Raw genomic sequence first — 144179 nt, 5'->3', positions numbered from 1 at the left:
GGGGCAGTATTTATTATTTTTAGTACCGTGTCCATCGGTGCGGGGCAGTATGTATTATTTTTAGTACCGTGTCCCTCGGCGCGGGGCAATATTTACTATTATTAGAACCGTGACCCTCGGTGCAGTATTTATTATTTTTAGTACCCTGTCCCTCGGTGCAGTATTTATTATTTTTAGTACCAGGTCCCTCGGTGCGGTGCAGTATTTATTATTTTTAGTACAGTGTCCTTCGGTGCAGTATTTATTAATTTTAGTACGGTGTCCCTCGGCACGGGGCAGTATTTATTATTTTTAGTACAGTGTCCCTCGGCATAGTGCAGTTTTTATTATTTTTAGTACCGTGACCCTCGGTGCAGTATTTATTATTTTTAGTACAGTGTCCCTCGGCGCGGGGCAGTATTTATTATTTTTAGTACAGTGTCACTCGGTGTGGGGCAGTATTTATTATTTTTAGTACAGTGTCCCTCGGTACAGTATTTATTATTTTTAGTACCGTGTCACTCGGTGCAGTATTTATTGTTTTTAGTACAGTGTCCCTCGGCGCGGGGCAGTATTTATTATTTTTAGTACAATGTCCCTCGGCGCAGTGCAGTATTTATTATTTTTAGTACCGTGTCCCTCGGTGCAGTATTTATTATTTTTAGTACCGTGTCCCTCGGCGCGGGGCAGTATTTATTATTTTTAGTACCGTGTCCCTCGGCGCGGGGCAGTATTTATTATTTTTAGTGCCGTGTCCCTCGGTGCGGGGCAGTATTTATTATTTTTAGCACCGTGTCCCTCGGCGCGGGGCAGTATTGACAATTTTAATACCGTGATCCTTGGTGCAGTATTTATTATTTTTAGTACCCTGTCCCTCGGTGCAGTATTTATTATTTTTAGGACTGGGTCCCTCGGCGCGGTGCAGTATTTATTACTTTTAGTACATTGTCCCTCGGTGCGGGGCAGTATTTATTATTTTTAGTACCGTGTCCCTCTGCGCAGGGCAGTATTTATTATTTTTAGTACCGTGTCCCTCGGTGCAGTATTTATTATTTTTAGTACCGTGTCCCTCGGCGCGGTGCAATATTTATTATTTTTAGTCCCGTGTCCCTCGGCGCGGTGCAGTATTTATTATTTTTAGTACCGTGTCCCTCGGCGCGGTGCAGTATTTATTATTTTTAGTACCGTGTCCCTCGGCGCAGTATTTATTATTTTTAGTACCATGTCCCTCAGCGCAGTACTTATTATTTTTAGTACCGTGTCCCTCGGCGCGGGGCAGTATTTATTATTTTTAGTACCGTGTCCCTCGGCGCGGTGCAGTATTTAGTATTTTTAGTATCGTGTCACTCGGTGCAGTTTTTATTATTTTTAGTACCGTGTCCCTCGGCGCGTTGCAGTATTTATTCTTTTTAGTACCCTGTCCCTCGGTGCAGTATTTATTATTTTTAGTACCGTGTCCCTCGGTGCGGGGCAGTATTTATTATTTTTAGTACCGTGTCCCTCGGCGCGGTGCAGTATTTATTATTTTTAGTACCGTGTCACTCGGTGCAGTATTTATTATTTTTAGTACCCTGTCCCTCGGTGCAGTATTTATTATTTTTAGTACCGTGTCCCTCGGTGCGGGGCAGTATTTATTATTTTTAGTACCGTGTCCCTCGGCGCGGGGCAGTATTTATTATTTTTAGTACTATGTCCCTCGGCGCGGGGCAGTATTTATTATTTTTAGTACCGTATCCATCGGTGCGGGGCAGTATTTATTATTTTTAGTACCGTGTCCCTCGGCGCGGGGCAGTATTTACTATTTTTAGTACCGTGTCACTCGGTGCAGTATTTATTATTTTTAGTACCCTGTCCCTCGGTGCAGTATTTATTATTTTTAGTACCGTGTCCCTCGGTGCAGTATTTATTATTTTTAGTACCGTGTCCCTCGGTGCAGTATTTATTATTTTTAGTACCCGGTCCCTCGGTGCAGTATTTATTATTTGTAGTACTGTGTCCCTCGGCGCGGGGCAGTATTTATTATTTTTAGTACAGTGTCCCTCGGCATAGTGCAGTTTTTATTATTTTTAGTACCGTGACCCTCGGTGCAGTATTTATTATTTTTAGTACAGTGTCCCTCGGCGCGGGGCAGTATTTATTATTTTTAGTACAGTGTCACTCGGTGTGGGGCAGTATTTATTATTTTTAGTACAGTGTCCCTCGGTACAGTATTTATTATTTTTAGTACCGTGTCACTCGGTGCAGTATTTATTGTTTTTAGTACAGTGTCCCTCGGCGCGGGGCAGTATTTATTATTTTTAGTACAATGTCCCTCGGCGCAGTGCAGTATTTATTATTTTTAGTACCGTGACCCTCGGTGCAGTATTTATTATTTCCAGTACAGTGTCCCTCGGCGCGGGGCAGTATTTATTATTTTTAATATCGTGTCCCTCGGTGCGGTGCAGTATTTATTATTTTTAGTACAGTGTCCCTCGGTGCAGTATTTATTATTTTTAGTACCGTGTCCCTCGGCGCGGGGCAGTATTTATTATTTTTAGTACCGTGTCCCTCGGCGCGGTGCAGTATTTAGTATTTTTAGTATCGTGTCACTCGGTGCAGTTTTTATTATTTTTAGTACCGTGTCCCTCGGCGCGTTGCAGTATTTATTCTTTTTAGTACCCTGTCCCTCGGTGCAGTATTTATTATTTTTAGTACCGTGTCCCTCGGTGCGGGGCAGTATTTATTATTTTTAGTACCGTGTCCCTCGGCGCGGTGCAGTATTTATTATTTTTAGTACCGTGTCACTCGGTGCAGTATTTATTATTTTTAGTACCCTGTCCCTCGGTGCAGTATTTATTATTTTTAGTACCGTGTCCCTCGGTGCGGGGCAGTATTTATTATTTTTAGTACCGTGTCCCTCGGCGCGGGGCAGTATTTATTATTTTTAGTACTATGTCCCTCGGCGCGGGGCAGTATTTATTATTTTTAGTACCGTATCCATCGGTGCGGGGCAGTATTTATTATTTTTAGTACCGTGTCCCTCGGCGCGGGGCAGTATTTACTATTTTTAGTACCGTGTCACTCGGTGCAGTATTTATTATTTTTAGTACCCTGTCCCTCGGTGCAGTATTTATTATTTTTAGTACCGTGTCCCTCGGTGCAGTATTTATTATTTTTAGTACCGTGTCCCTCGGTGCAGTATTTATTATTTTTAGTACCCGGTCCCTCGGTGCAGTATTTATTATTTGTAGTACTGTGTCCCTCGGCGCGGGGCAGTATTTATTATTTTTAGTACAGTGTCCCTCGGCATAGTGCAGTTTTTATTATTTTTAGTACCGTGACCCTCGGTGCAGTATTTATTATTTTTAGTACAGTGTCCCTCGGCGCGGGGCAGTATTTATTATTTTTAGTACAGTGTCACTCGGTGTGGGGCAGTATTTATTATTTTTAGTACAGTGTCCCTCGGTACAGTATTTATTATTTTTAGTACCGTGTCACTCGGTGCAGTATTTATTGTTTTTAGTACAGTGTCCCTCGGCGCGGGGCAGTATTTATTATTTTTAGTACAATGTCCCTCGGCGCAGTGCAGTATTTATTATTTTTAGTACCGTGACCCTCGGTGCAGTATTTATTATTTCCAGTACAGTGTCCCTCGGCGCGGGGCAGTATTTATTATTTTTAGTATCGTGTCCCTCGGTGCGGTGCAGTATTTATTATTTTTAGTACAGTGTCCCTCGGTGCAGTATTTATTATTTTTAGTACCGTGTCCCTCGGCGCGGGGCAGTATTTATTATTTTTAGTACCGTGTCCCTCGGCGCGGGGCTGTATTTATTATTTTTAGTACAGTGTCACTCGGCGCGGGGCAGTATTTATTATTTTTAGTACCGTGTCCCTCGGTACAGTATTTATTATTTTTAGTACCGTGTCACTCGGTGCAGTATTTATTGTATTTAGTACAGTGTCCCTCGGTGCGGGGCAGTATTTACTATTTTTAGTACCCTGTCCCTCGGTGCAGTATTTATTATTTTTAGTACCTTGTCCCTCGGCGCAGTATTTATTATTTTTAGTATCGTGTCCCTCGGCGCGGGGCAGTATTTATTATTTTTAGTACCGTGTCCCTCGGCGCGGTGCAGTATTTATTATTTTTAGTACCGTGTCCCTCGGTGCAGTATTTATTATTTTTAGTACAGTGTCCCTCGGCGCGGGGCAGTATTTATTATTTTTAGTACCATGTCCCTCGGCGCGGGGCAGTATTTATTATTTTTAGTACCGTGTCCCTCGGTGCGGGGCAGTCTTTATTATTTTCAGTACCGTGTCCCTCGGCGCGGGGCAGTATTTACTATTTTTACTACCGTGATCCTTGGTGCAGTATTTATTATTTTTAGTACCCTGTCCCTCGGTGCAGTATTTATTATTTTTAGGACTGGGTCCCTCGGCGCGGTGCAGTATTTATTATTTTTAGTACATTGTCCCTCGGTGCGGGGCAGTATTTATTATTTTTAGTACCGTGTCCCTCTGCGCAGGGCAGTATTTATTATTTTTAGTACCGTGTCCCTCGGTACAGTATTTATTATTTTTAGTACCGTGTCACTCGGTGCAGTATTTATTGTTTTTAGTACAGTGTCCCTCGGTGTGGAGCAGTACTTATTATTTTTTGTACCCTGTCCCTCAGTGCAGTATTTATTATTTTTAGTACCGTGTCCCTCGGAGCAGTATTTATTATTTTTAGTATCGTGTCCCTCGGCGCGGGGCAGTATTTATTATTTTTAGTACCGTGTCCCTCGGCGCGGTGCAGTATTTATTATTTTTAGTACCGTGTCCCTCGGTGCAGTATTTATTATTTTTAGTACCGTGTCCCTCGGCGTGGGGCAGTATTTATTATTTTTAGTACCATGTCCCTCGGCGCGGGGCAGTATTTATTATTTTTAGTACCGTGTCCCTCGGTGCGGGGCAGTATTTATTATTTTCAGTACCGTGTCCCTCGGCGCGGGGCAGTATTTACTATTTTTACTACCGTGATCCTTGGTGCAGTATTTATTATTTTTAGTACCCTGTCCCTCGGTGCAGTATTTATTATTTTTAGGACCGTGTCCCTCGGCGCGGGGCAGTATTTATTAATTTTAGTAACGTGTCCCTCGGCGCGGGGCAGTATTTATTATTTTTAGTACAGTGTCCCTCAGTGCGGGGCAGTATTTATTATTTTTAGTACAGTGTCCCTCGGCGCAGGGCAGTATTTATTATTTTTAGTACCGTGACCCTCCGTGCAGTATTGATTATTTTTAGTACCGTGTCCCTCGGCGCGGTGCAATATTTATTATTTTTAGTACCGTGTCCCTCGGCGCGGTGCAGTATTGATTATTTTTAGTACCGTGTCCCTCGGCGCGGTGCAATATTTATTATTTTTAGTACCGTGTCCCTCGGCGCAGTATTTATTATTTTTAGTACCATGTCCCTCAGCGCAGTATTTATTATTTTTAGTACCGTGTCCCTCGGCGCGGGGCAGTATTTATTATTTTTAGTACCGTGTCCCTCAGCGCGGTGCAGTATTTATTATTTTTAGTACCGTGTCCCACGGCGCGTGGCAGTATTTATTATTTTTAGTATTGTGTCCCTCGGCGCGGGGCAGTATTTATTATTTTTAGTACCGTGTCCCTCGTCGCGGTGCAGTATTTATTATTTCTAGTACCGTGTCCCTCGGTGCAGTATTTATTATTTTTAGTACCGTGTCCCTCGGCGCGGGGCAGTATTTATTATTTTTAGTACCGTGTCCCTCGGCGCGGGGCAGTATTTATTATTTTTAGTACCGTGTCCCTCGGTGCGGGGCAGTATTTAATATTTTTAGTACCGTGTCCCTCGGCGCGGGGCAGTATTTACTATTTTTAGGACCGTGATCCTTGGTGCAGTATTTATTATTTTTAGTACCCTGTCCCTCGGTGCAGTATTTATTATTTTTAGGACCGGGTCCCTCGGCGCGGTGCAGTATTGATTATTTTTAGTACCGTGTCCCTCGGTGCAGTATTTATTATTTTTAGTACCGGGTCCCTCGGTGCGGCGCAGTATTTATTATTTTCAGTACAGTGTCCCTCGGTGCAGTATTTATTATTTTTAGTACCGTGTCCCTCGGCGCGGGGCAGTATTTATTATTTTTAGTACTGTGTCCCTCGGTGCGGGGCAGTATTTATTATTTTTAGTACAGTGTCCCTCGGCGCAGTGCAGTATTTATTATTTTTAGTACCGTGACCGTCGGTGCAGTATTTATTATTTTTAGTACCCTGTCCCTCGGTGCAGTATTTATTATTTTTAGTACCAGGTCCCTCGGTGCGGTGCAGTATTTATTATTTTTAGTACAGTGTCCTTCGGTGCAGTATTTATTAATTTTAGTACGGTGTCCCTCGGCACGGGGCAGTATTTATTATTTTTAGTACAGTGTCCCTCGGCATAGTGCAGTTTTTATTATTTTTAGTACCGTGACCCTCGGTGCAGTATTTATTATTTTTAGTACAGTGTCCCTCGGCGCGGGGCAGTATTTATTATTTTTAGTACAGTGTCACTCGGTGTGGGGCAGTATTTATTATTTTTAGTACAGTGTCCCTCGGTACAGTATTTATTATTTTTAGTACCGTGTCACTCGGTGCAGTATTTATTGTTTTTAGTACAGTGTCCCTCGGCGCGGGGCAGTATTTATTATTTTTAGTACAATGTCCCTCGGCGCAGTGCAGTATTTATTATTTTTAGTACCGTGTCCCTCGGTGCAGTATTTATTATTTTTAGTACCGTGTCCCTCGGCGCGGGGCAGTATTTATTATTTTTAGTACCGTGTCCCTCGGCGCGGGGCAGTATTTATTATTTTTAGTGCCGTGTCCCTCGGTGCGGGGCAGTATTTATTATTTTTAGCACCGTGTCCCTCGGCGCGGGGCAGTATTGACAATTTTAATACCGTGATCCTTGGTGCAGTATTTATTATTTTTAGTACCCTGTCCCTCGGTGCAGTATTTATTATTTTTAGGACTGGGTCCCTCGGCGCGGTGCAGTATTTATTACTTTTAGTACATTGTCCCTCGGTGCGGGGCAGTATTTATTATTTTTAGTACCGTGTCCCTCTGCGCAGGGCAGTATTTATTATTTTTAGTACCGTGTCCCTCGGTGCAGTATTTATTATTTTTAGTACCGTGTCCCTCGGCGCGGTGCAATATTTATTATTTTTAGTCCCGTGTCCCTCGGCGCGGTGCAGTATTTATTATTTTTAGTACCGTGTCCCTCGGCGCGGTGCAGTATTTATTATTTTTAGTACCGTGTCCCTCGGCGCAGTATTTATTATTTTTAGTACCATGTCCCTCAGCGCAGTACTTATTATTTTTAGTACCGTGTCCCTCGGCGCGGGGCAGTATTTATTATTTTTAGTACCGTGTCCCTCGGCGCGGTGCAGTATTTAGTATTTTTAGTATCGTGTCACTCGGTGCAGTTTTTATTATTTTTAGTACCGTGTCCCTCGGCGCGTTGCAGTATTTATTCTTTTTAGTACCCTGTCCCTCGGTGCAGTATTTATTATTTTTAGTACCGTGTCCCTCGGTGCGGGGCAGTATTTATTATTTTTAGTACCGTGTCCCTCGGCGCGGTGCAGTATTTATTATTTTTAGTACCGTGTCACTCGGTGCAGTATTTATTATTTTTAGTACCCTGTCCCTCGGTGCAGTATTTATTATTTTTAGTACCGTGTCCCTCGGTGCGGGGCAGTATTTATTATTTTTAGTACCGTGTCCCTCGGCGCGGGGCAGTATTTATTATTTTTAGTACTATGTCCCTCGGCGCGGGGCAGTATTTATTATTTTTAGTACCGTATCCATCGGTGCGGGGCAGTATTTATTATTTTTAGTACCGTGTCCCTCGGCGCGGGGCAGTATTTACTATTTTTAGTACCGTGTCACTCGGTGCAGTATTTATTATTTTTAGTACCCTGTCCCTCGGTGCAGTATTTATTATTTTTAGTACCGTGTCCCTCGGTGCAGTATTTATTATTTTTAGTACCGTGTCCCTCGGTGCAGTATTTATTATTTTTAGTACCCGGTCCCTCGGTGCAGTATTTATTATTTGTAGTACTGTGTCCCTCGGCGCGGGGCAGTATTTATTATTTTTAGTACAGTGTCCCTCGGCATAGTGCAGTTTTTATTATTTTTAGTACCGTGACCCTCGGTGCAGTATTTATTATTTTTAGTACAGTGTCCCTCGGCGCGGGGCAGTATTTATTATTTTTAGTACAGTGTCACTCGGTGTGGGGCAGTATTTATTATTTTTAGTACAGTGTCCCTCGGTACAGTATTTATTATTTTTAGTACCGTGTCACTCGGTGCAGTATTTATTGTTTTTAGTACAGTGTCCCTCGGCGCGGGGCAGTATTTATTATTTTTAGTACAATGTCCCTCGGCGCAGTGCAGTATTTATTATTTTTAGTACCGTGACCCTCGGTGCAGTATTTATTATTTCCAGTACAGTGTCCCTCGGCGCGGGGCAGTATTTATTATTTTTAATATCGTGTCCCTCGGTGCGGTGCAGTATTTATTATTTTTAGTACAGTGTCCCTCGGTGCAGTATTTATTATTTTTAGTACCGTGTCCCTCGGCGCGGGGCAGTATTTATTATTTTTAGTACCGTGTCCCTCGGCGCGGTGCAGTATTTAGTATTTTTAGTATCGTGTCACTCGGTGCAGTTTTTATTATTTTTAGTACCGTGTCCCTCGGCGCGTTGCAGTATTTATTCTTTTTAGTACCCTGTCCCTCGGTGCAGTATTTATTATTTTTAGTACCGTGTCCCTCGGTGCGGGGCAGTATTTATTATTTTTAGTACCGTGTCCCTCGGCGCGGTGCAGTATTTATTATTTTTAGTACCGTGTCACTCGGTGCAGTATTTATTATTTTTAGTACCCTGTCCCTCGGTGCAGTATTTATTATTTTTAGTACCGTGTCCCTCGGTGCGGGGCAGTATTTATTATTTTTAGTACCGTGTCCCTCGGCGCGGGGCAGTATTTATTATTTTTAGTACTATGTCCCTCGGCGCGGGGCAGTATTTATTATTTTTAGTACCGTATCCATCGGTGCGGGGCAGTATTTATTATTTTTAGTACCGTGTCCCTCGGCGCGGGGCAGTATTTACTATTTTTAGTACCGTGTCACTCGGTGCAGTATTTATTATTTTTAGTACCCTGTCCCTCGGTGCAGTATTTATTATTTTTAGTACCGTGTCCCTCGGTGCAGTATTTATTATTTTTAGTACCGTGTCCCTCGGTGCAGTATTTATTATTTTTAGTACCCGGTCCCTCGGTGCAGTATTTATTATTTGTAGTACTGTGTCCCTCGGCGCGGGGCAGTATTTATTATTTTTAGTACAGTGTCCCTCGGCATAGTGCAGTTTTTATTATTTTTAGTACCGTGACCCTCGGTGCAGTATTTATTATTTTTAGTACAGTGTCCCTCGGCGCGGGGCAGTATTTATTATTTTTAGTACAGTGTCACTCGGTGTGGGGCAGTATTTATTATTTTTAGTACAGTGTCCCTCGGTACAGTATTTATTATTTTTAGTACCGTGTCACTCGGTGCAGTATTTATTGTTTTTAGTACAGTGTCCCTCGGCGCGGGGCAGTATTTATTATTTTTAGTACAATGTCCCTCGGCGCAGTGCAGTATTTATTATTTTTAGTACCGTGACCCTCGGTGCAGTATTTATTATTTCCAGTACAGTGTCCCTCGGCGCGGGGCAGTATTTATTATTTTTAGTATCGTGTCCCTCGGTGCGGTGCAGTATTTATTATTTTTAGTACAGTGTCCCTCGGTGCAGTATTTATTATTTTTAGTACCGTGTCCCTCGGCGCGGGGCAGTATTTATTATTTTTAGTACCGTGTCCCTCGGCGCGGGGCTGTATTTATTATTTTTAGTACAGTGTCACTCGGCGCGGGGCAGTATTTATTATTTTTAGTACCGTGTCCCTCGGTACAGTATTTATTATTTTTAGTACCGTGTCACTCGGTGCAGTATTTATTGTATTTAGTACAGTGTCCCTCGGTGCGGGGCAGTATTTACTATTTTTAGTACCCTGTCCCTCGGTGCAGTATTTATTATTTTTAGTACCTTGTCCCTCGGCGCAGTATTTATTATTTTTAGTATCGTGTCCCTCGGCGCGGGGCAGTATTTATTATTTTTAGTACCGTGTCCCTCGGCGCGGTGCAGTATTTATTATTTTTAGTACCGTGTCCCTCGGTGCAGTATTTATTATTTTTAGTACAGTGTCCCTCGGCGCGGGGCAGTATTTATTATTTTTAGTACCATGTCCCTCGGCGCGGGGCAGTATTTATTATTTTTAGTACCGTGTCCCTCGGTGCGGGGCAGTCTTTATTATTTTCAGTACCGTGTCCCTCGGCGCGGGGCAGTATTTACTATTTTTACTACCGTGATCCTTGGTGCAGTATTTATTATTTTTAGTACCCTGTCCCTCGGTGCAGTATTTATTATTTTTAGGACTGGGTCCCTCGGCGCGGTGCAGTATTTATTATTTTTAGTACATTGTCCCTCGGTGCGGGGCAGTATTTATTATTTTTAGTACCGTGTCCCTCTGCGCAGGGCAGTATTTATTATTTTTAGTACCGTGTCCCTCGGTACAGTATTTATTATTTTTAGTACCGTGTCACTCGGTGCAGTATTTATTGTTTTTAGTACAGTGTCCCTCGGTGTGGAGCAGTACTTATTATTTTTTGTACCCTGTCCCTCAGTGCAGTATTTATTATTTTTAGTACCGTGTCCCTCGGAGCAGTATTTATTATTTTTAGTATCGTGTCCCTCGGCGCGGGGCAGTATTTATTATTTTTAGTACCGTGTCCCTCGGCGCGGTGCAGTATTTATTATTTTTAGTACCGTGTCCCTCGGTGCAGTATTTATTATTTTTAGTACCGTGTCCCTCGGCGTGGGGCAGTATTTATTATTTTTAGTACCATGTCCCTCGGCGCGGGGCAGTATTTATTATTTTTAGTACCGTGTCCCTCGGTGCGGGGCAGTATTTATTATTTTCAGTACCGTGTCCCTCGGCGCGGGGCAGTATTTACTATTTTTACTACCGTGATCCTTGGTGCAGTATTTATTATTTTTAGTACCCTGTCCCTCGGTGCAGTATTTATTATTTTTAGGACCGTGTCCCTCGGCGCGGGGCAGTATTTATTAATTTTAGTAACGTGTCCCTCGGCGCGGGGCAGTATTTATTATTTTTAGTACAGTGTCCCTCAGTGCGGGGCAGTATTTATTATTTTTAGTACAGTGTCCCTCGGCGCAGGGCAGTATTTATTATTTTTAGTACCGTGACCCTCCGTGCAGTATTGATTATTTTTAGTACCGTGTCCCTCGGCGCGGTGCAATATTTATTATTTTTAGTACCGTGTCCCTCGGCGCGGTGCAGTATTGATTATTTTTAGTACCGTGTCCCTCGGCGCGGTGCAATATTTATTATTTTTAGTACCGTGTCCCTCGGCGCAGTATTTATTATTTTTAGTACCATGTCCCTCAGCGCAGTATTTATTATTTTTAGTACCGTGTCCCTCGGCGCGGGGCAGTATTTATTATTTTTAGTACCGTGTCCCTCAGCGCGGTGCAGTATTTATTATTTTTAGTACCGTGTCCCACGGCGCGTGGCAGTATTTATTATTTTTAGTATTGTGTCCCTCGGCGCGGGGCAGTATTTATTATTTTTAGTACCGTGTCCCTCGTCGCGGTGCAGTATTTATTATTTCTAGTACCGTGTCCCTCGGTGCAGTATTTATTATTTTTAGTACCGTGTCCCTCGGCGCGGGGCAGTATTTATTATTTTTAGTACCGTGTCCCTCGGCGCGGGGCAGTATTTATTATTTTTAGTACCGTGTCCCTCGGTGCGGGGCAGTATTTAATATTTTTAGTACCGTGTCCCTCGGCGCGGGGCAGTATTTACTATTTTTAGGACCGTGATCCTTGGTGCAGTATTTATTATTTTTAGTACCCTGTCCCTCGGTGCAGTATTTATTATTTTTAGGACCGGGTCCCTCGGCGCGGTGCAGTATTGATTATTTTTAGTACCGTGTCCCTCGGTGCAGTATTTATTATTTTTAGTACCGGGTCCCTCGGTGCGGCGCAGTATTTATTATTTTCAGTACAGTGTCCCTCGGTGCAGTATTTATTATTTTTAGTACCGTGTCCCTCGGCGCGGGGCAGTATTTATTATTTTTAGTACTGTGTCCCTCGGTGCGGGGCAGTATTTATTATTTTTAGTACAGTGTCCCTCGGCGCAGTGCAGTATTTATTATTTTTAGTACCGTGACCGTCGGTGCAGTATTTATTATTTTTAGTACCGTGTCCCTTGGTGCGGGGCAGTATTTATTATTTTTAGTATCGTGTCCCTCGGTACAGTATTTATTATTTTTAGTACCGTGTCCCTCAGTGCAGTATTTATTTTTAGTACCGTGTCTTTCGGCGCGGGGCAGTATTTATTATTTTTAGTTCAGTGTCCCTCGGTGTGGGGCAGTATTTATTATTTTTAGTACCGTGTCCCTCGGCGCAGTATTTATTATTTTTAGTACCGTGTCCCTCGGTGCAGTATTTATTATTTTTAGTACCGTGTCCCTCGGCGCAGGGCAGTATTTATTATTTTTAGTACCGTGTCACTCGGTGCAGTATTTATTGTCTTTAGTACAGTGTCCCTTGGTGCGGGGCAGTATTTATTATTTTTAGTACCCTGTCCCTCGGTGCAGTATTTATTATTTTTAGTACCGTGTCCCTCGGCGCAGTATTTATTATTTTTAGTATCGTGTCCCTCGGCGCGGGGCAGTATTTATTATTTTTAGTACCGTGTCCCTCGGCGCGGTGCAGTATTCATTATTTTTAGTACCGTGTCCCTCGGTGCAGTATTTATTATTTTTAGTACCGTGTCCCTCGGCGCGGGGCAGTATTTATTATTTTTAGTACCGTGTCCCTCGGCGCGGGGCAGTATTTATTATTTTTAGTGCCGTGTCCCTTGGTGCGGGGCAGTATTTATTATTTTTAGTACCGTGTCCCTCGGCGCGGGGCAGTATTTACTATTTTTAGTACCGTGATCCTTGGTGCAGTATTTATTATTTTTAGTACCCTGTCCCTCGGTGCAGTATTTATTATTTTTAGGACTGGGTCCCTCGGCGCGGTGCAGTATTTATTATTTTTAGTAAATTGTCCCTCGGTGCGGGGCAGTATTTATTATTTTTAGTACCGTGTCCCTCTGCGCAGGGCAGTATTTATTATTTTTAGTACCGTGTCCCTCGGTGCAGTATTGATTATTTTTAGTACCGTGTCCCTCGGCGCGGTGCAATATTTATTATTTTTAGTCCCGTGTCCCTCGGCGCGGTGCAGTATTTATTATTTTTAGTACCGTGTCCCTCGGCGCGGTGCAGTATTTATTATTTTTAGTACCGTGTCCCTCGGCGCAGTATTTATTATTTTTAGTACCATGTCCCTCAGCGCAGTATTTATTATTTTTAGTACCGTGTCCCTCGGCGCGGGGCAGTATTTATTATTTTTAGTACCGTGTCCCTCGGCGCGGTGCAGTATTTAGTATTTTTAGTATCGTGTCACTCGGTGCAGTATTTATTATTTTTAGTACCGTGTCCCTCGGCGCGGTGCAGTATTTATTCTTTTTAGTACCCTGTCCCTCGGTGCAGTATTGATTATTTTTAGTACCGTGTCCCTCGCTGCGGGGCAGTATTTATTATTTTTAGTACCGTGTCCCTCGGCACGGTGCAGTATTTATTATTTTTAGTACCGTGTCACTCGGTGCAGTATTTATTATTTTTGTACCCTGTCCCTCGGTGCAGTATTTATTATTTTTAGTACCGTGTCCCTCGGTGCGGGGCAGTATTTATTATTTTTAGTACCGTGTCCCTCGGCGCGGGGCAGTATTTATTATTTTTAGTACCGTATCCATCGGTGCGGGGCAGTATTTATTATTTTTAGTACCGTGTCCCTCGGCGCGGGGCAGTATTTACTATTTTTAGTACCGTGACACTCGGTGCAGTATTTATTATTTTTAGTACCCTGTCCCTCGGTGCAGTATTTATTATTTTTAGTACCGGGTCCCTCGGTGCGGGGCAGTATTTATTATTTTTAGTACCGTGTCCCTCGGTGCAGTATTTATTATTTTTAGTACCGTGTCCCTCGGTGCGGTGCAGTATTTATTCTTTTTAGTACCCTGTCCCTCGGTGCAGTATTTATTATTTTTAGTACCGTGTCCCTCGGTGCGGGGCAGTATTTATTATTTTTAGTACCGTGTCCCTCGGCGCGGTGCAGTATTTATTATTTTTAGTACCTTGTCACTCGGTGCAGTATTTATTATTTTTAGTACCCTGTCCCTCGGTGCAGTATTTATTATTTTTAGTACCGTGTCCCTCGGTGCGGGGCAGTATTTATTATTTTTAGTACCGTGTCCCTCGGCGCGGGGCAGTATTTATTATTTTTAGTACTATGTACCTCGGCGCGGGGCAGTATTTATTATTTTTAGTACCGTATCCATCGGTGCGGGGCAGTATTTATTATTTTTAGTACCGTGTCCCTCGGCGCGGGGCAGTATTTACTATTTTTAGTACCGTGACACTCGGTGCAGTATTTATTATTTTTAGTACCCTGTCCCTCGGTGCAGTATTTATTATTTTTAGTACCGGGTCTCTCGGTGCGGGGCAGTATTTATTATTTTTAGTACCGTGTCCCTCGGTGCAGTATTTATTATTTTTAGTACAGTGTCCTTCGGCGCGGGGCAGTATTTATTATTTTTAGTACCGTGTCCATTGGTGTTGGGCAGTATTTATTATTTTTAGTACTGTGTCCCTCGGCGCGGGGCAGTATTTACTATTTTTAGTACCGTGACCCTAGGTGCAGTATTTATTATTTTTAGTACCCTGTCCCTCGGTGTAGTATTTATTATTTTTAGTACCGGGTCCCTCGGTGCGGGCAGTATTTATTATTTTTAGTACCGTGTCCCTCGGTGCAGTATTTATTATTTTTAGTACCCGGTCCCTCGGTGCAGTATTTATTATTTGTAGTACTGTGTCCCTCGGCGCGGGGCAGTATTTATTATTTTTAGTACCGTGTCCATCGGTGCGAGGCAGTATTTATTATTTTTAGTACCGTGTCCCTCGGTGCAGTATTTATTATTTTTAGTACCCGGTCCCTCAGTGCAGTATTTATTATTTGTAGTACTGTGTCCCTCGGCGCGGGGCAGTATTTATTATTTTTAGTACCGTGTCCATCGGTGCGGGGCAGTATGTATTATTTTTAGTACCGTGTCCCTCGGCGCGGGGCAGTATTTACTAGTATTAGAACCGTGACCCTCGGTGCAGTATTTATTATTTTTAGTACCCTGTCCCTCGGTGCAGTATTTATTATTTTTAGTACAGTGTCCTTCGGTGCAGTATTTATTAATTTTAGTACGGTGTCCCTCGGCACGGGGCAGTATTTATTATTTTTAGTACAGTGTCCCTCGGCATAGTCCAGTTTTTATTATTTTTAGTACCGTGACCCTCGGTGCAGTATTTATTATTTTTAGTACAGTGTCCCTCGGCGCGGGGCAGTATTTATTATTTTTAGTACAGTGTCACTCGGTGTGGGGCAGTATTTATTATTTTTAGTACAGTGTCCCTCGGTACAGTATTTATTATTTTTAGTACCGTGTCACTCGGTGCAGTATTTATTGTTTTTAGTACAGTGTCCCTCGGCGCGGGGCAGTATTTATTATTTTTAGTACAATGTCCCTCGGCGCAGTGCAGTATTTATTATTTTTAGTACCGTGTCCCTCGGTGCAGTATTTATTATTTTTAGTACCGTGTCCCTCGGCGCGGGGCAGTATTTATTATTTTTAGTACCGTGTCCCTCGGCGCGGGGCAGTATTTATTATTTTTAGTGCCGTGTCCCTCGGTGCGGGGCAGTATTTATTATTTTTAGCACCGTGTCCCTCGGCGCGGGGCAGTATTGACTATTTTTAGTACCGTGATCCTTGGTGCAGTATTTATTATTTTTAGTACCCTGTCCCTCGGTGCAGTATTTATTATTTTTAGGACTGGGTCCCTCGGCGCGGTGCAGTATTTATTACTTTTAGTACATTGTCCCTCGGTGCGGGGCAGTATTTATTATTTTTAGTACCGTGTCCCTCTGCGCAGGGCAGTATTTATTATTTTTAGTACCGTGTCCCTCGGTGCAGTATTTATTATTTTTAGTACCGTGTCCCTCAGCGCGGTGCAATATTTATTATTTTTAGTCCCGTGTCCCTCGGCGCGGTGCAGTATTTATTATTTTTAGTACCGTGTCCCTCGGCGCGGTGCAGTATTTATTATTTTTAGTACCGTGTCCCTCGGCGCAGTATTTATTATTTTTAGTACCATGTCCCTCAGCGCAGTATTTATTATTTTTAGTACCGTGTCCCTCGGCGCGGGGCAGTATTTATTATTTTTAGTACCGTGTCCCTCGGCGCGGTGCAGTATTTAGTATTTTTAGTATCGTGTCACTCGGTGCAGTTTTTATTATTTTTAGTACCGTGTCCCTCGGCGCGGTGCAGTATTTATTCTTTTTAGTACCCTGTCCCTCGGTGCAGTATTTATTATTTTTAGTACCGTGTCCCTCGGTGCGGGGCAGTATTTATTATTTTTAGAACCGTGTCCCTCGGCGCGGTGCAGTATTTATTATTTTTAGTACCGTGTCACTCGGTGCAGTATTTATTATTTTTAGTACCCTGTCCCTCGGTGCAGTATTTATTATTTTTAGTACCGTGTCCCTCGGTGCAGTATTTATTATTTTTAGTACCGTGTCCCTCGGTGCAGTATTTATTATTTTTAGTACCCGGTCCCTCGGTGCAGTATTTATTATTTGTAGTACTGTGTCCCTCGGCGCGGGGCAGTATTTATTATTTTTAGTACCGTGTCCATCGGTGCGAGGCAGTATTTATTATTTTTAGTACCGTGTCCCTCGGTGCAGTATTTATTATTTTTAGTACCCGGTCCCTCGGTGCAGTATTTATTATTTGTAGTACTGTGTCCCTCGGCGCGGGGCAGTATTTATTATTTTTAGTACCGTGTCCATCGGTGCGGGGCAGTATGTATTATTTTTAGTACCGTGTCCCTCGGCGCGGGGCAATATTTACTATTATTAGAACCGTGACCCTCGGTGCAGTATTTATTATTTTTAGTACCCTGTCCCTCGGTGCAGTATTTATTATTTTTAGTACCAGGTCCCTCGGTGCGGTGCAGTATTTATTATTTTTAGTACAGTGTCCTTCGGTGCAGTATTTATTAATTTTAGTACGGTGTCCCTCGGCACGGGGCAGTATTTATTATTTTTAGTACAGTGTCCCTCGGCATAGTGCAGTTTTTATTATTTTTAGTACCGTGACCCTCGGTGCAGTATTTATTATTTTTAGTACAGTGTCCCTCGGCGCGGGGCAGTATTTATTATTTTTAGTACAGTGTCACGCGGTGCGGGGCAGTATTTATTATTTTTAGTACAGTGTCCCTCGGTACAGTATTTATTATTTTTAGTACCGTGTCACTCGGTGCAGTATTTATTGTTTTTAGTACAGTGTCCCTCGGCGCGGGGCAGTATTTATTATTTTTAGTACAATGTCCCTCGGCGCAGTGCAGTATTTATTATTTTTAGTACCGTGTCCCTCGGCGCGGTGCAATATTTATTATTTTTAGTCCCGTGTCCCTCGGCGCGGTGCAGTATTTATTATTTTTAGTACCGTGTCCCTCGGCGCGGTGCAGTATTTATTATTTTTAGTACCGTGTCCCTCGGCGCAGTATTTATTATTTTTAGTACCATGTCCCTCAGCGCAGTATTTATTATTTTTAGTACCGTGTCCCTCGGCGCGGGGCAGTATTTATTATTTTTAGTACCGTGTCCCTCGGCGCGGTGCAGTATTTAGTATTTTTAGTATCGTGTCACTCGGTGCAGTTTTTATTATTTTTAGTACCGTGTCCTTCGGCGCGGTGCAGTATTTATTCTTTTTAGTACCCTGTCCCTCAGTGCAGTATTTATTATTTTTAGTACCGTGTCCCTCGGTGCGGGGCAGTATTTATTATTTTTAGAACCGTGTCCCTCGGCGCGGTGCAGTATTTATTATTTTTAGTACCGTGTCACTCGGTGCAGTATTTATTATTTTTAGTACCCTGTCCCTCGGTGCAGTATTTATTATTTTTAGTACCGTGTCACTCGGTGCGGGGCAGTATTTATTATTTTTAGTACCGTGTCCCTCGGCGCGGGGCAGTATTTATTATTTTTAGTACTATGTACCTCGGCGCGGGGCAGTATTTATTATTTTTAGTACCGTATCCATCGGTGCTGGGCAGTATTTATTATTTTTAGTACCGTGTCCCTCGGGGCGGGGCAGTATTTACTATTTTTAGTACCGGGACACTCGGTGCAGTATTTATTATTTTTAGTACCCTGTCCCTCGGTGCAGTATTTATTATTTTTAGTACCGGGTCCCTCGGTGCGGGGCAGTATTTATTATTTTTAGTACCGTGTCCCTCGGTGCAGTATTTATTATTTTTAGTACAGTGTCCTTCGGCGCGGGGCAGTATTTATTATTTTTAGTACCGTATCCATCGGTGCTGGGCAGTATTTATTATTTTTAGTACTGTGTCCCTCGGCGCGGGGCAGTATTTACTATTTTTAGTACCGTGACCCTAGGTGCAGTATTTATTATTTTTAGTACCCTGTCCCTCGGTGTAGTATTTATTATTTTTAGTACCGGGTCCCTCGGTGCGGGGCAGTATTTATTATTTTTAGTACCGTGTCCCTCGGTGCAGTATTTATTATTTTTAGTACCCGGTCCCTCGGTGCAGTATTTATTATTTGTAGTACTGTGTCCCTCGGCGCGGGGCAGTATTTATTATTTTTAGTACCGTGTCCATCGGTGCGGGGCAGTATTTATTATTTTTAGTACCGTGTCCCTCGGTGCAGTATTTATTATTTTTAGTACCCGGTCCCTCGGTGCAGTATTTATTATTTGTAGTACTGTGTCCCTCGGCGCGAGGCAGTATTTATTATTTTTAGTACCGTGTCCCTCGGTGCAGTATTTATTATTTTTAGTACCCGGTCCCTCGGTGCAGTATTTATTATTTGTAGTACTGTGTCCCTCGGCGCGGGGCAGTATTTATTATTTTTAGTACCGTGTCCATCGGTGCGGGGCAGTATGTATTATTTTTAGTACCGTGTCCCTCGGCGCGGGGCAATATTTACTATTATTAGAACCGTGACCCTCGGTGCAGTATTTATTATTTTTAGTACCCTGTCCCTCGGTGCAGTATTTATTATTTTTAGTACCAGGTCCCTCGGTGCGGTGCAGTATTTATTATTTTTAGTACAGTGTCCTTCGGTGCAGTATTTATTAATTTTAGTACGGTGTCCCTCGGCACGGGGCAGTATTTATTATTTTTAGTACAGTGTCCCTCGGCATAGTGCAGTTTTTATTATTTTTAGTACCGTGACCCTCGGTGCAGTATTTATTATTTTTAGTACAGTGTCCCTCGGCGCGGGGCAGTATTTATTATTTTTAGTACAGTGTCACGCGGTGCGGGGCAGTATTTATTATTTTTAGTACAGTGTCCCTCGGTACAGTATTTATTATTTTTAGTACCGTGTCACTCGGTGCAGTATTTATTGTTTTTAGTACAGTGTCCCTCGGCGCGGGGCAGTATTTATTATTTTTAGTACAATGTCCCTCGGCGCAGTGCAGTATTTATTATTTTTAGTACCGTGTCCCTCGGCGCGGTGCAATATTTATTATTTTTAGTCCCGTGTCCCTCGGCGCGGTGCAGTATTTATTATTTTTAGTACCGTGTCCCTCGGCGCGGTGCAGTATTTATTATTTTTAGTACCGTGTCCCTCGGCGCAGTATTTATTATTTTTAGTACCATGTCCCTCAGCGCAGTATTTATTATTTTTAGTACCGTGTCCCTCGGCGCGGGGCAGTATTTATTATTTTTAGTACCGTGTCCCTCGGCGCGGTGCAGTATTTAGTATTTTTAGTATCGTGTCACTCGGTGCAGTTTTTATTATTTTTAGTACCGTGTCCTTCGGCGCGGTGCAGTATTTATTCTTTTTAGTACCCTGTCCCTCAGTGCAGTATTTATTATTTTTAGTACCGTGTCCCTCGGTGCGGGGCAGTATTTATTATTTTTAGAACCGTGTCCCTCGGCGCGGTGCAGTATTTATTATTTTTAGTACCGTGTCACTCGGTGCAGTATTTATTATTTTTAGTACCCTGTCCCTCGGTGCAGTATTTATTATTTTTAGTACCGTGTCACTCGGTGCGGGGCAGTATTTATTATTTTTAGTACCGTGTCCCTCGGCGCGGGGCAGTATTTATTATTTTTAGTACTATGTACCTCGGCGCGGGGCAGTATTTATTATTTTTAGTACCGTATCCATCGGTGCTGGGCAGTATTTATTATTTTTAGTACCGTGTCCCTCGGGGCGGGGCAGTATTTACTATTTTTAGTACCGGGACACTCGGTGCAGTATTTATTATTTTTAGTACCCTGTCCCTCGGTGCAGTATTTATTATTTTTAGTACCGGGTCCCTCGGTGCGGGGCAGTATTTATTATTTTTAGTACCGTGTCCCTCGGTGCAGTATTTATTATTTTTAGTACAGTGTCCTTCGGCGCGGGGCAGTATTTATTATTTTTAGTACCGTATCCATCGGTGCTGGGCAGTATTTATTATTTTTAGTACTGTGTCCCTCGGCGCGGGGCAGTATTTACTATTTTTAGTACCGTGACCCTAGGTGCAGTATTTATTATTTTTAGTACCCTGTCCCTCGGTGTAGTATTTATTATTTTTAGTACCGGGTCCCTCGGTGCGGGGCAGTATTTATTATTTTTAGTACCGTGTCCCTCGGTGCAGTATTTATTGTTTTTAGTACCCGGTCCCTCGGTGCAGTATTTATTATTTGTAGTACTGTGTCCCTCGGCGCGGGGCAGTATTTATTATTTTTAGTACCGTGTCCATCGGTGCGGGGCAGTATTTATTATTTTTAGTACCGTGTCCCTCGGTGCAGTATTTATTATTTTTAGTACCCGGTCCCTCGGTGCAGTATTTATTATTTGTAGTACTGTGTCCCTCGGCGCGGGGCAGTATTTATTATTTTTAGTACCGTGTCCATCGGTGCGGGGCAGTATGTATTATTTTTAGTACCGTGTCCCTCGGCGCGGGGCAGTATTTACTAGTATTAGAACCGTGACCCTCGGTGCAGTATTTATTATTTTTAGTACCCTGTCCCTCGGTGCAGTATTTATTATTTTTAGTACCAGGTCCCTCGGTGCGGTGCAGTATTTATTATTTTTAGTACAGTGTCCTTCGGTGCAGTATTTATTAATTTTAGTACGGTGTCCCTCGGCGCGGGGCAGTATTTATTATTTTTAGTACAGTGTCCCTCGGCATAGTGCAGTTTTTATTATTTTTAGTACCGTGACCCTCGGTGCAGTATTTATTATTTTTAGTACAGTGTCCCTCGGCGCGGGGCAGTATTTATTATTTTTAGTCCAGTGTCACTCGGTGTGGGGCAGTATTTATTATTTTTAGTACAGTGTCCCTCGGTACAGTATTTATTATTTTTAGTACCGTGTCACTCGGTGCAGTATTTATTGTTTTTAGTACAGTGTCCCTCGGCGCGGGGCAGTATTTATTATTTTTAGTACAATGTCCCTCGGCGCAGTGCAGTATTTATTATTTTTAGTACCGTGACCCTCGGTGCAGTATTTATTATTTCCAGTACAGTGTCCCTCGGCGCGGGGCAGTATTTATTATTTTTAGTATCGTGTCCCTCGGCGCGGTGCAGTATTTATTATTTTTAGTACCGTGTCCCTCGGTGCAGTATTTATTATTTTTAGTACCGTGTCCCTCGGCGCGGGGCAGTATTTATTATTTTTAGTACCGTGTCCCTCGGCGCGGGGCAGTATTTATTATTTTTAGTACAGTGTCACTCGGCGCGGGGCAGTATTTATTATTTTTAGTACGGTGTCCCTCGGTACAGTATTTATTATTTTTAGTACCGTGTCACTCGGTGCAGTATTTATTGTATTTAGTACAGTGTCCCTCGGTGCGGGGCAGTATTTACTATTTTTAGTACCCTGTCCCTCGGTGCAGTATTTATTATTTTTAGTACCTTGTCCCTCGGCGCAGTATTTATTATTTTTAGTATCGTGTCCCTCGGCGCGGGGCAGTATTTATTATTTTTAGTACCGTGTCCCTCGGCGCGGTGCAGTATTTATTATTTTTAGTACAGTGTCCCTCGGTGCAGTATTTATTATTTTTAGTACAGTGTCCCTCGGCGCGGGGCAGTATTTATTATTTTTAGTACCATGTCCCTCGGCGCGGGGCAGTATTTATTATTTTTAGTACCGTATCCATCGGTGCTGGGCAGTATTTATTATTTTTAGTACCGTGTCCCTCGGGGCGGGGCAGTATTTACTATTTTTAGTACCGGGACACTCGGTGCAGTATTTATTATTTTTAGTACCCTGTCCCTCGGTGCAGTATTTATTATTTTTAGTACCGGGTCCCTCGGTGCGGGGCAGTATTTATTATTTTTAGTACCGTGTCCCTCGGTGCAGTATTTATTATTTTTAGTACAGTGTCCTTCGGCGCGGGGCAGTATTTATTATTTTTAGTACCGTATCCATCGGTGCTGGGCAGTATTTATTATTTTTAGTACTGTGTCCCTCGGCGCGGGGCAGTATTTACTATTTTTAGTACCGTGACCCGAGGTGCAGTATTTATTATTTTTAGTACCCTGTCCCTCGGTGTAGTATTTATTATTTTTAGTACCGGGTCCCTCGGTGCGGGGCAGTATTTATTATTTTTAGTACCGTGTCCCTCGGTGCAGTATTTATTATTTTTAGTACCCGGTCCCTCGGTGCAGTATTTATTATTTGTAGTACTGTGTCCCTCGGCGCGGGGCAGTATTTATTATTTTTAGTACCGTGTCCATCGGTGCGGGGCAGTATTTATTATTTTTAGTACCGTGTCCCTCGGTGCAGTATTTATTATTTTTAGTACCCGGTCCCTCGGTGCAGTATTTATTATTTGTAGTACTGTGTCCCTCGGCGCGGGGCAGTATTTATTATTTTTAGTACCGTGTCCATCGGTGCAGTATTTATTATTTTTAGTACAGTGTCCCTCGGCGCGGGGCAGTATTTATTATTTTTAGTACAGTGTCCTTCGGTGCAGTATTTATTAATTTTAGTACGGTGTCCCTCGGCGCGGGGCAGTATTTATTATTTTTAGTACAGTGTCCCTCGGCATAGTGCAGTATTTATTATTTTTAGTACCGTGACCCTCGGTGCAGTATTTATTATTTTTAGTACAGTGTCCCTCGGCGCGGGGCAGTATTTATTATTTTTAGTACAGTGTCACTCGGTGTGGGGCAGTATTTATTATTTTTAGTACAGTGTCCCTCGGTACAGTATTTATTATTTTTAGTACCGTGTCACTCGGTGCAGTATTTATTGTTTTTAGTACAGTGTCCCTCGGCGCGGGGCAGTATTTATTATTTTTAGTCCAGTGTCACTCGGTGTGGGGCAGTATTTATTATTTTTAGTACAGTGTCCCTCGGTACAGTATTTATTATTTTTAGTACCGTGTCACTCGGTGCAGTATTTATTGTTTTTAGTACAGTGTCCCTCGGCGCGGGGCAGTATTTATTATTTTTAGTACAATGTCCCTCGGCGCAGTGCAGTATTTATTATTTTTAGTACCGTGACCCTCGGTGCAGTATTTATTATTTCCAGTACAGTGTCCCTCGGCGCGGGGCAGTATTTATTATTTTTAGTATCGTGTCCCTCGGCGCGGTGCAGTATTTATTATTTTTAGTACCGTGTCCCTCGGTGCAGTATTTATTATTTTTAGTACCGTGTCCCTCGGCGCGGGGCAGTATTTATTATTTTTAGTGCCGTGTCCCTCGGCGCGGGGCAGTATTTATTATTTTTAGTACAGTGTCACTCGGCGCGGGGCAGTATTTATTATTTTTAGTACGGTGTCCCTCGGTACAGTATTTATTATTTTTAGTACCGTGTCACTCGGTGCAGTATTTATTGTATTTAGTACAGTGTCCCTCGGTGCGGGGCAGTATTTACTATTTTTAGTACCCTGTCCCTCGGTGCAGTATTTATTATTTTTAGTACCTTGTCCCTCGGCGCAGTATTTATTATTTTTAGTATCGTGTCCCTCGGCGCGGGGCAGTATTTATTATTTTTAGTACCGTGTCCCTCGGCGCGGTGCAGTATTTATTATTTTTAGTACCGTGTCCCTCGGTGCAGTATTTATTATTTTTAGTACAGTGTCCCTCGGCGCGGGGCAGTATTTATTATTTTTAGTACCATGTCCCTCGGCGCGGGGCAGTATTTATTATTTTTAGTACCGTATCCATCGGTGCTGGGCAGTATTTATTATTTTTAGTACCGTGTCCCTCGGGGCGGGGCAGTATTTACTATTTTTAGTACCGGGACACTCGGTGCAGTATTTATTATTTTTAGTACCCTGTCCCTCGGTGCAGTATTTATTATTTTTAGTACCGGGTCCCTCGGTGCGGGGCAGTATTTATTATTTTTAGTACCGTGTCCCTCGGTGCAGTATTTATTATTTTTAGTACAGTGTCCTTCGGCGCGGGGCAGTATTTATTATTTTTAGTACCGTATCCATCGGTGCTGGGCAGTATTTATTATTTTTAGTACTGTGTCCCTCGGCGCGGGGCAGTATTTACTATTTTTAGTACCGTGACCCTAGGTGCAGTATTTATTATTTTTAGTACCCTGTCCCTCGGTGTAGTATTTATTATTTTTAGTACCGGGTCCCTCGGTGCGGGGCAGTATTTATTATTTTTAGTACCGTGTCCCTCGGTGCAGTATTTATTATTTTTAGTACCCGGTCCCTCGGTGCAGTATTTATTATTTGTAGTACTGTGTCCCTCGGCGCGGGGCAGTATTTATTATTTTTAGTACCGTGTCCATCGGTGCGGGGCAGTATTTATTATTTTTAGTACCGTGTCCCTCGGTGCAGTATTTATTATTTTTAGTACCCGGTCCCTCGGTGCAGTATTTATTATTTGTAGTACTGTGTCCCTCGGCGCGGGGCAGTATTTATTATTTTTAGTACCGTGTCCATCGGTGCAGTATTTATTATTTTTAGTACAGTGTCCCTCGGCGCGGGGCAGTATTTATTATTTTTAGTACAGTGTCCTTCGGTGCAGTATTTATTAATTTTAGTACGGTGTCCCTCGGCGCGGGGCAGTATTTATTATTTTTAGTACAGTGTCACTCGGCGCGGGGCAGTATTTATTATTTTTAGTACGGTGTCCCTCGGTACAGTATTTATTATTTTTAGTACCGTGTCACTCGGTGCAGTATTTATTGTATTTAGTACAGTGTCCCTCGGTGCGGGGCAGTATTTACTATTTTTAGTACCCTGTCCCTCGGTGCAGTATTTATTATTTTTAGTACCTTGTCCCTCGGCGCAGTATTTATTATTTTTAGTATCGTGTCCCTCGGCGCGGGGCAGTATTTATTATTTTTAGTACCGTGTCCCTCGGCGCGGTGCAGTATTTATTATTTTTAGTACCGTGTCCCTCGGTGCAGTATTTATTATTTTTAGTACAGTGTCCCTCGGCGCGGGGCAGTATTTATTATTTTTAGTACCATGTCCCTCGGCGCGGGGCAGTATTTATTATTTTTAGTACCGTATCCATCGGTGCTGGGCAGTATTTATTATTTTTAGTACCGTGTCCCTCGGGGCGGGGCAGTATTTACTATTTTTAGTACCGGGACACTCGGTGCAGTATTTATTATTTTTAGTACCCTGTCCCTCGGTGCAGTATTTATTATTTTTAGTACCGGGTCCCTCGGTGCGGGGCAGTATTTATTATTTTTAGTACCGTGTCCCTCGGCGCAGTATTTATTATTTTTAGTACCGGGTCCCTCGGCGCGGTGCAGTATTTATTATTTTTAGTACCGTGTCCCTCGGTGCAGTATTTATTATTTTTAGTACCGTGTCCCTCGGCGCGGGGCAGTATTTATTATTTTTAGTACCGTGTCCCTCGGCGCGGGGCAGTATTTATTATTTTTAGTACAGTGTCACTCGGCGCGGGGCAGTATTTATTATTTTTAGTACGGTGTCCCTCGGTACAGTATTTATTATTTTTAGTACCGTGTCACTCGGTGCAGTATTTATTGTATTTAGTACAGTGTCCCTCGGTGCGGGGCAGTATTTACTATTTTTAGTACCCTGTCCCTCGGTGCAGTATTTATTATTTTTAGTACCTTGTCCCTCGGCGCAGTATTTATTATTTTTAGTATCGTGTCCCTCGGCGCGGGGCAGTATTTATTATTTTTAGTACCGTGTCCCTCGGCGCGGTGCAGTATTTATTATTTTTAGTACCGTGTCCCTCGGTGCAGTATTTATTATTTTTAGTACAGTGTCCCTCGGCGCGGGGCAGTATTTATTATTTTTAGTACCATGTCCCTCGGCGCGGGGCAGTATTTATTATTTTTAGTACCGTGTCCCTCGGTGCGGGGCAGTCTTTATTATTTTCAGTACCGTGTCCCTCGGCGCGGGGCAGTATTTACTATTTTTACTACCGTGATCCTTGGTGCAGTATTTATTATTTTTAGTACCCTGTCCCTCGGTGCAGTATTTATTATTTTTAGGACTGGGTCCCTCGGCGCGGTGCAGTATTTATTATTTTTAGTACATTGTCCCTCGGTGCGGGGCAGTATTTATTATTTTTAGTACCGTGTCCCTCTGCGCAGGGCAGTATTTATTATTTTTAGTACCGTGTCCCTCGGTACAGTATTTATTATTTTTAGTACCGTGTCACTCGGTGCAGTATTTATTGTTTTTAGTACAGTGTCCCTCGGAGCAGTATTTGTTATTTTTAGTATCGTGTCCCTCGGCGCGGGGCAGTATTTATTATTTTTAGTACCGTGTCCCTCGGCGCGGTGCAGTATTTATTATTTTTAGTACCGTGTCCCTCGGTGCAGTATTTATTATTTTTAGTACCGTGTCCCTCGGCGCGGGGCAGTATTTATTATTTTTAGTACCATGTCCCTCGGCGCGGGGCAGTATTTATTATTTTTAGTACCGTGTCCCTCGGTGCGGGGCAGTATTTATTATTTTCAGTACCGTGTCCCTCGGCGCGGGGCAGTATTTACTATTTTTACTACCGTGATCCTTGGTGCAGTATTTATTATTTTTAGTACCCTGTCCCTCGGTGCAGTATTTATTATTTTTAGGACTGGGTCCCTCGGCGCGGTGCAGTATTTATTATTTTTAGTACATTGTCCCTCGGGGCGGGGCAGTATTTATTATTTTTAGTACCGTGTCCCTCTGCGCAGGGCAGTATTGATTATTTTTAGTACCGTGTCCCTCGGCGCGGTGCAATATTTATTATTTTTAGTCCCGTGTCCCTCGGCGCGGTGCAATATTTATTATTTTTAGTCCCGTGTCCCTCGGCGCGGTGCAGTATTTATTATTTTTAGTACCGTGTCCCTCGGCGCAGTATTTATTATTTTTAGTACCATGTCCCTCAGCGCAGAATTTATTATTTTTAGTACCGTGTCCCTCGGCGCGGGGCAGTATTTATTATTTTTAGTACCGTGTCCCTCGGCGCGGTGCAGTATTTAGTATTTTTAGTATCGTGTCCCTCGGTGCAGTATTTATTATTTTTAGTACCGTGTCCCTCGGCGCGGTGCAGTATTTATTCTTTTTAGTACCCTGTCCCTCGGTGCAGTATTTATTATTTTTAGTACCGTGTCCCTCGGTGCGGGGCAGTATTTATTATTTTTAGAACCGTGTCCCTCGGCGCGGTGCAGTATTTATTATTTTTAGTACTATGTCCCTCGGCGCGGGGCAGTAGTTATTATTTTTAGTACCGTACCCATCGGTGCGGGGCAGTATTTATTATTTTTAGTACCGTGTCCCTCGGCGCGGGGCAGTATTTACTATTTTTAGTACCGTGACACTCGGTGCAGTATTTATTATTTTTAGTACCCTGTCCCTCGGTGCAGTATTTATTATGTTTAGTACCGGGTCCCTCGGTGCGGGGCAGTATTTATTATTTTGAGTACCGGGTCCCTCGGTGCAGTATTTATTATTTTTAGTACAGTGTCCTTCGGCGCGGGGCAGTATTTATTATTTTTAGTACCGTGTCCATCTGTGCGGGGCAGTATTTATTATTTTTAGTACTGTGTCCCTCGGCGCGGGGCAGTATTTACTATTTTTAGTACCGTGACCCTAGGTGCAGTATTTATTATTTTTAGTACCCTGTCCCTCGGTGTAGTATTTATTATTTTTAGTACCGGGTCCCTCGGTGCGGGGCAGTATTTATTATTTTTAGTACCCTGTCCCTCGGTGCAGTATTTATTATTTTTAGTACCCGGTCCCTCGGTGCAGTATTTATTATTTGTAGTACTGTGTCCCTCGGCGCGGGGCAGTATTTATTATTTTTAGTACCGTGTCCATCGGTGCGAGGCAGTATTTATTATTTTTAGTACCGTGTCCCTCGGTGCAGTATTTATTATTTTTAGTACCCGGTCCCTCGGTGCAGTATTTATTATTTGTAGTACTGTGTCCCTCGGCGCGGGGCAGTATTTATTATTTTTAGTACCGTGTCCATCGGTGCGGGGCAGTATGTATTATTTTTAGTACCGTGTCCCTCGGCGCGGGGCAGTATTTACTATTATTAGAACCGTGACCATCGGTGCAGTATTTATTATTTTTAGTACCCTGTCCCTCGGTGCAGTATTTATTATTTTTAGTACCAGGTCCCTCGGTGCGGTGCAGTATTTATTATTTTTAGTACAGTGTCCTTCGGTGCAGTATTTATTAATTTTAGTACGGTGTCCCTCGGCACGGGGCAGTATTTATTATTTTTAGTACAGTGTCCCTCGGCATAGTGCAGTTTTTATTATTTTTAGTACCGTGACCCTCGGTGCAGTATTTATTATTTTTAGTACAGTGTCCCTCGGCGCGGGGCAGTATTTATTATTTTTAGTACAGTGTCACTCGGTGTGGGGCAGTATTTATTATTTTTAGTACAGTGTCCCTCGGTACAGTATTTATTATTTTTAGTACCGTGTCACTCGGTGCAGTATTTATTGTTTTTAGTACAGTGTCCCTCGGCGCGGGGCAGTATTTATTATTTTTAGTACAATGTCCCTCGGCGCAGTGCAGTATTTATTATTTTTAGTACCGTGTCCCTCGGTGCAGTATTTATTATTTTTAGTACCGTGTCCCTCGGCGCGGGGCAGTATTTATTATTTTTAGTACCGTGTCCCTCGGCGCGGGGCAGTATTTATTATTTTTAGTGCCGTGTCCCTCGGTGCGGGGCAGTATTTATTATTTTTAGCACCGTGTCCCTCGGCGCGGGGCAGTATTGACTATTTTTAGTACCGTGATCCTTGGTGCAGTATTTATTATTTTTAGTACCCTGTCCCTCGGTGCAGTATTTATTATTTTTAGGACTGGGTCCCTCGGCGCGGTGCAGTATTTATTACTTTTAGTACATTGTCCCTCGGTGCGGGGCAGTATTTATTATTTTTAGTACCGTGTCCCTCTGCGCAGGGCAGTATTTATTATTTTTAGTACCGTGTCCCTCGGTGCAGTATTGATTATTTTTAGTACCGTGTCCCTCGGCGCGGTGCAATATTTATTATTTTTAGTCCCGTGTCCCTCGGCGCAGTATTTATTATTTTTAGTACCATGTCCCTCAGCGCAGTATTTATTATTTTTAGTACCGTGTCCCTCGGCGCGGGGCAGTATTTATTATTTTTAGTACCGTGTCCCTCGGCGCGGTGCAGTATTTAGTATTTTTAGTATCGTGTCACTCGGTGCAGTTTGTATTATTTTTAGTACCGTGTCCCTCGGCGCGTTGCAGTATTTATTCTTTTTAGTACCCTGTCCCTCGGTGCAGTATTTATTATTTTTAGTACCGTGTCCCTCGGTGCGGGGCAGTATTTATTATTTTTAGTACCGTATCCATCGGTGTGGGGCAGTATTTATTATTTTTAGTACAGTGTCCCTCGGTACAGTATTTATTATTTTTAGTACCGTGTCACTCGGTGCAGTATTTATTGTTTTTAGTACAGTGTCCCTCGGCGCGGGGCAGTATTTATTATTTTTAGTACAATGTCCCTCGGCGCAGTGCAGTATTTATTATTTTTAGTACCGTGTCCCTCGGTGCAGTATTTATTATTTTTAGTACCGTGTCCCTCGGCGCGGGGCAGTATTTATTATTTTTAGTACCGTGTCCCTCGGCGCGGGGCAGTATTTATTATTTTTAGTGCCGTGTCCCTCGGTGCGGGGCAGTATTTATTACTTTTAGTACATTGTCCCTCGGTGCGGGGCAGTATTTATTATTTTTAGTACCGTGTCCCTCTGCGCAGGGCAGTATTTATTATTTTTAGTACCGTGTTCCTCGGTGCAGTATTGATTATTTTTAGTACCGTGTCCCTCGGCGCGGTGCAATATTTATTATTTTTAGTCCCGTGTCCCTCGGCGCGGTGCAGTATTTATTATTTTTAGTACCGTGTCCCTCGGCGCGGTGCAGTATTTATTATTTTTACTACCGTGTCCCTCGGCGCAGTATTTATTATTTTTAGTACCATGTCCCTCAGCGCAGTATTTATTATTTTTAGTACCGTGTCCCTCGGCGCGGGGCAGTATTTATTATTTTTAGTACCGTGTCCCTCGGCGCGGTGCAGTATTTAGTATTTTTAGTATCGTGTCACTCGGTGCAGTTTTTATTATTTTTAGTACCGTGTCCCTCGGCGCGTTGCCGTATTTATTCTTTTTAGTACCCTGTCCCTCGGTGCAGTATTTATTATTTTTAGTACCGTGTCCCTCGGTGCGGGGCAGTATTTATTATTTTTAGTACCGTGTCCCTCGGCGCGGTGCAGTATTTATTATTTTTAGTACCGTGTCACTCTGTGCAGTATTTATTATTTTTAGTACCCTGTCCCTCGGTGCAGTATTTATTATTTTTAGTACCGTGTCCCTCGGTGCGGGGCAGTATTTATTATTTTTAGTACCGTGTCCCTCGGCGCGGGGCAGTATTTATTATTTTTAGTACTATGTCCCTCGGCGCGGGGCAGTATTTATTCTTTTTAGTACCGTATCCATCGGTGCGGGGCAGTATTTATTATTTTTAGTACCGTGTCACTCGGTGCAGTATTTATTATTTTTAGTACCCTGTCCCTCGGTGCAGTATTTATTATTTTTAGTACCGTGTCCCTCGGTGCGGGGCAGTATTTATTATTTTTAGTACCGTGTCCCTCGGCGCGGGGCAGTATTTATTATTTTTAGTACTATGTCCCTCGGCGCGGGGCAGTATTTATTATTTTTAGTACCGTATCCATCGGTGCGGGGCAGTATTTATTATTTTTAGTACCGTGTCCCTCGGCGCGGGGCAGTATTTACTATTTTTAGTACCGTGACACTCGGTGCAGTATTTATTATTTTTAGTACCCTGTCCCTCGGTGCAGTATTTATTATTTTTAGTACCGGGTCCCTCGGTGCGGGGCAGTATTTATTATTTTTAGTACCGTGTTCCTCGGCGCGGTGCAGTATTTATTCTTTTTAGTACCCTGTCCCTCGGTGCAGTATTTATTATTTTTAGTACCGTGTCCCTCGGTGCGGGGCAGTATTTATTATTTTTAGAACCGTGTCCCTCGGCGCGGTGCAGTATTTATTATTTTTAGTACCGTGTCACTCGGTGCAGTATTTATTATTTTTAGTACCCTGTCCCTCGGTGCAGTATTTATTATTTTTAGTACCGTGTCCCTCGGTGCGGGGCAGTATTTATTATTTTTAGTACCGTGTCCCTCGGCGCGGGGCAGTATTTATTATTTTTAGTACTATGTACCTCGGCGCGGGGCAGTATTTATTATTTTTAGTACCGTATCCATCGGTGCGGGGCAGTATTTATTATTTTTAGTACAGTGTCCCTCGGGGCGGGGCAGTATTTACTATTTTTAGTACCGGGACACTCGGTGCAGTATTTATTATTTTTAGTACCCTGTCCCTCGGTGCAGTATTTATTATTTTTAGTACCGGGTCCCTCGGTGCGGGGCAGTATTTATTATTTTTAGTACCGTGTCCCTCGGTGCAGTATTTATTGTTTTTAGTACAGTGTCCTTCGGCGCGGGGCAGTATTTATTATTTTTAGTACCGTGTCCATCGGTGCTGGGCAGTATTTATTATTTTTAGTACTGTGTCCCTCGGCGCGGGGCAGTATTTACTATTTTTAGTACCGTGACCCTAGGTGCAGTATTTATTATTTTTAGTAACCTGTCCCTCGGTGTAGTATTTATTATTTTTAGTACCGGGTCCCTCGGTGCGGGGCAGTATTTATTATTTTTAGTACCGTGTCCCTCGGTGCAGTATTTATTATTTTTAGTACCCGGTCCCTCGGTGCAGTATTTATTATTTGTAGTACTGTGTCCCTCGGCGCGGGGCAGTATTTATTATTTTTAGTACCGTGTCCATCGGTGCGGGGCAGTATTTATTATTTTTAGTACCGTGTCCCTCGGTGCAGTATTTATTATTTTTAGTACCCGGTCCCTCGGTGCAGTATTTATTATTTGTAGTACTGTGTCCCTCGGCGCGGGGCAGTATTTATTATTTTTAGTACCGTGTCCATCGGTGCGGGGCAGTATGCATTATTTTTAGTACCGTGTCCCTCGGCGCGGGGCAGTATTTACTATTATTAGAACCGTGACCCTCGGTGCAGTATTTATTATTTTTAGTACCCTGTCCCTCGGTGCAGTATTTATTATTTTTAGTACCAGGTCCCTCGGTGCGGTGCAGTATTTATTATTTTTAGTACAGTGTCCTTCGGTGCAGTATTTATTAATTTTAGTACAGTGTCCCTCGGCGCGGGGCAGTATTTATTATTTTTAGTACAGTGTCCCTCGGCATAGTGCAGTTTTTATTATTTTTAGTACCGTGACCCTCGGTGCAGTATTTATTATTTTTAGTACAGTGTCCCTCGGCGCGGGGCAGTATTTATTATTTTTAGTACAGTGTCACTCGGTGTGGGGCAGTATTTATTATTTTTAGTACAATGTCCCTCGGTACAGTATTTATTATTTTTAGTACCGTGTCACTCGGTGCAGTATTTATTGTTTTTAGTACAGTGTCCCTCGGCGCGGGGCAGTATTTATTATTTTTAGTACAATGTCCCTCGGCGCAATGCAGTATTTATTATTTTTAGTACCGTGACCCTCGGTGCAGTATTTATTATTTCCAGTACAGTGTCCCTCGGCGCGGGGCAGTATTTATTATTTTTAGTATCGTGTCCCTCGGCGCGGTGCAGTATTTATTATTTTTAGTACAGTGTCCCTCGGTGCAGTATTTATTATTTTTAGTACCGTGTCCCTCGGCGCGGGGCAGTATTTATTATTTTTAGTACCGTGTCCCTCGGCGCGGGGCAGTATTTATTATTTTTAGTACAGTGTCACTCGGCGCGGGGCAGTATTTATTATTTTTAGTACCGTGTCCCTCGGTACAGTATTTATTATTTTTAGTACCGTGTCACTCGGTGCAGTATTTATTGTATTTAGTACAGTGTCCCTCGGTGCGGGGCAGTATTTACTATTTTTAGTACCCTGTCCCTCGGTGCAGTATTTATTATTTTTAGTACCGTGTCCCTCGGCGCGGGGAAGTATTTATTATTTTTAGTATCGTGTCCCTCGGCGCGGGGCAGTATTTATTATTTTTAGTACCGTGTCCCTCGGCGCGGTGCAGTATTTATTATTTTTAGTACCGTGTCCCTCGGTGCAGTATTTATTATTTTTAGTACCGTGTCCCTCGGCGCGGTGCAGTATTTATTATTTTTAGGACTGGGTCCCTCGGCGCGGTGCAGTATTTATTATTTTTAGTACATTGTCCCTCGGTGCGGGGCAGTATTTATTATTTTTAGTACCGTGTCCCTCTGCGCAGGGCAGTATTGATTATTTTTAGTACCGTGTCCCTCGGCGCGGTGCAATATTTATTATTTTTAGTCCCGTGTCCCTCGGCGCGGTGCAATATTTATTATTTTTAGTCCCGTGTCCCTCGGCGCGGTGCAGTATTTATTATTTTTAGTACCGTGTCCCTCGGCGCAGTATTTATTATTTTTAGTACCATGTCCCTCAGCGCAGTATTTATTATTTTTAGTACCGTGTCCCTCGGCGCGGGGCAGTATTTATTATTTTTAGTACCGTGTCCCTCGGCGCGGTGCAGTATTTAGTATTTTTAGTATCGTGTCCCTCGGTGCAGTATTTATTATTTTTAGTACCGTGTCCCTCGGCGCGGTGCAGTATTTATTCTTTTTAGTACCCTGTCCCTCGGTGCAGTATTTATTATTTTTAGTACCGTGTCCCTCGGTGCGGGGCAGTATTTATTATTTTTAGTACCGTGTCCCTCGGTGCGGTGCAGTATTTATTATTTTTAGTACTATGTCCCTCGGCGCGGGGCAGTAGTTATTATTTTTAGTACCGTACCCATCGGTGCGGGGCAGTATTTATTATTTTTAGTACCGTGTCCCTCGGCGCGGGGCAGTATTTACTATTTTTAGTACCGTGACACTCGGTGCAGTATTTATTATTTTTAGTACCCTGTCCCTCGGTGCAGTATTTATTATTTTTAGTACCGGGTCCCTCGGTGCGGGGCAGTATTTATTATTTTGAGTACCGGGTCCCTCGGTGCAGTATTTATTATTTTTAGTACAGTGTCCTTCGGCGCGGGGCAGTATTTAGTATTTTTAGTACCGTGTCCATCTGTGCGGGGCAGTATTTATTATTTTTAGTACCGTGTCCCTCGGCGCGGGGCAGTATTTACTATTTTTAGTACCGTGACCCTAGGTGCAGTATTTATTATTTTTAGTACCCTGTCCCTCGGTGTAGTATTTATTATTTTTAGTACCGGGTCCCTCGGTGCAGGGCAGTATTTATTATTTTTAGTACCGTGTCCCTCGGTGCAGTATTTATTATTTTTAGTACCCGGTCCCTCGGTGCAGTATTTATTATTTGTAGTACTGTATCCCTCGGCGCGGGGCAGTATTTATTATTTTTAGTACCGTGTCCATCGGTGCGGGGCAGTATGTATTATTTTTAGTACCGTGTCCCTCGGCGCGGGGCAGTATTTACTATTATTAGAACCGTGACCCTCGGTGCAGTATTTATTATTTTTAGTACCCTGTCCCTCGGTGCAGTATTTATTATTTTTAGTACCAGGTCCCTCGGTGCAGTGCAGTATTTATTATTTTTAGTACAGTGTCCTTCGGTGCAGTATTTATTAATTTTAGTACGGTGTCCCTCGGCGCGGAGCAGTATTTATTATTTTTAGTACAGTGTCCCTCGGCTCAGTGCAGTTTTTATTGTTTTTAGTACCGTGACCCTCGGTGCAGTATTTATTATTTTTAGTACAGTGTCCCTCGGTGCGGGGCAGTATTTATTATTTTTAGTACAGTGTCACTCGGTGTGGGGCAGTATTTATTATTTTTAGTACAGTGTCCCTCGGTACAGTATTTATTATTTTTAGTACCGTGTCACTCGGTGCAGTATTTATTGTTTTTAGTACAGTGTCCCTCGGCGCGGGGCAGTATCTATTATTTTTAGTACAATGTCCCTCGGCGCAGTGCAGTATTTATTATTTTTAGTACCGTGTCCCTCGGCGCGGGGCAGTATTTACTATTATTAGAACCGTGACCCTCGGTGCAGTATTTATTATTTTTAGTACCCTGTCCCTCGGTGCAGTATTTATTATTTTTAGTACCAGGTCCCTCGGTGCAGTGCAGTATTTATTATTTTTAGTACAGTGTCCTTCGGTGCAGTATTTATTAATTTTAGTACGGTGTCCCTCGGCGCGGAGCAGTATTTATTATTTTTAGTACAGTGTCCCTCGGCTCAGTGCAGTTTTTATTGTTTTTAGTACCGTGACCCTCGGTGCAGTATTTATTATTTTTAGTACAGTGTCCCTCGGTGCGGGGCAGTATTTATTATTTTTAGTACAGTGTCACTCGGTGTGGGGCAGTATTTATTATTTTTAGTACAGTGTCCCTCGGTACAGTATTTATTATTTTTAGTACCGTGTCACTCGGTGCAGTATTTATTGTTTTTAGTACAGTGTCCCTCGGCGCGGGGCAGTATCTATTATTTTTAGTACAATGTCCCTCGGCGCAGTGCAGTATTTATTATTTTTAGTACCGTGACCCTCGGTGCAGTATTTATTATTTCCAGTAGTGTCCCTCGGCGCGGGGCAGTATTTATTATTTTTAGTATCGTGTCCCTCGGCGCGGTGCAGTATTTATTATTTTTAGTACAGTGTCCCTCGGTGCAGTATTTATTATTTTTAGTACAGTGTCCCTCGGCGCGGGGCAGTATTTATTATTTTTAGTACCGTGTCCCTCGGCGCGGGGCAGTATTTATTATTTTTAGTACAGTGTCCCTCGGTGCGGGGCAGTATTTATTATTTTTAGTACCGTGTCCCTCGGTACAGTATTTATTATTTTTAGTACCGTGTCACTCGGTGCAGTATTTATTGTTTTTAGTACAGTGTCCCTCGGTGCGGGGCAGTATTTATTATTTTTAGTACCCTGTCCCTCGGTGCAGTATTTATTATTTTTAGTACCGTGTCCCTCGGCGCAGTATTTATTATTTTTAGTATTGTGTCCCTCGGCGCGGGGCAGTATTTATTATTTTTAGTACCGTGTCCCTCGGCGCGGTGCAGTATTTATTATTTTTCGTACCGTGTCCCTCGGTGCAGTATTTATTATTTTTAGTACCGTGTCCCTCGGCGCGGGGCAGTATTTATTATTTTTAGTCCCATGTCCCTCGGCGCGGGGCAGTATTTATTATTTTTAGTACCGTGTCCCTCGGTGCGGGGCAGTATTTATTATTTTCAGTACCGTGTCCCTCGGCGCGGGGCAGTATTTACTATTTTTACTACCGTGATCCTTGGTGCAGTATTTATTATTTTTAGTACCCTGTCCCTCGGTGCAGTATTTATTATTTTTAGGACTGGGTCCCTCGACACGGTGCAGTATTTATTATTTTTAGTACCGTGTCCCTCGGTGCGGGACAGTATTTATTATTTTTAGTACCGTGTCCCTCGGCGCGGTGCAGTATTTATTATTTTTAGTCCCGTGTCCCTCGGCGCGGTGCAGTATTTATTATTTTTAGTACCGTGTCCCTCGGCGCGGTGTAGTATTTAGTATTTTTAGTCCCGTGTCCCTCGGCGCAGTATTTATTGTTTTTAGTACCATGTCCCTCAGCGCAGTATTTATTATTTTTAGTACCGTGTCCCTCGGCGCGGGGCAGTATTTATTATTTTTAGTACCGTGTCCCTCGGCGCGGTGCAGTATTTATTATTTTTAGTACCGTGTCCCTCGGCGCGGTGTAGTATTTATTATTTTTAGTCCCGTGTCCCTCGGCGCAGTATTTATTGTTTTTACTACCATGTCCCTCAGCGCAGTATTTATTATTTTTAGTACCGTGTCCCTCGGCGCGCGGCAGTATTTATTATTTTTAGTACCGTGTCCCTCGGCGCGGTGCAGTATTTATTATTTTTAGTACCGTGTCCCTCGGCGCGTGGCAGTATTTATTATTTTTAGTATCGTGTCCCTTGGTGCAGCATTTATTATTTTTAGTACGGTGTCCCTCGGTGCAGTATTTATTATTTTTAGTACGGTGTCCCTCGGTGCAGTATTTATTATTTTTAGTACCGTGGCCCTCGGCGCGGGGCAGTACTTATTATTTTTAGTACCGTGTCCCTCGGCGCGGGGCAGTATTTATTATTTTTAGTACCGTGTCCCTCGGTGCGGGGCAGTATTTATTATTTTTAGTACCGTGTCCCTCGGCACGGGGCAGTATTTACTATTTTTAGGACCGTGATCCTTGGTGCAGTATTTATTATTTTTAGTACCCTGTACCTCGGTGCAGTATTTATTATTTTTAGGACCGGGTCCCTCGGCGCGGTGCAGTATTTATTATTTTTAGTACCGTGTCGCTCGGTGCAGTATTTATTATTTTTAGTACCGGGTCCCTCGGTGCGGCGCAGTATTTATTATTTTCAGTACAGTGTCCCTCGGTGCAGTATTTATTATTTTTAGTACCGTGTCCATTCGGCGCGGGGCAGTATTTATTATTTTTAGTACTGTGTCCCTCGGTGCGGGGCAGTATTTATTATTTTTAGTACAGTGTCCCTCGGCGCAGTGCAGTATTTATTATTTTTAGTACCATGACCGTCGGTGCAGTATTTATTATTTTTAGTACCGTGTCCCTCGGTGCGGGGCAGTATTTATTATTTTTAGTATCGTGTCCCTCGGTGCAGTATTTATTATTTTTAGTACCGTGTCCCTCAGTGCAGTATTTATTATTTTTAGTACCGTGTCCTTCGGCGCGGGGCCATATTTATTATTTTTAGTACAGTGTCCCTCGGTGCGAGGCAGTATTTATTATTTTTAGTACCGTGTCCCTCGGTGCAGTATTTATTATTTTTACTACCCTGTCCCTCAGCGCAGGGCAGTATTTATTATTTTTAGTACCGTGTCACTCGGTGCAGGATTTATTGTCTTTAGTACAGTGTCCCTCGGTGCGGGGCAGTATTTATTATTTTTAGTACCCTGTCCCTCGGTGCAGTATTTATTATTTTTAGTACCGTGTCCCTCGGCGCAGTATTTATTATTTTTAGTATCGTGTCCCTCGGCGCGGGGCAGTATTTATTATTTTTAGTACCGTGTCCCTCAGTGCAGTGTTTATTATTTTTAGTACCGTGTCCTTCGGCGCGGGGCCATATTTATTATTTTTAGTACAGTGTCCCTCGGTGCGAGGCAGTATTTATTATTTTTAGTACCGTGTCCCTCGGTGCAGTATTTATTATTTTTACTACCCTGTCCCTCGGCGCAGGGCAGTATTTATTATTTTTAGTACCGTGTCACTCGGTGCAGGATTTAGTGTCTTTAGTACAGTGTCCCTCGGTGCGGGGCAGTATTTATTATTTTTAGTACCCTGTCCCTCGGTGCAGTATTTATTATTTTTAGTACCGTGTCCCTCGGCGCAGTATTTATTATTTTTAGTATCGTGTCCCTCGGCGCGGGGCAGTATTTATTATTTTTAGTACCGTGTCCCTCGGCGCGGTGCAGTATTTATTATTTTTAGTACCGTGTCCCTCGGTGCAGTATTTATTATTTTTAGTACCGTGTCCCTCGGCGCGGGGCAGTATTTATTATTTTTAGTACCGTGTCCCTCGGCGCGGGGCAGTATTTATTATTTTTAGTACCGTGTCCCTCGGTGCGGGGCAGTATTTATTATTTTTAGTACCGTGTCCCTCGGCGCGGGGCAGTATTTACTATTTTTAGTACCGTGATCCTTGGTGCAGTATTTATTATTTTTAGTACCCTGTCCCTCGGTGCAGTATTTATTATTTTTAGGACTGGGTCCCTCGGGGCGGTGCAGTATTTATTATTTTTAGTACATTGTCCCTCGGTGCGGGGCAGTATTTATTATTTTTAGTACCGTGTCCCTCGGCGCGGGGCAGTATTTATTATTTTTAGTACCGTGTCCCTCGGCGCGGTCCAATATTTATTATTTTTAGTCCCGTGTCCCTCGGCGCGGTGCAGTATTTATTATTTTTAGTACCGTGTCCCTCGGCGCGGTGCAGTATTTATTATTTTTAGTACCGTGTCCCTTGGTGCAGTATTTATTATTTTCAGTACCGTGTCCCTCGGCACAGGGCAGTATTTATTATTTTTAGTAATGTGTCCCTTGGTGCAGTATTTATTATTTTTAGTACCGTGCCCCTCGGCGCGGGGCAGTATTTATTATTTTTAGTACCGTGTCCCTCGGCGCGGGGCAGTATTTATTATTTTTAGTACCGTGTCCCTTGGTGCAGTATTTATTATTTTTAGTACCGTGGCCCTCGGGGCAGTATTTATTATTTTTAGTACCGTGTCCCTCGGCGCGGGGCAGTATTTATTATTTTTAGTACCGTGTCCGTTGGTGCAGTATTTATTATTTTTAGTACCGTGGCCCTCGGGGCAGTATTTATTATTTTTAGTACCGTGTCCATCGAGGCAGTATTTATTATTTTTAGTACCATGTCCCTCGGCGCGGCGCAGTATTTATTATTTTTAGTACCGTGTCACTCGGTGCAGTATTTATTATTTTTAGTACCGTGTCCCTCGGTGCAGTATTTATTATTTTTAGTACCGTGTCCCTCGGTGCAGTATTTATTATTTTTAGTACCGTGTCCCTCGGCGCAGTATTTATTATTTTCAGTACCGTGTCCCTCGGCGCAGTATTTATTATTTTTAGTACCCTGTCCCTCGGTGCAGTATTTATTATTTTTAGTACCCTGTCCCTCGGTGCAGTATTTATTATTTTTAGTACCGTGTCCCTCGGCGCGGGGCAGTATTTATTATTTTTAGTACCGTGTCCCTCGGCGCAGTATTTATTATCTTTAGTACCGTGTCCCTCGGCACGGTGCAGTATTTATTATTTTTAGTCCCGTGTCCCTCGGCGCGGTGCAGTATTTATTATTTAGTACCGTGTCCCTCGGCGCAGTATTTATTATTTTTAGTACCGTGTCCCTCGGCGCGGGGCAGTATTTATTATTTTTAGTACCGTGTCCCTCGGCGCAGTGCAGTATTTATTATTTTTAGTACCGTGTCCCTCGGTGCAGTATTTATTATTTTTAGTACCGTGTCCCTCGGCGCGGGGCAGTATTTATTATTTTTAGTACCGTGTCCCTCGGTGCTGGGCAGTATTTATTATTTTTAGTACCGTGTCCCTCAGCGCGGTGCAGTATTTATTATTTTTAGTCCCGTGTCCCTCGGCGCGGTGCAGTATTTATTATTTTTAGTACCGTGTCCCTCGGCGCGGTGTAGTATTTATTATTTTTAGTCCCGTGTCCCTCGGCGCAGTATTTATTATTTTTACTACCATGTCCCTCAGCGCAGTATTTATTATTTTTAGTACCGTGTCCCTCGGCGCGGGGCAGTATTTATTATTTTTAGTACCGTGTCCCTCGGCGCGGTGCAGTATTTATTATTTTTAGTACCGTGTCCCTCGGCGCGTGGCAGTATTTATTATTTTTAGTATCGTGTCCCTTGGTGCAGCATTTATTATTTTTAGTACGGTGTCCCTCGGTGCAGTATTTATTATTTTTAGTACGGTGTCCCTCGGTGCAGTATTTATTATTTTTAGTACCGTGGCCCTCGGCGCGGGGCAGTACTTATTATTTTTAGTACCGTGTCCCTCGGCGCGGGGCAGTATTTATTATTTTTAGTACCGTGTCCCTCGGTGCGGGGCAGTATTTATTATTTTTAGTACCGTGTCCCTCGGCACGGGGCAGTATTTACTATTTTTAGGACCGTGATCCTTGGTGCAGTATTTATAATTTTTAGTACCCTGTACCTCGGTGCAGTATTTATTATTTTTAGGACCGGGTCCCTCGGCGCGGTGCAGTATTTATTATTTTTAGTACCGTGTCGCTCGGTGCAGTATTTATTATTTTTAGTACCGGGTCTCTCGGTGCGGCGCAGTATTTATTATTTTCAGTACAGTGTCCCTCGGTGCAGTATTTATTATTTTTAGTACCGTGTCCATTCGGCGCGGGGCAGTATTTATTATTTTTAGTACTGTGTCCCTCGGTGCGGGGCAGTATTTATTATTTTTAGTACCGTGTCCCTCGGCACGGGGCAGTATTTATTATTTTTAGTACCGTGTCCCTCGGTGCGGGGCAGTATTTATTATTTTTAGTACCGTGTCCCTCGGCGCGGGGCAGTATTTACTATTTTTAGTACCGTGTCCCTTGGTGCAGCATTTATTATTTTTAGTACGGTGTCCCTCGGTGCAGTATTTATTATTTTTAGTACGGTGTCCCTCGGTGCAGTATTTATTATTTTTAGTACATTGTCCCTCGGTGCGGGGCAGTATTTATTATTTTTAGTACCGTGTCCCTCGGCGCGGGGCAGTATTTATTATTTTTAGTACCGTGTCCCTCGGCGGGGTGCAATATTTATTATTTTTAGTCCCGTGTCCCTCGGCGCGGTGCAGTATTTATTATTTTTAGTACCGTGTCCCTCGGCGCGGTGCAGTATTTATTATTTTTAGTACCGTGTCCCTTGGTGCAGTATTTATTATTTTCAGTACCGTGTCCCTCGGCACAGGGCAGTATTTATTATTTTTAGTAATGTGTCCCTTGGTGCAGTATTTATTATTTTTAGTACCGTGCCCCTCGGCGCGGGGCAGTATTTATTATTTTTAGTACCGTGTCCCTCGGCGCGGGGCAGTATTTATTATTTTTAGTACCGTGTCCCTTGGTGCAGTATTTATTATTTTTAGTACCGTGGCCCTCGGGGCAGTATTTATTCTTTTTAGTACCGTGTCCTTTGGTGCAGTATTTATTATTTTTAGTACCGTGTCCATCGAGGCAGTATTTATTATTTTTAGTACCGTGTCCCTCAGTGCAGTATTTATTATTTTTAGTACCGTGTCCTTCGGCGCGGGGCCATATTTATTATTTTTAGTACAGTGTCCCTCGGTGCGAGGCAGTATTTATTATTTTTAGTACCGTGTCCCTCGGTGCAGTATTTATTATTTTTACTACCCTGTCCCTCGGCGCAGGGCAGTATTTATTATTTTTAGTACCGTGTCACTCGGTGCAGGATTTAGTGTCTTTAGTACAGTGTCCCTCGGTGCGGGGTAGTATTTATTATTTTTAGTACCCTGTCCCTCGGTGCAGTATTTATTATTTTTAGTACCGTGTCCCTCGGCGCAGTATTTATTATTTTTAGTATCGTGTCCCTCGGCGCGGGGCAGTATTTATTATTTTTAGTACCGTGTCCCTCGGCGCGGTGCAGTATTTATTATTTTTAGTACCGTGTCCCTCGGTGCAGTATTTATTATTTTTAGTACCGTGTCCCGCGGCGCGGGGCAGTATTTATTATTTTTAGTACCGTGTCCCTCGGCGCGGGGCAGTATTTATTATTTTTAGTACCGTGTCCCTCGGTGCGGGGCAGTATTTATTATTTTTAGTACCGTGTCCCTCGGCGCGGGGCAGTATTTACTATTTTTAGTACCGTGATCCTTGGTGCAGTATTTATTATTTTTAGTACCCTGTCCCTCGGTGCAGTATTTATTATTTTTAGGACTGGGTCCCTCGGGGCGGTGCAGTATTTATTATTTTTAGTACATTGTCCCTCGGTGCGGGGCAGTATTTATTATTTTTAGTACCGTGTCCCTCGGCGCGGGGCAGTATTTATTATTTTTAGTACCGTGTCCCTCGGCGCGGTGCAATATTTATTATTTTTAGTCCCGTGTCCCTCGGCGCGGTGCAGTATTTATTATTTTTAGTACCGTGTCCCTCGGCGCGGTGCAGTATTTATTATTTTTAGTACCGTGTCCCTTGGTGCAGTATTTATTATTTTCAGTACCGTGTCCCTCGGCACAGGGCAGTATTTATTATTTTTAGTAATGTGTCCCTTGGTGCAGTATTTATTATTTTTAGTACCGTGCCCCTCGGCGCGGGGCAGTATTTATTATTTTTAGTACCGTGTCCCTCGGCGCGGGGCAGTATTTATTATTTTTAGTACCGTGTCCCTTGGTGCAGTATTTATTATTTTTAGTACCGTGGCCCTCGGGGCAGTATTTATTATTTTTAGTACCGTGTCCCTCGGCGCGGGGCAGTATTTATTATTTTTAGTACCGTGTCCCTTGGTGCAGTATTTATTATTTTTAGTACCGTGGCCCTCGGTGCAGTATTTATTATTTTTAGTACCGTGTCCCTCGGCGCAGTATTTATTATTTTCAGTACCGTGTCCCTCGGCGCAGTATTTATTATTTTTAGTACCCTGTCCCTCGGTGCAGTATTTATTATTTTTAGTACCCTGTCCCTCGGTGCAGTATTTATTATTTTTAGTACCGTGTCCCTCGGCGCGGGGCAGTATTTATTATTTTTAGTACCGTGTCCCTCGGCGCAGTATTTATTATCTTTAGTACCGTGTCCCTCGGCACGGTGCAGTATTTATTATTTTTAGTCCCGTGTCCCTCGGCGCGGTGCAGTATTTATTATTTAGTACCGTGTCCCTCGGCGCAGTATTTATTATTTTTAGTACCGTGTCCCTCGGCGCGGGGCAGTATTTATTATTTTTAGTACCGTGTCCCTCGGCGCAGTGCAGTATTTATTATTTTTAGTACCGTGTCCCTCGGTGCAGTATTTATTATTTTTAGTACCGTGTCCCTCGGCGCGGGGCAGTATTTATTATTTTTAGTACCGTGTCCCTCGGTGCTGGGCAGTATTTATTATTTTTAGTACCGAGTCCCTCAGCGCGGTGCAGTATTTATTATTTTTAGTCCCGTGTCCCTCGGCGCGGTGCAGTATTTATTATTTTTAGTACCGTGTCCCTCGGCGCGGTGTAGTATTTATTATTTTTAGTCCCGTGTCCCTCGGCGCAGTATTTATTGTTTTTACTACCATGTCCCTCAGCGCAGTATTTATTATTTTTAGTACCGTGTCCCTCGGCGCGCGGCAGTATTTATTATTTTTAGTACCGTGTCCCTCGGCGCGGTGCAGTATTTATTATTTTTAGTACCGTGTCCCTCGGCGCGTGGCAGTATTTATTATTTTTAGTATCGTGTCCCTTGGTGCAGCATTTATTATTTTTAGTACGGTGTCCCTCGGTGCAGTATTTATTATTTTTAGTACGGTGTCCCTCGGTGCAGTATTTATTATTTTTAGTACCGTGGCCCTCGGCGCGGGGCAGTACTTATTATTTTTAGTACCGTGTCCCTCGGCGCGGGCAGTATTTATTATTTTTAGTACCGTGTCCCTCGGTGCGGGGCAGTATTTATTATTTTTAGTACCGTGTCCCTCGGCACGGGGCAGTATTTACTATTTTTAGGACCGTGATCCTTGGTGCAGTATTTACTATTTTTAGTACCCTGTACCTCGGTGCAGTATTTATTATTTTTAGGACCGGGTCCCTCGGCGCGGTGCAGTATTTATTATTTTTAGTACCGTGTCGCTCGGTGCAGTATTTATTATTTTTAGTACCGGGTCTCTCGGTGCGGCGCAGTATTTATTATTTTCAGTACCGTGTCCCTCGGTGCAGTATTTATTATTTTTAGTACCGTGTCCATTCGGCGCGGGGCAGTATTTATTATTTTTAGTACTGTGTCCCTCGGTGCGGGGCAGTATTTATTATTTTTAGTACAGTGTCCCTCGGCGCAGTGCAGTATTTATTATTTTTAGTACCATGACCGTCGGTGCAGTATTTATTATTTTTAGTACCGTGTCCCTCGGTGCGGGGCAGTATTTATTATTTTTAGTATCGTGTCCCTCGGTGCAGTATTTATTATTTTTAGTACCGTGTCCCTCAGTGCAGTATTTATTATTTTTAGTACCGTGTCCTTCGGCGCGGGGCCATATTTATTATTTTTAGTACAGTGTCCCTCGGTGCGAGGCAGTATTTATTATTTTTAGTACCGTGTCCCTCGGTGCAGTATTTATTATTTTTACTACCCTGTCCCTCAGCGCAGGGCAGTATTTATTATTTTTAGTACCGTGTCACTCGGTGCAGGATTTATTGTCTTTAGTACAGTGTCCCTCGGTGCGGGGCAGTATTTATTATTTTTAGTACCCTGTCCCTCGGTGCAGTATTTATTATTTTTAGTACCGTGTCCCTCGGCGCAGTATTTATTATTTTTAGTATCGTGTCCCTCGGCGCGGGGCAGTATTTATTATTTTTAGTACCGTGTCCCTCGGCGCGGTGCAGTATTTATTATTTTTAGTACCGTGTCCCTCGGTGCAGTATTTATTATTTTTAGTACCGTGTCCCTCGGCGCGGGGCAGTATTTATTATTTTTAGTACCGTGTCCCTCGGCGCGGGGCAGTATTTATTATTTTTAGTACCGTGTCCCTCGGTGCGGGGCAGTATTTATTATTTTTAGTACCGTGTCCCTCGGCGCGGGGCAGTATTTACTATTTTTAGTACCGTGTCCCTTGGTGCAGCATTTATTATTTTTAGTACGGTGTCCCTCGGTGCAGTATTTATTATTTTTAGTACGGTGTCCCTCGGTGCAGTATTTATTATTTTTAGTACCGTGTCCCTCGGCGCGGGGCAGTACTTATTATTTTTAGTACCGTGTCCCTCGGCGCGGGGCAGTATTTATTATTTTTAGTACCGTGTCCCTCGGTGCGGGGCAGTATTTATTATTTTTAGTACCGTGTCCCTCAGCACGGGGCAGTATTTACTATTTTTAGGACCGTGATCCTTGGTGCAGTATTTATTATTTTTAGTACCCTGTACCTCGGTGCAGTATTTATTATTTTTAGGTCCGGGTCCCTCGGCGCGGTGCAGTATTTATTATTTTAAGTACCGTGTCGCTCGGTGCAGTATTTATTATTTTTAGTACCGGGTCCCTCGGTGCGGCGCAGTATTTATTATTTTCAGTACAGTGTCCCTCGGTGCAGTATTTATTATTTTTAGTACCGTGTCCATTCGGCGCGGGGCAGTATTTATTATTTTTAGTACTGTGTCCCTCGGTGCGGGGCAGTATTTATTATTTTTAGTACAGTGTCCCTCGGCGCAGTGCAGCATTTATTATTTTTAGTACCATGACCGTCGGTGCAGTATTTATTATTTTTAGTACCGTGTCCCTCGGTGCGGGGCAGTATTTATTATTTTTAGTATCGTGTCCCTCGGTGCAGTATTTATTATTTTTAGTACCGTGTCCCTCAGTGCAGTATTTATTATTTTTAGTACCGTGTCCTTCGGCGCGGGGCCATATTTATTATTTTTAGTACAGTGTCCCTCGGTGCGAGGCAGTATTTATTATTTTTAGTACCGTGTCCCTCGGTGCAGTATTTATTATTTTTACTACCCTGTCCCTCGGCGCAGGGCAGTATTTATTATTTTTAGTACCGTGTCACTCGGTGCAGGATTTAGTGCCTTTAGTACAGTGTCCCTCGGTGCGGGGCAGTATTTATTATTTTTAGTACCCTGTCCCTCGGTGCAGTATTTATTATTTTTAGTACCGTGTCCCTCGGCGCAGTATTTATTATTTTTAGTATCGTGTCCCTCGTCGCGGGGCAGTATTTATTATTTTTAGTACCGTGTCCCTCGGCGCGGTGCAGTATTTATTATTTTTAGTACCGTGTCCCTCGGTGCAGTATTTATTATTTTTAGTACCGTGTCCCTCGGCGCGGGGCAGTATTTATTATTTTTAGTACCGTGTCCCTCAGCGCGGGGCAGTATTTATTATTTTTAGTACCGTGTCCCTCGGTGCGGGGCAGTATTTATTATTTTTAGTACCGTGTCCCTCGGCGCGGGGCAGTATTTACTATTTTTAGTACCGTGATCCTTGGTGCAGTATTTATTATTTTTAGTACCCTGTCCCTCGGTGCAGTATTTATTATTTTTAGGACTGGGTCCCTCTGGGCGGTGCAGTATTTATTATTTTTAGTACATTGTCCCTCGGTGCGGGGCAGTATTTATTATTTTTAGTACCGTGTCCCTCGGCGCGGGGCAGTATTTATTATTTTTAGTACCGTGTCCCTCGGCGCGGTGCAATATTTATTATTTTTAGTCCCGTGTCCCTCGGCGCGGTGCAGTATTTATTATTTTTAGTACCGTGTCCCTCGGCGCGGTGCAGTATTTATTATTTTTAGTACCGTGTCCCTTGGTGCAGTATTTATTATTTTTAGTACCGTGTCCCTCGGCGCAGGGCAGTAGTTATTATTTTTAGTACCGTGTCCCTTGGTGCAGTATTTATTATTTTTAGTACCGTGCCCCTCGGCGCGGGGCAGTATTTATTATTTTTAGTAATGTGTCCCTTGGTGCAGTATTTATTATTTTTAGTACCGTGCCCCTCGGCGCGGGGCAGTATTTATTATTTTTAGTAATGTGTCCCTTGGTGCAGTATTTATTATTTTCAGTACCGTGTCCCTCGGCACAGGGCAGTATTTATTATTTTTAGTAATGTGTCCCTTGGTGCAGTATTTATTATTTTTAGTACCGTGCCCCTCGGCGCGGGGCAGTATTTATTATTTTTAGTACCGTGTCCCTCGGCGCGGGGCAGTATTTATTATTTTTAGTACCGTGTCCCTTGGTGCAGTATTTATTATTTTTAGTACAGTGGCCCTCGGGGCAGTATTTATTCTTTTTAGTACCGTGTCCTTTGGTGCAGTATTTATTATTTTTAGTACCGTGTCCATCGAGGCAGTATTTATTATTTTTAGTACCATGTCCCTCGGCGCGGCGCAGTATTTATTATTTTTAGTACCGTGTCACTCGGTGCAGTATTTATTATTTTTAGTACCGTGTCCCTCGGTGCAGTATTTATTATTTTTAGTACCGTGTCCCTCGGCGCAGTATTTATTATTTTCAGTACCGTGTCCCTCGGCGCAGTATTTATTATTTTTAGTACCCTGTCCCTCGGTGCAGTATTTATTATTTTTAGTACCCTGTCCCTCGGTGCAGTATTTATTATTTTTAGTACCGTGTCCCTCGGCGCGGGGCAGTATTTATTATTTTTAGTACCGTGTCCCTCGGCGCAGTATTTATTATCTTTAGTACCGTGTCCCTCGGCACGGTGCAGTATTTATTATTTTTAGTCCCGTGTCCCTCGGCGCGGTGCGGTATTTATTATTTAGTACCGTGTCCCTCGGCGCAGTATTTATTATTTTTAGTACCGTGTCCCTCGGCGCGGGGCAGTATTTATTATTTTTAGTACCGTGTCCCTCGGCGCAGTGCAGTATTTATTATTTTTAGTACCGTGTCCCTCGGTGCAGTATTTATTATTTTTAGTACCGTGTCCCTCGGCGCGGGGCAGTATTTATTATTTTTAGTACCGTGTCCCTCGGCGCTGGGCAGTATTTATTATTTTTAGTACCGTGTCCCTCAGCGCGGTGCAGTATTTATTAATTTTAGTCCCGTGTCCCTCGGCGCGGTGCAGTATTTATTATTTTTAGTACCGTGTCCCTCGGCGCGGTGTAGTATTTATTATTTTTAGTCCCGTGTCCCTCGGCGCAGTATTTATTGTTTTTAGTACCATGTCCCTCAGCGCAGTATTTATTTTTTTAAGTACCGTGGCCCTCGGCGCGGGGCAGTATTTATTATTTTTAGTACCGTGTCCCTCGGCGCGGTGCAGTATTTATTATTTTTAGTACCGTGTCCCTCGGCGCGTGGCAGTATTTATTATTTTTAGTATCGTGTCCCTTGGTGCAGCATTTATTATTTTTAGTACGGTGTCCCTCGGTGCAGTATTTATTATTTTTAGTACGGTGTCCCTCGGTGCAGTATTTATTATTTTTAGTACCGTGTCCCTCGGCGCGGGGCAGTACTTATTATTTTTAGTACCGTGTCCCTCGGCGCGGGGCAGTATTTATTATTTTTAGTACCGTGTCCCTCGGTGCGGGGCAGTATTTATTATTTTTAGTACCGTGTCCCTCGGCACGGGGCAGTATTTACTATTTTTAGGACCGTGATCCTTGGTGCAGTATTTATTATTTTTAGTACCCTGTACCTCGGTGCAGTATTTATTATTTTTAGGACCGGGTCCCTCGGCGCGGTGCAGTATTTATTATTTTTAGTACAGTGTCGCTCGGTGCAGTATTTATTATTTTTAGTACCGGGTCCCTCGGTGCGGCGCAGTATTTATTATTTTCAGTACAGTGTCCCTCGGTGCAGTATTTATTATTTTTAGTACCGTGTCCATTCGGCGCGGGGCAGTATTTATTATTTTTAGTACTGTGTCCCTCGGTGCGGGGCAGTATTTATTATTTTTAGTACAGTGTCCCTCGGCGCAGTGCAGTATTTATTATTTTTAGTACCATGACCGTCGGTGCAGTATTTATTTTTTTTAGTACCGTGTCCCTCGGTGCGGGGCAGTATTTATTATTTTTAGTATCGTGTCCCTCGGTGCAGTATTTATTATTTTTAGTACCGTGTCCCTCAGTGCAGTATTTATTATTTTTAGTACCGTGTCCTTCGGCGCGGGGCCATATTTATTATTTTTAGTACAGTGTCCCTCGGTGCGAGGCAGTATTTATTATTTTTAGTACCGTGTCCCTCGGTGCAGTATTTATTATTTTTACTACCCTGTCCCTCAGCGCAGGGCAGTATTTATTATTTTTAGTACCGTGTCACTCGGTGCAGGATTTATTGTCTTTAGTACAGTGTCCCTCGGTGCGGGGCAGTATTTATTATTTTTAGTACCCTGTCCCTCGGTGCAGTATTTATTATTTTTAGTACCGTGTCCCTCGGCGCAGTATTTATTATTTTTAGTATCGTGTCCCTCGGCGCGGGGCAGTATTTATTATTTTTAGTACCGTGTCCCTCGGCGCGGTGCAGTATTTATTATTTTTAGTACCGTGTCCCTCGGTGCAGTATTTATTATTTTTAGTACCGTGTCCCTCGGCGCGGGGCAGTATTTATTATTTTTAGTACCGTGTCCCTCGGCGCGGGGAAGTATTTATTATTTTTAGTACCGTGTCCCTCGGTGCGGGGCAGTATTTATTATTTTTAGTACCGTGTCCCTCGGCGCGGGGCAGTATTTACTATTTTTAGTACCGTGTCCCTTGGTGCAGCATTTATTATTTTTAGTACCGTGTCCCTCGGTGCAGTATTTATTATATTTAGTACGGTGTCCCTCGGTGTATTATTTATTATTTTTAGTACCGTGTCCCTCGGCGCGGGGCAGTACTTATTATTTTTAGTACCGTGTCCCTCGGCGCGGGGCAGTATTTATTATTTTTAGTACCGTGTCCCTCGGTGCGGGGCAGTATTTATTATTTTTAGTACCGTGTCCCTCAGCACGGGGCAGTATTTACTATTTTTAGGACCGTGATCCTTGGTGCAGTATTTATTATTTTTAGTACCCTGTACCTCGGTGCAGTATTTATTATTTTTAGGTCCGGGTCCCTCGGCGCGGTGCAGTATTTATTATTTTAAGTACCGTGTCGCTCGGTGCAGTATTTATTATTTTTAGTACCGGGTCCCTCGGTGCGGCGCAGTATTTATTATTTTCAGTACAGTGTCCCTCGGTGCAGTATTTATTATTTTTAGTACCATGTCCATTCGGCGCGGGGCAGTATTTATTATTTTTAGTACTGTGTCCCTCGGTGCGGGGCCGTATTTATTATTTTTAGTACAGTGTCCCTCGGCGCAGTGCAGTATTTATTATTTTTAGTACCATGACCGTCGGTGCAGTATTTATTATTTTTAGTACCGTGTCCCTCGGTGCGGGGCAGTATTTATTATTTTTAGTATCGTGTCCCTCGGTGCAGTATTTATTATTTTTAGTACAGTGTCCCTCAGTGCAGTATTTATTATTTTTAGTACCGTGTCCTTCGGCGCGGGGCCATATTTATTATTTTTAGTACAGTGTCCCTCGGTGCGAGGCAGTATTTATTATTTTTAGTACCGTGTCCCTCGGTGCAGTATTTATTATTTTTACTACCCTGTCCCTCGGCACAGGGCAGTATTTATTATTTTTAGTACCGTGTCACTCGGTGCAGGATTTAGTGTCTTTAGTACAGTGTCCCTCGGTGCGGGGCAGTATTTATTATTTTTAGTACCCTGTCCCTCGGTGCAGTATTTATTATTTTTAGTACCGTGTCCCTCGGCGCAGTATTTATTATTTTTAGTATCGTGTCCCTCGGCGCGGGGCAGTATTTATTATTTTTAGTACCGTGTCCCTCGGCGCGGTGCAGTATTTATTATTTTTAGTACCGTGTCCCTCGGTGCAGTATTTATTATTTTTAGTACCGTGTCCCTCGGCGCGGGGCAGTATTTATTATTTTTAGTACCGTGTCCCTCGGCGCGGGGCAGTATTTATTATTTTTAGTACCGTGTCCCTCGGTGCGGGGCAGTATTTATTATTTTTAGTACCGTGTCCCTCGGCGCGGGGCAGTATTTACTATTTTTAGTACCGTGATCCTTGGTGCAGTATTTATTATTTTTAGTACCCTGTCCCTCGGTGCAGTATTTATTATTTTTAGGACTGGGTCCCTCGGGGCGGTGCAGTATTTATTATTTTTAGTACATTGTCCCTCGGTGCGGGGCAGTATTTATTATTTTTAGTACCGTGTCCCTCGGCGCGGGGCAGTATTTATTATTTTTAGTACCGTGTCCCTCGGCGCGGTGCAATATTTATTATTTTTAGTCCCGTGTCCCTCGGCGTGGTGCAGTATTTATTATTTTTAGTACCGTGTCCCTCGGCGCGGTGCAGTATTTATTATTTTTAGTAGCATGTCCCTCGGCGCAGTATTTATTATTTTTAGAACCGTGTCCCTCGGTGCAGTATTTATTATTTTTAGTATCGTGTCCCTTGGCGCAGTATTTATTATTTTTAGTACCGTGTCCCTCGGTGCGGTGCAGTATTTATTATTTTTAGAACCGTGTCCCTCGGTACAGTATTTATTATTTTTAGTACCGTGTCCCTCGGTGCGGTGCAGTATTTATTATTTTTAGAACCGTGTCCCTCGGTACAGTATTTATTATTTTTAGTACCATGTCCCTTGGCGCAGTATTTATTATTTTTAGTACCGTGTCCCTCGGCGCGGTGCAGTATTTATTATTTTTAGTACCGTGTCCCTCGGTACAGTATTTATTATTTTTAGTACCGTGTAACTCGTCGCGGGGCAGTATTTATTATTTTTAGTACCGTGTCCCTCGGCGCGGTGCAGTATTTATTATTTTTAGTACCATGTCCCTCGGTACAGTATTTATTATTTTTAGTACCGTGTCCCTCGGCGCAGTATTTATTATTTTTAGTACCGTGTCTCTCGGCGCGGGGCAGTATTTATTATTTTTAGTACCGTGTCCCTCGGCGCGGTGCAGTATTTATTATTTTTAGTACCGTGTCCCTCGGTACAGTATTTATTATTTTTAGTACCGTGTAACTCGTCGCGGGGCAGTATTTATTATTTTTAGTACCGTGTCCCTCGGCGCGGTGCAGTATTTATTATTTTTAGTACCGTGTAACTCGTCGCGGGGCAGTATTTATTATTTTTAGTACCGTGTCCCTCGGTACAGTATTTATTATTTTTAGTACCGTGTAACTCGTCGCGGGGCAGTATTTATTATTTTTAGTACCGTGTCCCTCGGCGCGGTGCAGTATTTATTATTTTTAGTACCGTGTCCCTCGGTACAGTGTTTATTATTTTTAGTACCGTGTAACTCGTCGCGGGGCAGTATTTATTATTTTTAGTACCGTGTCCCTCGGTACAGTATTTATTATTTTTAGTACCGTGTCCCTCGGCGCAGTATTTATTATTTTTAGTACCGTGTCCCTCGGCGCGGTGCAGTATTTATTATTTTTAGTACCGTGTCCCTCGGCGCGGTGCAGTATTTATTATTTTTAGTACCGTGTCCCTCGGTACAGTATTTATTATTTTTAGTACCGTGTCCCTCGGTACAGTATTTATTATTTTTAGTACCGTGTCCCTCGGCGCAGTATTTATTATTTTTAGTACCGTGTCCCTCGGCGCGGTGCAGTATTTATTATTTTTAGTACCGTGTCCCTCAGTACAGTATTTATTATTTTTAGTACCGTGTAACTCGTCGCGGGGCAGTATTTATTATTTTTAGTACAGTGTCCCTCGGCGCGGTGCAGTATTTATTATTTTTAGTACCGTGTCCCTCGGTGCAGTATTTATTATTTTTAGTACCGTGTAACTCGTCGCGGGGCAGTATTTATTATTTTTAGTACCATGTCCCTCGGTGCAGTATTTATTATTTTTAGTACCGTGTCCCTCGGTGCAGTATTTATTATTTTTAGTACCGTGTCCCTCGGTGCAGTATTTATTATTTTTAGTATCGTGTCCCTCGGTGCAGTATTTATTATTTTTAGTACCGTGTCCCTCGGTGCAGTATTTATTATTTTTAGTACCGTGTCCCTCGGTGCAGTATTTATTATTTTTAGTACCGTGTCCCTCGGTGCAGTATTTATTATTTTTAGTATCGTGTCCCTCGGTGCAGTATTTATTATTTTTAGTACCGTGTCCCTCGGCGCGGGGCAGTATTTATTATTTTTAGTACCGTGTCCCTCGGTGCAGTATTTATTATTTTTAGTACCGTGTCCCTCGGTGCAGTATTTATTATTTTTAGTACCGTGTCCCTCGGCGCAGTATTTATTATTTTTAGTACCGTGTCCCTCGGTGCAGTATTTATTATTTTTAGTACCGTGTCCCTCGGTGCAGTATTTATTATTTTTAGTACCGTGTCCCTCGGCGCAGTATTTATTATTTTTAGTACCGTGACCCTCGGTGCAGTATTTATTATTTTTAGTACAGTGTCCCTCGGCGCAGTATTTATTATTTTTAGTACCGTGACCCTCGGTGCAGTATTTATTATTTTTAGTACAGTGTCCCTCGGCGCAGTATTTATTATTTTTAGTACCGTGTCCCTCGGTGCAGTATTTATTATTTTTAGTATCGTGTCCCTCGGTGCAGTATTTATTATTTTTAGTATCGTGTCCCTCGGTGCAGTATTTATTATTTTTAGTACCGTGTCCCTCGGCGCGGGGCAGTATTTATTATTTTTAGTACCGTGTCCCTCGGTGCAGTATTTATTATTTTTAGTACCGTGTCCCTCGGCGCCGGGCAGTATTTATTATTTTTAGTACCGTGTCCCTCGGGGCAGTATTTATTATTTTTAGTACCGTGTCCCTCGGTGCAGTATTTATTATTTTTAGTACCGTGTCCCTCGGTGCAGTATTTATTATTTTTAGTACCGTGTCCCTCGGTGCAGTATTTATTATTTTTAGTACCGTGTCCCTCGGTGCAGTATTTATTATTTTTAGTACCGTGTCCCTCGGCACGGGGCAGTATTTATTATTTTTAGTACCGTGTCCCTCGGTGCAGTATTTATTATTTTTAGTACCGTGTCCCTCGGTGCAGTATTTATTATTTTTAGTACCGGGTCCCTCGGTGCAGTATTTATTATTTTTAGTACCGTGTCCCTCGGTGCAGTATTTATTATTTTTAGTACCGTGTCCCTCGGTGCAGTATTTATTATTTTTAGTACCGTGTCCCTCGGTGCAGTATTTATTATTTTTAGTACCGGGTCCCTCGGTGCAGTATTTATTATTTTTAGTACCGTGTCCCTCGGTGCAGTATTTATTATTTTTAGTACCGTGTCCCTCGGTGCAGTATTTATTATTTTTAGTACCGTGTCCCTCGGTGCAGTATTTATTATTTTTAGTACCGTGTCCCTCGGTGCAGTATTTATTATTTTTAGTACCGGGTCCCTCGGTGCAGTATTTATTATTTTTAGTACCGTGTCCCTCGGTGCAGTATTTATTATTTTTAGTACCGGGTCCCTCGGTGCAGTATTTATTATTTTTAGTACCGTGTCCCTCGGCGCGGGGCAGTATTTATTATTTTTAGTATCGTGTCCCTCGGTGCGGTGCAGTATTTATTATTTTTAGTACCGTGTCCCTCGGTGCAGTATTTATTATTTTTAGTACCGTGTCCCTCGGCGCGGTGCAGTATTTATTATTTTTAGTACCGTGTCCCTCGGTGCAGTATTTATTATTTTTAGTACCGTGTCCCTCGGTGCAGTATTTATTATTTTTAGTACCTTGACCCTCGGCGTCGCCGCGGCCTCGCTCCGCCCAGTGTGACCTTTGCCCCGGAAGTGCTGGCGCCTGGCGTCGCCGCTGCCTGTTCGGACGGAGAGATGTCTGAAGTCGGGAAGCAGGAGATCAGCTCCATCTTCAAGCGGCTGCGATCCGTCCCCACCAACAAGGTGCGTGTCCGACAGGGATCGTCGGGCTCAGGGTGGCGTTGCTGTCCGGAGGTTGAGCGGCGGATGTCGCGGGTGGTGGTGCGCGGGTTTGTACCGCCTCGGACCGGGTCTGGAGTGACACGTCGCACAGTGAGGCAGGTCCGGGGCCCGAGGCCTGGGGCCTGAGCCGGGCTGCTCGCTCACGGAGTGTGGCACTCGGTGCGATTAATTAAAATGAGAAGGTATAGGTTTACCATCGGCTATTTTGACTGAGGATTATATCCAACGTGTGGAAAAGTGTGACGGTTTGTTGCCTCTGACAGCTGTTGTGAATTATTTGGGGTGGGGGTGGGAGAAGGTTGTTGAATTGAGGGAAATCTTGCATGAGTTACCTTCATACACAGAACTGATCAGGGTGGGAGCTGTGTTTTCTTTTCTCCGGCAATTTTGGTTCTTGGTGTAATCTCTCCAAATGCTATTATGTATTTTCAGTATTTTCTGATTTACAGTTGTCAATATCCACAGTATTTTGCTTTAATATTAGTTACAGTGCTGTTGTAGTTATCAAGCAGACCGACTTCCTTGAGGAAGGGAGGGATAGTTGGCACAAATAAGTTATAACCACTGGCTCTGAACATGGCTGTTAAAATGCAGAGCTTTAGAAGGTATGAGTTTTGGACATGAAAAAAACTGCGTATTTCCCCTGTAAAAACAAGTTTGAGTACAGATTGCAAGGATTCAAGTGTGGAAAACAGTAAAATACAGGGAAAAGTTTTTCTACTGTCATCATTTTGAATAGTTTTAAGAAAAAGGAAGAAAAGACTTTTTAAGCTATGCTTTTCTATTAGTCCAGAGCCAGCTTGTCAGTGACAGTTGCGTTAAGCCAACCCACAGTGCCCTTGGGGAGAAAACTGGTTTAGTTATATTTTTAATATTATTTATTCAACACTAAAATCCAAATAAATAACATCTACTGCTCTGCCATTGTCGACCTTTTTGGTTACTTCCTCAAAAAACTCAAATCAGGTTTGTGAGACATAATTTTCCTCTAACAAAACCATGCTGACTATCTGTAATCAATTAGTGATTTTTTTTGAAAAAATTTGTAGCTCAGTTTGATGATAAATATGGAAGTTAGCTTGCTGAGCTGGAAGGTTTGTTTTCAGATGTTTCATCACTATGGCTAGGTAACATCATCAGTGAGAATCTCTGGGGAAGCACTCGTGGTATGTCCTGCCTTTCTGTTTGTAGGTCTTGGTTTCTTAAGGTGGGTGATGTCATTTCCAGTTCTTTCTTTGAAAGGAGGTAGATATGATCAGAATCTGTATTTATTGATGGAATTCTGGTTAGAATGCCATGCCTCCAAGAATTCTCATGTGTGCTTTTGTTTCGCCTGTCCTAGGATGTGTGTTGTGTCCCAGTCAAAGAAGTGTCCTTCTTTGTATGTTGTTGTGGTTCTGTTCGCCGAGCTGGGAATCTGTGTTGCAGACGTTTCGTCCCCTGTCTAGGTGACATCCTCAGTGCTTGGGAGCCTCCTGTGAAGCGCTTCTGTGATGTTTCCTCCGGCATTTATAGTGGTTTGAATCTGCGGCTTCTGGTTGTCAGTTCCAGCTGTTCGTTGCAGTGGTCAGTATATTGGGTCCAGGTCGATGTGCTTATTGATTGAATCTGTGGATGAGTGCCATGCCTCTAGGAACTCCCTGGCTGTTCTCTGTTTGACTTGTCCTATAATAGTAGTGTTGTCCCAGTCGAATTCATGTTGCTTGTCATCTGTGTGTGTGGCTACTAAGGATAGCTGGTCGTGTCGTTTCGTGGCTAGTTGGTGTTCATGGATGCGGATCGTTAGCTGTCTTCCTGTTTGTCCTATGTAGTGTTTTGTGCAGTCCTTGCATGGGATTTTGTACACTACATTGGTTTTGCTCATGCTGGGTAATGTAGTGTACAAAATCCCATGCAAGTGTTGTCCAATGTAGTGTTTTTTTTTACAGTTCTTGCATGGTATCTTGTAAATGACATTAGTTTTGCTGGTGATATTTAATGGATCCTTTAGGTTCATTAATCACTGTTTAAGTGTGTTGGTAGGTTTGTGGGCTACCATGATGCTAAGGGGTCTAAAGTAGTCTGGAAGTCATTTCTGATATGTCCTTGATGTCAAGTAATGTGGCTATAGTTTTTGGTTGCATTGTGTCTGCTTGTTTGGGTTTGTTTCTGAGGAATCGGTGGATTATGTTTATTGGGTAGCCATTTTTCCTGAAAACGCTGTATATATATTCTGCTTTTTGAAGTTCTTGATCGGACCTACCCTCGTTCTTGTCATTCTCATGTTTCTCACATACGCATAAAAGGTATTGGGGTAATCCTTGATCCTACCCGCCAAAGATTTTTCATAGCCTCTCTTAGCTTTTCTAATCCCTTTCTTCAGTTCCCACCTGGCTATCCTCCAATGCTCTGTCTGAATCTTGTTTCCTCAACCTTATGTAAGCCTCCTTCTTTCTCTTCACTAGACATTCAATCTCCCTCGTCAACCAAGGTTCCCTCACATGACCATCTCTTTCCTGCCTGACAGGTACATACATATCAAGGACACGTCGTATCTGTTCCTTGAAAAAGTTCCACATTTCAATGACATCCTTCCCTGACAGCCTATGCTCACAACTTATGCTCCTCAGATCCTGTCTTACAGCATCGTATTTACCCTTCCCCCAATTGTAAAACCTACCCTGTTGCATGCGCCTATCTCTCCATAACCAAGATGAAAGTCACAGAATTGTGGTCACCATCACCAAAATGTTCACCCACTAAGAAGCCCATCACTTGTCCCGGTTCGTTACCGAGTACCAAATCCAATATGGCTTCCCCCTCTGGTCGGACAATCTACATACTGAGTTAGAAAAGCTTCCTGGACACACTGCACAAACACCGCCACGTCCAATCTACTTGATCTAAAGAGCTTCCAATCAATATTTGGGAAATTGAAATCGCCCATGACTACTACCCTGTGGCTTCTGCACCTTCCCAAAATCTGTTTCCCAATCTGTTTCTCCACATCTCTGCTGCTATTGGGGGGCCTATAGTAAACACCCAACAAGATGACTGCTCCTTTCCTATTTCTGACTTCAGCCCATACTATCTTCAAAGGCAGAACCCCTCGAACTGCCTTTCTGCAGCTATTATACCATTTCTAATTAGCAACGCCACACCCCCTCCTTTTTTACCACCCTCCCTAATCTTACTGAAAAAATTGTACCTCTTAGGAGCAAATATGATGGAGGTGAAGGAATTGGGAGTAAGGAATTATATTTTTCCAGAAGATGGTGGGAGGAGGTGCACACCAAGTAGCTGTGGGAATCGGTTTGTTTGAAATAGATGTTTGTGTTGAGTCGGTCGCTGGAGATGGAGAGGTCCAGGAAGGGGAGGGATGTGTCTGAGATGGTCCAGGTGAACTTAAGATAAGGGTGGAAGGTGTTAGTGAAGTTGGTGAACTGTTCATGGGCGCACGAGGTGGCACCAATACAGTCATCAATGTAGCGGATGAAAGGTTGGGGGTTGGTGTCTGTGTAACTGCAGAAGATGGAATGTTCCACCTACCTGACGAAGAGACAGGCATAGCTGGGGCCAAAATGGGTGTCCGTGGCTACCCCTTTGGGCTGTAGGAAGATTCAAAGGAGACGTTGTTGAGGGTGAGGACCAGTTCCGCCAATTGAATATGAGTGTGTCAGTTGAGCGACACTCGTTGGCCTTCGCCATGATGGATGGATGTGTATAGGGACTGGATGTCCATGGTGAAGGTGATTATTGTTAATGGTTCTACCCAAATTTATTGAGTATCATGACTGGACTTCTCACTAACTTGAGTTGTCTCTCCAAAAGTAAACTGGTATTATAATTCGTTGAAGTGCTGTACATTTGCAGGATTTTGATGTGCCTAAAGAAGCAATGTCAGGCCTTCCTAAATGTTAGAGGGGTGGGGTGGATGGTGGTAGTGGTCTGCAAGCTACAAGTGGAATATTGAGATCCAGGACAGTAATGCCTGCTGTGGCATTCAGACAAAGTTACAAGTGAGGAATTACCCGATTTTCGGTGCTCAAAATGAAGTCACTTTGGGAAAAGGAAAGTAGTTACATTTAGGAGACACCTAAATTCTCATAGGCAATGTATTAGATCAGATTAGATTCCCTACAGTGTGGAAACAGGCCCTTCGGCCCAACACCAACTGTCCGAAGAGTAACCCACCCAGACCCATTTCTCTCTGACTAAAGCACCTAACACTATGAGCAATTTAGCATGGCCAATTCACCTGACCTGCACATCTTTAGACTGTGGGAGGAAACCGGAGCACCCGGAGGAAACCCACAGACACGGGGAGAATGTGCAAACTCCACACAGTCACCAAGGCTGGAATCGAACCTTGGACCCTAGTGCTGTGAGGCAGCAGTGCTAACTGTGCTACCCACATATTATGGTATGTTTTTTGCGTGTGAAAAAAAGCCACACTTTCTGCTCTTTGCTATTTGGTTTTGTCCTGCAACTTTCAGTCCACACTGGGATTTTAATTTACAGGCACCAGTTGCCCTCTGGTCTTGCCTATTGATTAAATAAATTTACTGAACACGAGGGAACCTGCTGCTTTAATTTTAAATTTGGCTGTCTTTCTTGGATATGTAGTCATTTATTCAACAAATCTATTCACTTTAAAGTATGTTTTTAATCTTTTGGGGTGGTATCAGTTTTACACAAAATCACACTTTCCAACAAAAGTAAAATATTCTTTATCCTTTTTGACCTGTCAGCAACCTTTTATCATGTTTGGACCTATTGTCCTTTTGCAACACTACACCACCTTCATCCAGTTAAATTGAACTGTGTTCACCGGTTCCAATCTTATCTATCCAATCATAGCCACAAAATCACTTGCAAAGACTTCTTTTCATGCTTTCCCACAGATAACTCTAGTGTCTTCTCAGGGTTTATCCTTCACTCCGATTCTAATCAGCACGCTGTTCCTGGCAACATCATCAAAAAAATCAATTTCCAGATGTACACTGACCGATTGCTCTACTTCAGCACCACTTCTCTCTATTCCTCCCTGTTGGTTAATTATCAGACCACGTACTGATAACCATTCTGGACAAACATTTTGTGAAGACCCAAGTCATTCATCTTATTTTCCACCATAAACTGCACACTCCTAGCTATTGACTCTACAAACTCTGGCAATTGCCTGTAGTTGAACAGATTGTCTGCAACCTCTGTGTCATACCTTACCTCAGGATGAGCTTCCAAACACTCATTTATGTTCAAACACTTAACCTCATGCAGTTCTGCTCTGCTTCAGTTCATTGCTGAATCCCTCAACTAGGGACGGGTAATAAAATGCTGGCCAACCAGTGATGTCCATGTCCCATGACTGAATTTATAAAAAAAACCCTGTGCTGCTTTGAGAGTTGATGCTTAATTTTAATTGTGGCTACTCTAATTCACAGAAATGGCAAAAATGGTCGGTAGTGCATCTGTTTACTCTCAGGAAACCAGAGACGAGCACACACTAGAGTTTCAGTGGATTAAAATGTACAAAAGATTGCACAGATAAACAGCTTTGACAAAGGCAGGCACATGAACAGTGAGATTTCACTACATCCAAAACTTTCATCAAGGCCCATTCAGCTATCACCCAGTGCTTGTAATCTACATCATTGCATAATTGGGAGCCAGTTTTAAAATTTTCCTCCTTGTTTTAAGATCTCTCCAAAGTCCCATCTCTAATCTAGTCCACCAGCCCCTCCCCAGAACCTTCATATGTATATTCTTGATCATTCAAATTGTAATTTCTCCAACTTTGGTGACAAGGATTCAATTATCTAGGTCCAAAACTCTGCAATTCTGTCCCTCATTTTTTCTTCAAGGTACCATGTGATAACCATAATAAGGCCCGTGGAAAATCACTAATCTCTTTGTGGAGCTCATTAAGTACGAGTTTTCTTGGCAACAGGCAATGTCTGTCCAACTGGACTCATCACCTAGTTCTTTTTAAAGCAGACGCAGGGATGGGTTTGCAGAACTGTCTTGGACTGGGACTAGCCTTTGTACGCGTGAGTAGTGGTTCTCTTTTGGTGTTCAGCAATGAACAATGTTCCCTTCCAGTCAGGCATCCTGAATTATTACCTACCTTGATAAACTTTCTTTTGCACAAGCTTTTGGTCATTTACACTGAACCGTGTAAGCTGGCAATTTGTTGTTTAGAATTCTCATGAAATTCTTTGGGGTGTACTGTCACGTTATCGGTTTAATGTAAATATAAGTATTGGTTGATTCTTACAAGCGTACCACAGCCTTCTAAACTGCATTGTACTGAAGCTTCAATTCAGATGAACATGAATGACGTTATGTAAAGTGTGTGAATATGGAAAATTCTCAGGGTTCAAACAAAATTGAATCCAAGTCAATGGCTCACCCAGTGGATCACCACTCAATCATATATTCTAATTCATGATTTGGAGATGCCGGTGTTGGACTGGGGTGTACAAAGTTAAAAATCACAACACCAGGTTATAGTCCCAACAGGTTTAATTGGAAGCACACTAGCTTTCAGAGCGACGCTCCTTCATCAGGTGATTGACAATGTTGTATTATCTTCCAGGCTGGGCATCAACAGTAAATATCTGCAACTATTCTCCTGTGTTTTTCAGAAAAAGCATACAGCCAATTAAAGTTCACCTGACCCTAATCTCAACTCTCAATTGCAGTAAAGAAAAATACATTAAAACTAATGAGGGTCTCTGCAGGAGTAAGGGTTAAGTACTAACAGTCCTAAATTATTAGTCCTTTATCCTGAGACTGTACCCTAAGGTTTTAAATTACTCAAACAGATGAAACAGTCTTCCAGGGTCTACTCTGTCAAGCCCTCTCAGAATCCTGTATATTCCAATAAAATTGCTTCTCATTCTTATATACAAAAGAATATAGATCCATTTACTCACCCTCTTATCGTTGAACTTTTACTGTATCTGTTCGCGCACACACGCATTTTCCTTAAATATGGGGGTCAAGAAATTGTACACAGTATTCGAGGCATAGTCTTACTAAAGTCCTTTGGACTACAATTGCTACAATTATATTAAGACTTATTCATGAGATCACAAGCCATATTGTCTCCCTAATTGCTTGAGCTAACTTTCTGTATTCCTCCTGTAATATAGGAACACATACGAGGCTCAATGAGCATGAACATTTACAAATACCACACCATTTGAAATAGTCAGAGTCATAGAGGTGTACAGCATGGAAACAGACCCTTCGGTCCAACCCATCCATGCCGACCAGATAGCCCAACCCAATCTAGTCCCACCTGCCAGCGCCCGGCCCATATCCCTCCAAACCCTTCCTATTCATATACCATCCAAATGCCTCTTAAATGTTGCAATTGTACCAGCCTCCACCACGTCCTCTGGCAGCTCATTCCATACATACCACCCTTTGTGTGAAAAAATTGCCCCTGAGGTCTCTTTTATATCTTTCCCCTCTCACTCTAAACCTATGCCCTCTAGTTGTGGACTCCCCAACCCCAGGGAAAAGACTTTGCCAATTTACCCTATCCGTGTCCCTCATAATTTTGCAAACCTCTATATGACTTAAAGTTAATAACTTCACACTTTTCTGCATTATACTCCATCTGCCACCTTGTCCCCAATTCACTTAACCTGGTCCATATCTTTTTGCAATCTGTGTGCTCACAGTTTATTTTTCACCTCACTTTGCATCAAAACAAATTGCGGTACATTATTCCATGGCTCTTCACTTAATTCATGAATGATGATTGTAAAAACTGAGGTTCCAGCACCTATCTTTGCAACACTCCACTAATTACTGCCTGCCAACGTGAAGATGTTTCATTTACAGCAACTCTGCCTCCTTTACGCAAACAAATCCACCATTCATACATGGTACTCCAATTCTGCCAGCTCTTTCCTTGTCTAATCATCTTTTCTGTGGCACCTAATTTTTTTTAGAATCAATGTATAATATTGTACATGTTCTAGATCTCCATAATGTGAACTTATTTTACTGGGTTATTTTGTAGTAGAGTAAATTCCTATAGGAAAAAAGTTACTTGAACATAATTCTGTGAGAATGATAAGTTTTGGACAGTAGTAGGTAAGGTACTTAACTTGACAGAAGAAGTGCTTGTTTTGGATCATTTTTGTTCTAAAACAACAATTGAAGCCAATTGTTGAGAATTTCAGTGAAAGGTATGTGATGGTGTACGGATATATCATTTGAATGTTTTTATGTGCACATGTTGGATGTATGTGTAATTTGATTCTCGTGTTCCAAAAGCTTAAACAAATGAAGATGTTAGCAGAATGAGGCAATTGGAATTTGAAAACTTTGGTCTTGTGTCATTGGGATGCCAATGAATGGATTTCAGACTTATTACTTCTATTTTACTGAAAATGATAAAGTGACCTGCCTAAGGTGAGGCAACCAAGATGATGTTGTTGAAAGTATATGCTCTTTTCATGTCTAAAATTAATTTTGAATCCAAATAGGAGTATATTTAAGAATATATATTTGAGTATATTTAAAAATAAACAGTTAGAATTATATGTCCAGTATATAATTTGTATTATTGTTAGTTTGTATTAAACTGACTAATTTTCTTGTGTTTTATACTTTTGACATTCTAACTGGAAATCTGCAATCGTATATTGAAATATTGTTTCTTAACATTGCCCAAACCTCTCTTTCTGTGACTTAAAATTTCTGAGAATCTGTGCAAAATTGGAATAGAATTGATTTATTGTAACCTAATGAAGGTTAAATTGGCATGTTAGTGTATTGTAAGAGAATGGTAGATCGAGACCTCCCAATTTTGATGGAAGTGACAAGGAAAGAAAGAATGTGGGAGAAATAGAAATGCTGTTAATGGAATGTGTTTTTGACTTAGTAAAACATCTCAGTGCTTCATAGAAACACTATCAAGTGTGCCATCAACTACATGGGGCAGGAGTGGGCTGTGGTTTTATAAAGAAGGAGGTGATTGAGATAAGAACGTGCAAGACCATGGAGAAATTTTCAAGGCAAGGTTGAAAGTTTTGATATCAAGGCATTGGTTGACAGGGAGTCAATGTAGGTCAGCAGGCCCAGGAAATAGGATTTGATGTGAGGTAAAACATGTTTTGAATAATCTCAAGTTTACAGGGAGCAGAATGTGGAAGATCAACCAGGGTGCATTGACATAGTCTGACCGAGAGGTAACAAAGGCGTGATCAAGGGTTGCGACAGCAGATGAGCCAAGACAATGGTGATACTTGGTGATGTTAAAAGGTGAAAACAGGTGATGTTAATGGTGGCACAAATGAGATTGGAAACTTACCCAGAGATCAAATGTAACACACAGGTTGAAAACAGACTGACTTAATCTCCAAACTGTTGTAGGGAGAAAAATGGAATCAGTTTCTAGGGAACAGAGTTTGGAGCAAACTTCACTCTTTCCAATATTTGGCTATGAGCTAGAAAGCAGCATTATAAGAGGCTTTGAAAGAGGTGTCCAAGAATAAAGCACTAGATCTAAAGAGAGGAAAAATTTCTTTTGATATATTTAAATTGATGAGGGATAATCCTGAATCCCATAACTCATTCTGTTGTTCAAAAAAAGATGAAATTTCTTGTCTTATTGGTTATGTAACTAATATAGTAATTGAGTGATTGATGGTGATCAGCATTATTGTGCAAATGACAAGTTTTCATCTTTGTTCTTTAAATATATTGCACTGTAAATGCAGACGTAATCTCAACTCTAGATCAGGTTTGGAATAAATATAATAAATATATCATGGTTTGTTTGCATATTGGAGTCTTTTGCTAAGGCTCTTCCTTACCAACTGGGTCATATTTAAAGGACTTTCTGTCTGAACAAGTTGCGTCATAATATTTTAGAAATATCAACAAGACTATGCTATCAGTTGATACTGACAGAAGATGATCTGATTTTAAATATCTATATGGATTTAACATGAACTGTCCATCAATATTGCCTTGTACTGTCCCAAAGAATCAACATCAGAGGTTACTGTCTCGCCAGAGATGGTGTCATATGCAATTCAAAATGGAAAGGGTAAATTCCATTGGGGAGAATAAAAGCAATGTCATACTAATTTAATCTCAAAAGTCTGACTAGCACTTCTCTGTATCATGTATTCCATGTGATACCATACAAGGTATCATGACTAATGCTATTTGTGCACCAACAAGCAGTTGCTTGAAATAGAGAGCACCTGTTGCTGAAAACAGCACTGAGTAGCTAAGTTTGTCATATATAATGGCTACCATCAAAATAGAATGTTACAACACCAGGAGGGTATTCAATTCATTGTCTTGTTAGCTCACTGTAAGAGTACTCCACGTAGTTCAATTTCTCTTCCTTTTTCCTATATACAATAATTTTCTTTCCAAAATATTTATCCACAATCTTTTCAAAAGCTTTTCTGGTATGCTATATCTGCAGCCACTACACAGAAAATGTTCTGCCTTCCCTTTCCTGACCATTGGAAATAATCTTTCCCCATTTTCACTATCTGTGTCTATTCATTTTGAACAACTCTATCTCATCTCCACTTGATCTTCATTGCTTTCTTGAAAGGACTCCAGTTTCTTCAGTCAATTCTGGTAGCTAAAGCCTTTCAAACATTTATAGTAATAAATCTCTTCAGCATTCTCTCTTTTTGGCCATAGCATCTTTCCAAATACAGGACCCCTAAAAACCAACTTTTATTTCTGTAGCACCTCTAACAAACCTCCTAAGGTGCTTTACAAGAATGTTGTTGAGCTAAATTTGACACTGAGCTACAAGGCTATATTTGAGCAAACAAAAAAAAGCTTGGTCAAAGATGTGGGTTCCAATGGAAGATTTAAGAGAGGAAATTTTGAAAGGTTTATGTATTTGAACCTCTTGGTTGCTCTCAGTCTGTACTCCTTGTAAAATGTTGTCCAGTATAACTGTCAATTGATCGAGTCATCTTGTTCTTCCCAAAGTGCAAAATCTGATATTTATACGTGTTAACTTTCACTGCAAATCCATCACTTCGCATTTTATAAAAAGGAACAAATCTGACTTTTATTTAATGGATCAGAATTTGAGATCCCATTTGCTGTACATCAGCTAGTATACCTTTATTTCCAGCATGATTAAACCCATGCTGATTGATCAGGTTCTTTTCTGTCTATAAGAATGATCCTCTTTTGTCATCATTCTACTTGAGATTATAGTGTTATTACATAGGTATTAAACTAATCAACGCAATGGAGAACTTGAAGGATTACTTCCCCTGTGTGAAAAAGTTGTTCCTCGGATCCCTTTTTAAATCATTCCCACTTATCATAAACCTATACCCTCTAAACCCTTCCCTGTGTTGGGAAATAGACCTTGGCTATTCACCCTATTTATGCCTCATTTTACAAACCTCTATAAGATTACCCCTCAGCCTTCAACGCTCCAGGGGGAAAAATGCTGCAACCTATTCCGTCTCTCCTTTTAACTCAAACCCTCCAATCCTGGCAACATCTTTGTAAATCTTTTCTGAACCCTTTCAAGTTTGGTAACATCTTTCCTACACAAGGGAGACTGATTATACAGTAAGGATGGCTTCATAATGTCTTTAGGTGGGTCCTCAGTTAATAAATACTGTATAAAGCCATTGGAGAAAGTGCCACAAGAATGCATGGATTCCTGTGATATGAGATACCGCTACCTTTCAGATTTGATATTGTGAATGAGTGAAGTAAAGTTAACCAAGAATATATCAGAATATATAATTGTGAAATAATAACTGCCCTGGGCTTGAAACAACTGCATGAAATAAAACCAGTCCTCATAATTTGAGCATGATACCCCAGGATGAGTCAGACTTATGAGTGAATTTGGTCCACTCTTGCTAATCCATCAGAGGTGTGTTACATACATAGTGACAGCATTCTCTTCCTCTTTCCTCCTCCTTCAACCCTTCCTTCCCTCCCTCCTCCGTAAGATTATATATACTCTCTGCTGTTTTTATTTTGATTCATTTGTGTTATAAAGTTTCATTTTGGTATTTTCTGACAGCCTAATCTGTTGGTGCATGTATTGCATAATGGTAAGTGTCAGATTTGTTATTGATAATGAGTTAAATATTGGGAGAAATGTTGAGTACATGCCAGATATTTCCCAAAGAGCAAGGAGTACAAATCAATGTGCCATGTTATTGAGAGTTTCCACAATGTAATTCTAAAGTGACACGTCTTGGAAAAACTTTAGACTCTATCTCAGTATCAAGCAAACTGAGGGGAAATTTAGAGAAGCCAGAAATCATGGCCTGGATTTGCTGATGGCCAGATAGTTGTTTCTGCAACATAAATGGAATTTGTGCCCCAGGAACCTATGGAATCCCCATTGTAACAGGCGTCAAGGGTATGGCATGAATCCATTTGCCAAATGAATCCATTTAAATCTGAGAACTTGGAGGGTCCTGCTATATTCAAAGTGCTGAGAATCTAAACCGGATTCCTTGCCTGCTCCCCCTCCTCAGACATCCTCCTTTCCCTGACCTAACCCTCTTATCTTACATTGTTACCCTTTCAATGGCGCTGTTAACGTGGCTGTCTATGCCGATGAACTCTTAAATTATAGAATACGGTTGTGATAAAGATGTGTCTTGACTTTCCCCAATTATCCTCTACTACAAGGACCTGGTGGATTTCAGGTATGCTGTACATTTCTGAAGAAGACCGGCAGGAGGCTGGAAATACACAGTAAGCCAGGCAGCATCAGGAAGTGCAGAAGTCAACGTTTTGGGTGTACCCCTTCTTCAGGACTGTATTTCTGAAGGAGCAGTGGTCAGAATCTCCTGTCAGAAATATGGAGCTCTGTCATAACAAAAAAAAAGTAAGGGTGGAGTGGCAATCTGAATGTGATTGGCACTACTCAGAAAATCTGGCCCATCATTTTAGAAAACTGCAGGTGTAGAATTAGAAACACCTGTCCCTTTGTAAATTTAATGACTCCTAGCATGTCATTGATTTCTCTTTTTTTTTCATCAAGCTGTGTGTGTTGAGTCCGAGGCCTACACTCTGAATCTCACCTCTTAATACTTGAGCTCTTTCTGCTTTACATCAACTAAAACCTTAGGTTAAATTTCTTACTGAATGCCAATTTCTCATTTCACACCTAATGTTTCCTAGGATACAGGAATTTATCCATGAATTGATAAGTATTGACACAAAATGTAATTGTGTTAATTAGATTTCAGTCAAACAAGAGGTTATAGATTAAATTCTAATTTAAATGATCTTTAAAATCAACAAAAATTTTCTAGTCTTGGAGGAATGAGAACGATCTCAGCTATTAGATTGGATTAGATTACTTGCTGATCTAGTTTCTGTTTATGGGAACATTGGTCTGAGGGTTTGTTTAAATGTTTTCTAGGAGTGATTAAGATATACAAGAAATGAGTAGTGGATTGCGTTGACTGTTTTAACTTTTAATTTTTCAGACTTGCTTTGACTGTTCAACCAAGAACCCAACCTGGGCGAGTATAACCTATGGCGTCTTTCTCTGTATTGACTGTTCGGGGACGCATCGATCACTCGGTGTTCACTTGAGTTTTATCAGGTACCATACCTTCTAGGAAAGCAATGTACAGAGTGTATGAAATATAAAGAATGAGTTTAACCTTTTTTAACAATCTTTTAGGTTGGTTATTTCTTGCATTCATGCAAATATCATATTTGCTTAATTACTTTTTTAAAAAAATGACCTGTTTTAAGATATGTTCAGTTGACAACTTCACTCAAGCAAAGATGACTACAATGTAACATTGAAATATTATGCAAATCGTTTGATTTTGAGATGGAGATTCATTGGACAAAGTAAATGTTCTTTCATTCGTGGCATATGGATGTCGGTGCGAGGCCAGCATTTGTTGCCCATTCGACGTTGCACTTGAATTCATTGACTTGCTAGCATTCCAGAGGGTAGCTAAGAGTTAAGTACACTGCTGTGGATCTGGTGTCATCTGTAGGTCAGACCAGGTAGGGATGCGATGCAGCCCTGGATCTCTTTAGAAGCAACACAGGAATTAACAAATCAGAAATAACAAAATCTGGTTGTCTTACAATGTAGTTTCACACATTGTATTTTAAGTATGCAAATTTAACACATTCTTTATTATACTCCACTGAATGTGATTGCTGCTGGCGGCTGCTGCTGCTTGGAAAATCTGGCCACATGAATTAATCAGATGTTTTTATTCTAACAGTTCATGGTCACTGGAGTTATATTCCACATTAATTAATTGCAGTTAAATTTCTCTAGCTGCCATCATGGTAATAGAAACCAAAGCATTAGTTTGCCTCTGGATTACTGGACCAGAGGTGTCTCCCCCACACCCCCCTTCCCCCACCACCAGTGCCACCATCTTGCCATGTAACTATAGCTTTACTCTAGTAGTTTGAGTAGTGTCTGTAGATGCATGCAGTACTGACCTGCAGGTGAGCATCATAATCAAGAATGAGTAAGCGGTGACCAGAAGTGTACTCTGCAGTCGTCTCCCTAGCTTTTGCCAAAATCTACAGTGAGAAACAGACACACCCATCTCAGTACTACCTTTTTCTTTAAATACATTATTAAAACATATCACTTGCAACTCCTTTCTCATATTAGGAGTATACAGATGAACTCTGGTGATTATTCATCCATACAAAAAGGGACACCTCAGTTTGAAAAGCTTGTGAACCAATGCTTTACTTATTGTATGATGGAGGATAGTAATGGGAAGTTGTTCGTTGAGTCCGAGGAGATGGGGGAAGCGCTAAATGAATATGTTTTGGCAATATTCATACTGGGAAAAGGCGAGGAGAATACGGAGATGCAGGCTACTAGACTAGACGGGATTGAAGTTCACAAGGAGGGAGTGTTAGCGATTCTGGAAAGTGTGAAAATAGATAAGTCCCCTGGGCCAGATGGGATTTATCTGAGGATTCTCTGGGAAGCCAGGAGGAAATTGCAGACCCAATTTCCTTTGGCTTTGATCTTTTGTCCTCATTTTCTCCAGGAATAGTGCCAGAAGACAGGAGGACAGCAAATGTTGTCCCCTTGTTTAAGAAGGGGAGTAGAGCCAACCCTGGTAATTATTGACCAGCGAGCCTTCCTTCGGTTGTGGGTAAAGTGTTGGAAAAGTTTGAGAGAGAGGATTTATAATCATCTAGAGAGGAATATGTTGATTAGGGATAGTGAACACGGTTTTATGAAGGGTAGGCTGTGCCTCACAATCCTTATTGAGTTCTTTTTGAGATGGTGACCAAACAGGTGAATGAAGGTAAAGACGTTGATGTGCTCTGTATGGATTTCAGTAAAGCGTTTGAGGTTCCCTGTGGTAGGCTATTACACAAAACATGGAGGCATGGGATTGAGGGTGATTTAGCGGTTTGGGTCCTGAAATTGGCTTGTTCAAAGAAGACAGGGTGGTGGTTGATGGGAAATGTTCATCTTGGAGTTCAGTTACTACGGGTGCACTACAAGGATCTGTTTGGGGCTACTGCTGATTGTCATTTTTATAAATGACCTTGATGAGGGCATAGAAGGATGACATTGTGGATAGTACTGAAGGATGTTGCGGGTTACAGAGGGACATAGATAAGCTGCAGAATTGGGCTGAGAAGTGGCAAATGGAATTTAATATAGAAAAGGGTGAGATGATTCAATTTGGAAGGAGCAATAGGAATGCAGAGTACTGGGCTAATTGCAAGATTCTTGGTAGTGTAGATGAGCAGAAAGAGCTAGGTGTCCATGTACATAGATCCCTGAAAGTTGCCACCAAGGTTGGTAGTATTGTTTAAAATGCGTACAGAGTGTTAGCTTTTATTGGTGGAGGAATTGACCTTTCAGAGCCACAAGGTCATGCTGCAGCTGTACAAAACTCTAGTGTGGCCGCACTTGGAGTATTGCATACAGTTCTGGTCACCGCATTATAGGGATGGGGTGGAGAGTGAGAGCCTTTTGCCTTGCGTGGAGATGGCTAGCAGGAGGGGAGATAGCTTTAAATTTCGTGATGATAGATTTAGGATAGATGTCAGAGTTAGTTTCTTTACACAGTAGTAGGGACGTGGGACGCATGCCTGCAAATGCCAATTTTAAGGGCATTTAAGTGGTCACTGGATAAATATATGGATGAAAATGGAATATTGTAGGATAGATAGACTTCAGATTGGTTCCACAGGTCGGTGCAACATCGAGGGCCAAAAGGCCTGTACTGCACTGTAATATTCTGAGGTCACTGGAGTACTGCAGCCAAGATACCAGGAGGGTGAGATTGCATAAGTGAAAGATAGTATCCCAGGATCAAGTCAGATGTGCTGAAGAAAACAGTTTGTGGTTCTGAAATGTACTGAAGTTCTAGACTTCTGAATGAATTCTTAATTTTCATTTAAACCATGCAACTTTTTCACGCAGAGGGTGGTACGTGTATGGAATGAGCTGCCAGAGGATGTGGTGGAGGCTGGTACAATTGCAACATTTAAGAGGCGTTTGGATGGGTATATGAATAGGAAGGGTTTGGAGGGATATGGGCCGGGAGCTGGCAGGTGGGACTAGATTGGGTTGGGATATATGGACGGGTTGGACCGAAGGGTCTGTTTCCGTGCTGTACATCTCTATGACTCTATGGTGAAACATTAAAGTCAATTTGAGAACAAAGGTTGAAAAGAGGAAAATGTGAAATGTTGGTGCAATGATCTGTAATTTGATTAAAAGAAAAGGAGGGTATAATTAGAAATTAGCGAAATGGAGAGCATGTTGATAGCTGAGGTAGGGGATAAATAGGGCCAAAATTGAAACAAAACTGCTCACAAAATTAGATAGGTTCCAGTGTTCTGGAGGAATGAAGTAGCAGGAAACATTCCCCACCATTACTCAGCATGGATATGAAGAGTTATACATGAAACATTGACTTGTCTATCCATTGATGCTGTATGTCTCCAACACTTTGCGATAATTTGCAGACTTTTGATTTTTATCTGAATGTTGAATCCTTTTTTTGTGGCATTTGTGCTGGTGATTTTTATGGAACTAACTAAGATGAGGGAATATAATTTAGAAAATAGACTAAATATTAAAATGCAATGATCACTGGTGATTTTTAAATAAACTATAAATGGAAGCCACTTTGCAATGTGTTGGGCTACTTTCCTTTAATTTTTTTAAATTATTATTTCATCTTCCAGATCTACAGAACTGGATTCTAATTGGTCCTGGTTTCAGCTAAGATCTATGCAACTTGGTGGAAATGCAAATGCTGTAAGTAAAATAAAAAATAATTGTCACCTTTTCAAAACTTGTGTTCTAATTAGTTAACTGCCGGTTGATATCTGTTTTGTGAATTTTTGTACTCTGGTTTTGGAAGCTTGTATTTTACAAAAGGTTAATATAAGCCTAATTTTCTTTCCACTATAGTAAGGCTATAACAGTAGCACAAGGAAGATGTATGAGGTATCTTGGCTACAACAATATCCATCACAAAAGATAAATCAGCTTAAGTCCCTGAATCACATTGGAAGCATTTAATTTCAGTAGAGAAGGTGGCAGAAATCTTAAATTACACTTCCTTGAATGTACTGTGACCAATGTAAATTCTAAAAAGCATACATGTGTGTGTTATCACTTGAAGAATTTCTGCAGAATATTTATGATATGGAAAGTTTTAAAAAATGCCGAGTGCAATCCCTTATGTACTGTAATTACTTTCTGAAGTAATATTATTGTTGTAGTACTTTATTTATTAATACTAAAATGCTTAAGAGGGGATAAAATCATACTTAAGACAATATCTTCAATATTGTGTCGTTCTAGTGTGATATTCTGGATTCATTATTTGAAACTGCTATCTCTACAGCTGCCCGTGATAGATCTCCAACTGTAACTTGAGTGTTTTCTAGCTGACAGTAGTCTCTCTAGATGCAATCCAGGAATTAACAAATCAGAAATAACAAACTTGAATCGTTTTACAATGTTTTCACACACCATATTTACACACGTTTCATTTCTCTTGTATGGGCCACCGAAATGCAAATTATGGCACTGTGTATTCTGCAATTGACTGTTCCATGAGCAAATAAATAACAAAGTAAATAGAAGAGAAATTGCTATGGTATAAAAATTGTTATAAGAGTTTGATAAATAACTAACTTGCATAACGGAATCGGCAAGGTGATGGCCTAATGGTGTTACTGCTAGGCAATTAGTCCAGAAATTTCTGGACTAAATGTTCTGGGGATCTGGATTTGAATCCTGCCAAAGCAGATAGTAGAATTTGAATTCTATATATTTTTTAAAAATCTGGAATTAAGAATCCAGTGATAATGATGAAACCATTGTCAATTGTCAGGAAAAGTCCATCTGGTTCAGTAAATGTCCTGCAGGTTCAGTAAATGTCCTGCAAGGAAGGAAACCTACCATCCTCACCACCTCTAGCCTACATGTGACTCCAGACACATAGCAGCATAGTTGACTCTCGACTGCCCTCTGAACTGGCCTTGCATGCCACTCTGTGTCAATCGCTACAAGCTCTCGACAAAGAAACTTGTACCATCCAGCATTAAACTAGGCACTAGAAACAACAGCAAACCCAGCCCTGTCGACCCTGCAAAGTCCTCCTTACAATGTGGGGCTAGTGCCAAAATTGGGAGTGTCTCAGACTAGTGAAGCAATAGCCTGACATAGTTATACACAGAATCACACCATACAGGAAATGTCCCAGATGCCATCTCTGGATAGGTTATGTCCTGCTGGCAGCAGAAGTGGTGGCACAGTTGAAAGGGAGTTGCCTTGGGAGTCCTCAACATTGTTTCTACACCCCGTGAAGTCTTGTGGCATCCGGTAAACATGGACAAGAAAACCTTTGCTGATTACCATGTGCTATCCCCCCCCCCCCTCAGCTGTTGAATCAGACTCCTCCATGTTGAACAGCACTTGAAGGACACTGTGAGGGTATCGGGGCGCAAATGTACTCTGGGTGGGGATCTTTAATGTGCACCACTAAGAATGGCGTAGCAGTAAGTTGGATCCTAATAGGTATAGCTGCTAGATTAGGTCTGCGGCAGGTGGTGAAGAAAGCAATGAGGGGGAAAAAGTCATGCTTGACCTCAACCTAACTGATCTGCCTGCTCCAATACAGTGACAATATTTGTAAGAGTGACCACTGACTATTCTCATGAAGATGAAATCCAGACTTTGGACAATATCCTTCATCATTTTGTGCAGTACTATGACTATGCTAAATGGGACAGACTTTGAACAAATCCAGCAACTCGACTGGGCATCCATGAAGCATTGCGGGCCATCAATATCATCACAATTACCATCAAGTCAGGGAGTCACACCTGGTTCAATGGAGAGTGCAGACAGCATGCAACGAACAACACCAGGGATACCTAACTATGACATGTCAACTTGTTGAAGCCACCAAACAGACCTATTTGCATGCCAAACAGCATAAGCAGCAAGTGATAGATAGAGTTAAGTGATCAAAACCCACAACTACTTACAACTGAAAGACAAAGACATCAGATACATGGAAACACCACCACGTGCAAGTTCCTCTCCAAACCACTCCCCATCCTGACTTGAAAATATATTGCTGTTCCTTCATTTGCTGAGTCAAAGTCCTGGAATTCCTTCCTTAATGGCATTGTATATCTATCTCCAGCACTGCATCTGTTCAAGAAGGCTGCTCACTACCACCTTCTCAAGGGCAACTAGGGATGTGCAATAAATGCCAGCCAGCGATACCACATCCCACGAGCATAGAGGAAAAAAAGTCCAACTGTGAGCACTGTAATCACACTCTTCAGTTATAATCCCAATGTGCAATACAAAATGCTGTAAACTTCAAGTTAGCGTGAATCATTTTGCCTTCACAAGCTCAGCACGTAGCTTGCATTCTCAACGATTCTAGGAGGTATTAGTGTTGTGTCCATTCAAGTACAGTGGCAAATAAAATCCATATTTTCTTTACTTTGCATCTTCATGTGTAGATCATTCTGTCTTTTCATTAGAATGCTTTCTTCCGTCAACATGGTTGCAACACCAATGACACGAATGCAAAATACAACAGTCGTGCTGCCCAACTTTATAGAGAGAAGCTCAGGTCACTGGCGGTTGCTGCAACTCGAAAATATGGGACGAGGGTAAGCTAAAAAATTGACTGAAATTTTATATAAAGTGATTTTAAATCAGGAAAATTAGATAGGATCAGTAATAATAGGATAATTAGGCATTTAAGCTAAAGAGATGTTATCACCATATCATTATTTTCTTTTGCGTGCTTGGTACTTTGCTTTTCTGACAGTCATTCCAACACCACAGAAAGCCATTTAGCCCATTGGGTCCATGATGGTTCTGAGTAGAGCAGACCTGTTAGTCCTATTCCCTACTGTATCTCCGTAACCCTGCACATTCATTTCCCTAACGTGCCCAGCAATTTTACCTGAAAATCATTGTCTGCACTTCCACAGCCTCATAGGCAGAGCAATTCAGGTTATTACTACTCACTGCTTAAATTAAATTCTTCCTCCCATCCTCCTGCATCTCTTGTGCAAACCCTGAAATCTGTGTCCTGTCATCTTTATGCCATCAATCAGTGGAAACAGCTTTTCTTTGTTATAGTTGACGGTGTGTTGCTGGACAAGGACACCAGGTCAGGCAGCATCCGAGGAGCAGAAAAATCAACGTTTTGGGCCGGAACCCTTCTTCAGGAATTTTTTTTGTTCTACCTCACCTTAACTTGTCAGAACAATGTACACTTGTATAAAATTTCCTCTGAATCAACTTTGTTCCAAGGAGAAAAACCTCTGCTTCTTCAACCTAACCTTGTAGTTAACATTGCTCTCCCTGAAATCCTTATGGTGAATGTCCTGTGTGCCTTCGAGGATCCTCCCCTGTTTCCTTGAAGTGATGATCAGGCTAGACTGATACCCTGGTTGTGGTGTAACTTCTACAAGTTCAGCATAACTTCCATTCTTTGCACTCAGTAACATCTAATTATGAACATAAGATCCCATTTGCTTGCTATTACTCTGTTAATATGTCCTGTCAACCTTAAGTCCCTCCAACGCATTTAAACTGCGGCATTTAGTCTGTATTACCTCCCTCTATCATTTCTGTACAAAAACTTCACATTCTACTACTCTATCAAATTTCTGCTGCTACTTGTCTGCCTAATTATCTAGACCATACATATCTTGTTGAAGCTGATTGGTATCATCCTCATTATTTGCCAACTCTAGATTTCCAGTTTTAGCAGATTTTCAAGTTTTATTCTGTATTCCAAAATCAAAGTTTTTTTAAAAAACTCTAAATAAAACAGTGATCCTCTTGCTGACCCTCATGGCATGTCATTATCTATTATCCAATATCTTGCAAATTAAACCAATATCATAGCTTGTTTTCTGTAGTTGAGCCAATTTTTAAAAAATGACTCTTGACTCTTCTATTCCATGAAGCTCAGTTTTGTTAACTAGTTATTGATATGATTCTTTTAACATTTCTAATCAATGGTGATGATTTTCATAAACCTAGAAATATTTTCAGAACAATGCTTGAAGTATTGGAAAATAAAGTCTGAAAGAGGATATTGGTGATGTAGATGCTAATGAAAAGGTTATTATTGAAGTAACCAACATGATTCTAGATTAGAGTGGTGCTGGCCAACAGCCTGGACCTGTGGCAACAGTTTGCATTTCTAATAATACGTTTATTTACTGACTGCTATCTGACTAAAATGTTTAAATTTAACTGCCCTGTTTAGCAGAAAGCTCTATCCAAAAAAAAATGATAAAGTGTGGAAATGGAGAATTTCTCTCAAAGCTTTTGATTTGAGATCAGTATTTTATAGAGTGTACTCTGTATAGGTTCCATGGATTTCCTGAGCACTTTTTAAGGAATGAGAACATGTTACATTTGCACCTTCTTTCTAGTGTCACCTTTGTTCTGGAATCAGGCTGGGTCTAGACTCAAGAATTGTACTGAAACTTTAATGAATTTATCTTGCACTAAACTAACAATGTAAATGTGACAAATGGAAATTGGGAATGGAACATCTCAGAAGTTTTCTATAGAGTGCCTTACAGATTTTAAATTTAGTTCCTCTTTTTATGTACATGCAGTACTCATTTTCTGCCTTTTTTTTAAATAATCAAAATGCTTATTTTTCAATCATCAATTCTGATAAAGGATTCATGTGCATCATTCTGTACTTTTTCTTTTCTTCAATTTATTTATGTTAACTTATCTACTATACATTTTCAGGAAATTCAGGATTATCTTGAAATTATTCAAAACAGAATTCTAAAGAGATTATTCTTTAAACAATTAATTCTGTCAAAACTGAAGCAGATACCCCAATAAGAGTAAAGGCAAATGCTTATCTTGAGCATATAGCAGCAGCAAAATTGAAGGTGTTCCTTTTTTTTATATTGACATGTTTCAGTTGTGGATTGATGATACAGAAAATCCACCTCTATCACCTGTGAGTAAAGATGAAGACTTCTTTGCCTCACATACTAATGTAAGTTTTTTTTCATTTGTTTCACAACTGGTATTTTTCTACTTGGTTTAGCACAGGAGAGGATATTGTTAAGATTCTTGAGATTGAATACATCAGCTAAATGTGAATGGTGCTGAGTCACAAAAATCATTTTAGTTGATTTGACCAATAGCACCCGGAGATGAGTAAGAACTTGATTACAGTGTGGAAAGAAGTGTGCATCTATTCAGAGAAATAAGTTTGGCAGAAAAAGTTGACTGGAATGTCCTTGGGATTTGTTTTGGCACCAAGGCAGGTTCAAGTTTATAATTTATTATCTGAGCCCAAGAATTTAATGTAATTGATGAAAGTCATATTGCCAGGTAAGGTAACCTGAATCCAAGATTCTGCCTAAGATATAGAAAAGGAACTAGGCAAATATGTAACAGAAAGTAAGTGCATAAATGCACAATAGATGAAATATCGAGGAAGCATTGTTGAATAAAAAGTTTGAGAGCGATTCTATGCTAATTGGATACATGAAGCAGTCAACAAAACAAATAGAGTAGTGAATGCAAGTCAAAGAAGACCCTCCTCCCTCTTGACTTCCTTCCCATCTCTTCCTTGAGTTCACTTTAGCCTTGAAGTGCTTGTAATTCCTCTGTAGAACCTCTTACCTACTTGAACCACAACAACCAGATCTTTCCTCTTCCATGGGAGTGGGTTCACAGATTCTCTTGCAGGGAACAATGTGAAAAATATTCACACTTGGGTATAATGATTGAGAGGATGTGCTGATGGTGGGTACTCTGTCTATAAGTTCCAGACAGATTTTAGAATGTCAGATTTTGTAAATGGTAATATTTTAATCTACCTATTTAAATCCAGGGGTGGAATAAAATTCAGGGTCTTGAGTATAGTTAATTAGCATTTGTACATTGCTGATATAATTCACGTTGCCATGAGGCAAATCAAAGTTTTTTTAAACACTAAATAAAACAGTGATCCTCTTGCTGACCCTCATGGTATGTCATTGCCTATTATGCAACATTTTGCAAAGCAAACAAATATCATAGCTTGTTTTCTATAGTTGAGCCAATTTTTTTAAAAAAACAAAGACTCTTGACTCTTTTATTCTATGAGCTCAGTTTTGTTAACTAGTTATTGATATGATTCTTTTAACATTTCTAAGCAATGGTGATGATTTTCATAAACCGAGAAATATTTTCAGAACAGTACTTAAAGTATTGGAAAATAAATTCTGAAAGAGGATATTGGTGATGTAGATGCTAATGAAAAGGTTATTAATGAAGTAACTAACAGCCTGGGACTTGTGGCAACAGTTTTGATTCCTAACAATACGTTTATTTACTGACTGCTAGCTGACTAAAATGTTGAGATGGAAGATGTCCACTTGATCTCGTAAATGTGGTTAGTCTATCAGTATCTAAAGAGAGAGAAGGAAGCATCAGGTCTGTAAAGTTCACCTTGCAGCACCTGGGTGAGAGATCCCAATCTGAAGATACTGGTTTTGTGAGAATTCTCGCTGTAACCTCTTGCAACCCTATAACACTCCTCAAACGACATTCCTCCATTCTGCATTATTTCATGCTTCCACTTCCATTTCCCATATCAAAACAGTTATGCTTTTAGCTGCCTAGACCCCATACTCTGAAATTCCCTCCTTAAACTCTGTTGTGACCAGATTTCCTTAATTTCCTCCTTAAAACCTATCTCATGAATAAAGCTTGTGGTCACTCTTGAAATAGTTTGCTCTGGCTCAGTGTTTATTGAGTTTATGTCTCTGTAGACTTTGATTTTGCTTTTACTTGTCCAGGTTATATAAATTATGGTTATACTATTAATTTTATATTACAGTTTACCATTCAACAAAACATTTTATAATTACTTCAGTGTATTATTGATCATGAGTTCATATTGTATTTCTGCTATGATTTCATGAGACCTTTATGCCTAATTCCAGTCAGCCAGTATGGAGCCATCAGATCAAACCTTTAATTCTGCCCTTCTAGAGCCATCTTCACCTGAAAACACAAAGCAAGAAGAAAATGATGGTACGTCTTGTCTAGTGGTACAAGTTGATACCTATTATTGTTTGCTCATTGGAAGTACTACATTAATATGAAGCTCATCAAGGCTCATGAAATACAGGACAATATTACAAAGTAATTTTTTTTGTATGACAAAGCTGTTCATTAACTCATTGACAGGAGCAGCACTTATAATATTGTGAATCATTTTAGGCACCCTTCTTTCAACGGAATATTCTGGTGAGTTCATGAAAATATGACTGATGGTTTTATGATAGTGCAGTAAAATGTGAAGCTAGATTTGCACTGAGGCTAATTCCAGTGTTCCCACTACCATTATAGTTGAAATAAATACTTTCTGCAAGTGAGAACCATGGATCTTGTGCCGTGTATGCCTTTTGCTGGTAAATTTACCATCTGTAGTACAGGAAGAGTTTTTGAAACATAGTTATAATTTGATCTTCAATCCCCATTGAAATTGGGATGATTACTCTTTGCTTTTAAACTGAACAGTAGAATGTAAAGGTGTCCACCCAATTATTGTAAAGTTCAAAAGTATACAGCAAAGGCCATTTTTTCAAACACTGCAAGGAAAATATGCAATCCAGTCCCCTGCACGCAAATTAACTCGCTTTTGAATGTGCACATACTTTTATCCTCTTTCCTTAGACTATGGTTGATCCCTCTGCTTGCAATGCAACCAGCATTATGAACTTGCCACCTGGGAAATGGTGACCTCTAGTCAGGATGTTATCACCACACGATGGCAATTAAAACATCATCCACAAGAACTGTATATTTTAATACCTTTATTTTTGAATTGAAAAATTGTCTATCCTGACATTGTGAAAGTTTGCAGTCTGTTGCAACTAACCAGAAAGCCATGTGTTTTACAGCCTTTTAGAGCTTGTAATCTATGCAGTTTCAGTTTTGTGCTTTTGAATGTATGTTTTTATCATTAGATGAGCCTTCAAGTGGACCGAATGTTGATTGCCTCAGTATCTCCCCTAAGGAAGCATTAGGTACATTATTTGGCCTTTACGTTGCTTTTATTGTTTTGAGTTCATTTCTTTACATAACTACTATAGTTCATAAATCTGCATATTGGTATTTTGAAAAATAATAATTAATATTTAAATATATATTTGAAATTGTTTTAAAAAAAACTTCTGTAGGAAATCAGATGCATGTGATATTCTAAAATGTCCACATGTAAAAGACATCCATAGAGTTTTTTTATTACAGTAAAAGGAGAAGGCCCTTTCATGATAGCAGTGCCATGACCATCTTTGCCTGGGATGTTCCTCAATAAATTATAGGATTCATGGAATTGTGTCTTTACATAAACTAGGCCTTTTAAAATAAGTGTACTGTCTTTCTGGAGGATGGTGTGGTTACATTTAGGCCTCAAATTTAGTTCAGTCTCAGCATTTTTGCCCAAAACTAAAACTAAAGTTATTTCCAGATTTACAAAATAATACTAGTCATGACTATGTACTGTATTTGTGACAGCTGTTAGAAATTGATATTCAATCAAGAGTTTATATTTTTCTCAATTTATTTCTGAGGAAAAAAATGTCCCCTGAAAAACACTCCGATTTGGAGAAACCAATTTCTTACTACAAAATGGGGCTAACTTTTTTTTATTGTGGTGCAGAGCTTCACAGCATAAATAATTAGTTGGGTGATGCCTGTAATATTTTGGCTATCTACGTTCATGGACTAAAAATGATGGACTGCACACATTAATTTTCATGTTGGTGCTCAAAGGCTTAAGCTATATACTAAAGATGAAAATTGACTAAATAAAGCAAATCAGTTGGCGAGAAATAGGACTGAATTTTTTAGGATATTATAAAAGCAAGAGATGTTAAATGGATTAAAACTAAGCCAGTTTCCAGAATTAAAACAGCTCTGTAAAAAAGCTATATCAGTTTTGTTTTAATTGAAATTGCTGAAAATCTTTGTTTCACTCATGGGCTGAAGCTAATAAAAGATAATGTTGTTTACAATCAAGATTTTTGCATCAGAATATTGCAGAAGTTTTGGGAAAATGTGTTTGTAGGCAGGTGCTTAGTTATGTTGAATTCTGTTGTGATTATATTCAGGTTAAGTTTTTTTTATTTCAATTTCTTCATGTAAAATTTAAAGTTTTTAATTTCTAATGTAGAATATGTGGAACTTAGTACAGTACATGAAGTAAAAAAAATGTTTTTGGCTGTTACTCAGAAATTCTCATTTTTTTTTCCCCCTATTTTAGCTGACTCAATGAGTTTAGTTTCTGCAGGAGTCACACCTAACAAAGGTGATTGTTAAGGTGTTTGTGATCTGCCATTGGCTGCTTCGATGTTCTGAGCCAAAGTGTACAGATGGACTTGGGAAGAGCTACTATTTAACTCCACAGATTTAATGAATTAAATTAATTTACTTAGTTTGTTTATAATTCTGTTTTTTTTAAAACAGCTTTTGGGTAAACTGGTTATTTTAACACTTGCCAGCTTGCTTTTTGTTCCTGTCTTAATAATTTCAACCATCACTTGCAGAATTTATTTGAACAGGCAAATCAACCTCGTTTGCATCTATCTTTCTCCTCTTGATCTTTCATGTAAACTTCTCTTTCTCTTCTTGCTTTCCCTCCTATCTCTTGGACTCTTTTTTTTTTTCCCCGCCCCTCCTCCACACCCACCATGCATTCTGTCATTTCTCCAGTTTCTCTCATTCTTCGCCAGTCATCTAGCTATGTCTGCTTGTCTTATTGAAAAAATAGTAAAAGCTTTACAGGTATCCCCCGCTTTTCAAATGTTTGCTTTATGCAATTTCGCTTTTGCGAAAGACCTGCATTAATACCTGTGTTTGCAAATCCAAAGAGGATTTTCGCTTTTACGAAAAATGGTGATACTTTTTCCCATCTAAATCATGCACCTTCACTTTATGCCATTTTCACGTCAAGAAACATTTCCTGGGAATGCTCTACTTTTGGATAGCCAGGGCTACCTGTAATTTAACAAGATATCACTAACAATAGTTCTAATCTTTTGTTTGCTGTGTTTCATCAACCTTTTGTGTAACGATTATACCATTTCTTTAATGCTTTGATGTTTGTAATTAACTAATGTGGATCATTATAAAGCATTATTCACTTGCACTGCATAGTGAAAAAAGGTCCATGATCTTACATGACCTACTCTTTCTCAAAGTAGGCTGGAAAGAGTTAATTTAATTCATTTGTATCATTGCCCACGTTCTCTTCTCTTTAAATCTAACTGATGAAATGTTTACTCTTTTTGTTCTTATCTGTAGTAATTTGCATCTCTTAATTTTCATAACTGAGCACTGTTCTTTTCACATGCTGATATTACTTGTGCAAGAGGCTTGTACACAAAATGCTTTTTTCATAAAGTCATTTTTTAAATTGTATAAATCAGTGATGAAATTGACCTGTGAACCTATAATTCTCACTGTTCCTTGGACATTGTGCATATAGTTGCTATGCATGGATGCATTTTGGAATTTATTAGCTGATGGCAAAATATCAATTTCAGTAAATTTGTCATAATCTGTTTTCTGTGAAATGCATTATTTATTTGAATTAATTCCAGAATCAGGAAGTATAATAACTACTAATTTGAATTTTTTGACAGAAGTGAAGTCCTCTATCATAACAAAAAAGAAGCCTACTGCAGGAAAGAAAATGGTATGTATTTTGAGTTATTTCTGTCATTCGAAGTTATGTGGCTGAATGATTAATAGAGCAACTTATTGTGTCTTTTTTAGAATTCTGTTCTTTATTTCATTAACTGAAATGTATATGAGTACCTGTCAGCCAACTTACAGTACTTACAGCAAAAAAAATGTTAGTAATCACAAACTGAGAACTCATTTTCTGTATACTCCTTGTCTGTTTTGGCTTTAAATATTACGCTTGTGGTACATAAATAACTATAACTGAAAATGCTGCAGTTCCTAATAATTCCTGTCCATCTACCAATTTTCAAGTTTCTGTCATTAACGATACTAGTTCCATCTACAATGGTATTGAATCTTCCTTGGACCTCAAGATGTCTGTTTACAGGAACTAGATTCTAGTTTTCTGCACCCAAGTATCTGAATGATTTATTTCATGATATAATGCTTGTTATTTTACAATAATTTCCCATTTAATATATTGCAAGTAATATCTCCAGAAACCCATGTACAGCTGTATTCCTGCTTGCTGACAAATGTTCTGTGACATTGCTCCTAACTTAAATGCATGTTTTACTTTTTATAATGGGCTTCAGAAATCATTTGTGTTGCCGAATCATTAAAACCCAATCTTTTATATTAAGTCTTGTAATTTCTTGGATGGGACTGGATGAAATAAGTTTGTTGCTGTGTCAGTCATTATTTCTAATTCAAATCTGTTATGAGAGTCAACTCAACCAAAAGAAAAAAAAGTTATGACTGTTCAGTTATCTGAGATGTTACTATTGAAATAAATTGTATATAAAAACTTTTGTTCTTCCCATTTGTTAAACAGTTAGGTGCTAAGAAGGCTGGTTTAGGGGCACAGAAAGTAACTAGCCACAGCTTCATTGAAATTGATAAACAGGCTCAGGCTGCAGACCGAATGAAAGAACAGGAAGATTTGAACAAGAAGAAATTTGAGAAGGAAGAATCTATGTATGTAAACTTTCTTTGTGTATGATTTCTGTATTGAAATGATTTCACAGCAACAGATTTAAAATTCCATTCATGTTGCAAAGTATCACATCCCAAAATATTTTACGAATTATAAAAGCTGGGTTGTGCACAGCAAATTCCCGGAAACAGCAATGTGATAATAATTAGATCATTTGTTTTCTGTGATTTTGATAAAGGGATAAATAATAGTCAGGATATTAGGGATAATTCTCCTTTTCTTCTGAACATATGAACTACGAGCAGAAGCAGAGACAGTTTGGTCCTTTCAGCCTGCTTTATCATTCGGTAATATTATGCCTGATCTGTTTTGAACTCCATATTCCCATCTACTTTCCATAAGTGGAGATTCTTGTCAGGTAACAAAATCCATCTGCTTTTGCTGTAAAAATATTTAATGACATCACTTTCGTCCCCTTCTGATTTGGAGATGCTGGTGTTGGACTGGGATGTACAAAGTTAAAAATCACACAACACCAGGTTATAGTCCAGCAGGTTTATTTGGAAGCATTAGCTTTTGGAGCGCTGCTCCTTCATCAGGTGATTGTGGAGTATAAGATTGTAAGACACAATTTATAGCAAAAGTTTACAGTGTGATGTAACTGCAATTATATATTGAAAAAGACCCGGATTGTTTGTTAAGTCTCTCATCTTTTAGAATGACCATGTTGGTATCCGTTCTTTCATATGTAAATGGCAAAACCTTTTTTGAAAAGTTACATTCTCAAGTGAACTTTAACAATTGGTGTCATGTTGGCCCAGATAAGGTATTGAAGGTTTTAGCTCCCTGTGAGACTCTGTACCACAATGGTCTGACTGATTCTCATCTAAAAAACAGATTTACAGAATCTTACAAAGATTGATGCAGTTTTTGAGCAAAGTAAAATGTAATTCTGCAAGTAGAAATTCACCCCACAAACTTATATGTGTGAGTGTGTGGGGGGACGGGGATGGGTTGGGGGGGTTTGAGTGTCTGTGAGAGGATGTGTATGTGTGCGAGTGTAAGTGTAAAGGGGTTTGTGTGTGTGTGTGTGTGTGTGTGTGTGTGTGTGTGTGTGTGTGTGTGTGTGTGTGTGTGTGTGGTGGGGTCACCTGTAATGTGACCTGAACCAAAGGTCCTGGTTGAGGCCATCCCCATGGGTACCAAACTTGACTGTCAGCCTAATCTAATCAGTCTGACCATTGTGGCACAGACAGCCCACAGGGAAGCTCACACCTTTAATACATTATCTGGGCCGACATGACACTAATTGTTAAAAGTTCATTTGAGAATGTAACTTTTTAAAAAAAAGTTTTGCGATTTACATATGATTTGATTAGATTAGATTCCCTACAGTGTGGAAACAGGCCCTTCAACCCTCCGAAGAGCAACCCACCCAGACCCATTCCTCTACATTTACCACTGACGAATGTACCTAACACTATGGGCAATTTTGCGTGGCCAATTCACCCAACCTGCACATCTTTGGACTGTGGGGGGAAAATGGAGCACCCGGAGGAAACCCACACAGACACTGGGAGAATGTGCAAACTCCACACAGATGGTTGCCCGAGACACGAATTGAACCCGGGTCCTTGGCACTGTGAGGCAGCAGTGCTAACCACTGAGCCACTGTGCCGCCCTGGAACCAACATGGTCATTCTAAAAGATGAGAAACTTAACAAACAATCCAGGTCTTGTTCAATATATAATTTCAGTTACATCACAATATAAACTTTTTCTATAAATTCTGTGTCTTGCAATCTTATTCTCTACAATCACCTGATGAAAGAGCAGCACTCTGAAAGCTAGTGCTTCCAAGTAAACCTGTTGGACTATAATCTGGCGTTGTGTGATTGTCACCTTCTGAAGTAGTGATCCAAAGTCACATGATCCTCTGAGAGAAAGAGATTCCTCTCAGCTGTGTCTTAGAAGGGCAATCTCTACTTTTAAAACAGTGCTCCCTATTTCTGGACTGACCCACAAAGGAAATATCTTTTCCATGTCTCTTTTATCAACACCATTTAGCATCTTGTATAAATATCAAGCACATCATTCTTCACTCTTCTAAACCTCAAGGGAACACCCAGTATGTTCAACTGACTTCATAAGACAACCCACTCATTCAATCTAGTAAATCTCTGAACTGCTTCCAATTCATCTACAACCTTCCATTAAGTAAGAGGATGAAAACTCCACGCAGTATTTGAGATGTCCTCTCACCAATGCCATGTATAACTGAAGCATACCATCGTTTTTTGTTCAATTAATCTCATGTACAATAGCATTCTGTTAGCTGCCTTGTTTATGCTCTATATATGATCTTGTAACTGATGCACTTGAAAACCCAAATCCCTCTACACCTTGGCATTCTGCAATTACTCCATTTAAGTAATTCTCTGCTTTTTCATTCTTCCTGCCAAAGTGAACCATTTCATATTTTCTGACATTGTGCTCCATCTGCCAGTTTTTACCCCCTCACTTAGCCGATCTACACTTGTTTGCAACCTCCTCACGTCGTTTTTACAACATATTTTCCTACCTATTTTAGTGTCTCTGCAAATTTATATACCATGCCTTCATTCCCTTCTGCAGAATTCTTTGTTGAGTTACAAGAAGTTGAGGCCCCAGCGCAGACCCCTGTAGGGCTCCACTCGTCACATCCTGCCAGTCATACCCATTTATGCATCCATGCTAATATGTTACCCACTATACCATGAGCTTTCATTTTCTTCAATCATCTTTGATGTGGCACCTTATCTTCTGGAAATTCTCTAGTTTTGTAGGTCAATAGGCTCCCCTTTATCCACAGTAAACTGGTTATCTATGATTTCTCTTTGAGACAACTGTGCTGTCTCATCACGATTACCTTGAGTTTTGCAAAGTAAACAGTTATAACCTCTTTTGTGGTGAGTTCTAATACTTTCCCCAAGGCAGACATTGTTTCCTGTTTTCTGTCTTTCTCCCTTAATGAATAGAGCACTAACGCTTGCTATCTTTCAGTTTGATAGAACCTACCTGCATTTAGGGAGTTTTGGAAAATTACAGATTTACTACCTGAGCAGTAACCTCCATTTAGGGTGATCAGTTTGCTTCGTATTGTTTCCCATATGATCATAATTTTACTAAGTTCCCCTCTCACCACCTGCATTAAAACCATGACGAATATTCTTTGAAGAAAAAAATCAAAGTTTTTTTTCATTTCATCCTCTCTTTCTTAATTATCATCCCCCATTCTCACTCTCTAGAGAAACAACCCTCACTTTTTACTTACTCGTCTTGCTTTTTTACGTACCTGTTGAAACTCTTGTTGTTCGTTTTACATTCCTACCTAGTTTTTTTCAAACTCTAATGTTTTTCTCTTGATTAATATTTTTAGTCATTCTCTGCTGTTCTTTATATCTTGACCAGGCATCTGATCCACTCATCTTTTATATGGTTAAATGCTTTTCTCATTGGTTTTGATGCTTCCCTTCATTTCTTTAGCTAACCGTGGGTGGTAGGCCTCACTTTATCATTTTTCTTTATGGTGGGAATATACTTATTCTGAAATACTCTAATAAATATTTACCTCTGCACCTGTATTTATCTATCCTCTAGCTAGAACGCCAGCACACTTCACCAAGGTCGGCTTTCATACCCATATAGTACCCTTATTCAGGCTAAAATACTTTACTAAATTTCTCCAGCTTCCTCGTTTCCCCTCCTCCCACCTTATCTCAGTCCCAACCCTCGGACTCAGCACCGCCTTCTTGACCTGCAATCATCTTCCCGACCTCTCCGCCCCCATCCCCTCTCCAGCTATCACCCTCACCTTAACGTCCTTCCACCTATCGCATTCCCAACGCCCCTCCCCCAAGTCCCTCCTCCCTACTTTTAATTAGATTAGATTACTTACAGTGTGGAAACAGGCCCTTCGGCCCAACAAGTCCACACAGACCCGCAACCCACCCAGACCCATTCCCCTACATTTACCCCTTCACCTAACACTAGGGGCAATTTAGCATGGCCAATTCACCTAACCTGCACATTTTTGGACTGTGGGAGGAAACTGGAGCGGCCTGCTTGGCACACCTTCCTCATTCCTGAAGAAGGGCTTATGCCTGAAACTTCGTTTTTCCAGCAACACATTTTTCAGCTCTGATCTCCAGCATCTGCAGTCCACACTTTCTCCTATCAATGTTACTGTGCTGACTACTATGCTGTTTATACCGGAAAATATTTCAAACATCCTAATAATACAAAAGAATATGGGGAAAAAATTATAAGACCATCACCATCACAAAAGAAGTAGCATCAGACAAACTAATGAGTTTAAAAGGCAGATAAATCCCATGGCCCTGTTGGCTTGCACCCTAAGATCCTAAAAGAGGTAGATACAGAGATAGTGGATGCATTGGTTGTAATTTTACAAAATTGTTGAATTCTGAAGTAGTACCAGAGGATTGGAAATCTGCTAATGTGACATCCCCATACAAAATGGGAGGGAAGCAAAAACGGGCAACTAGTGGCTGATTAGCATCATATCTATTGTTGGAAAAGTATTGGAATCATTAAGGAAGCAATAGCAGAACACTTGGAAAATATAATCTGATCAAGTAGAATCAGCATGACATCATGAAAGGGAAATCTTGTCTGGCTATCAGTTTTCTGAGGAAGTTTCAACTAGGGTGGATAGAGGAAAACCTGTAACTGTACTGTAACTGGACTTCCAGAAGGCATTCAACAAGGCATTTCTCAAAAGGTTAAGTCACAAGATGCTGGAGGTAATCTACTGGCACAGACAGAGAATCAGCTTAATGGTAGAAAATTGTGGGTGGGAATACGGATTCATTTTTCAGGTTAATGCCCTGTGACCAACTGGATTATACAGGGATCAGTGCTGGACTACAACTGTTTACAATATGAATCAATTACTTGGAGAAAGGAAGTGAACGTATTGTAGCCAAACTTGCAGACAACACAAAAATAGGTGCAAAGACAGGTTATAAGAGGAATACAAACAGTTTAAAGAGTGATATTAATAACTTAAAGCAAGCAAAAAGTTGCCAAATGAAGTATAATGTGGGAAAATGTGAAGTTGTTCACTTTGAAAGGGAGAACAAAAGAACAGATATTATTTAAATAGCGAATTAGAGAAAGCTGTAACACAAGAATTTCGGGGTACTTATACATGAAACACAGAAAGCTGGAAACCAGGTGTAGCAGGTAATAGCGTGCGGAATGAACTTCCAGAGAAAGTGGTGGATATGGGCCAAATGCAGGTAGGTGGGACTAGTAAAGTTTGGGTTTATAGTTGGCATGAATTGGTTGGACAAAAGGATTTGTTTCCATACTGCATGACTGTGTGGCTAGATAAACTGGAAAATTCAGATTCTCAGTATTAGTCCGGATGAGAAGTTCATAGAACGCTTTTAAGTAGTCTTACAGCATCAATTGGACTTTAGTAATGCCTTTGACAAGGTTCTGTATGGTGTGGTGGACTAGTTGGTAAAGTTAGATCACATGGGCTGAAAATGTGTTGCTGGAGAAGCGCAGCAGGTCAGGCAGCATCCAGGGAACAGGAGAATCGACGTTTCGGGCATAAGCCCTTCTTCAGGAAAGAGGAAAGTGTGTCCAGCAGGCTAAGATAAAAGGTAGTGAGGAGGGACTTGGGGGAGGGGCGTCGGAAATGTGATGGGTGGAAAGAGGTCAAGGTGAGGGTGATAGGTCAGACTGGGGTGGGGGCGGAGAGGTTAGGAAGGCGGTGCTGAATTCGATGGATTTGACTGAGACAAGGTGGGGGGAGGGGAAATGAGGAAACTGGTGAAATCCGAGTTCATCCCTTGTGGTTGGAGGGTTCCTAGGCGGAAGATGAGGCGCTCTTCCTCCAACCGTCGTGTTGTTGTGGTCTGGCGATGGAGGAGTCCAAAGACCTGTATATCCTTGGTGGAGTGGGAGGGGGAGTTGAAGTGTTGAGCCACAGGGTGGTTGGGTTGGTTGGTCCGGGTGTCCCAGAGGTGTTCTCTGAAACGCTCCGCAAGTAGGCGGCCTGTCTCCCCAATATAGAGGAGGCCACATCGGGTGCAGAGGATGCAATAGATGATGTGGATCACATGGGATTCAGCGTGAACTTGCCAAACGGATACAAAATTGGCTTGACAGTAGGAGACAGAGTGGGATAGTGAAGGGCTGTTTTTCGGACTGGAGGCCTGTGACCAGCGAAGTTCGATAGGGATTGGTCCTGGTTCAATTTTGTTTGTCATTTAGATAAATGATTTGGATGAGAATATAGGAGATATGGATAGTAAGTTTGCAGATGACCCCAAAATTGGAGGTATAGTGGACAGTGAAGAAGGTTATCTAAGATTACAAAGCATGTTTGATCAATTGGGTCAATGGGTTGAGGGGAAGCAGATAGAGTTTAATTTGGATAAATGAGGCATTGCATTTTAGTAAAACAAATAAGTAAAACAAACTCTCTAACTTCAAATAATGTTGTTCTTGCTTTGCGCACCTCCTGTGCAGCCGTAACCTTGTCTTCCTTCATCTATCTAAACACACTATGATCTGTATGTCCGCGTTTGCTATGGTCTGCCTGTATTGCTTGCAAAACAAAGCTTTTCACTATACTTAGGTATATGTGACTACAATAAATCAAATCAAACAAGAGCAGGATTTTTACAATTAATGATAGGGTCCTTAGTGTTATAGAACACAAAGATCTAGAGGTCCAGGTACATAATTCTTTGAAATTTGTGTCACAAATAAACAAGAGATGGAAATGTGTTGCTGGAAAAGCGCAGCAGGTCAGGCAGCATCTAGGGAACAGGAGAATCGACGTTTCCAGCATCTGCAGACCTCACTTTCTCCTCACAAATAAACAAGCTGGTTAAGGTGACATTTTGGACACTTGCCTTCATTGCTCAGATCTATGAGTATAGGAGTTGAGAGGTCAGGTTGAGGTCGTACAGGACATTGACGAGGCCTCTCCTGGAGTACTGTGTGCAGGTCTGGTTACCCAGCTATAGGAAGGATATGACTAAATTGGAGAGGGTTCAGAAAAGATTTACCAGGATGTTGCTGGGAATGGAGGTTTTGACTTATAAAACAGGCTGGATAGGCTTGGGCCTTTTACATTGGCATGTAGAAGTTTGAAGTTTGACCGTATAGAGGTTTATAAAATCGTGAGGTACGTAGATAAGGTGAATAGCAAGGGTCTTTTGGCTGGGGTGGGGGAAGTTAAAACTACAGGGTTTTAAAATAAGAGAAGAAAAATTTAAAAAGGATATGAGGGGCAACTTTCTTCCACACAGCGGTTCATGTGGTGGATGTGGTACAGGTAAAACATTTAAAAGACATTTAGATATGTATGAGGGATATGGGCCAAACATGGGCACATGGGACTAGTTTAGTTTGGAAACATGGTCAGCCTGTTGGACCAAAGGGTCCACTTCCATGCTGCATGACTCTATAACCAACCACACAGCATGTTATACTACACTTGATAATATGTAATGAAACAGGATTGATTAATAACAACAGACCAAAGGCACCTTAGATAACAGCAACCTTAATATTTTATATACAGTTTGAAAGGGAGAAGAATGGATCTGACAGGTTGGGGCAGGAGCAGGCTGAGACAATCGGTTGGCCGGGGCAGTCAGGTTTGTGGATTTTGGGCAGGAGGTAGAAACGGGTGGTGCGGGGTTGTGGGACCATGAGGTTGAAGGCAGTGGTTTGGAGATCCCCTGAGGTGATGAGGTTATGGATGGTCTGGGAGATGATGGTTTGGTGGTGGGAGGTGGGGTCATGGTCAAGGGGGCAGTAGGAGGAGGTGTCCGCGAGCTGGCGTTTAGCCTCAGCAATGTAAAAATTGGTGTGCCAAACTACCACCGCGCCTCCATTATCTGCCAGTTTGATAGTGAGGTTGGGGTTGGAGCGGGGGGAGTGGAGGGCTGCACGTTGTGAGGGTGAGAGGGGTGGACAAGTTGAGGCAGTCAATGTTGTGGCGGCAGTTGGCTATGAAGAGATCAAGGGTGGGTAAGAGGCTAGCACGGGGTGTCCAGGTGGATGGGGTGTGTTGGAGGCAGGAGAAGGGGTTGTCAGAGGGTGGGTGAGAATCCTGATTGAAGAAGTAGGTGCAGAGGCGAAGGCGGCGGAAGAAATGCTCGATGTCTCGCTGAGTGTTGAACTCATTAATCCGGGAATGTAGAGGGATGAAGGTGAGGCCTCTGCTGAGGACTGATCTTTCATCCTCAGAGAGGAGGAGGTCTGGAGGGATGGTGAAAATACGGCAGGGCTGGGAGCTAGGACCTGGTGTGGGGCTGGACAGTTGGGGACAGGGCTGGGGCTGGAAGGTACCCAGATGGCCGCCTTCTTCAAAGACCGTAATTTCCCCTCAGACGTGGTTGACGATGCTCTCCACCACATCTCTTCCACTTCCTGCTCCTCCGCCCTGAAACCCCACCACCAGGACAGAACCCCACTGGTCCTCACCTACCACCCCACCAACCTCCAGATACATTGTCATTTCGTCATTTCCGCCACCTCCAGACAGACCCCACCACCAAGGATATCTTTCCCTCCCCTCCCCTATCAGCGTTCCGGAAAGACCACTCCCTCCGCGACTCCCTTGTCAGGTCCACACCCCCCACCAACCCAACCTCCACTCCCGGCACCTTCCCCTGCAACCGCAAGAAATGCAAAACTTGCGCCCACACCTCCCCCATCACTTCCCTCCAAGGCCCCAAGGGATCCTTCCATATCTGCCACAAATTCACCTGTACCTCCACACACATCATTTACTGCATCCGCTGCACCCGATGTGGCCTCCTCTATATTGGGGAGACAGGCCGCCTACTTGCGGAATGTTTCAGAGAACACCTCTGGGACACCTGGACAAACCAACCCAACCACCCTGTGGCGGAACACTTTAACTCCTCCTCCCACTCCGCCACGGACATGCAGGTCCTTGGACTGCTCCATCGCCAGTGCATGGCAACACGACGCCTGGAGGAAGAGCGCCTCATCTTCTGCCTAGGAACCCCCCAACCACAAGGAATGAATGCAGATTTCTCCAGCTTCCTCGTTTCCCCTCTTTCCTCCCCCCTCCCCCCGCCCACCACCTTATCTCAGTCCCAACCCTCGGACTCAGCACTGCCTTCTTGACCTGCAATCATCTTCCCAACCTCTCCGCCCCCACCTCCACTCCGGCCTATCATCCTCACCTTAACCTCCTTCCACCTATTGCATTCCCAACGCCCCTCCCCTAAGTCCCTCCTCCCTACATTTTATCTTAGCCTGCTGGACACACTTTCCTCATTCCTGAAGAAGGACTTATGCCCGAAACGTCGATTCTCCTGCTCCTTGGATGCTGCCTGACCTGCTGCGCTTTTCCAGCAACACATTTTTCAACAGTAACATTGATAATCTAGCATCTGAAAGGATATGTGTGTTCAACTCACTGGTCTAATGATCAAGCAAACAACGATTGAAGTTGGAACAATATCCAGTAACTTATTACAAATTCACAGATATGAGTCTAATTTATCGGCGGCACAGCAGTTAGCACAGTGCCAGAGACCCGGGTTCAATTCCTGCCTCAGGCGACTCTGTGTGGAGCTTGCACATTTTCCCCGTGTCTGCGTGGGTTTCCTCCGGGTGCTCCGGTTTCCTCCCACAATCCAAAAATGTGCAGGTTAGGTGAATTGGCCATGCTAAATTGGCCGTAGTGTTAAGTGAAGGGGTAAATGTAGGGGAATGGGTCTGGGTGGGTTGCGCTTCGATGGGTCGGTGTGGACTTGTTGAGCCGAAAGGCCTGTTTCCACACTGTAAGTAATCTAATCTAATCTAATCCTCCATATCTTCGGCACAGAAAATTGTGTGTTCAATGCAGTGTGACTGATTGTGTATTAGTTTACGTAGTAATTCTTGGTGTAACATAAAAGTTGTAGTCCTGAAAATTACAATGTTTGAATTAATATTAGTTAATTAGATTTTTTCCATTCTAAACAAACTAAAACTTGTTAGGATCCATAGGCATAGCCAGAAAAAATGGACAACTTTCAAATGCTGTATATTGCTACGTTGTTATGTTCATAATGGAGAAAGTGAGGACTGCAAATCCTGAAGAAGGGCTTATGCCCGAAACGTCGATTCTCCTGTTCCTTGGATGCTGCCTGACCTGCTGCGCTTTTCCAGCAACACATTTTCAGCTATGTTCATAATGGAGTCACTTTTTAAAAAATATTTAAATAGAGCAGAAATATGCTGACCCTTTCTGTTTGCTTCCCTCCTGTTATGTGTTGAGATGTATGGAAAGTTATTGGATAGTTAGGGAGGCTGTTTCTCACTGGGGAGTGTGGGATCAAGTTAAAGTAAGTGGCAAAAATAGCCTCTCCTTCAGCAATCACAGCACGAGTTTGATGTGACAGTAGAATCCTGAAATACAGGTCTTAGAAGAGCCCCTTTATACACTATTCTTACATATATTACATTTCCATTACTATGGTGTTACATTTTTAATCTCTAGTACACAACCCTGGGAGACAGGAAATGAGTTAAAACATGTACAAAGTGCTGGCTGCTACTTCTGATGGGACATCTGTCCCTTCTGCTTGCACAATTAGGAGGTGTTAGTCCTTTTGTCTTTTAAGTTAGTAAATATTAATAAAAATGCTAGGCCTGTATGCTCTAAATATGTTAAAAATTGTACCTATACTTAATAAAAGTATAAAGGGTATTAAACTGATTACTATAGCTGGGTTGTGAGATTTATTTACTTTTTCCCTGTATGTGTTTCATTCATTTATGCAATTTCTTGGAAGCGCTGTTTTGTCTGTTAGTTTCTTAAAGGGATAATGGTCCAGTTAGAAGATATTTAACAGGTACTTAATCTGTTCAGGTTCAGGACAGGTTGGTAAGGGCTGATTAATATGAATGTTTCATGGAGACTTGATGGGGATGGTAATGTTCTGTATGCTACACTTATTCAGAGTGTACTTGTAGCATGAAGTGTACTTGTAGCATAAGGCATGAAAATGCAGTAATAAGTTTGAAAGAGTTGTTTTATGAATGAATGAAACCGTGTTATAATAAATCACGAGTTAATCAAGAGTTATGCGTGAATGGAAGCCTGGTATTAATGAATAAAGCAAGCTGGTGATTGAATCAATAAAAATAGGAGAAAGTGAGGACTGCAAATGCTGGAGATCAGAGTCAAGAATGTGATGCTGGAAAAGCACAGATGGTCAGGCAGTATCCAAGGAGCAGGAGAATCAATGTTTCGGGCATAAGTCCTTCATCAGGAATGAAGATTAGTCATCTCTTAATAAAGATAACCTATAACGAAATATCACATAACACAATATCCCACAGTGGAGGTAGTCTGGTTGTTTTGGGATAGGGAGAGGTGTTGAATTATAGTGCTATCTTGCATTACTCTGAATTACTGAGACCAGATACTAAGCAAGAAAATATTTCCAGGTCAAATGTGCTGCATGTCTGGATCATGTCTCTGACAATAAGCTTCATGGAAGGTTCTAAGAAGGGGAAATCAGCCCTTTGGAAGTTTAGGCAACTTCTTTGCCAGGGTAAAAGCCAGAACTTCCACAAGATTCTTCCCAGCTTGTAACCCATCTCTGTTGATCCAGGTGTTGGAATATTTGAGTAGTCATATTGCATCAGAATTTTGCTTGACTAGAGGCAGTCTGACTAATTTAGTGCTACTTTCAAAGAAGCGACATCATAAAGCCATCACTCAGTTACAATTTTTGACTGTACTACGAGTACATAATCCTTTATCTGAAATTCCAAAATCTGAAAAGCTCTGAAATCCGAAGTTTTTTTCTTGAAGTTTTTTTCTGTATAACGAGATTGTTTGGCATACGAACAGGTGACCCAGCTCCACACCCACGTCACTCAGACGTGAAGTGGCAGCGTGGCATAGCACTGGTAGGTGTCAACTGGTGTCTCAGTATTTGTACTAGTCACACGTCAGTCTGCTGTTCGATAAGATTTTTAAAATTTCACTGTGAAAGTGTCATTTTCCTGAAATCCAATAAACAATTGGACCCGAAGATTTCAGATGAAGAATTGAGTACCTGTATCATTTGTTGGAAGCCAAGTCAGTTGCATATGTTATCATTTTCATCATAAAATTTAGTGTAATGTAGAGATTGTTCTTGCTTTGAAATAGATTCTTAACTGTTCAATTAGTCATAGAGATGTACAGCTTGGAAACAGACTCTTCGGTCCAACCTGTCCATGCCGACCAGATATCCCAACCCGATCTAGTCCCACCAGCCAGCACCCGGCGCACATCCCTCCAAACCCTTCCTATTCGTATACCCATCCAAATGCCTTTTAAATATTGTAATTGTACCAGCCCGAACATGTTTTCAAAGTTTAAAATAAAAACAAAGAAATGTTACATTACAGTGTTTCATCTCTTCGGCTTGCATACCAAGATCTGGAAATACAAAGAAAAAAGGAAGATGAGAAATTGAATAGGTTGGAAGGCAAGAAGAAGGAGCAAGCAGAGCGATTGGGCATGGGCTTCAGCAGCAGAGCGTAAGTGCCTTTTACTATATCACTGCTTACTCGGGAGGTTGGAGGCAAAAGATAGCAAACTGCAAAGAACATTTAAACTAGATGGTGCAGTAAGTTTGTAGGAGATCTTGCAGTGCCGTGGGTAACATCCATGCCTCTTAGGTTAGAAGGGCTGAATTCATGTTCAACTTGAGGACTTCGATTGTCAAAAAATATGCACTTATAACTTGGCCAAACAGGTCCAGAATCCGCTTTCAAATCTTTTCAGCGTACACCAGTGGCAGATGCTATGACTGGGAGTGATTCCTGATCAGCCACATGATGGAAAGAAATTATAGCCTCTGCCATAATTATCCATAATTCAAAAGTACAACATGCATATGTATAATAGTAAATGTTGCCACAACAACTCTGACTCCTTGGGGCTTAATTGACTGGAAACCTGGCACATCCACCTATTGTACTGTTTGCTACCTTCTCCCAGCTCCACCCCCTCCCATTTATCTCTCCACCCCGGAGGCTCCCTTCCTTCGTTCCTGATGAAGGGCTTTTGCCCAAAAGGTCAATTTTCCTGCTCCTCGGATGCTGCCTGACCTGTGCTTTTCCAGCACCACTCTAATCTAGACCATGGATCAAATTGGTGGCAACAGCTGGAGTTTTGATCCCCATTCCAACTGGGCTGCATTTGGAACCTTACTCCATTTCTGTGTTGCTGGTTATGTTTGCTATGGTTCAGACCTACATCTAAGCAGAGAACACATGAAGCAAGTTAGTACTGAATAGAATGTGGATGGAAAAACAGAACTTCTGCCATTGAACTAAGAGGTGGGCTTTTCTTGCGGAGGTGGACAATTTTAGGACAAGTCAAAGTTTGCATAATTTTAGGTTAATTGCATGCGCCTTGCGATGCGTGATCCAAGGATAATAGAAACTTGATGATGATGCTTTGCTTATCCTAGCCAGCAATAATAACCTTCAGGCAAGTAAGAACTAAAATAACAAGCAATGAGTATTTCTAAATAGAAATAACTAATAATTGCCTTCCTCCCAAGCATTATTTAGCCTTATGCAAAGCCACCTTCTTCGTACAATGGTAAGTATGTAAAACTATGGCCAGAGCTTCTAAAATCTAAGCTTTAATAAATGTCTTAGAATATAAAACATAAAATAGTACAGCACAGGAACGGGTCCTTCAGTTCACCATGTCTGTGCCAACCATGATGCCTCTCTAAACTAATCCCATCTGCCTGCACATGGTCTGTATCCCTGTTCATGTGTTTGTCGAAATGACTCTTAAACATTGCTATCATATCTATTTCTATCAACTTCACTGGCAGTGTGGTCCAGGTATCTACCACCATTTTGCGTAACAAAACTTGTCTTGCAGACTTCCTTAAAATTTTGCCCTCTCACTTTAAACCCAAGCCTCCAATATTTGAAATTTCCACTCTGGGAAAAAGACTCCCATTATCTGCCTTATCCAGGCCTCTCATAATTTCATTTACTTCTATCGGATCGTCCCCTCAACTTTTCGCTGTAGCGAAAAACAGTCCTTGTTTGTCCAGTCTCTCCTTATTACAAATACATTGCAAACTAGACAACATCCTTTTGCATCTTGTCCAAGCCTCCACACCCTTCCTGTAGTGATAACTATACACTGTACTCCAAATGTAGCCTAACTACAACTTTTACACAGTTGCAACGTGACTTGTCAACTTTTATACCCCATGCCCCACTTCAACTTTCCTTCCTTCTCCCCCAGGTACATGCAAGTCCTGGGCTGCCTCCACTGCTAAATCAAAGCCACCCACCAACCGGAGGAAGAAAGCCTCATCTTCCACCTTGGGACCCATCAACCATTTTGCATCAACATCAATTCCACTAGTTTCCAAATCCTCCCTCCCTCCACCTCATCCCAGAGTCAACCCTCCACCTCGGCCTTCTTGATCTGTGCTACCTGTCCATCTTTTTTTCCACCTATCCACTCCACCCTCCCCACCAATCTGTCACAATCACACCTGCATCCGTCTATCATGTTCCCACCTATCCACTCCACCCCTACCTCACTATTTATCTCTCGGTCCCCTTCCCCCTCCACATTCCTGACGAAGGCCTTATGCCTGAAACGTCAACTGTCCTGCTCCTCGGATGCTGCCTGACCTACTGTGCTTTTTCAGCGCCATCCTTTTCGAGTCTGACATCTCCAACATCTGCAGTATTCCCTTTCTCCCAACTGATGAAGGCAGGTATGCCTTCTTTACACTTTCTTTATCCACTTGTGTTGCCACGTTCAGAAAGCTTTGGACATGCAACACCACATATTGTATATTTCCATTTACATTTTAACTCCCAAAATATATCACATCACATTTATCTGGATAAAACTCCCATCTACCATTTCTCTGTCCAAGTTTCCAACTGATCTGTATCCTTTGACACATTAGCCACAATTTTCTTGTCATCTGCTTGCTAATCAGGCCACCTACATTTTCATCGAAATCATTTATGTAAATTACAAACAACAGAGGTCACAGAACTGATCCTTGCAGAATACCAGACCTCAAGTCAGAAAAACACCCTTCCACAACTACTGTCTTCTATGATCAAGTTACATTTATATCGAATTTATCAAGTCACTGTGGGTACCATATAATTTAAATCTTCTGGACCAGCCTACCATTATTTCATATTTCATTTACAATTTGATTTCAAATAAGGTGCGACACTACATTTTTTTTTTAAATTTAAAACAATAACCAGCCATTATTGTTTTGAATGGCAGAACAGGCTTGAAGAGCCACATGACTAGCCCTTGCTCAGATTTTGAACATTCTTGCTAGCAGGTATTTTTCTTCACACTTTCTGACAGATGCTTAATGTGTAAAGTATTTTGTTTATCTGCAAAGTAGCAGTGTTGCTTTGATTTACCTAACAGTCCTCTAGGTTAACAACTCACATTTTTATGTAGTTTTGTTTTAGCCATATATATTCAGATGTTCACAACATATCATCAAAATGGATAAAGAGCTCAAATGTAATAATTCCAAGTTTGCTGATGACACAAAAATTGGCAAGAGTGGTGCGAAGGATGTAAAGAGGCTTCAGGGCAATTTAGACAAATTCAGTTTTACGTTCCTTCCAATTTTCCAGCTCCTGCACTGACCTGTATCTGCATGGTATGCATGGACCCTCAGAGCTGCTATGTGGCTTAGAAGAAGCATTAGATGAGTGGGCAACCAATGGGAGATCTAGTATAACATGAATAAATATGAAGTTGTCCACTTTTTGGTAGGAAAATTTGAAAAGTAGTGCATTACTTAAAGACAGATTGGGAAAGATTGATATACAAAGGATCCCAGGCATCCTTGTACACCAGTGATTGCAAGCAAGCCTGAAGGTGCAGGAAGTTGCAAGGGAGTTTGAGAACAAGAGCAAAGAATTCTTACCAAAATGGTACAGATCATCGGTGAGACCAGTCCTGCAGTATTGTGTGCACTTTTTAATCTCCATATTTAAGAAGAGATATTCTTGCAATCAAGGGAGTGGAGTGAAGTTCACCAGACTGATTCCTGGGTTGGCAGATCTGTGGTCTGAGGAGAGATTGAGTCAGTTGGACCTGTATTTGCTGGAGTTTAGAAAAATGAAAGGGAATCTGATTGAAATGTAAAGCATGCTGATAGGTCTGGACTGGCTGACTGATGTAATGTAATTTTCCCTGGCAAAATGGCCCAGAATGTATGTTTGTAATGCGCTCACCTATAATTTTCTTTATCTTGTTTTATTACACACCTATATAATTTTTGTTGATCTACATTTATATTAATTTTATTGGAAGCTGCCAGTGTGAACATGTTGAGCTATAATTACACTCTTCAGTTATTGGAGATTTTTAGTACATGACTTTTACTTCTCTCAGCCTGTGCTGCAGGGAAACTTGTTGTTGAACCAACTTTATTTTTCTGTTTTATTTTAATGTTACCATCCATTTTGATGTTTAATTGTGAGTAGAATCAAATATAATTTTTTAAACCACATCTAGCTGCTCTGCACCATCTATGATTGTCTGAGAACTTCCTTTGTCCTTGGGTTTGTGTGTGGTGATTAAGTAGTGTGTGTTACAATTTTTCAACAGCCTGAACTCTGTGGTGAACGTGGTTATGGGGAAAGCTTTCCTGACAAGATATTTCAGTTATGTTACAAAACACTGTCTAAACCTGGGTGTTAGTTGTTGTTTTTACATTTTGAATTTGCCCATCAGTTCTTCTTAGTAAGATGCTAAATGCAATTAAGTATAGCTTTGTGTTGTGCTATCTTATGTTCTGCTTTTTCTCTTTCATTCCTTGTAGGGGAGTTTCCCATTCTGTATTATCAGATATGCAAACTATAGAACAGGAGACACCGACTATTGCAAAATCTTCTAGGAGAAAGTATGATGATGATGATGAACCTGCTTTTACTACTTCTCATTCCAGGTAATAATCATATCCTCCTGTACTTGATCTTGAAGAAGAGTGTTAGAGTGGAGGAAAGATCATAATGGTAATCAGAAAGATTAGGTTTTAAAAAAGCATTGGGGCTGTTCCTGGTTATTTCCTCCACAATGCACCCAAGGGTATAAGTGTCTTATAGTAGTATTGTGAATCATTGAATAGATCAAAAGATTTTCCTGTATAATTCATTACTTTTGTAATTTTGTTCCCCTTGAACTTTTGAACATTTTCATCATTGAGTAAACAAAAAATGTTAACTTGGAGTTTTATAAAATGACTTTCAGAAAACATCAGGAAAAGACCTTTGCCACAAATTTACTCGTGTTATGATATAGGTTTGCTTGCTGAGCTGGAAAGTTTGTTTTCAGACGTTTCATCACCATACTAGGTAACATCTTCAGTGAGCCTCCAGATGAAGTACTGGTGTTGTGTTCGGGTTTCCTTGGTTTGATGATGTCATTTCCTATGGTGACACCATTTCCTATTTTGATGTCATTTTCTGTTCTTTTTCTCAGGGGGTGGTAAATGGGATCCAAGTCAGTGTTCGTTAATAGAGTTCTGGTTGAAATGCCATGCTTCTAGGAATTCTCATGCATGTCTCTGTTTGGCTTGTCCTAGGATGGATGTGTTGTCCCAGTCGAAGTGGTGTCCTTCCTAATCTATATGTAAGGATACTATTGAGAGTGGGTCATGTCATTTTGTGGCTAGTTGATGTTCATGTATCCTGGTGGCTAGTTTTCTGCCTGTTCAATGTAGTCTGTGTTACAGTTCTTGCAAGGTATTTTGTAAATGACACTAGTTTTGCTTGTTGTCTGTTTGTATAGGGTCTTTCAAGTTCATTAGCCGCAGTTTTAGTGTGTTGGTGGGTTTGTGGGCTACCATGATGCCAAGGGGTCTGAGTAGTCTGGCAGTCATTTCTGAGATGCCTTTGATATAGGGGAGAGTGGCTCGGGTTTCTGGGCGCGTTCTGTCTGCTTGTTTGGGTTTGTTGCTGAGAAATCGACGGACTGTGATCATTGGGTTCCTGTTCTTTTTGAATACACTGTATAGGTGATTTTCCTCTGCTCTGCATAGTTCCTCTGTGCTGCAGTGTGTGGTGGCTCATTTGAAATAATGTTCTGATGCAGCTTCGTTTGGGGATGTTGGGTTAATTGCTTCTGTGGTTCAGTGTTTGGTCTGTATATGTTATTTTCCTATAGACATTGGTTTGAAGTTCCCCTTTGGCTGTTCGCTCTACTGTGACATCTAGTTTGTTGTTGATTTCCTCCTCTTTACTGAATTTTATGCCAGTAAGGGAATTATTGATGGTCTTGAAAGTTTCCTCTTTTTTTTTTTGTTTAGTGATGACAAAGGTGTCATCCAGGTAGCAGACCCAAAGTTTGGGTTGGGTGGTTGGCAGAGCTGTTTGTTCAAGTCTCTGCATTACTGCCTCTGCTAAGAACCCTAATATCAGAGATCCCATGGGTGTTCTGTTGGTTTGTCTGTAGGTTTTGTTGTTGAAGGTGAAGTGTGTGGTAAGGCATAGGTCCACTAGCTTGACGATATTGTTCTTGCTGATGAAGTTGGTGGTGTTTGGTGTATGTGTCTTTGGTTCTTGTAATAGTGTAGTCAGTGTTTCCTTGGGCAGGTTGATATTGATGGATGTGAACAGGGCTGTTAGTCAAAGGAGACGCAACATCTGAAAACCAACCTTCCAGTTCAGCGAGCAAACCTACATCCAGAACCACAACCTGAGCTACAAACCTTCTCAAAACTTGCTTATTCATGTCAGTCTGAGAGAGATTTGTCAGCAACATAGATCAGTTCTTGGATGAGAATTGCCCGGTTTCATGATTTGGTAGTAGATGGTTTTGGAGTAGCATTAGTCTGGTTGTCCATCTAGTTATCTTTGGCTGTGTACTTTATGATGAAGGGACGCTAGAGAAACCAAGATCAATATAAAAGAAATTGCTGTTCAGAAAAGAAATGAACTCTTCATTCAGGAAGCCAGTTATAAGCAGTTTTGTTTTCATGCAATGGTGCCTTGTACCATTCTATATCTCCCCTGCCAACTTTAGTCTTTGGATGTTACAGTACCTATTTGGTACATTAGCTGGGACTGTGTGGGCAGTCATCACTGGATTTTGGATACAACTGATGTGCTACCCCAGTTAGTTTCTTTGAAATAAAGATGAATTAGAAAGATAAAATAGTGCAGATGCTGAAAATCTGGAATAAAATCAGAAAATGCTGAAGATACTCAGAACAGGGAGCATCAGAGTTAACATTTCAGGTCATGACTTTTCATCAGAACTGACAAAAGCAAGCGATGTAATACATTGTAAGCAAATAGATATGTTGGAGTCTGGGGTGGGGGAAACAAATGTGAAGATTGGTGATTGCCTAAAAGACTGGAGAAATCAAATGCAACATTTGACTGTCTAAGGTGAAAGGGAGTGATAATGGGCATACAAAGAAACGAAAGAACAAGTTTAAATGGTAGAGCAATGAAGAAGACCTGACTCTGAATCAAAATGAAGAGAAAAACCAAAGTAAAACCAAAGCCTGGAAAATGGTGTAAGTTTGTCTCCAACAAAAGTATTTTTACCTAATGTGGCAATGCTTATGTTGTGGGAGATAATGTTTTAAAAAAAAAAGTGGGTATGAATATTGGGGTATTGAAGAATCCAGAAGACACATGCACAAGTATTACATTCTTTGTGACTAGCATTAAGCTGTTACAGAGGAATATTCTCCCAGTAGAGTGTCAGGCTTCAAGTAATCCAAGGTAAGATGAAGTAAGATCTTTATGCCCTTAGGTCACATACCATGATGCAGTGATGATGTGATGGACAGTTCTGTTAAGGTAATCTGACTGTGAGATGTAACTGTACAATGGACATCTGTTGTCCTGAAGCAAAATCAAGTCAAAACTAGATATAAGCCAAAACCTGTAAAGAAAAGTTAAATATGAATATGATCATTTTTGGTGGGTTTTTTTAGCATTTACAATATAATTTACCATTCTGTTCTATTAGTCCAAGTACATTTGACTTCATCAGATTTAATGGCAAACAATGGAATACTAGTGACATGCTACTTACATGTAAAAATAAATTATGTTTTGATTTGAAGGAAACTACTTACATAAATTAATACAAAGCAGAATTTTTAAGCGCATACTAAAACTTTGCTTTTGAATTTTTGGTGGATTCTTCCTGGTAACACTTAATACGACCTCTAGTGATGAATGGCAAGCACTGAAAAACTGCAGTTGGGCATGCAAACTGTCATACTAACCCAAGCACAGCAGGTGTTAATTGTTGTGTTGTGTCTGATCCCGAATATAGTATAGAAAATGTAGTGAAGGGTGAATCGGGGACTCTATCTGATCTTTGCCCTGCATGGACCACATGTTTTTCTGCACGTTTTGGGCTTTTTTATTTGGTGGTATTTTAAGTAAACTAGGTTTTTGTTCAACTAACTTGGACTTGCAATGATGAAATTCAGTGCTGTGAGCCTTTTGTCTCGATAAGTAATGTAACTGGTGCAGGCACTGATGGGCTGGATGGCTGCCTCCTATGCTGTCACAATTCTGTGATTCAGCAATAGAAGTAGTACTACAGAGTATTTTGAGGTAGTTGAGTGAAATAATTTGCTTAATTAATACTATGTAAACAACTTGGAAAATCATGAAATCAAGAATAGATAATTTATACGTTAATTTGCAATATTAGTACAGTTAATAACCAGGAATAATCTCCATAATTGTTTTTATTTTACACGTCTCATTTGTGTTAAAATGTAATCATTTTATAAAACCTTAGTGAATCTGTGTCAGCAAATTTACATACAAATGTATTAGCATCCTGCCCAAATACAGTTCTTCAATAGCATCTTTTTATGTAGTGCTTCCACCTACACACAACCTATTTATGCATATTGCAGAAGTATTATGAAACAAGATATGACACGAATATGAATTATTGGAGCAGTTAACCAAAGTATTATTCAAAGAGAGTTGTATGTGTGTAAGAATAAAGGGGGGGGGGGGGATCCAAGATTGCGGTGACCCAGCAAGTCTGAGTCTACAGTGCTCCTCCCAAGACTTGGGCAAAGTGGGTCACCCACCCCCACCACACTCTCCAAATCACTTAAAATAGCTTTTACTTAATGTAATTAGTTGCTTAGTATTAAATTTAAACCATTTAATCTCCAGTAAAAATGACTAAAGGGAAGGGAGCCTGCAACTCTCAGCAAGCAGGAACCCCTCCCCCACCCTCTCCAGCTGATGCAGAGGCATCCACAGACGCCCCGGCGGACTTAGCTACAGTGGTGAGCCTCGTGGAAGTCATCTCCAAACTGGATGCGAAGATCGACGCTTTTATTGAAGAATCCCGAAGCCGATGGGACTCGCTTTCGGCCACGCTGCAAAAGCATGACTGAGACATTAAGGAAATCGAGCGCCGAGTTGGAGGGGCGGAGCTAAAGGCCGCGACCTCCGAACCTACAGCACAATCGGCCGTGGATCGGGTCCGGACTCTTGAACAGCGAGTCCGGACCTTAGAGAACCTCATTGACGACCTCGAGAATCGAACCAATGCCCCCGCCCGGTCCTGTTCCGGCTGCAGAGCTATAAGGAGAGGCAGATTCTCTTAGAAGCTGCCAGAAATCTTGGAAAAGATCCCAAGCCATGATCTATAAAGGATCCAAGATCATGTTATTCCAGGACTTTTCCCCAGCTGTGGTCCGAAAGGGGAAGGCGTTCAATGAGGCGAAGAAGTGTTTAAGGGACTTACATATTCAGTACTCCTTGCACTACCCAGCAACGCTACGCTTTAACCATGAAGGATCCGTGTATAACTTCAGATTGCCGGAAAAGGCCAAGGAATTTTTGGACTCTTAGATAAATTGTCAGAGATAATTGATGTTGGTTTGCCTTCTCCCCCACTCCGGTTTACATCCCCCCCTCCCTTTTTTTAAATATATTCATCCCCCTTGTTTTTTACCTTACTGTTTAATATTATCTTAGGGGGTGGGGAGAGGGATTTATTTATTTGTTCTCTACTTAACGATTTCCCCCCCCCCCCCCAGCCCCCTTTTTTAATTATTATTATTCTATATATGTGTATGTATGTATATATAGACCGGGGGGGGTCTAGTTAATGTTGGTGGGGGGAGGTGGTTACCTTATTCTATTTTACCTCTGTCTCTAGGAGCAGGATTGTTTTCCCTTGTTATTTTGTATTATTATATTTAATTATTACTTTTTGAGGTTGTAATTTTATAGTTATATATGTTTATACATGGTATTAACATTACCAAATATATCCAGATGTTGGTGTGAGTAGGGGGGTGGGGTGGGGGTAGGGTGCTTACTGTTAACTCTAGCTCTGTAGTATATTTGAATTTTTCTCATCCTATTGAGGAGCGCCTGGGTCAAGGGTGGGACACTGGTTGGGAGAGGATACAATGGACCTTTGGAAAAGAAGTGATACCCCCGGGAACAAGGGGGAAAATCTCCATTTAAATACGTTTTACATTTTTTTATTTAGAAATAGTTTTTTATTAAACTGTTGTGAGTGTATTAGAGAGTCTTTGTTTTTGTGAATTTTATATGCTCTATGCCCCGGATGTTGGATAGGGTTTTCCCTCCTGAGGGGTCTCTGATTTGCCCGGACGATTATGGTTGATCAGCCGGTTAAGTGGTGCACCTGGAATGTCAAGGGGAGTAATTCACCAGTCAAAAGGAAGAAAATATTATCAAACCTCAAGAAAGAAAGGGTTGATATAGCTCTCCTACAGGAGACATACTTATTGGATAAAGAACACTTGAAATTATGACCGGGTGGATTTGATCAGGCCTTTTTTTCTTCTTTGAGCTCAAAAAACAGGGGAGTTATTATTCTTATTTGGAAGAATTTCCCTTTCAAAATCCTAAATCAAATAAAAGACGAATCTGGACAATATATTTTGATTAAAGCCCTTATAAATGGAGAAGAATATGGGATTTTAAATTTGTATTGCCCCCCCCCGGCACGTTCTTTTAAATTTATAATGGAAGCCTTCTCAAAATTGATGACTCTCGGTGCTCATCATACAATTATAGGGGGAGACTTTAATTGTATTATGGATCCGGAAATAGATAGGATTTCCAAGAGTACTGCAGGAGTATCTCCCAGATCTAAACAATTGGTAGATTTGAATAAAGAATTAGGATTAGTAGATGTATGGAGATGCCTTCAGAGATTTTTCTTTTTGCTCCAATCCACATAAATGCCATACCAGAATCGATATGTTATTTCCCCCTCGATTTTTAAAAATTCCATAGCCTCCTGTAAAATAGGCAGTATAGCAATTTCCGATCACGCTGCTGCATATATGGAAATCAAGGCGAGGAACAATGAGACATCCCCCCCCGGCATTGGCGTATGGACCCCTTCCTGATGAGAGATAGCAAATTTGTAAAGTACTTCTCAAGAATTTAAAACTTTTTTAGAAATTAATTTAGGTACGGCTAGTAACCCATCAATGATATGGGAGACCATCAAAGCTTACACGCGAAGTTTGATCATCTCCTACTCAGCGACCCAGAAAAAATTGAAGGGAGAACAACAGCGTCTGCTTGAAGCTCGCTTAAAAGCGGCTGAAACAGCATACGCTGACAGACCTTCTATTATCAAATTGCAAAGGATTACAGCCCTTAGGACAGCTCTAAACACCACGCTTAGCCAAACGGCTAAGAGGGAAATATTATTTGCAAAACAAAGGTTATATGAATTTGGCGATAAACCGGTTAGATACTTAGCATTTCTTGTAAAGAAAAAGAAGGCCCCTCAAACTATCACGTCTATCAAGGAAAGTGCGGGTATTTTGACTCCTGATCATAAAAGGGTTAACGCAATCTTTAGAAAATGTTATTCTGATTTATATAAATCGCAGGATTGTGAAGACAGGACGAGGAGGATGCAATCATTTTTTTTAAAATTTGACCTTTCCGGACCTAACTCCGGAACAGGTATCGGTCTTGAATGTTCCCCTAACAATCCAAGAAATACTTGACCCCATCAGGCAACTTCAGAGCGGTAAGGCACCTGGCCCAGATGGCTTTCAAGCTGAGTTCTCTAAAGAATTTACAGGAATATTGGCTGGTCCATTTAGTCAGGGCTGTCTCCCGCCTTCGCTGAAAGAGGCAAATATCTCTCTTATCCTTAAAGGAAAGGTCCCAGAAGATTGCACTTCATACAGACCAATATCCTTGCTAAATGTAGATTTTAAAATCCTCTCTAAAACGTTAGCGTTGAGGCTAGAAAGGGTATTACCTCATATCATAAAGGAGGATCAGACGGGGTTTATTAAGGGCCATAGATCATCCAATAATGTTTGAAGGGTTTGGAATGTGATTCAAGCCTGCCATCAGGGAAAGATACCAGGAGTAGTAGTCTCATTAGATGCGGAAAAGGCATTCGACAGGGTTGAATGGTCATATTTGTTTTACACATTGGAAAGGTGTTTATCAAATGGGTCTCAACACTGTATAATGATCCCAAAGCAGTTGTGATTACCAATGGATTAGGCTCGGATAGCTTCAGTGTGGATAGGGGCTACCGTCAGGGATGTCCTCTCTTGCCATTGCTATTTACACTAATAATTGAGCCACTAGCAGAGCTATATGGGCTGACCCTAATATAACGGCCCCGAGGATTGGTACAGGTAAACATAAAATTACCCTTTATGCAGATGATGTTCTCCTATTCCTCAGTAATCCACTGATGTCCGTACCTCGCTTAATCCAAGTTATTAATACATTTAGTACATTCTCAGGCTATAAAATTAATTTCTCAAAATTGGAGGCTATGTCAATGGGTGGCCTTGCTAGTTTTTCCCGCTTATTGGACAGATCCCACTTTCCCTTTCGGTGGTCCCTGGAAGGTTTTCTTATATTTAGGCATTTTTAATTACCCCAGTATTTGGTCAGTTATACAAGGCTAACTTTGTGCATTTACTAGAAAGGATAAGGCAGGACCTCCAGCGATGGGGAGTCCTTCCAATTTCCTGGCTCGGTAGAAAAGCACTAATTAAAATGAATGTCCTGTCTCCTATACCCTATGAGAATGCTTCCGGTGATGCTGCCGAGGCTGGCACTCCGTAAATTATATGGCTGGTTGGGTTCCTTTATCTGGAAATCATAATCGGCCCCTCATTAAGCTGATGAAGCTACAGCTTCCACAGGCAAGGGGAGGACTGGATTTCCCAGATTTTGGGAAATATCAGTTAAGTTCCCTATTAAGCTACATAGCCGATTGGGTCTTGTCTGACCCGCAATCAATCTGGCTGGACATCGAGGCTTCTCAAGTAAAATGCCCTCTTATTAACCTTTTATTTCCAGACAAGAGGAAAATCATTACGGATCACTGTAAAAACCCTATAATACTGACCACAATCAAAGCTTGGAATATAATGTGGCAAAATGAGGGCAACTCACATAAAGCATCCCCCTATGCTCCGATAGTGGGAGCATGGGGATTTCAACCGGGGTTTACAGATGCCACTTTCAAACTCTAGAGATCCAGGGGTATTTCTTGTTTAGGAGATCTATTTAAAGAAGGGGCCCTGATGTCTTTTGAACAGCTGCGTCAGAAATTCGGATTACCTAATGGAGACCTCTTTTGATACTTCCAAATTCGAGATTACATACAAAAGAAGACTACGTTACTAGATAGTCTTTATAAATCAGATAGAGAATATAGAGTGCTATGGCCAATGGGGGTATCTTCCGCCAGTACTACTTATCATTTATACATGAAGTATTGGGAGATATGGACAATCTGCTTAAAACATGGGATCAGGATTTGGGACTAGAAATCTCTACAGAAACGTGGAATGACATTTGGGAAAACGCCAGAAGAATCACCATCTGCAACAGAACTCAGGCTGTTCAGCTGAAGATACTTCATAGGGCCCATATAGCACCGGATTGATTGGCAAAGTTTAAGGCAGGAGCATCTCCAATGTGTCCCAAATGCAAAATAGAGGTGGGCACTCTTGTACATTCCCTGTGGACCTGTCATAAGATCCATAGATATTGGACTAAAGTAGCAAGTGCTCTGACAGAAATCTTTGGAACGGAAATTAGAGTGGACCCTGAATCTCTCCTTTTGTGCTTTTGGAACTTACCCTCCCTGGATACGCATGGGAAGAGATTATTTTCTATTCTCTCTTTCTGTGCAAGGAAGAATATTTTGGTAAACTGGGTGGCTGAGGGCCCCCCTGGACTTTCAAATTGGCACAGATTGATTATGGAATATATTCCCCTTGACTTCCTTACAAATATGATGCACCAAAAGACCGAATTATTCCATAAAATATGGCAGCCCTTCTTGAATTATATAAATACAGATATTTCGGCCATCCTAACAAGGGCTTTTATTTAATTGAGATGGCAAATCTGGCTGGTCCGGGGCCCCTTGGGAGAGGAATCCCGTACGAATACAGGTTTTGTTATATTTCATGTTAATACATTCCGAGCATGTATCTCACTACCCAATTTCTGTGTTATCCGTCGTTTTTTTTTCTCTCTTATTTGAATAATGTAAGAGACTTAATTATACATTCTGATTAGTGTAGGTTAGATTACTCAGTATTTTTCTTTTGTTAAATTTTGTTTTTTTTTTATAGATATTTTTATTAGAAATTTAACATTTTTACAAGTTTACAAAAATAAACAAAACTCTCAAATATAAACATTGATATACAATTAAATCAAATATACAATAGCCAAAATTTAACAAAAGAAGAACAAAAAAAAACCGAGAAAGAAAAAAAAACTCAACTATCTACTAATCTAACCTACAACTAACCAGAGTGTATATTTAAGTCTCTTACATGCTCGGAATGTGTTAACATCAGATGTAATAAAACCCGTATTCGGCGGGATTCCTCTCCTAAGGGGCCCCGGACCAGCCAGGTTTGTAATCTCAGTTAAATAAAACCCCTTGTTCGGATAGCCGAGATACCTGTATTTATGTAATTCAAGAAGGGCTGCCGTATTTTATAAAATAATTCGGTCTTTCGGTGCACCATATTTGTAAGGAAGTCAAGGGGAATGCATTCCATAATTAATCTGTGCCAATTTGAAAGTCCAGGGGGGCCCTCAGCCACCCAGTTCACCAAAATATTTTTCCTTGCGCAGAAAGAAAGAATAGAAAATAGTCTCTTCCCGTACGTGTCCAGGGAAGGAAAGTTCGAAAAGCCCAAAAGGAGAGATACAGGGTCCACTTTAATTTCCGTTCCTAAAATTTCTGTCAGGGTACTTGCTACTTTAGTCCAATATCTATGGATCTTATGACAGGTCCATAAGCAATGTACAAGAGTGACCACCTCTATTTTGCATTTGGGACACATTGGAGATGCTCCTGCCTTAAATTTTGCCAGTCGAACCGGTGCTATATGGGCCCTATGAAGTATCTTCAGTTGGATAGCCTGGGTTCTGTTACAGATAGTAATTTTTCTAGCGTTTTCCCAAATATCATTCCACGTTTCTATAGAGATTTCTAGTCCCAAATCCTGATCCCATGTTTTAAGCAGATTATCCATATCTCCCGATACTTCATCATGTAGTAAATGATAAATAGTACTGACGGAAGATACCCCCACTGGTCGTAGGACACTACATTCTCTATCTGATTTATAAAGACTATCTAATAACATAGTCTTCTTCTGTATTTAATCTCGAATTTGGAAATATCAAAAGAGGTCTCCATTAGGTAATCCGAATTTCTGACGCAGCTGTTCAAAAGACATCAGGACCCCTTCTTTAAATAGGTCCCCTAGACATGAGATACCCCTGGATCTCCAGAGTTTGAAAGTGGCATCTGTAAACCCCGGTTGGAATCCCCATGCTCCCACTATCGGTGCATAGGGGGATGTTTTATGTGAATTTCCCTCATTTTGCCGCATTATATTCCAAGCCTTAATTGTGGTCAGTATTATAGGGTTTTTACAGTGATCCGTAATGATTTTCCTCTTGTCTGAAAATAAAAGGTTAATAAGTGGGTATTTTACTTGAGAAGCCTCGATGTCCAGCCAGATTGGGTCTTGTCTGATCCACAATCAATCAGCTATGTAACTTAATAGGGAACTTAACTGATATTTCCTAAAGTCTGGGAAGTCCAATCCTCCCCTTGTCTGTGGAAGCTGTAGCTTCTTCAGCTTAATGAGGGGCCGTCTATGATTCCAGATAAAGGAACCCAGCCAGCCATATAATTTATGTAGAGCTGTCCTTGGCAGCATCACCGGAAGCATTCTCATAGGGTATAGGAGACGGGGCAGGACATTCATTTTAATTAGTGCTATTCTACCCAACCAGGAAATTGGAAGGACTCCCCATCGCTGGAGGTCCTGCCTTATCCTTTCCAGTAAATGCACAAAATTAGCCTTGTACAACTGACCAAATACTGGAGTAATAAAAATGCCTAAATGTAAGAAGCCCTCCAGGGACCAACGAAAGGGAAAAAGGGATCTGTCCACTACGTGGGGTGTCATAGCAAGGCCACCCATTGGCATAGCCTCCGATTTTGGAAAAATTAATTTTATAGCCTGAGATTGCCTAAATGTATTAATAACTTGGATTAGGCGAGGTACGGACATCAGAGGATTACTGAGGAATAGAAGAACATCATCTGCATAAAGGGTAATTTTATGTTTACCTGTACCAATCCTCGGGGCCGTTATATTAGGATCAGCTCGTATAGCTTCTGCTAGTGGCTCAATTATTAGCGTAAATAACAATGGCGAGAGGGGACATCCCTGACGACAGCCCCTACCCACACTGAAGCTATCCAAACCTAATCCATTGGTAACCACAACTGCTTTGGGATCACTATACAATGTTGAGACCCATTTGGTAAACACCTGTCCAACGCCAAACCTTTCCAATGTGTAAAACAAATATGACCATTCAACCCTATCAAATGCCTTTTCCGCGTCTAATGAAACTACTACTCCTGGTATCTTTCCTTGATGGCAGGCTTGAATCATATTCAAAACCCTTCTAATATTATTGGATGATCTACGGCCCTTAATAAACCCCGTCTGATCCTCCTTTATAATATGTGGCAGTACCCTTTCTAGTCTCAGTGCTAACATTTTAGAAAGGATTTTAAAATCTACATTTAGCAAGGATATTGGTCAATATGATGTACAATCTTCTGGATCCTTTCCTTTATGCATAGTTATACATGTCCATAAGTGGACCAACCAATATTTCTGTAAATTCTTTATAGTATTCAGCTTGAAAACCATCTGGGCCCGGTGCCTTACCACTCTGAAGTTGCTTAATTGCATCAAGTATTTCTTGGACTGTTAGAGGAGCATTTAGGACCGATGCCTGTTCCGGAGTTAGGCCTGGAAAGGTCAAATTTTTAAAAAATGACTGCATCCTCCTAGTCCTGTCTTCACAATCCTGCGATTTATATAACAGGGAGTAAAATTCTCTAAAGATTGCATTAATCATTTTATGATCATGAGTCAGAATACCCGTACTTTCCTTGATAGACGTAATAGTCTGAGGGGCCTTTTTTTTTCTTTGCAAGAAATGCTAAATACCTACCCGGTTTGTCGCTATATTCATATAACCTTTGTTTTGCAAATAATATTTCCCTCTTAGACGTTTGAGTAAGCGTAGTGTTTAGAGCTGTCCTAAGAGCCGTAATCCTTTGCAATTTAATAATAGGTCTATTAGTGTATGCTGTTTCAGCTGCTTTTAAGTGAGCTTCAAACAGACGCTGTTCTCCCTTCAATTTCTTCTGGGTCGCTGAGTAGGAGATGATCAAACCTCGCGTGTAAGCTTTGATGGTCTCCCACATCATTGACGTGTTGCTAGCTGTACCTGAATTAATTTCTAAAAAAGTTTTAAATTCTTGAGAGAAGTACTTTACAAATTTACTATCTTTCATTAGGAAGGGGTCCATACGCCAATGCCGAGGGGATGTCCCATTGTTCCTCGCCTTAGTTTCCATATATGCAGCAGTGTGGTCGGAAATTGCTATACTACCTATTTTACAGGATGATATAGAATTTTAAAAAATCGAGGGGGTAAAAAACATATCAATTCTAGTATGACATTTATGTGGATTGGAGTAGAAAGAAAAATCTCTGCCCTGTGGATGAAGACATCTCCATACATCTACTAATCCTAATTCTTTGTTCAGATCCATCAATTGTCTAGATCTGGGAGATACTCCTGCAGTACTCTTGGGAATCCTATCTATTTCCGGATCCATAATACAATTAAAGTCTCCCCCTATAATTGTATGACGGGCACCAAAAGCCATCAATTTTGAAATGGCTTCCGTTATAAATTTAAAGGGGTGTGCCGGGGGGCAGTACAAATTTAAAATCCCATATTCCTCTCCATTTATGAGGGCTTTAATCAAAATATATCGTCCAGATTCGTCTTTTATCTGCTTTAGGATTTTGAAAGGGAAATTCTTCCGAACAAGAATAACAACTCCCCTGCTTTTTGAGTTAAAAGAAGAAAAAAAGGCCTGATCAAATCCACCCTGTCGTAATTTCAAGTGTTCTTTATCCGACAGGTGTGTCTCCTGTCGGAGAGTATATCAACTCTTTCCTTCTTATGATTTGATAATATTTCCTTCCTTTTGACTGGCGAATTACTCCCCGTGACATTCCAGGTGCACCACTTAACCGACTGATCAACCATAATCATCTGGGCAAATCCGAGACCCCTCGGGAGGGGAAACCCTATCCAGAACATCCCGAGCATAGAGCATATAAAATTTACAAAAATAAAGCCTCTCTAATACACTCACAACAATACAATAAATAACTATTTCTAAATAAAAAAAAATATAAAACGTATCTAAGTGGAGATTTTCCCCCTTGTTCCCAGGGGGTGTCACTTCCTCTCCAAAAGTCCATCATATCCTCTCCCAACCAATGCCCCACCCTTGACCCAGGCACTCCTCCATAAAATGAGGAGAATTCAGATATAATACAAAGCTAGAGTTAACAGTGAGCACCCTACCCCCACCCATACCAACACCTGGATATATTTGGTAATGTTAATACCATATATAAACATTTAACTATAAAATTACAACCTCAACAAATAATAATTAAATATACTAATACAAAATAACAAGGGAGAAACAACCCCGCTCCTAAAGGCAGAGGTAAAATTGAATAAGGTAACCACCTCCCCCCACCAACATTAACCAAACCCCCCAGCTATACACACACATATACATACATCCCTCATATATACATAAAATAATAAAAGAAAACAACCCCAAGGGGGGGGGAGAAAATCAAATCCCTCTCCCCACCCCCCATGATGATAATAACCAGTAAAGTAAGAAAAAAAAGGGGAGGGATATAAACCAAAGCGGGGGGAAAGGCAAACCAACATCCATTATGTCTTACAGTTTATCTAAGAGAGTCCAAGAATTCCTTAGCCTTTTCTGGCGATCTGAAGTTATACAAGGATCCTTCATGGTTAAAGCGTAGTGTCGCTGGGTTGCGTAAGGAGTACTGAATATTTAAGTCCCTTAAACGCTTCTTCGCCTCGTCGAATGCCTTGCTCTTTCGGACCAGAGCTGGGGAAAAGTCCTGGAATAACATGATCTTGGATCCTTTATAGATCATAGCTTGGGGGTCTTTTCCAAGATTTCTAGAGGCTTCTAGGAGTATCTGTCTCCCCTTGTAGCTCTGCAGCTGGAACAGGACCGGGCGTGGGCACTGGTTCAAGCCGGGCCCGCGTATTGTGACCCGGTAGGCCCGTTCTACCCTTACCTGGCCTGATCCAGCTTCCAGATTTAAAAGCTGTGGCAGCCACTTCTCGAGGAACACTGTAAACTGGCCTTCCTCTTCCCGTTCGGGAAGGCCCAGCAAACGAATATTTTATCGACGATCTCGATTATCGAGGTCGTCAGTGTAATTCTCTAAGGTCCACACTCGCTGTTCGAGAGTCTGGACCCGATCCACGGCCGCTTCTGCTGTAGTTTCGGAGGTCGAGGCCTTTAACTCCGCCCCTCCGACTCGGCGCTCGATCTCCTTAATGTCTCGGTCGTGCTTCTGCAGCGCAGCTGAGAATGAGTCCCATCGACTTCGGGACTCCTCGATAAAAGCATCGATCTTCGCGTCCAGCTTGGAGATCATCTCCACAAGGCTTGTCACTGTACGTAAGTCCCCCGGGGCGGCTGTGGACGTCTCTGCTGCAGCTGGAGAGGTTGGGGGAGGGGTTCCCGCTTGCTGAGAGCTGCGGGCTCCCTTCCCTTTGGTCATTTTTACTAAATATTAGACTGTTTAAATGTAATACTAAGCAACTAATTAAATTAAACAGCTATTTTGAATGATTTGGTGAGTGTGGTGGGGGTGGGTGACCCACTTTACCCAAGTCTTGGGAAGAGCGCTATAGACTCAGACTTGCTGGGTCGCCGCCATCTTGGATCCCCCTGGTTATTATTTATTTAAGAATTAATTGTATATCAGTGTTTATATTTGGGATTTTTTTTATTTTTGTAAACTTGTAAAAATGTTAAATTTTCAATAAAAATATCTATTTAAAAAAAAGCGAGGTAAAAAGGTAGAAACTTTCAGGAGAAAAGTTTGAAGTCTAGGCCTGAGGCAGCTAAAGCAACAACTACCAGTGGTGATTAACACTGGGGAAAGATTGAAGGGCAGGAAAGGATTAAAAAGAAAGCATCTAGAGTTTAAACATCCCAGTTATCTTGAGCCACTGCAGCAGTTGGAACTTCTAGTCTCTGCTCTAAAACTATGATGGGGCCATAACTCTTTCTCCAATCAAAAAAAGCATCCAAATGTGAGCATTGTCAGAGAGTGCAGAACTGTGACAGGAGAGAGGTGCAGAGCCATGTTGGACTGCACTTCTATCACATTAGTGGCTTAAGTTGACTAATGTGTTGCTGCACCCCATAATATAAGATTTAGTCCATTGCTTTAATACATATCACTGGTAATGTCAACTCAGTTTATGTGGTTTCCATGATTATTACACCTGCTTGTTGGGGGAAAACATTACCTTTCAACCAGACACTTTTCTGAAATTTATTTTATACATCAGTGCATTTTTGAAAAGTGGAACTTTGTTATTATGTTAAAACTCTTCATATACAGTTGCTGATACTGGTTATGTTAAATGCCAATATGGGGAAATCACTGAGGGATAAGCAGGGATGGTGCAATCAGTATTATCGATTAATGCATCCAGAATCCATTCTGTTCATGTCTACAATGGAAACTTTAATATTTTGAAAGACTATAAAATTCCCATTTTCTCCTTTCAAACTCTAGATATTTTGATGATCCACTGGATATGGGAGGTACATACTCAAAATGGGATGACAATAGTGATTCCTTTTGGAAAACTGAAAATACCAGCAGAGATAAGGACATATTTACCTCTAATGTATCATTAAGTGACAGGTATAATACTTGCTGTTACACCTTATTACTGAGTATAGCTGCATATTTTCAATCAATTAATTTTAAGACTTATTTTTTGGTCTAACTTTATGCATTTTGGTGCAGAACTTAAACAAATTTATGTTACACTTAGCCTAGACTTTGCTCTTGTTCTTTTTCTGTACATTTATTATAGTTTATAGTGTTATTTTTGACCATTGTATTTGTAGCAAATTATTTGCTGCTTTAAGTTTGACTGTAATTCTGTACAGCTTTATTTGTATTACAATGCTAAAATAAACTCAGCAGCCACTTTTGTGTAAATGATTCTAATGCTGATCAATACTCGTTTTAACGTTGGTGTCATCTTTCGAGGCCTGCACGTCGTAAACCAGAATTGGATTATGTTGTGGTGTCTGAGGATGCACAGAGGAAATTTGGTAATGTCAAAGCCATATCTTCAGATATGTATTTTGGAAAACCGGATTCTGCAGAGGTGAATGTTTCACTACTTTCTGAATGTTTCACTACTTTCTGAATTTAAGATAGGTCTGTTGAATTAACTGGGTGTTAACTGTTCATATCCATACAGTGACATTTCTCAATCTGTCAAAACAGGTTTCAGCAATGCAGGACAAAACAAACCAATTAATCCATTTCTTAGTAATGAAATTGAGCTGAGACCTGTTGTGAACTGTGTGTCGGCATGTTCAATACAAAAATACATTATCGGTGCTAGCAGGGACATTAACAAACAAAACTTTGCCTTCCATTGACTGACTTGAAATGTAATATTTATGTAATTGTTTTGCCATATATCATAAATAATTAAGTTTCTATTTGTCTTTACTTTGGACCAGAAAGTCGTAATTCAAACGTAAACAAGGATTGTGCATGGTGACCCTATGGAATCCCCATTGTAGTACACACCAAAAAAGCTGTTTTGAAAAATTGAATTTTCTGTTGGGCAGTTCATCTCCTCTAGAATACCCCTGAAAGTCTTCATCATTAAAATCGGAGACTTTGGATGTTTCTGATAAACTTGAGTCAAATAGTTACTCCAGGAAAATTAGATTAAGTTCATGGTCTAATTCCTGAGTAACTATTAAACAGTGACCCAATTTTACCCCTCTTGCATCCCTAACTATAACTTCTCCACCCTGGACCTGACCACCCTGATTCCTGCCATTGGACCCAACCCAACCCTTCTATGTCCCGCCAGACCACCATTATCCCCCAGCTGGACACAATCCAACCTCAACCTCCCTGTGCTGCCAGACCAAATCTCATTCAGACTCAACAGCTACCCTAGACACCCCCTCCACCCCCCCCCCCCCCCCCCCCTCCGCAGACCTGATTTCTCCCACCCAACCCATCCCAACCCCAAACTGCCCTAATAACAACATCACTTACCTGCAACTCTTCCCCCCCCCCCCCCCCACCACCTTGTAACCTACACCCTAGCCACTTAGCACTCTATCTCCTTTGAAAGCATTCTGCTCATCTGACTTTCTACTTATTTGCCATCCTTCCCCATTCCCCAGCATCCTACTGGCATACTTGCCTGTCATATTTAACCTTTGACAGCTGGTTTTAAGATGATTGCCAGGATCTGAAAGTTGCAGAATACAGCAAATGACTGCTGTGATGTGAGGGCATAATTTATTTATCTCTGACAGTTTTGCACTACAAAAGAATAGTCAGAATGGAAGTTCAGTTCCACAGTTCTGAGAGAGCCCTGAGCAGAATCTCCTATCAAATGAATATAAAGAGCCTGAGGTTCATTCTTTGCCGTATGCAAGGATGTTGCAGAAAATGAGTTGAAGCAGCTAGAGCTCAAAATGCAATACTACTTGTTACTCATCAGAACTGAATTTGTTGGTTCCACTCAAGCCATGAGGAGGCCTGATAGAGTAATTGAGATATAGATCTTCAGAGGTTGAGACTTGTGTAATTGTACAGAATGTGTGTCCAGTTAATTGTCTTTTGTCTGAAGAACATGAAGCTAAAACTATCAGACGATTACATAGTGGATCCATCTGCTCCTTGGCTTTTGTTCCAGTATGGGTTGGAAGGTGGGGCTACAAACTCAATCTCATAAAATTCCTTCTACAATTTTGTCTGTTAGACTTTCCTTTGGCGAAATGGCAACTATTTTGATAACAGTTTACTGACCAAAAAAAGCTTTAATTCCATTGAAACGATGTTGTGAAACTTGAAAGGGTTCAGAAAAGATTTAAAAGTATGTTGCCAGGGTTAAATTTGAGCTATTGTAAGAGACTGAATAGGCAGGGGCTGGAGCGTCAGAGGCTGAGACCTTATAGAGGTTTATAAAATCATCAGGGGCATGGATAGATAAAAAGACAAGGTCTTTTTCCTGGGGTGGGGTAGTCGAGAACTAGAGGGCATAGGTTCAGGGTGAGAGGGGAAAGATATAAAAGGAACCTAAGAGGCAACTTTTTCTTGCAGAGGGTGGTACGTGTATGGAATGAGCTGCTAGAGGAAGTGGTGGAGGCTGGTACAATTACAGCATTTAAAAGGCATCTGGTCGGTTATGTGAATAGGAAGGGTTTAGAGGGACCTGGGCCAACTGCTGGCAAATGGGACTAGATTAGGTTAGGATATCTGGTCGGCATGGACGGGTTGGACCATCTGTTTCTCTACGTCTATCTCTATGATCTTTATGACTAATTCGGATTATCTATTTATAAAATATTTTGTAATTTATAATTTAGTTTTACGTTAAATGTGATTTTTATTAAGTAATGTTGATAATTAATTAACCTTAATGATTCTAAAGCATGTTTTAAGTGTTGGGATGTTTTGTCTGCAGTATGAAGCCAAGACCCGACTGGAACGATTTGTTGGTAGTTCATCTATTAGCTCCTCTGATCTATTTGAAGGTGAAAAGAAACAAGCATCAGGTAAGAGGCCAGGCTAAAGAAAAGTTACCTTGTTGTTAAAAACAAAGTGTAGGATTATATTAAAAATTGAAGGAACTGTGAATGGTGTAAATCAGAAACAAAAAAGTTGCTGGAAAAGCTCAGCAAGTTTGGCACTTGTAAAGAAAAATCAGTTAATGTTTTCGGTCCAATGACCTTTCCTCAGAATGCATTGTCAAAGGGTCACCTGACCCGAAACATTAACTCTGATTTCTCTTCACAGATGCCAAAGCTGCTGAGCTCTTCCAACAACTTCTGTTTTTGTAGGCTTATATTATTCCTATTTCTTCCGTTACAAAGTGGTTTCATGCTTCATATCCTCTAGCTATTAAAAAAATTATTTAATTCACATTTTCTGAATTGAACTGGTTTGGAATTTACTGTTGCGAACTTCTGAATCAGACTTTTCTTAAATGTTTTATTTTCAATTGTACAAATTCACCAATAAGCACAATGATGAACCCAAAATTTCATGCATTTTGTCTGTTCAGTTAAATTTTCCTCATTCCTTTATACTTGTATTATACTTACAAATGGATGTTATGATGTTCATAAAATTTATGTTCATTATTTGATTTGTCATTATCTTAAGCAAATGTGTCTCTGACGAACGTGCTACCATCAGCTCCTGACATGGCACAGTTTAAACAAGGTGTTAGATCGGTGGCTGGGAAGCTGTCTGTTCTGGCCAATGGAGTGATGAATTCTATTCAGGTTGGCATAACTTACATAACTTTTTTTAGTGCCTTTCATAATGTAAATTCTAGTGTCCAAAGTATTCATAAATTTGCTATCTATATTTAAAAGTTTTGCTTTAGGCATGTATCTATTTAATTACAGCAATTACACATTACAGCAATAAATCAAATACCATTAGTAAAACTTTTAGTGTTACAAGCAATGAGAATTAATCTGCAATTCCAAACTGTTGTATTCCAATAAAAGGTGCTTAAAGGGATAGGTCAGGTTAAGCAGACCCCAGCCTGCTTAATAAAGTTAGTTACATGTTGACATCTATGTTAATGTTCAGTTAAATCTCTAAAGCGAGAACTAATATTGTTGATAAATAAATGCTATCCATTAAAACATTAAGTTCAAAATAGTTGTTTAGAGTTTCAGCAAACCAGTGGTTTAGCACATCACCCTCCTACTGTGAATTTTTAATTTTATCCTTACTTTTCATGAGGACAGATAAAATTTAATTTGAGTGGAACACAGGTTGTAATGTCATGTGTTCACCAGGAGTACATAATTTGGAAAAAAATTATGATTTCTCCTTACTTTTAGCACTTTTTTCAACATTTTTGTGGAAATGGATAAGCCTCTTAGTCCACTCACCTCATCTGCTACCTCTGTTGCTTTTGATGTGGTCTCGCCTGCATCAGGGCTATCCGAACACCAACTCACAAAGTGGTTTACAGAACATCTCTGGGACACTCACCAAACAACCCCACTGCCCTTTGGCTGAGCTCTTCAACTCCCCCTTCCACTTCCCCAAGGACGTGCAAATTCTGGGCCACCTCCACTGCCAAATCAAAGCCACCTGCCAACTGGAGAAAGAACACCTTATCTTCCACTTCTCACCTCCAACCACATGACATTAATATCAACTTCACCAATTTCCAAATCTCCTCTCCCCCTATCTCATCCCAGATCCAACCCTCCGACTCAGTACTGCCCTCTTGACCTGTCAAACCTCTCCATCTTCCATGCAGTCCTAGATCTGGTCCTGTGTAATGAAACAGGAATAATTAATGGCCTCATAGTCAGAGATCCTCTTGGAAGGCGTGATCACAGTATGGTTGAATTTAGAATACAGATGGAGAGTGTGAAGATAAAATCCAATATCAGGATCCTGTGCTTAAACAAGGGCGACTACAATAGAATGAGGGAGGCCTTGGCTAAAGTAGACTGGAAACAGAAATTTTATGGTGGGACAGTTGACGAGCAGTTGTGGACTTACAAAACCATTTTTCAAAGTGCTCAGCAAAAGTATATTCCAATGAAAAGGAAGGACTGTAAGAAAAGGAATAATCTGTCATTGGTGTCTAAGGAAATAAGGGAGCCTATCAAATTGAAAGAGAAGGCATACAAAGTGGCCAAGAACAGCAGGAAATTAGAAGATTGGGAAAACTTTAAAGGTCAGCAGAAAGCCACAAAAAGAGCTATAAAGAAAAGTAAGATAGTACATGACAAAAAGCTCACAGAATACAAAGACAGATAGCAAACGTTTCTATAAATATATAAAACGAAAATGAGTGGCTAAAGTAAATGTTGGTTCTTTAGAGGATGAGAAGGGGCATTTAGTTATGGGATATGATGAAATGCCTGAGGCATTTGTTTCAATCTTCGTAGTGGAGGGCAGTAATAACATGCCAGTAATTGACGAAGAGACGAAGGTAGTTGAGTACCTGGAAACAATCATTATTACGGAGGAGGTAGTGTGGGGCAAGCGAATGGAGCTAAGGATAAGCCAGTCTCCTGACCCTGCTGGAATGCATCCCCGGGTACTAAAAGAGATGGCCGGAGAAATAGCAAGTATACTTGTGGTAATTTTCCAAAATTTGCTGGACTCTGCGGCAGAGCCAGCAGATTGGAAAACTGCAAATGTGACGCCACTGTTTAAAAAGAGAGAGAGAGAGACAAAAGATAGGTGATGATAGACCGGTTAGCTTAACCTCTGTAGTGAGGTCTATTGTTATGGACTAGGCCAGACCCCTCAAATCCTCTTTGAGCAGGTAGCCCAGACTGTAACTTTTGATATTTGTTTAGCTAGGTGTTGTGGATATTCCCAGTGTAAATTAGCTGGGTCGACTGCCAAGTTTTAAACAAGTAAAATTTATTTATAAAATTATGGAATGAAACACCACGAACAGAAAATAGAATACCAGATAACTTATCCTATCCAAACCTGACTTAATGATGCTGTTCTAAAAGTGCATGCAACAGTCCCAATACACATATCCCTTAATACAGGTAAGATCAAACAAAGGCTTACAGCTTGCAAGGAAAGAGAGAGGTCCAGCAGCTTTTCACATATCCTCTTCTGTTACTGAACCAAAAAAACCTCATTTACCTGGACTGGCCACTCCCCTTTCATTATACAAGTTATTTCTAAAACATGAAAACCTTCGGCCTGAGGTATCATCTGTTTAGGGGTAAACAAAAAGGGCCCCATCAAACCATTCATCTCTGCACCAACTCAGCTGTTTTGGACCCTGGGCTGTTTTACACCCCCTCTGAAAAAAAATCAAGGAGACAGTAACTTTGAGAAAGGGAACAGCTTTGAGAAAAGGACCAGCTTTGTGACACTATTATCAAGGAAGAAATAGCAAGGAATCTCGATAGAAATTGACCCATTGGGCAGAAGCAGCATGGATTCATGAAGGGCAGGTCATGATTAACACATCTTTTGTAATTTTATGAAGACATTACGACCAAGATGGACAACTGGGACCCAGTTGATGTGGTGTACCTAGATTTCCAAAAGGCCTTCAACAAGGTTCTGCAGAAGAGGCTGCTGCACAAAATAAAGATGCATGGCATTATGGTTAAAGTATTAGCATGGATAGAGGATTGGTTGGCTAATAAGAAGCCAAGAGTAGGTGTAAATGAGTTTCTGGATTAGTGGTGCTGGAAGAGCACAGCAGTTCAGGCAGCATCCAAGGAGCTTCGAAATTGACGTTTCAGGCAAAAGCCCTTCATCAGGAATAAAGTAAATGAGTGCTATTCTGGTTTGATGTGCCTCAGGGATCAGGGTTAGGACTTCAATTATTCACAATTTATATAGATGACTTAGAGTTGGGAACCACGTGGAGTGTGTTAAAGTTTGCAGATGACACTAAGGTGAGTGGCAGAGCAAAGTGTGCAGAGGACTGCAACTTTGTAGAGGAACATAGATACTTTTGAGTGAATGGGCAAAGGTCTGGCACGTGGAATACAATGTTAATAAATGTGAAGTCATCCATTTTGGTAGGAGTAACAGCAAAAAGGATTATTACTTTAATGGTTGAAAAGTTTCAGCATGCCGCTATGTAGATGGACCTGGGTGTCCTTGTGCGTGGATCACAGAGGGTTGGCCTGCAGGTACAATAAGTAATTAGGAAGGTAAATGGAATTTTGTCCTTCATTGCTAAAGGGATTAAGGTTAAAAGCGGGGAGGTTGTGTTGCAACTGTACAGGGTGCTAGTGAGGTCACACCTGGAGTACTGTGTGCAGTTTTGGTCGTCTTGCTTAAGAAAGGACGTACTGGCACTGGAGGGGGTACAGAGAAGGTTCACTAGTTTGATTCCAGAGTTGAGAGGGTTACGTTACTAGGAGAGACTGAGTAGACTGGGATTATATTCATTAGAATTCTGAAGAATGAGGGGGGATCTTATCGAAACATATAAAATTATGAAGGGAATAGATAAGATAGAAGTAGAGAGGGTGTTTTCCACTGGCGGGTGAAGCTAAGACAAGAGGGCATAGCCTCAAGATTAGAGGGAGCAGGTTTAGGAGTGAATTGAGAATGAACTTCATCACACAGAGGGTTGTAAAGCTATGGAATTCCTGGCCCAGTGATGTGGTTAAGGCTACTTCAATAAACGTTTTTAAGCTAAGATAGATTTTTTTTTTGAACAATAAAGGAATTAAGGGATACAGTGCGAGTGCCAGTATGTAGAGCTGAGTCCACGTAACGATCAACCATGATGTTATTGAATGGCAGAGCAGGCTCGAAGGGCCAGACGGCCTACTCCTGCTCCTAGTTCTTATGTTATATTCCGACCTATCCACTCCACCCTCCCACCAATCTATCGCAATCACCTCCCACCTGTATCCGCCTATTTCCCCCACCCCCCCAAGCTGTCCAATCTTTCATGTATGCCTATCGTGACCAGCAGCTCGTCTGGGATATGAATTCAATGGACCAGAAATTGTTGTCAGTGGAGAAGTCACAGCACATGACTGTGGCCTTGAACAAACCTGCTTACAGAGATCCAATCAATTAACAATGTAAATTTAATTCTGACTCCACCTTTAGGGATTGAGCTGTCCAGGAATCATGGTGTCATCACCACAGGTTTAGCAACCAATTACATTGAAGAATTCTCTCAAACAACAAATCAAGAAGTAACAACTGATTTTACCATGCTTTTTTTAAGAACTTTACACAAACCAAAGGAAAGACTGGAAAAGAAAACATGAGAAATAGGTGGAAGTTCAAATATATATATTACATTTCTTTGGAATGGAGAAATTTGACATTCTACAAATATAAAATTAGCCATTAATAACTAGAGGGCTTATTCTTCAGTAAATTATTTGGTCCTGATTTGCAATTCACTATTCTCAAAGATGATATTCTATCTTCCCCGACCATATCAGAATCATAGTTCCTATAGTATCCAAATATATATTGATCTCTGACATCAGTATTCAAGAAATGAATGTGGACAATGAGGGCTTCATCAGCATACTCTATAAAGGAGCAAGAAATCATTGACAAAAGCATCTGAATTTCCACATTTAAGTATACACGTGGATATCAAAAGTTGGCAGTTTCGCAGTCATGATGGCAAATACTGAAAGTATTGTTAATAGTGCATACTCTAGGCCATTGTTCTTTGTCTATACTTTGTTAAAACTCAATTACAATCATTAGTTGTAAAGATAAAAGTTGCTCAAATAGTGCGCTGTGAATGCTGGTCTCATTTTGTTGATAAAGTGCATTCAGAAGTCTGCATAAATATAAAGTCTTAAACCAGAAGTGTAGAAATTGAAGATTTCTTTCTCTCTCTGTCTCAAGTGTGAAAATTTGCATTTTTGTTTAAGTGAGTCACTTCAACAGGGAGATTCAGTGCATCAGAGTTTATACAAATCTGGCACACAACTCTCCAACAGTATAGTGAAGAGCTGAACTTCAAGGTTTCGTGAAGAAATACACTTTATTTTAAGATCCAGAAAAGACTACTATTTTGGTTTGCTACAAATATGGTATTTGATAGCAATAACTTTTTACAATTATGATGGTAACTTAACCCTTCAACACAATTTATTTGTGTTTTACAGGATCGATATGGCTCCTAACTGGATATAAAACTTATAATTCGGTGAATATTAAACTTTTCAGAAGTGATTTACATTTGGATGCCTAACACCACTGATTATCAAATTATTTTGAAAGAATATTCATTTGAGATGGAAATCTTTTGTTACACTTGGGTGTTTAAATTGCATCTGCTGACAACTGTCTCTACTCCTACCATTTGAGTTTTCCCAGAGTCAATCTGTCTCAGGTAATGCTGTGCTTTAAATAAAGAGGGGAAAAAACTCATATCTAGGAGAAGGAAATTATTTTTCAGTCATTAGAATGCAATTTTTATTCTAGTTTAAACCAGGCAGAAAGGTATTAAATATCTGCAACTTTAGTTAGTTTGGGAAAAGGGTGCAATATTCAATTTTTAAAAAGCTATACAGATATACATTACGATATGGATAAATCTACAGCTTTAAAGAAGTGCTCTTATAAATTTGGGTTTTGTTTCCTGTTTAAAGAAAAGGTGTTTGTGTAATTAAAACACTATACTGTACTCCGAGAAAGTGAGTGTGCAGTTTCTTATATAGATTGTTTACTGGAACAGATCACTTTTGGGGTCTGTTAAACAATTGTAATATAGAATTGTTTATTGATACTTTGAAAAGATTATATGCCAAAATACACTTGTTAAATTTTAGAAATATATTGTCTGTAGGAAAATGAAATGTGGATATTGAACAGTATGAAGGTTTCAAGACACCATGTTGGGAATTGTAGACTGTTGGATGGTGATCATCAATCATTTCTGTTTATAGTAGAGGTGTACATGGAGGGAAACCGATTATTTCTACTCATGGGACCAATTAAATAAATGTAAATGGTAATATTGCTGTAGTTGTATATGTAATGAATCTTAATTTTTGAATCATTATGTTTAAATTGCACACTTTTTCTGCAGCAAAAGGCTGAATTGAGAAATGTAAACATACGTATTTCTAATTAAAACAAAGCACATTTGCTTCATATAAGTGGGTCGATACTGAAATTGAGCTAAATAGGAAATGTAAGCAATAAATGAATGATTCTGGTAAGAATTAAACACTGACTCTTGCATATATATTATATTCTTGAATTGACTAAAGTCCATTGCTTGCAGAGGTATTATATATCATCTTAAACTGATGGCAAGCTCTTTGAACAGTGTAAAATAACTTTATAAAATGGAGTGTAATCCCTTGAAAATAAGGGAGAAAATGTTTTCCATTTGTTTAAAAAGAAATTCTCCCCAGGTCATAAAATATTAACTTTAAGCTGAATCAAAAATTCAAAAAAAAGATGAAAACACGTAGAACTGAGCATTTTTACTAATAAATTGTTAGTGTTCGCAAATTACCAATTGCATCATAGCACTGAGGTGAGAATTATTCTGATCTGGACTGTCAGGAAGAATAAAATATTTTGTTCTTTATCTTCCAGTCCAGATATGATTCTTCCTTTACTAGATTCTTAAAATCTAACCTGCAGCTTTTCATGATATATTGAAATAGATTTCAAAATCATGTCATAGATTCATAGAGATGTACAGCAGGGAAACAGACCCTTCGGTCCAACCCGTCCATGCCAACCCAATCTAGTCCCACCTGTCAGCACCCGGCCCATATCCCTCCAAACTCTTCCTATTCATATACCCATCCAAATGCCTCCACCACATCCTCTGGCAGCTCATTCCATACACGTACCATCCTCTGCGTGAAAACGTTGCCCCTTAGGTCTCTTTTATATCTTTCCCCTCTCACCCTAAACCTATGCCCTCTAGTTCCAGACTCCCCGACCCCAGGGAAAAGACTTTGTCTATTTATCCTATCCATGCCCCTCATAATTTTGTAAACCTCTATAAGGTCATTCCTCAGCCTCTGACGCTCCAGGGAAAACAGCCCCAGCCTGTTCAGCCTCTCCCTGTAGCTCAGATCCTCCAACCCTGGCAACATCCTTGTAAATCTTTTCTGAACCCTTTCAAGTTTCACAACATCTTTCTGATAGGAAGGAGACCAGAATTGGTCCCAATATTCCAACAGTGGCCTAACCAATGTCCTGTACAGCCACAACATGACCTCCCAACTCCTGTAATCAATACTCTGACCAATAAAGGAAAGCATACTAAACGCCGTTCACTATCCTATCTACCTCCACTTTCAAGGAGCTATGAACCTGCACTCCAAAGTCTCTTTGTTCAGCAACACTCCCTAGGACCTTACCATTAAGTGTATAAGTCCTGCTAAGATTTGCTTTCCCAAAATGCAGCACCTCGCATTTATCTGAATTAAACTCCATCTGCCACTTTTCAGCCCATTGGCCCATCTGGTCAAGATCCTGTTGTAATCTGAGGTAACCCTCTTTGCTGTCCACTACACCTCCAATTTTGGTGTTATCTGCAAACTTACTAACTGTACCTCTTATGCTCTCATCCAAATCATTTATGTAAATGACAAAAAGTAGAGGACCCAGCACCAATCCTTGTGGCTCTCCACTGATCACCGGTCTCCAGTCTGAAAAACAACCCTCCGCCACCACCAAAGGTCTTCTTCCTTTGAGCCAGTTCTGTATCCAAATGGCTAGTTCTCCCTGTATTCCATGAGATCTAACCTTGCTAATCAGTCTCCCATGGGGAACCTTGTCGAACCCCTTACTGAAGTCCATATAGATCACATCTACTCCTCTGCCCTCATCAATCGTCTTTGTTACTTCTTCAAAAAATTCAATCAAGTTTGTGTGACATGATTTCCCACACACAAAGCCATGTTGACTATCCCTAATCAGTCCTTGCCTTTCCAAATACATGTACATCCTGTCCCTTAGGATTCCCTCCGACAACTTGCCCACCACCAAGGTCAGGCTCACTGGTCTATAGTTCCCTGGCTTGTCTTTACCGCCCTTCTTAAACAGTGGCACCACGTTTGCCAACCTCCAGTCTTCCGGCACCTCACCTGTGACTATCGGTGATACAAATATCTCAGCAAGAGGCCCAGCAATCATTACTCTAGCTTCCCACAGCGTTCTCGGGTACACCTAATCAGGTCCTGGGGATTTATCCACCTTTTACTGTTTCAAGGCATCCAGCACTTCCTCCTCTGTAATCTGGACATTTACTGTTCAGAGAATATTTTGGATCACTGGGAATATTTGATGGGATTTACTTATAACAGACTTGGCTAGAAGTTGGAGGAGAAAGTGAGGACTGCAGATGCTGGAGATCAGAGCTGAAAATGTGTTGCTGGAAAATGTGTCATGGATTCCTGAAGAAGGGCTCATGCCCGAAACATCGATTCTCCTGCTCCTTGGTTGCTGCCTGACTTGGCTAGAAGTTGAACATCTTGACTTCTGGATTCATTTTTCTGTAATGTAAGAATGATGAGCTCCACAATTTCTCAATTCAATACATTGTCCTAATTATCTCGCTCTTTTGTATTCTATTTCATTCACAATTTTTAATTCTATCCTTATTGGTACAAAAATGATATGTGGGTTGTTTTTATTTAATGTCATATCAATTTAAAATTCTGTGGGGACTTCTAAGATAGTAAACAATATTAGGAAATCTCTGATTTAGTGCGCTTGTGGGGAAAAATATTTCTGAAATATACAATTCCAGCTTCAAGAATATGTATTTACTAATTTAACATAAAGGTGTCTCAATAAATTTCTGGACCTGTTTAAAGGAGATGTTGTAACCTGATGAGTGCTATAAATCAACCAAGAAAATGTCATTTTTCCAGTCGAAAGCCTTTTCTTTGAGGATACTTTTAGACTGAGCCACTTACCGGCTGAAATAGCTCACTACCACCTTTTGCAAGGCACTTTGGGATGGGCCAAGGCCACATCCCATGAGCGAATCAAAAATAAATCTGATAAGTTGTATTTTCCCAACCTAACTTCTCGTGCACCATCGCAATGTTGCTCAGTTCAACAAAGAACTGTAATTATATTACAGTATTGCCTTTAAGGTAGATAATTGCCTTGAGTTACTTTCATAGAATCATTTTTTTTTTATTCATGGATGAGGGTGTCGCTGGCTAGACCAGCATTTTTATTACCCATTCCAGAAGGCAGTTAAGAGTCAACCTCTGTGAATCTGGAGTCACATGTCAGCCAGACCAGGCAAGGATAGCAGTTTCCTTCCTAAAGGGCATTAGTGAACAAAATGGAGTTTTCCAACACTCAGCAATGGATTCATGGCCCTCATTAGACTGTTATTGGCTGTCATGGTAGGAATTAAACCTGGGTCCCCAGAACACTACCTGGGTCTCTGCATTAACAATCTAGCGTTAATACCGCAAGGCCATTGCCTCCCAGTATTAGGCAAAGAATGGATGGCTAACCAATGAATGAGATGTTTGGAACCATGACCAGAGGCTTGCCAAAGAGGTGAATGTCAAGGAACAACTTGAAAAAGAAAGATAGTTTTAAAAGAAACTTAGGATGGGAAATTATATTAGAAGTGATGACAAATGAATTTTCAGTTGGACTGTGCCCTTCTTAAAGGAGTTTACCTCTTTATTCAGATTTATTGAGACCTGATCACTTAGCACTGACTCCAGTGGTTATAATATAGAAGGGGGATTATCATTTTCAAGAAACTGAACTGTACCACCTGCATCTACTGTGGTTTCAAGAGCAGGTCAGAGGCAATAAATTTTGCAACAATTAATTCCTTGCCTCGTTCCTCAAAGCTTGCCTACCACCTACAATGTGCCAGTCAGGAGTCTCATGGAATACTCTCCACTTGTCTGGATGAGTGCACCTTCAAGCTAGACACCGCACAAGACACAACAGCCCGCTTAATTGACACTCATTCAGCGCATTGAACATTTACTGTCTCCACCATTGATGTACAGTAGCAGCACTATCTACCAACTAAACGTGCACTATACCAATTCATCAAGACTCCTTCAGCAGCACATTCCAAACCGATAGCCTCAACCAGCCAAAAGATGCTCAGCAGATGCATGGGACCAGCACTACTTGCAGGTTGCCCTCCAAGCCAAGCAATGTCCTGACTTTAGAACCATATTGCCACTCCTTCACTTTCATGAAGTCAAAATCTTGGAACTGCTTCCCTAAAACTGCAATAGGTATACCTGTTACCAAGTCAAAAGCATATGTGGTCACTTAAAGTTAGAAAGTGCTTTTCTGAATTTAAAGTACAGCCACAGCTGTCAGACTGATCCAAATATAATTGGCTGTTAAATGGATATTTGAGTTTTGGTTGTTGTTTTGACTACCATTTGAATTTAACTAATTAGTTTAAATTATGACCAGGACACTAGAAGCCAATGGAATTTGAATTTTATTGGTTTCCAGGTTTCAAGACAATAAAATTATAAGAATTTAATGTGCCACGGAGGGTATATAAACCTGGTATTTTGAAAATTAAAGAGAAAGCAACTGCTATTGAGCCAGAGAGCTAACTGCCGATGTAACATATTGATCTCAAAGAAATTAGAAAACACACTCCATCAAGGGTACCTTTTCATGTAAAACCTACTCGCAGCTATAAAAAAAGGAAAGATGACGACTGAGGGAGATCAGCAGCTGGATGGAAAATTGAAGACATCGGAGAAGACAGAGACTGTGTGGTCTTGAAACTAAATTAATGTAATGTTTAATGAGTGGGTCGTTGGAGTCAGATAGCGAGTAGTTAAGAAAAGGGGGCTTAGATTTGTGAATAGCTTTGTGTCGTGTTCACTATTAGATTTTGGAAAATAAATTATTTTCTTTAAATAGTGGAAATTAGGAGTTCTGTGTCATTTTCACATTTTAACAGATTATGAAGCAAGGCAAGCTTTTCTGGGTGTTTGATTTTAATTAACAGTGGGGTTCAACCTCTATGTTGTAACATACATATCACCCATTGACAGCAGCTGTTCAATAAGGTGGTTCACCACCACATTCTCAAGGGCAAAAGAGCAATAAATATTGGTATTGCTGGAAATAACAAGAGTCCATGAAAATCTCTTTCAAAAATTCTTTCTTCTGGTGAATAAGAACAAAATAGAAGGATAAGCTGGATGTGTTAAATACATTCTCTTATTTGTATTTCTTTTAACATTTCCATAACTTGTTAAAATTTGCACTAAGTTTACATTAGTTCTAATTTAAATGCAGTGAAGTTTATAGTATAAGGCTTCTGTTACTAACATTGTTTTCTACGTTCCTGAAAGTCAGCAAGGGGGGAATCGAGCAGTTCTCATGTAATTGTTTTTCCGATATTGAGGTGCTGTCACAGAGAATTAATTTTTCAAACACTAACAATGCCCATTCTAAACAAATCACCATTGAAATCTGTCATCCAGCCTAAATGGGCATTTTTAATTAAGAAAATTATCCAAGGTGACTGGTGTAGAGAATAGGTACATCAGATCATAAAAAGTTGATTGGAAGGTCCATTAGCAGAAGATTGGGGAACTTAAGAACTCTCGTCTTTAGATTAGATTACTTACGGTGTGGAAACAGGCCCTTTGGCCCAACAAGTCCACACCGACCCGCCGAAGTGCAACCCACCCAGACCCATTCCCCTACATTTACCCCTTCATGTAACACTACAGCAATTTAGCATGGCCAATTCACCTAACCTGTGCATTTTTGGATTGTGGGAGGAAACCGAAGCACCGGGAGGAAACCCACGCAGACACTGGGAGAATGTGCAAACTCCACACAGAGAGTCGCCTGAGACAGGAATTGAACCCAGGTTTCTGGTGCTGTGAGGCAGCGGTGCTAGCCACCGCGCCGCCCACTTGGTTCTGTTCTCCGGGATATGTACATTTCATGTGCGTCCTTTGCCTCAAGATGCTTTGAAGCTAGAGATAAAATGTTTTCCTCCAATAATGATGGTTAGCACTCACTTCTCATATTAAGCTACGGATTTCCAAGAGCATTGGTAAAAAAGGATCATGCTGTAAGATTTAGAAGCGTGTTGATACTTTCCTGCTTCAGACTTATGGTAGACAGTCGTTCCACACAACTGTGACAAGGCTGGAATGCTTTAATTATGAAAAATTACATTACTCCAGAGGCTACCAAGTTAGTTAAAGAAGATTAAGTTGAGGGGTGATTTGGCTGAGGCTTTAAGCATTTAAAATGAAGTTGAAATGAACTTTTCCTGTTGCTGGGCAAGTGCAGGACAAGGAAAGAAAATCAAACGTACGTTATTCAGGAGTGAAGTTCAGAAAATGTTCCACATTCAAAGGCTATTGGAAGTGTGGAATAAAAGAGAAAAGCTAGCTCAATTAATAATCTTAAATTTGCGATTGCTAGATTTTAATTTGTTTAAGGGTTTTGAGAATTATGGAGTCAAGATGGATAGCAGTTAAGGATGAGACCAACCATGACTCAATTGAATAGGGGAAGGTGATGAATGAATTATTGCTGTTCCTATCTTGTCAGAGTCTTTGCATGTTTTATGTGAGTGTCAGTATCATAAACTCATTATACAGGAATTAAACTGTTCCAAACAGGCTCTGTGATTACTTTTACACAGCATCTTCCCTTCGTCCCCTTTCACTCTAGAATCACTTCTGTATGGCTCATAATATAAGTATACTTTTTCCAATAACCATGATAACAAATTAAATATCTATATCTGGTTTTAAGTTTAAAAAGTTAAGATACATCAACCACTTTTCCTAATAAAAACAATTATGGTTTTTTTTTTATAAAACATATTCACTAATGATGCAATAATTGGTTAACATGCACAGTTATTAATATAGAAGTACAGAGGAATAAACATTTAACTTCCCAAATTGCATGTGCAAGCACCCATGAAATTACTTTTTCAGTAAACAGAAACACTTTGTGTGAGTTATTCTTGAAGGCAAAAGGATGTTCTAGAGGTAGAAATAACTATTTCAATTGAAGGAAGTACAGCAATAAGATATCAGGTGAGAAGAATGAAGGATGTTCTGAGTCTGTTGCTAGGATGTTCTAACTTATATGATCAAGTCACTAATCGTGCACAGTTGCCTCTGAAATCATGCAGACACAGCTTGCTCAATCTTGATGTTCTTTCAAAAGGCCAGATAAGTTACTCCCTGAACTGATACAGAGGGGTTTTATTTTCAGAAAGAGGAGAGATAAGCTGGGTAGCTTGTTTATAGCAATTCTTCTTCAACCCTGTTTTCTTCGAACTGAAAGGTAACACCATAGTCCTACCAGACTACATGGCTGTTTCCTCATTAGACGGGGATGATTGGTAGTGGTTTAACCTGAGGGTCTCCATGCCTCAGGTGAGGGGAGATGTTGGGGAGAGTCCTTCATGGTAACTTCAGTTGGTGCCAGAATGGAAGCCAAGCTCTTGACATCGCTCAACATTGCAAACCAGATGTCCAGCCAACTGCCGTCTTAAAAAAAACCTCCTTTCTCAACCAGCATGCAATTATCACTGGTCATGTAATTACTAGGAATCTTTGGTTTGAAACAAAATCTCCAAAGTGAACTTTCAATTACTTCTTTTAAAGAAACCACTCCAGGTAAGTCTTCCATGCAATATTAAATATAAAATATCTTTCTAACACAAGGCATTGCACTGAAAGATGTACCAGGGGATGTCACCTATTTTGTTGCATTGCAACAGGTACAGTTTGTGTATGTGTTCTTTCTATCAGTTGGTGCGATGCTTAGTACACAAGCCATATGTGTGTATCCCTTTGGTGGTTTGTAACAAGCAAGGTACTGACCAGACACAACCATGCTGCACTTGCAAAATTCACACAACAGTATCCAACATATGATTCTGCATTTGGACACTTTTTCCTAAATAATCCAGAGTGCACAAAGGATTATGCTGATCAATTTATGATTGTTAGTCAGTCTTGCAGTATGGCACACCTTCATATACTGAAAGCTATATGCATTAATATATTGGGCCCTGTACTTTGCAGACAGAATATTTTCACGTAAGGAACCTGTTTCAGAATATTAAAATAGGTGGCAGTCATTGACTGCTTGTTACTTAGGACAATGCTCGAACTACTCAGATTCAACATAACTGATATTTAGATTTTAAACAAGGTAACTGTCAGTTGTCATTAATTGGTGCGTTCTCCATGGCAATGCCTCTTGCAATCAGAGTTCAACTGCCAACAAATTAGCAGTCTCCTCTCATTTAGTATTTTTGTTTTTTTGTTAATTGGGTATTTGAATTTGCCCTGATCAGTGGAAGATGAAAATTTCAACAGAATACATTTTCTCAGTAATACTCAAATTCTGTACTACAAATTTAGTGTTTGCTTTTATATTGTTAGATTGTGCAGAATGCAGCAAATTATAATTTCTGTAGGCTGTATTGTTGGGATTAGCCAGACCAAGCAGAGTAATGAATTGATTTCTTGAAAACATTAGTAAAATGCAGCAAAATGTTCACGTTGGTCCCATAACATTGATTATACATCCAGTGTTCAAATATGTTAGGTTACACAGAGATATTAGGGATATTTTCTGTCGTGTAGCAGCCCATCCTCTGTTCCTGGTTGAGAGAAAGCGTCTCACAAAGTCACTGAATAAGTGTCACAGGATAAAGGTGCTGTCAGCTGATGCATATTTGAATAATGCTGCTGTGGTTTATCATGCATTACTTGAAGACCGATGAAGTGGAAACCTTTCCGAAACTTGTTGCTCACTTTTGGTCTGTTACACGCTGGACAGGAGGGACTTTGCTGAAAAATCTCCATGTGCTTCGCTTATTGCTCTGATGCTGTTCATTGTTTAACTAAGACACTGGTTTGTTCTTTTTAAAAAAAAGGTGATCTGATTGATAGATTCCACTGTAAACTGCAGGCGAGATTTCTTCTGTAACAGTCTGGAGGGGGGGCTGAGATGAAAAAGCAATGTGCCTGATGTTTTGCCTGGTTCTCTGTCTGATACTTCATGCTTCTGTAGGATGGGTGTTTTGAATTTGTGAAAGTTAAATGGCTTACTGACTGGCAAATTCTAGAACTGAATCCATCACTGTTGGCCTTGGCATTGGTCGAAGTGTTGTCATTGCTGCTATTTACAACATGCAGCCCATGTTCTTTACAGCCCTTTTAATCATTTTTTTTAAATTACTATATTACAAGACCAGCCATCATATTTTTGGAATGAGCAATCTTGAATATTTTAATCTACAGCACAAAGGAAAAGCAAAATGACAAAGGTAAGTTGCCAGTATCAAGCCTCCCAACACAAGTTGTTGTCCATGGTATTGATATAGAGCTGGCTCAGGTCTGGTGAGTTGACATGGGTCTTTGGTTTTTTAAAAAACACAATGTGGTGTTTCACTTGGAGCTGGTGTACATGGTCACTGCATTTGGCCCCTCTAACATGGCATGCTTGGCCAGTTCCCCAGGTATGGACCATCCTTTTGAATTTAGCTTTATAAAAGCAGCTGTAGAGTGTCCTGAAGTGGAAGGGTGAACAGACAGATGTTGGTACTAATGACTTGGGTACAATAAGAAGTGAGGTCCTGCAACAGGAATTTAGACAGTGAGGTAGTAGATTAAAGAGGAAGACTACTAAGACTGTAATCCCTGGATTACTTCCAGTATTATGTGCTATTGAGTATAGGAATAGGAAGATAGGTCAGCTGAGTGCAAGGCTAAAGAAAGGGTTTAGGAGGGAGGGTCTTACATTTTTGGATCATTTGGACAGTTTCTGGGGTGGTGGGACCTATACAAGCTGGACAGGTTACATCTGAATGGGATTGGGTTCAGTACTCTTGCTGGGAGGTTTGCTCATGCTGTTAGGAAGGTTTTAAACTAATTTGGCAGAGGAACGGGACACAAAACAGATGTGAATTTGGGAGCAAGGTCCAATCAGATATAGAAGGAATGCCAGGACAGTCAGTAGGCAGAGAAGACATGGGCATGGTAAGGCACATGGAAGATCTAGAAAGCTACGTTGTACCTACTTTAATGCAAGGAGCCTGGCTGGTAAGGTGGATGAACTTAGAGCGTTGATCAGCATGTAGGAATATGATATTGTTGCAGTCATTGAGACATGGTTGAAGGAAGGACAGGACTGGAAGCTCAATATTCCAAGGTACTGAAGTTTCAGGTGTGATAGGGGAGATGTAAGAGAGGTGGGAGCATTGCATTATTGATAGAGGAAACCATCACTGCAGTAATGAGAGAGGATGTCCAAGAATGAGACCATTTCGGTGGAACTTAGAAGTACAAAAGCAGTGATTGTTTTGTTAGGATTGCACTATACGCCACCCAACAGTCAGAGGGAGACAGAGGAGCAGATATGGTAGTTGTCCTTTCCTTACGTACTGGGATTTCAAGACTAAGGTGAGAGGGGAGAGATTTTATAAAAGACATGAGGATCAAATTTTTTATACAGTGGTTCATGTGTGGAATGAAGTGATGGATGTGTGCACAGTAACAGCATTTAAAAGACATTTTGATAAGTATGTGAATAGGAAGGATTTGGAGAGGTATAGGCCAGGAGCAGGCAGGTGGGACTAGTTTAGTTTAGGATTACGTTTGGCATGAACTAGTTGGACTGAAGGGTCTGTTTCCATGCTGTATGATTCTGACTCTTTGTAGGTAAGTCACAGAGTGGTGTGTGAGGAGTAGAGTTAGAATTGTAGGGGATTTCAATTTTGTTAAGGCTTTCATGTGAAAGATTAGGTGATGGATTTTTTAAAGTGCATCCAGGACCTTGGCACATAAGTCCGTAGATCCCTGAAGATGTCAGCGCAGACAGACAGGATAGCGAAGAAGGCAGACGAGATTGCCTTCGCAGAGTATTCTTAGTATTGGTTAAGCCACAGATGGAATACTGTGTGATTCTGGACACCATGCTATTGGAAGGACTTGTTTACACTGGAGAGGATGCAGAGGAAATTCACCAGGATTTTGCCTGGGACGGAAAAGTCAGTTGTGAGAAGAGTCTAGATAGACTGGGTTTGTTTTCCTTAGAGCAGAGGAGACTGAGTGGAGATCTGATTGAGGCATACAAAATTATGATAGTGAGATTGTGAGAATCTTTTCCTCCATAGGAAATTCGAGGAATTTAGAGATTCGAGGAATAGGGAAAGAGAACACTTAAATGCGTGGCGACAGGGATGGTGCAGGAGGGAGGGATTCCGGTTTTTGGATAACTGGGGTTCTTTCTGGGGACGGTGGGACCTCTATAAACAGGATGGTCTACACCTGAACCTGAGGGGCACCAGTATCCTTGGGGGGAGGTTTGCTAGTGCTCTTGGGCGGGGTTTAAACTAACTCTGCAGGGGCATGGGAACCCAGATTGTAGCTTCAGGGTGCAGGGCCTGGAGTGTAGGGAGGTTAGGAACATGGCATCAATTTCAAAGGAGGGTGCCTGTAAACAGGAAAGTGGCTTGAAGTGTGTATACTTCAATGCAAGAAGTATACGAAATAAGGTAGGTGAACTTGCAGCGTGGGTTGGTACCTGGGACTTCGATGTTGTGGCTATTACGGAGACATGGCTAGAACAGGGACAGGATTGGCTGTTGCAGGTTCCAGGATTTAAATGTTTTAGTAGGGTCAGAGGTGGGGGTAAAAGAGGGGGAGGTGTGGCATTGCTTGTCAAAGATAGTATTACAGTGGTGGAAAGGACGATGGATGAGGACTTGCCATCTGAGGTAGTTTGGGCTGAGGTTAGGAATAGGAAAGGTGAGGTCACCCTGTTAGGAGTCTTTTACAGGCCTCCTAATAGTCCTAGAATCATTGAAGAAAGGATAGGGAAGGTGATTCAGGAGATGAGTGACAGTAATAGGGTGGTTGTTATGGGGGACTTTAACTTTCCTGATATTGATTGGGAAAGCTATAGCTCAAGTTCGTTAGATGGGTCAGTGTTTGTTCAATGTGTGCAGGAGAGTTTCCTGACACAATATGTAGACAGGCCAACAAGAGGTGAGGCCATACTGGATTTGGTTCTGGGTAACGAACCAGGCCAGGTGTTAGAATTAGAGGTAGGTGAGCACTTTGGGGATAGTGACCATAATTTGGTGATTTTTACTCTCGTGATGGAGAGGGATAAGTGTGTACTACAGGGCAAGAGTTATAGCTGGGGTCAGGGAAATTATGATGCGGTGAGGCATGACTTAGGATGTGTGGCTTGGAAAAGTAGACTCCAAGGCAAGAGTGTAAATGATATGTGGAGCTTGTTCAAGGAGCAACTATTGAGTGTCCTTGATAATTATGTACCTGTCAGGCAGGGAGGAAAGGGTCGTGCGAGGGAGCCGTGGTTTAATAAGGAATTGGAATCCCTTGTTAAATGGAAGAGGGCAGCCTATCTCAAGATGAGACGTGAAGGTTCAATTGGGGCGATTGAGAGTTATAGGGTAGCCAGGAAGGACCTGAAGAGAGAGCTAAGAGCAGCAAGGAGGGGACATGAAAGGTCCTTAGTCGGTAGGATTAGGGAAAACCCTAAGGCTTTCTATAGGTATGTTAGGAATAAAAGAATGACTAGGGTAGGAATAGGTCCAGTCAAGGATAGTAGTGGGAAGTTGCGTGTGGAGGCAGAAGAGATTGGGGAGACACTGAATGAATACTTTTCTTCAGTATTTACTCAGGAACAGGGCATTGTCGTCGATGTGAATACTGAGTCACAAATAAGTAGAATGGATGGCTTTGAGGTATGTAGAGAAGAGGTGTTGGAAATCCTGGAAAAGGTGAAAATAGATAAGTCCCCTGGGCCTGATGGCATTTATCCTAGGATTCTCTGGGAAGCAAGGGAGGAGATTGCAGAGCCATTGGCCTTGATTTTTATGTCCTCTTTGTCTACAGGAGTAGTGCCAGAAGACTGGAGGATAGCAAATGTGGTTCCCTTGTTCAAAAAGGGGAGTAGGGATAACCCTAGTAACTATAGGCCGGTGAGTCTCACTTCTGTTGTGGGCAAAGTCTTAGAGAGAATTGTAAGGGATAGGATTTATGCACATCTGGATAGGAATAATGTGATCAAGGATAGTCAGCATGGTTTTGTGAAGGGCAGGTCGTGCCTCACAAACCTTATTGAATTCTTTGAAAAGGTGACGAAGGAGGTTGATGAGGGGAAAGCGGTAGATGTGGTATATATGGATTTTAGTAAGGCGTTTGATAAGGTTCCCCATGGTAGGCTACTGCAGAAAATACGGAGATATGGCATTGAGGGTGAGTTGGAGGTTTGGATTAGGAATTGGCTGGATGGAAGAAGACAGAGGGTAGTAGTTGATGGCAAAGTTTCTTCATGGAGTGCCGTCACTAGCGGTGTTCCGCAAGGATCTGTTTTGGGACCATTGCTGTTTGTCATTTTTATAAATGACCTGGAAGAGGGGTTAGAAGGTTGGGTGAGCAAGTTTGCGGATGATACGAAAGTCGGAGGAGTTGTTGACAGTGAGGAAGGATGTGGCAGGTTACAGCAGGATATAGAGAAGCTGCAGAGCTGGGCAGAAAGGTGGCAAATGGAATTCAATGTAGCTAAGTGTGAGGTGATTCACTTTGGGAAGAATAACAAAAAGATGGGGTACTGGGCTAATGGTCGGATACTTGGTAGTGTGGATGAGCAGAGGGATCTTGGTGTCCATGTACACAGATCTCTGAAAGTTGCCACCCAGGTAAATAGTGCGGTGAGGAAGGCATATGGCGTACTGGCTTTCATTGGTAGAGGAATTGAGTTCCGGAGTCCTGAGGTCATGATGCAGTTGTATAAGACTCTGGTGCGGCCGCATCTGGAATATTGTGTGCAGTTTTGGTCGCCATACTATAGGAAGGATGTGGAGGCACTGGAACGGGTGCAGAGGAGGTTTACCAGGATGTTGCCTGGTATGGAAGGAAGATCGTATGAGGAAAGACTGAGACACTTGGGGCTGTTTTCATTAGAGAAAAGAAGGTTTAGGGGTGACTTGATTGAGGTGTACAAGATGATTAGGGGGTTAGATAGGGTTGACAGTGTGAACCTTTTCCCACGTATGGAGTCGGGTATTACAAGGGGGCATAGCTTTAAATTAAGGGGGGGTAGATATAGGACTGAAGTTAGGGGTAGGTTCTTCACTCAGCGAGTCGTAAGTTCATGGAATGCCCTGCCAGTAGCAGTGGTGGACTCTCCCTCTTTATGGGCATTTAAGCGGGCATTGGATAGGTATATGGAGGATAGTGGGTTAGTATAGGTTAGGTGGGCTTGGATCGGCGCAACATCGAGGGCCAAAGGGCCTGTACTGCGCTGTATTCTTCTATGTTCTATGTTCTATGTTCATAGCAGATATGCCTAAGACCAAGGGCGATAATATTTTAAAGTAAGCAATACATGGTTTGGAGGAAATCTGAGGAAAAATATTTCTACCCAGAAGATATGGAACACTCTCAGAGGGTAATGTTAATATGCCAGGGAATACTAAGCTATGGACCAAGTGCAGGTAAATGGGATTAGTGTAGTTTGGCTTTTGTTGGTCGGCATAGACAGTGTGGGCCAAAGGGCCTGTTTCAATGTCGTTTGACTCTGTCTCTAAAAGGAGCTGTTACCAAAGTACTTCATTTAGTGCACTAGTGATGCCCTCTACCTCTATCTGTAACTTCTAGTCCTTAATCAGCCCTATCCAAGTTCTTACTAGTCTGTTATGAATTTTATTCTTGTAAAAGACTGTACAATTCCATTTTGTTTAGCTCCCAATTTTTTTTGCCATTTACTGTCTCTCATTACTTTTTCTCACATCTGCTGAGCTCCCTTCATTCACCTGATTCTCACTTGTGTTATCAACCTAATTTGTCATTTGACCCTTTTAACAATTTCATCTCTCTCCCTCTTTCACCATTCAAGGACCTCCTCATTTTATTTATGCTAACTTTCCGTTTTATGGGACTTTACCTCAAATGTACCTGAACCACCTCTTCTTTAAAGGCAGTTCATTGATCAATGATAGTATTGCCTATACTGGTCTTTGGTTCCAATGTACGTGGGCCATATTTGTTCTGTCTTTGAAGCTAGCCCTCTCCCAATGAAGTATTTTTATTCTGACAGACTCGTTCTTTGTCACTTTCCACAGTTAATTTAAACTGTCAATATTATGACTATAGTCCCCTTAAAACATCCCTCCACTGCCACTTGATTAACTTGTCCCATCTAGTTTCTGCAGAACCAAATCCAGTAATGCTTTCTTCCTCGTTAGTCCAGAAAAATGCAGATATAGAATATTTTGCCTTAATCCGCTTCAAATATTCTTTGACATAAGAGAAATAGCTGAAGAAACTCTGTGGCAGCATCTGTGGAGAAAAAGCAGAGTTAACGTTGAGTCCAGAGATGAGCAGATGCTGCCAGACCTGCTGACTTTATCCAGCTATTTTCTGTTTTCATTTCAGATCTTCAGTGTTCATGGTTTTTTGTTTTATTTCAGCAATACTTTGCTTTGTCTTCCCTATCTTATTACTATCCTAATCTTCCTTAATACTGCCAGCCCTCCTTGTTTTCTCTTCCCTATTTTTGCTGAACACCCTGTACCCAGGAATATTTATTGCTCAATCCTTCCTTCATTTGAACCTGATCATTGTTCTCATGATAACATTCTATTCCTAGGTGCCTATCTATACCTGCAGCACACCAACTTTTCATTACTACACTCTGCATTCACATACATGCACTGTAAACATAATTTAGACATTAATGGATTCCTTCATTCTTTAATCCCACCCAATGCCTTATTATTTTCTTCCTCGTGAGTTGTCTTTCTCAATCCTGTCAATCACAGTTGATTTTTGTTTTCCTTTCTAACGTGCATCCTGGTTCTTATACCTCTAAATTGCCTA

General features: G+C 41.1%; 1 protein-coding gene across 5 annotated transcripts; it reads left to right on the top strand.

Annotated features, from left to right (window-relative positions):
- Nucleotides 1-55613: 55613 nt before the first annotated feature.
- LOC122559603 (ADP-ribosylation factor GTPase-activating protein 3-like) lies at nucleotides 55614-128503 on the top strand. Of its 5 annotated transcripts, XM_087997288.1 has the most exons (17): nucleotides 55614-55760; nucleotides 69263-69381; nucleotides 72990-73062; nucleotides 75819-75950; nucleotides 78251-78328; nucleotides 80271-80361; nucleotides 81300-81359; nucleotides 82598-82642; nucleotides 83979-84031; nucleotides 84857-84999; nucleotides 97418-97549; nucleotides 101875-102000; nucleotides 118333-118464; nucleotides 118819-118939; nucleotides 121277-121367; nucleotides 121978-122099; nucleotides 127437-128503. In XM_087997288.1, the coding sequence occupies exons 1-17, from the start codon at nucleotides 55692-55694 to the stop codon at nucleotides 127452-127454; spliced, it is 1605 nt and encodes a 534-aa protein (XP_087853414.1). In that variant the 5' UTR covers nucleotides 55614-55691; the 3' UTR covers nucleotides 127455-128503. The 5 variants fall into 5 exon arrangements, with proteins under 5 accessions (XP_087853414.1, XP_087853416.1, XP_087853415.1 ...); XM_087997290.1 differs by lacking the exon at nucleotides 78251-78328; XM_087997289.1 differs by lacking the exon at nucleotides 82598-82642.
- The last annotated feature ends 15676 nt before the right edge of the window (nucleotides 128504-144179 follow it).

Source organism: Chiloscyllium plagiosum, unplaced genomic scaffold, assembly GCF_037043375.1.
Source record: "Chiloscyllium plagiosum isolate Xiang-an unplaced genomic scaffold, Cpla_swu_hap1 HiC_scaffold_19, whole genome shotgun sequence".
Classification (NCBI taxonomy): Eukaryota; Metazoa; Chordata; class Chondrichthyes; order Orectolobiformes; family Hemiscylliidae; genus Chiloscyllium; species Chiloscyllium plagiosum.
The sequence above is the reverse complement of the archived record's forward strand: the minus strand, read 5'-3'. Positions and strand labels throughout refer to the sequence as shown.

What these genes read in the sequence shown, in the direction of transcription:
- LOC122559603 (XM_087997288.1), top strand. Translation starts at nt 55,692, where the DNA reads ATGTCTGAAGTCGGGAAGCAGGAGATCAGCTCCATCTTCAAGCGGCTG. An exon ending in GTTCACTTGAGTTTTATCAG is followed by an intron (nt 69,382 to 72,989) that starts GTACCATACCTT and finishes TTCATCTTCCAG; the next exon opens with ATCTACAGAACTGGATTCTA. An exon ending in TTTGAGAAGGAAGAATCTAT is followed by an intron (nt 85,000 to 97,417) that starts GTATGTAAACTT and finishes GTTACATTACAG; the next exon opens with TGTTTCATCTCTTCGGCTTG.